The sequence below is a fragment of the Amblyomma americanum genome, chromosome 1 (assembly GCF_052857255.1).
Source record: "Amblyomma americanum isolate KBUSLIRL-KWMA chromosome 1, ASM5285725v1, whole genome shotgun sequence".
Taxonomy (NCBI): Eukaryota; Metazoa; Arthropoda; class Arachnida; order Ixodida; family Ixodidae; genus Amblyomma; species Amblyomma americanum.
In genome coordinates, this window is record NC_135497.1 from 541,535,130 (window position 1) to 541,669,922 (window position 134,793).

General features: G+C 47.5%; 1 pseudogene; it reads right to left on the minus strand.

Annotated features, from left to right (window-relative positions):
• Positions 1–23,878: 23,878 nt before the first annotated feature.
• LOC144129360 (DNA topoisomerase 2-alpha-like) lies at positions 23,879–99,516 on the minus strand (annotated as a pseudogene).
• Positions 99,517–134,793: the final 35,277 nt, after the last annotated feature.

Sequence of the window (134,793 nt, forward strand, 5' to 3'; positions counted from 1 at the left end):
TCGCGACAGCTCCATATGGTTAGAACGATAGAGCAGCGCAGAAATCAAGACGAAAGTATGCATTTTTTAACTGCCTACACGGCGACAATTATTCTGCACCCATAATTACAGAAGGGTATTCCTCTCATTCAAAGAAAAAGTAAAAGCAGGTAGATAAAAAGGAAAGATAAGGACAAACGAAAGCCACGAATGATGCCACAAGTTGAAATAACAAGTATCCGAGTGTGTAGGTTGGGAAACACCGCGTGGGCAGGGATTTCAATGAGCAAGGTCAATCAAAATCGGTTATTGATATTCATACGAGATGGTAAGTGTCTAATATGTGGTCATACGAGTTGATATGTTTCCAATATGTGTTTCGTATGGGCTGATATGTGTCCCTAGTATCCCTCGTATGGGCTTACATGTGTCCTTTGTATCCCTCGTATGGGCTGATATGTGTCCTTCGTATGCCTCGTATGAGCATATGTGTTGAAATCTAAGGTTCGACGAAATCTCGTCTGTCGGGTGAATACATTGGTGAAAATAATGAAGCGCCGACCAAAAGGTGTTGTCAAGATGGAAGGACGTTTCGAACAAGACTTCCGTGTGGAAACGAAACGTCCTTCCATCTTGACAACACCTTTTGGTCGGCGCTTCATTATTTTCGCCAGAGCATATGTGTTCTTCGTATCCCTCGTAGGGGCATATGTGTCCCTCGTATGCCTCTATGTGCGGATACGTGTCTATCGTATCAGTTGTTTGAGCCGAAATATGAATTTCTTATCACCCGAATGGGCCGATGTGTCTTTCGTATCACTCATTTGAGCCAATATGCAGCTCTCGTATCATTCATATGGGTGAACTGCGTCTCTCAGTCAGCTGATATTGTCACGGACTCAAAGACGACAAAGTTGGCAGTGGCGCGGCACGGAGCGCTCGCGCTAGGCCCACCGCCATTAAATCATTCCATCGCCATCTGTTATGTAGTACTACTGTCTTCACCTGCTTGCCGTCACGTAACATTTGGCGTGAGGTGCGGAGTTCATCCCCATCCTGGTCCTGGAGCTTCGGCGTCCTGCGTGTGCCGTGGTCGTCGGTCGTGTGTTCTTGCCCGCACCGCCCCGTTGTGCCCCAGCCCGCCAGACCAGAACCGACAATGTCGTTCACCCCAGCCCCGCCCCCTGCCCCGGCCAGAAGACACGACAACTTGACGACGCCGCCGCTACTCGAACCTATGACCCCACCGACCCCAGAAGTCGCCAACATATTCGAACACAGCCCCTGCCCATGCCGTTCGGTATGTTCATGGGCCTCGGCCGTCGGCTCAAGGTGACCTAGCTAGCTACGGCCCGGAAGCTTCGTGGACCAGCGCTCATCAGACCATCATCTGTTCATCTCTTTCATCGTGACTGCAAACCCTGCATCTTCTTTTCTTCTGTGTTCATCCGTCCTGTCACGCTCATCGTCACGCCCTGCGTTTCGTCTTCACTGCCGGTCTTTCAGTTCGCGCGATCGGGACGATCGGTCGGCAGCCCCGGGTAGTGTCACGGACTCGAAGACGACAAAGTGGGTAGTGGCGCGGCACGGAGCTCTCGCGCTAGGCCCACCGCCATCAAATCATTCCATCGCCATCTGTTATGTAGTACTCGTCACCATGCTTGCCGTCACGTAACAATATGTGTGTCGTTTATAAGGCTCGTATGAAATTAAATTGATAACATTTCATCTTGTCTTTCACGCGGTGCACTTGAGCTCGTAATAAAGAACACAGGCGATCGAATTAGATCCCTCTAAAGTTGTGGGATGTTAAATCCCAAGTTTGGCACCATTTTACGCTGTATCAGCTTAGCACATGAATGGGCAAGCATATGGCATTCCAATACTGTCCTGTTTCAAAGCTACATCTCAGCTGAAGCGCACACATTCGAAAAAAAGTTTAGAACACCCTCAGGAAAAGTATAATTAAGCCATGGACACTATCTAAAACATAAAATATAATAAGGCCACAAAACATTGGTCCATGGGATAAATGACTCAAGTAGCTTCCAATAATAAGGAAGTGACTATAGAGATGCAAAAATTTCCCATACATATATCCCAAGCTTGAGAGGTGTGTTGAATAATTTGCCTCCTTGTCTATAACATGTTAACTACTGAAAGTGAAAGATATTATTATAAACAAAGCTTCAGATGTCTTTTTTCAGAGGTGTAATTAATTTTTTTGATATCGTCCCCCACTTACACTGATGCCCTTGCGTCATCGATGCACTATTGTTGCTTACATGCCCTCAGAGAAGAATGGGGCTGATGGCTCCAACTGGACACTAAAGGTCTTCAAATTTTTATTCCGCTACGGAATAGCCAGTAGCTACAAGGCACTAGGTCAGAACTATTGGTGGGTGATGCAGAACATCCAGAAACTGCAGCTTATTCAACACGGCGGTATTGCTGCCTAACTTGTTGTCATGCCAAGCATTGTCACGTTAAATGATGGATTTTTTTAGGACAAACTTTAAGAAAAAGTGCACGGTCCTTCTGCATCCTCAAGTTCAAAAATGACCGCAATAACCGTCTGCTTAATGTGGAAATCATCACAAATAAATTCATCCACATGTGCCACGAGCTCAGATGCGAGATGCAGACAGTGGGTATCCACTGCACTCCTCGTCTTTCACACTCAACACAGCTGGATCTTGCATTTACGTACAGTTTGTATCCACCTTCTGACTGGAAACATAACATACCCATTACCATAAACTGGACTCATTCGATTGTGCATAATCATAGAGAGAACACCTTCAGCCATCCAAAATTTGGTTTCGAAAAACTGTTATAACCGTACACAGATGTATACTAACATTTTCCTTGTGACTACTTCAATATCAGTGGTGCCATGAGCAAAATAAATATATCATGAAAAGTGGGAACATCAAACTTTCTTTTCATTGTAACGTCTTTCCTTTTCATGAGGTAATAAATGTGTTACAGACCAGGAGGTAAAAAATATACTGATCACCCCTCGTATAAACAGAATCCACCAATACCATCTGTTTAATGAAAGAACCCAACATAATACACAAAAACACTGCATATATACTATATCATGGAACAAGAGTAAGAGTTTTGTACACAGACCACACGAACAACACAGCAGCAAGTGACATACAATATTAGTTACATTTCTCCATATTTACTATACTCAAATACAATTTAAGAATGAAGTGGCAGATGCCTCTCAAAGGACCAGGCATTGTAATGAGCATGGAGGAGGAGGACACAACCAGCAGTGCATGCGAGTTTTGATGATGACGATGAGATGTGAGCCCGTTAACAGGCCAATATGATCCATTAAACGTCTGCGTATACAAGCCGAGCACATCGAGCACTGCCACAATGAGATTAGCAAAAATGAGAATGACAATGTCTCTAATGAGCTATTGTAGACGGCATGGTGGAGGGCTCCAGATTAACTTCAACTGCATATGCGCTGACAAAGCAGAGCAAAGAGGCGTGTTTTCCACTTCACCTATATCAGCATGTGGCTGCTCTCGCCTGGATTTGAATCAGCTTCCTTTGGCATAGACCACAATGGAGTGAATAAATGTCCATCCAAACAACTGTGACGTGACAACTAAAGAACTGAACATGGACAGGTGATGACAAAAAGAAATGTGGGCCATATATGCCCTCTTCACTGTGTGAACATGTCACCCATCTGAAAACGAACATAAAAATAAAAAGACATCAAGTGCCACCCGCTGAAGAAATAAACAGCCTAAACACTAGTACACCTTCAATCACAGAAATGGAGCTACCTGTCACAAGGCAATGGGTGTGGTAGGCATGCAGCAACCCAGTTATATAGTGTACGCCATCCTGATTGGCTCAGGTTGTCGTACCTTCCATGCTAACAACTTGCGAAGTGAATTATAAAGAAGCAATTGCCACTTCATTCTTGAGTTGTATTCAACTATAGTTTACACAACACACAAAAGAAAATACTGCTTCTCAAAGGGACACTAAGGACATGTCCACATAATTTCTGTTCTTAGTAAAAATATGTTGCATTGGCCCTTTCTAACGATTCTGTTATTCTCTTAACCATTCTATTACTAGGGCTGCCTACCCGTGTGTGTTTTTTTTTTTCTTGCAGAAATGAAGGGTTTATTTGAGATATGTCAATAAAAGAATTCCAAAAAGTTCCTATAGTTAGACGAAAGCTATATATCCGGAAAAAAACAATCCGGTATGCACTGCGAATTGCCTTCAAAGATCTTGCCTGACCGAATGGTTTCGTCGGATTGAACATCTCTCAGGACTCCTCGGATGTTTTAAACTTGTTTACCAACAAACATCGGCTTTGCGACCAATATCAGATATACAATATGCAAGATATACCCACTCCAGCGGGCCGATCACGTATCTATAGGGCCGTCTACCCGTGTGTGTTTTTTTTCTTGCAGAAATGAAGGGATTATTTGAGATATGTCAATAAAACAATTCCAAAAAGTTCCAATAGTTCGACGAAAGCTACATATTCAGAAAAAAAACAATCCGATATACACTCCAAACGGCCTTCAAAGATCTTTCCTGACAGAATGCTTCGTCGGATTGAACATCTCTCAGAACACTTCGGATGTTTCAAACTTGTTTACCAATAGACATCGGCTTTGCGACCAATATCAGATATGCAATATGTGAGATATACCAACTCCAGCGGGCCGATCACCTATCTATAGGGCCGCTTACACGCGTGTGTGTTTTTTTTTTCAGAAATGAAGGGTTTATTTGAGATATGTCAATAAAAGAATTCCAAAAAGTTCCTATAGTTCGACGAAAGCTATATATTCGGAAAAAAACAATCCGGTATACACTGCGAACTGCCTTCAAAGGTCTTTCCTGACCGAATGCTTCATTGGATCGAACATCTCTCAGAACACCTCGGATTTTTAAAACTTGATTACCAATAGACATCGGCTTTGCGACCAATATCAGATATACAATATGCGAGATATACCCACTCCAGTGGGCCGATCACGTAACTATAGGGCCGCCTACCCGAGTTCAGGTGGGCTATACTCAAGAACCACGGAACAGGGGGGTGGCAATGGGGAAGGTCGCCTCCCCCCCACATTTTTCAGGGGGGAAGTGCCCCCCCCAATCTCCATTTGCTTCCACTTGGATCAGATTTCTGAAAATTGAAACACATATTAGTTCTAGGACTCTTAATTCAAAGCACAGTGGGGCTGCATGAGCTGCTTGGCTTAGTAGCCAGTTGTAAAGCACTTGGTATATGACTAACCTAAACCGGTCATGTCCCTACAGAATTCGATCGACTATATATCGACCTGACCGTGTACATGATCATGATTAGCAGAATTTAAACAAACTATGCACAGGTGTTTTTAATAGAATTGATCACTCCTCGTGCATACAGCTTCCCACCTATAAGCTCCTCATTTCAATTTTTTATATTGCCATAAATCTTTGCACCGTTTGTTCGTTCGCACTCACAACCTCCGGCACCCGGCTTTATCATTTTGTTCCGGAATGCGAGGTGTGACCAGACTTATGCCGTTGATCATGGCCACGTGCAAATTATTGCATATTTTTCCAGATTCTTGCTGCTTTTGGTTCTTTATCTCGAAGGTTCCTTGCAAGCTTTAAATTCAGCACGACCAAGAAATGCATGGAATTCAGGTCGATGACCGCCGAGCACGCATAATTAAGCCTATTGCAGCCGCCGAGTAATTCAGTTCTTAGTGGGCGTGAGTCAGCCCCTTAAACAGTTAATTTTGGAAGCCTTTTCGTTTTCTTCCTGACAGCCGGAGTGTCGTCACCGCAACGTGATACTTTGCATCAAGCTTTGAACATTAAAAAAAATATATAAAATTTATTATAGAAATGAGCATTAAATAAATAAATAACAAAATAAGCTCGAAGTCTTGCCCTCCAACTAAAAAAAAGAGTTCCGAAGTCCCTGGCTATACTAATTGTCTCGAGCATAGCCCAAACCTTCACCCGCTGCCATTACGACCCTGACGCGACAGCGGTGTGCCAGAGAACACTGCGAAACTATAATTATAGAGCTCCTCGGTCCCCTCGATCGAAGCACCTCGATCTAGGGCGCGGTTGTGCTACCCAGTTCCGTGTTCCAGAGCACACACTAGCAGTTTATTTTTGAGAGCCTCTTCCTCCTCGTACCTTGGACACTTCTGATTTCTTAACATAAATTCTTTCAGTGCATCAATTCACCTATTCAGCAATCTATATTTCCCCCTCTGCTGGTCCTAAGTCGCTGATTTCAGGTCAGTGGCAATATAGTACTTATGATATCTACTACGCACCGTGCCAGAAAATACTTGTTTGCAGCAATTACAGACTATTCAAGCACTTGCTGCATTTAGGGGAGTTCTAAAAGAAGTGTTTAGTTGGTCATAGATAACACAGAAGTTGCTGTTTACAGCGCAGAGAACAGGTAAGGGCCCAGCGTTATTTATGATCAAGAGCCGCGCAACAGGAGCTTTTATATGTCGAAACCGAAACTGAAAATGTTCTAGCGTCGTCTGACGGCTAGGCCCAGACTTTATAGGTGCTTCCTGTTTGTCGTAAGCCACACAAAACTTCCTGCTTAAAGCACTAAGTAAACAGCGTAAAGCACAATCAGGCACCGCGCGCCACTATAGCTTCGAGCTTTGAAACCGAAACCGAAGGCGATTTGTCACATAGCGACTACTTTGTGTAATGCAGTGGCGATCAGAAATCGCAGAACACTTCAGACATTTAGGTTACAGCGGTACCATAAAGCTCATACATAATAGAGCCTATAGAGTTACACTAAGCCGCCCTATTCACACTCCAAGGGCAGTCACAGGTGCAAGACCGATTTGACGGGCTAGTTGGTTCTGCTTATGTTGGACCAACGCTCTGTGGCACGGCTTGATACGGACCTCATAACTATTTCCTCTTCAAAGTAGTATTTTAACTTTTCAACTTTTCGTGGTGTGTAGAGCCCCGCGTCGTCTGCTACTACATGCGGTCAATCAGCAGTCAACTTGATGACCTGATGCGCTGCACATGGAGCGTAATAGAGACCACGGTCGGAGACGCAAGTTCTGCCGCACGAAATAAAGAGACTAAATTGAACGAATGAAACGTATTTATTATTCTGGTTTGTAACGAAGAGGTGATCATCATCATCGTACGCAGCGCCCTGTGTGGTGCGCGTCGCCAAGCCAATCCAAGTCTGCAGTCGTTCGCGTCCAACGTTTGCGTCATCACTGGTGTCGGTGTGTGTGGTTGTTACAGTTATTAGATTGTGTGTTTTGCAGCCACATGTGATACTTCCACTATGGGTTCGTCAGCTGCGGCGAGCTATGCGTACGTGAAATACTTCGACCGACGGCGCAAAAGCTATCGTACACGGCTCTATGTCGTCCTTGTTTCCTTTGCGCTACACCTATTCATGATACCTCACCGACTGGCGTTAGCGACTTGGCGAAAAAAAGGACGTGTACTGGCGCGGCGGAAAAGATGAGAAGGCATTCTATTCCGCCCAAGTAATGGAGCTTGGAGGTGAGTTTTGCAGTTATTTCGCTACGTGGTAAGATTTCAGAAGTGCCAAACGTGTGATGCGTGTACAGTCAAGCCCAACGCTTTTAGCAAAGCTTGGTGGCGTTTTACATAAAGTCGATGCACATGCTTTTTCACTCTTGCGAGCACTTGCAGAACGCTTACAATACCACTTCCTTTGTGCTTGCGATCCGAGCACACAGCAGCCCAGCGCATGCTTCCCAAAGAAGGGAAAAACTGCGTGGTCGCGTTGTAGCAGGTCTCGACGTAAGCGTCACTCTGAGCGAAATAATATTTCGTGATTTTTTTATGAATTCACGTAATTGCATGAGGCAGGGAGAAATCGTCTGTGTTCTGATCAGCTAATTTTTCGCATCATATGATTTTTTAAAAGCAATGAACGCGACACACTAACTGATCCGTTTCCGTAGCTTGCCCTGTGTTTGCTGTCGCTTTCATTATTTTATCTCTCATTTCTTGTGTTCCAGTAACAAAAGCGGAGCTTATCCAGTGGATGTCGAAAAGAAAAATCACTGCAATGGACCTTAAAAAGTCTGAGCCAGCAACAACAGTTGCACAGATACATGTATGTACTGAGCGAAGTTTTACTGCGGATGCCTCTACTACTGCCATTCGCACGCTTACCAGTCGCAATATGTACATTACATAGCAGCATACTTCAGAGCCAGACAGGCGTCGCTGTATGTGTGTGTCTAAAATATTTATGGTTGCGGGAAGCAGCCAGGCTCCCTTCAGCAACAGAGAGCTTTGTAGCGGATCTTTGAATTGTAGTATAGAGATATTGCTTAAATGCTACCATTGTGAAAGATGGCGTAGGACACTAGAGAACCGCATGTGGAATGGAAGCATCGGTCTGTTTTTTGTTCTCTCATATATTGTGTGCTTCATGTCAGGTCAAAGTTTCATTTTTCGTAATGCCTCCTCGCATTGTTGTTTAAAATATTTATTGTTTGGGGGAGCAGCCAGGCTGCCTTCAGCAACAGAGAGCTTTGTAGCGAGCCCACCGATACGGCGTTGAGGTACAGCGCACTTCTCTCATTGCAGCACGTTGTCTTAGCTTCGGCTTGCAACTAAGTGGCCTGTTTTCTCAGTGCCATGATGCTGGTTAAATATATGTATTGCTGGAAATTTATAAGCCCGGCTATTCTTCGGTTATGCGGCTTACCAAAGCGAATCGGGCCACGTGAGACATGGATAGGGCCTCTGATAATTATTACTCACGAGGGGTGATAATTATTATTCACGTGTCTATCGAAAACACCGTTGCCGCGCTGTGGGCTACAAATGCGGTGGGCTCTCTCCGGTCGGGGCGGCTCTTGTCAAGACGCGATTAATTACTGGAAGGCACCGTTCCCCTCTTCCCGTCATCTGTCCATCGTTGGTTGCTTCTCGCAGGGAACCAGTCAAAGGGGGAAGGTCATTTGCATCGAGCCGAGCGTGGGACGAACAGGCTCCTTCCCAGCTAGTCATCCTTTCTTTTTGTGCAGTCGTCGTCTACCTCATGACGCTGTCGAAATTGCCACTGCTGTCGCTGTGCCACCGTGGTCATCACTGTCGATGGGATCTGCACCTTAATCCTCTTCGGCTGGTGTGCATTCCGTTCATAAGAGGCCCAACGCGGACGCCACCGAAAGCTCCCCATTTGACCTTCAAACAAAAGGGGTGCTGTCTGCTCTTGTAAACGAAGGGCAGCCACACAGAACAAGCAGGGATGGAGGACTAAAGCTAGTAGATTAAGCGGAAGGGAGAAAAACCTCTGAGAGGGAATGGAAGGAGAGGAGCATGGAAAAGTAGCTAGTGTAACTCCAATATAATGTCTTTTATTAAAGAATAGTTTGCAGTTGTGTGTTCCGGGGACGGTGCCTCACAACAACCTTGGTAGAGGACATTTTCAGCCAGAGGGTGGTCGGGGCCCTTTAAGTAGTGGCTGCCGGTTGGCATGCATGTGTGCTCTGCCAACTTTGCTGTTCAATATTTTTATTCTCTACGGAGGTCATTTTCATTCGACAGCTGAAGATGAAGCATAACCTTGCGTGTGCCGATTCGGTCGTCGCCATAAAGCTTGGTGCTCGGGTTTTCTGCCACAAGTGCTTAAAATACCTGAGAAATACCGTATGCATACTTCACCTTGCATTTGACTCATCAAAAAGAAAAATTTCCCAATGTGGATCATCATGCCTGCACACACAGTGCGGGGCCGACATGCAAGGCCAGGTTGTAATGCTTTTCATTCGAATGCTAGCTTTGCAGTAAAAGCGATAGCACACCTACAAGACATGCAGCTAAATTTGTACAGTACACGCACTTCAGAAAAATGTTCAACCAGCTGATATGCACGCTTGTCAAAATTATGCGTGCATTACTTGCTGGCAGCAATATTAACAGCTGGAGGGCGGCAGACAACAGTTGAGCGGAACATATCCTGAGTGTTTTCTGCTTACAGCCCACAGGAATTAGTTCACAAACAAAAATAGCAACTACCACAGGAGAGTCAGTATAGGCAGGGTCGATCATTGGCGCCCAAGTATGTAGTGTGTAGTTAACAAATATGCTATAATCTGAGACTACAACATGTTTGAGCAGTGCATGCGCAGTTTTTCCCTCCTCTTCCTCATCATAATCAGCCTCACTACACCCACAGGGAAAAGCCTCTCCCATGTCTTTCCAATTAACGCTTTCCAACTAACCCTCCTATGTGGTGTCAAATGCAAGTCTTTAGAGTGCGACTGCCCGTCACATATGCTTTTGAGGATATCTCGAAGCATACATGCAGACTTCACAACAGCACACATTGCACTGAAGGACATATAGTTGCGTTGTTGCCGCCGATGTATGCATCTGAGTGCAAGAGTCCGCAGCTGCCCTGAATAACTAACGTCCTTTCTTTAGCTCCCAAGGATCAGATTTCTACCGTACGCATGCGAGCAATGAGACGCAACAGCACGTAAAGCAGCAGAGGGCATTCGCCTTCCGTGATCCATGGACGGCCTTGGCGCAATGATTGCCAGCAGGCTGGTTCTGGCGGCGACCAGTTCATGTGAGCATGATACACCTTCCTGTCAGGAGTGAATTTTCTGGCAGCGAACAGGCTCTCCGAGCGCGGCAATTTGAAAAAGCCCAATGATAATTTTAAGATGTATAGACACCTAATTTTGGTGGCATGTTTTTTTCTCTACAATGATTCAGAAGACACTACTATGAATGAATCATCATGTGGTGTTTGCCTGGGACCTATAAATAATTTATAATCGAATTTTTCTGTCGTGCTGTCTCTGTTTCAACAGCCGAGTGATGACTGTGACATCAGAGGTTATCTGTAACGTGAATCATGGAAAAATGCGATATAATTGCTGCTTGATTGTTTTATTTCACTAGAATGTTGAAGCCAGCCTTCTTGAATATTCGGAAGAACAAATGTAGCAGCACCGATTATAATGCAGTTTTTCATGCCTCGCATGACCTATAAGCTCACTTTGACGTCATAGTCCCCATTCAGCTCTTGAAACTGAAACAGCGCGAGAAAGAAATTCGATTATAAATTATTTAGTAGTCATGAGATAATCTTCATCATCATCAGCCTGATTACACCCACTGCAGGGTGAAGGCCTCTCCCATGTCTCTCCAATTAGCCATGTCTTGCCAGCTGCGCCCACCTTATGCCTGCAAACTTCTTAATTTCATACGCCTACCTAACCCTCTGCCGCCCCCTGCTATGCTTTCTTTCTCTTGGAATCCCTTAAGGACAAACAGCTATCTTACCTTCGCATTACATTCCCCGCTCAAGCCAATTTCTTCCTCTTGATTTTGGCTAGGATGTCATTAACCCGCGTGTGTTCCCTCAACCACTCTTCCTGCTTCCGGTCTCTTAAAGGAGTATAGACACCTAATTTTGGTGGCATGTTTTCTTTTCTTCAATGATGCAGAAGACGCTACTATGCATGAATCACCATGTGATGTTTGCCTACGACCGCTAAATAATTTACAGTTGTTTTTTCCTGTCATGCTGTTTCAGTTTTGGAACAGCCGAACGATGGCTCTGACGTCACAAAGGGATTTTCCTTCCCGTGAGCCATGGAAAAGTGTCCATAGAATCGCTGTTTCATTGTTCTAATTTACTGCAGTGTTGAAATCAGCCTTCCTCAATTGCTGGAATGGCAACAAATGTGCAAGCAGCGATTATATTGCTGTTTTTTCATGTCTCGTGACGTGTAAGCACACATTGACGTCAGTGTCCTTGTTCAAGTGTTGAAGCCGAAAATGGACGAAAAAGAAATGCTATTATAAATTATTAAGCAGTCGTAAGAGATTACTAGCTGCTACTCCATGTATAATAATGTCTTATGCGTCATTACAAACAAGAAAACATGCACCCAAACGGTAGGTGTTATACTGCTTTAACGTTACGCCTATCATTTTTCTTTCCGTGGCTCACATCGTTCTCCTCAGCTTAAGCTGAACCCTTTTTGTTAGCCTCCACGTTTCTGCCCCATGGGTGGGTACTGGTATGATACAGCTATTTTACACATTTCTCTTGAGGGATATTGGTAAACTGCCATTCATGACCTGAGAGTTCTTGCCATATGCGCTCCATCGCAATCTTATCCTTCTAGTTATTCCCTCATGATCCGGATCTGTTGTCACTATTGATAACTGCCTTAAATAGACGTATTCCTTTACCACTTCCTTTACCTCGCTACCAATTGTGAACTGCTGTTTTCTTGCTATACTTGAGAATAGGAGAATACCACAAGGTAATCCATGTATAATAATGCCTGATGCCTCATTAGAAAGCAAAAACACACACCCAAAAAATGGCTGTTTATACTTTAAAGCTAGTTGGTGCATTACAGAATGTGAGTCACCAGTGTTACCAGTCAAACCCTTAAACATCATATTTTGATCTGTTGATTGAAATCAAGTTCTTTTGCGTTCTAGTTAATGGTATTTCATTATTTCTTTGCTCCTTATTTGGAAAAATTATCTCTCGGGACTCTGACCAGGCTCAAGAAGTGTAATGTGATAGTAAACTAAATATGTTTGAAAATTTTCTGAAGTTGCCCTTTAATTTACCTTGTACATTAGTCTTTTGTAGCAAATGTGAACAGTTTTCATACTTTGCAGTCTTCCACTAGCATGGATCCTGCTGCACCACAGGTGCCATCAATACTGAAGCACCTGAGCTGGGGCAGCGGAAATAAAGGATAGAAGGCAGAATGGAGAAATGAAAGAGGTGAGGGTACAGGAAGAGAGGATAGGGGGAGAATAATATGTACAAACTATTTACACAATAGCACCACAGAACCCGGTTACCTTGCTGAGGTCAGCAGCCAGGTATGAAAGTGTCGCATATTTAGAATGCAAAACAAGTGGGCTTTGATGCCCCATCGGCCAGTGCTGATAAAGGAGCAAAACACAGACGGAAGACGAGGCTGACAAAGTTCAGTTTGGTGCTCAGGAACGCTTGGCTACCGGGGTGCGTCGTGCTAACAAAGTTTGTGGCCGTCCACACTTCTTGTTTGATTTGCGTCTTTACACTTGTGGACGGGCTGGGTGCGCTTGCTAACAAGAAGTGTCGACGGCCGCAATCTTTGATAGTACAGCGCACCTCGGTAGCCAAGCGTTCCTGTGCGCCAAACTGAAATTTGTCAGCCTCGTCTTCCGCCAGTGTTTCGTTCCTACTTCAGCACGGGGCGCTGGGGCATCAAAGCCCAATTGTCGATCTTACAAGAATGATTTTGTAAGCTTGAAATGCTTTTACCTCTCAACCCTGATAAATGCAGGCAAACAGTCTATAAAGTGGAAACATGGGGATGAGCATCACAGCACACATCTCGGAAATGGGAAATTTTCTGTCCGAATGATATGAAGCAGAAAAAAAATTCCCTGCAGAGCAGCCCTAGGCACAATTTTAACCTGTGGCAGCTCAGTGCAGCTTTGCTTAGCGATGGCTTTATGGTCGAAATGCAGTTTTTGTTTGTGTTCTAGTTGTTGACGTTTCATTGTTTTGCAGAATTATTTCTTGCAACTGAGACAAGGTTCAAGAAGTGTAATGTGTTAGTAAACTCAAAGTGCTTTAAAATCCCCTGGAGATGCCAATTAAAGGAACACAGGAGAAATTGAAGTTGGCTTGTATGGATAGAATATGAGCTCTTGATCACAAAAATGCCACTCTTACTGAAAAACAAAGCTCTTGTAAAGTAGAAAATAGCAAGAACCAAAATACAGGTATCCCCGCCGCAGGGCAATCTCGCAAGTGCAAGCGTGATGACTTCATTGGACAAGAGACGCCACCTTGGAGGAATTTTCCTTCCTACATGAAGCTGCGAATCTCTGAGGCTGACAAAGGAAGGTTGCGTGGTTCAATATTGAAGTATGTTTTGTTTTAAAACCGATAGTGCACTTTTATCACACAAGGAAGACAGACAAAAGACAACCTGAATGTTGGAAGTAAAGAAAGCCGATGCTTGGCGGCGCCACAGGCGGCCAGGAGAGTTGCGACTTGTTATGGCGCTTCGCAGCTATGAGCGTTTTGTGCCTCATGGTTTTGTTTTTGACGCGTCTCGATTTACAAGCGCCGAACAGCAGAGGAACTCCTAGTCCCGCTTCAAGTGCTAGTTAACCTTTGAAGGAGCCTGTTAAGGCTGGTCAGATGATTGCTGCGGTCGATGAAAAACCATGATGGCATGATGATCGGTGATCGTACAAGGCGGTGCGCAGTACAAAGAGCACTTGTGTATTCGCACGCTCGCCCAGCGAAACATTCCTGGCTGTGCCAGTCAACTTTAAACTACTCAACGAAAATTTTTTTGTTAGAGACGGGAGACAGGGTACAAGGCAGTTAAGAAAAATATGCTGATGGCCTAGCTCTGTTAGGCCAGCATATACGTAGCGAAAGCGCGGAGACTTCTGCATCGGAAGAGTGCACTCACTAGATGTGCCTTTATTCATGGTTAAATCTTCAGCCGTCGTGGCGCAGTGGTAGAGTCCGCCTCAAACTACAATGGCCCTGGTTCGATTCCGAGCCTCGGCACAGGTTTTTTATTTTATTCACTGAGTGGGCGGGGGGTTTCAGTGGCGCGCATAGATGCCGCCACCGAATGCGTTGGTTAGCGGATAAGCGCAGGTTCTGTTAAAGGGGCAGTTAGGAGATCTCTATCAAATTATTTTTGTTAGCAAAACCTGATAGATCGGCATTTCAAGGCTTTGTTGCCGCCTGTCCGGGAGTGAAAGATGCATTTATTTCAAAGAAATTTGGATTCAAAGTTGAAAAAGTTTTTCTCGCCACTCCGATTCAAATTTGGCAACTTTATGGTATCACGGCGCACTCTTATGACGTCACAGGACGCAGTGACGTGAAACGTTACGTAAGCGCAGACGTGATTTCTCGCGGCTAGCGGTGCGGTCTAGCAGCCGAAATGAAAACTACTACCACCGCACGTTGAAGGCATCTATCGGTGGTCGCTACCGTCGCTTCGTTGACGTTTGCGCAGGCGTCTTGCCTGCGTTATGATCGATCCCGTTCCCGAACCTGACGACGAAGTTCTCGCAAAAACTCCGGCCTGCATTTCAGCGACCTCAGCCCCACAGAGCGTGCGATGCTTTTGAGGTAGCACGGTTAGGTTAGGCGCTGGCGGGTGGGTTCCCCCTTCCGCCATGAGCAGTCGTTGCAAATTAAATATAACCCCAGTGCGGGGAGTCACAAGGGGCCAGAACAAGGTCGGTGAGTCGCGCCCATTGGAGGTTTGCCGGGGCTTAGGGACGAACGGATTGCGATTCCTTGAACGGCGCGGTTGCACGGTGCAGCAGGCGACATCGAGGTCTCCCACGGTTGCAAGGGCCAGGTTATTTATTTTGTTTTTCGCCAAAAAAAACGGATGGGTGCGCAAGGGCGCTTGCGTTTAAAGTTGGCGGCTTGAAAGTAAAGCCCACGCTTCAACGGCTTCCGCGCGTTTCCGGCGGTACGGGGTCCACTGGATCGGGCTCTCTCGCCCACTTGCATGTACCTTCAGATGTGTACTGTGAATGGATTAAATTAGCCGAGAGCTCGAAAAGAACAGCTGCGTCCAACTGCCGAAGCTATTGAATGACATCACAACACGTACCTCGCCGCAGAGCTGAATCGGTCTGGCCGGGCCGGCGGCGGGTGGCGCACCCTTCGCAAAATAGAGACATGGTCAGAGTCCACCGAAACCGCCGAACGCGTCGGCGGTCAAGCACAGTTGGAGCATAGAGGGTCTCGGTTTGGCCGATGTGACGTCGCCATGCAGCGCGCGCGCGCATTACTCCAGAGTGTAAGCGCACCTTAACAAAGCCTGCGCTTAACCGCTAACCAACGTATTTAGTGGCGGCACCTATGGTAGCCACTGAAACCCCCGCCCACTCACTGAATAAAAAAAGAACCCTGTGCCGAGGTTCGGAATCGAACCAGGGCCTTTGTAGTTTGAGGCGGAGACTCTACCACTCCGCCACGACGGCTCAAGATTTAACCATGAATAAAGGCGCATCTAGTGAGTGCACTCTTCTGATGCAGAAGTCTGCGCGCTTTCGCTACGTATATCCTGGCCTAACACAGCTAGGCCATCAACAATTTTTTTAACTGCCTGGTACCTTGTCTCCCGTCCCTAATAAACGATTTCCTTTAAGTAGTTTGAAGTTGACTGGCACAGCCAAGAATGTTTAGCCGGGCGAGCGTGTGAAGACGCAAGTGCTCTTTATACTGCGAACTGCCTTGTACGATCACCCACCATCGTGCCATCATAGTTTTTCATCGACCGTGGCGATCATTTGACCAGCCTTAACAGGCTCCTTCAAAGGTTAACTTGCACTTGAAGCGGCACTTGGAGTTCCTCTGCTGTTCGGCACTTGTAAATCGAGGTGCGTCAAAAACAAAACCACGGGGCACGCAAAGCTCATAGACGCGAAGCGCCTTAACAAATAGAAACTCTCCTGGCTGCCTGTGGCGCCGCCAAGCATTGGTTTTCTTTGCTTCCAACATTCAGGTTGTCTTTTGTCTATCTACCAGGTGTGATAAAAGTGCGCTATAGGTTTTAAACAAAACTTACTTCAATATTGAACCGCGCAACCTTCTTTTGTCAGCCTCAGAGATTCGCAGCTTCCATGTACAAAGGAACATTCCTCCAAGGTGGCGTCTCTTGTCCTATGACGTCATCACGCTTTTACTTTCGAGATTGCGCTGTGGCGGCGATACCTGTATTTTGGTCCTTGCTATTTTCTACCTTACAAGAGCTTTGTTTTCAGTAATAGCGGCGTTTTTGTGATCAGGAGCTTGTATTCTATCAATACAAGGAAACCTCAATTTCTCCTCAGTGTTCCTTTAATGCGCGTTTATAGCCTGCGTAACGCATGCGCGCGCACTGCGCACCAACGTCACGTCGGCCAAAGCGAGACCCTCTATACTCCAACTTCGCTTGACCGGAGACGCGTTCGGCGGCTTAGGCGCACTCTGACCACACTAGCGGAGACTTGGAGCAAGTCTCTATTTCGCGCCGAGTGCGCCAGCTGTGCCAGCCAGACCAGACTGATACGGTTCCTCGGCGAGGTGCGTGTTGTGACATCATTCAATAGTTTCGGTCGTTGGGCGGTGCTGTTCTTTTCAAGCTCTCGGCTAATTTAATCCATTCACAGTACACATCTGAAGGTACATGTAAGTTGGCGAGAGAACCCGATCCAGTGGACCCTGTACCTCCGGAAACGCGCAGAAGCCGTTGAAGCGTCGGCTTTACTTTCAAGCAGCCTACTTTAAATGCGAGCGCCCTTGAATACCCATCCGTTTTTGTGGCAAAAAAATAAATAAATAACCTTGCCCTTGCAGCCGTGGGAGACCTCGACGCGGTCTTCTGCACCGTGCAACCGCGCCGTTCAAGGAATCACAATCTGTTGACCTCAAAGCCCCGGCCAGCCTCCGATGGGCGCGACGCATTGACCTTGTCCTGGCCCCTCGCGACTCCCCGCACTGGGGGTTTGATATTTAATTTGCAACGGCTGCTCATGGCGGAAGGTGGAAACGACCCGCCGGCGCCCTACTGAACCGTGCTCCCTCAAAAGCATCGCACGCTCTGTAGGGCTGAGGTCGCTGAAATGCAGGCCGGAGTTTTTGCGAGAACTTTGTCATCTGGCTCGTGAACGGGATCCATCGTAACGCCGGAAAGACGCTGGTGCAAACGTAAACGAAGCAATGGTAGCGACCAACGATAGATGCCTTCAACGTGTGGCGGCGGTAGCTTTCATTTTGGCTGCTGCTACACCGCACCCCTAGCCGCGAGAAATCACGGAGTCTGCATTTACGTCAAGGTCCACGTCACTGCGTCCTGTAACGTCATAAGAGTGCGCCGTGATATCATAAGAGTCCCCGAGTTTGAATCGGAGTGGCGGGAAAACTTTTTCAACTTCGAATCCAAATTTCTTTGAAATAAAAGTATATTTCGCTCTCGGACAAGCGGCAACAAAGCCATGAAATGCTGAACTATCAGATTTTGCTTACAGAAGAAATTTGATTGAGTTCTCCTCACTGTCCCTTTAATGTAACATGTACAGTCTTGGTCAAAAGTGTTAAGGCTACAGCATTCAGCTGCAGTGAAATCAATGTTCCTAGAATAATTCATTAAGCGGATCATTCAAAACTGTAGTAAACCAGGAAGCTTCTGTATCGCAAGAAGAAACCTGCTAGCATTTCAAGGTCACTCGGTCTTTAATATTGCCGTAATGGCTCTGTTATGCGGCTGAAGCGAAAAGCCTTTGGCCTTAAGACTTCACCGACACTGTACATTACTATTGTTGCAAATACGAACACTTTGCGCACTTTCCAGGCTTCCACTAGCATGGGTCCTGCTGCACCACGGAATCCAGATGTTCTTGCTGAGGTCAATGGCCAGGTACGATGGCTTTTCATATTTAGAACTAGTTTGTAAGCTTGAAATGCTTTTAGCTCTCGTTCTTGGTAACTGCAGGCAAACAATCTAGAAACTGTGGAAACGTATAGGGCTGAGGATCAGTGCAAACCTCTCGGACACGTGAAGTTTTCCATCCAAATGGCAGGGAGCGGAAAAAAATTGCCTGCACAGGAGCCCCAGGCACAATTTGAACCTGTGACAGCTCAGGGCAGCTTTGCTTAATGAACTCTTAGATCACTAGTCCATGACCACAACCTTTCATGTTCTAATTAGCACAGCCTCTTGTGCTAAGATTTAATTGCTGTGTTTTAAATATTCATAATCTTGCATCTGTTAGTTCTGTGCTTCCGAATATTTGGCAGCATTACTGTTGCCAGGGTGCAGTGGAGCCTGAAGTAGATATAAAAAGGCTCATCTATGTTGTCAAAGGCAGCTTATATGATTGCACATAAACGTGACCTGGTGGCCAATCGCGCTGCTCACTCCGAAGAAGAGAGCGATGTGTCATGCTTTATCATTAGTAGCGTCTGCAAGGAAAACTGCCATTTTCGTAATGTTACATATAGGAGTCCTGAGGAAAAGGATTTTAGCAGTTTTAATGTGGCAAATACTTCTCTCCCCAATCTGTTATAGGGCTTTATACAAAGCATATGTGCAGCTGTTTTATTGCAGATCCACCTCGGGAGCGGAAATTGTCAGTGCAGAGCGGTGGCGCTGGCTTCTTTCCCAAGGTCGAGACTTCCTGTTTTGCAAGGACGCCACAAAACTTTTGTGGGGTTCCCCACAAAAGTGACGCTCCTTCCTGGTGATGCTCCTTCCCCGAAGAGCCTTAGGGGAAAGAGCATTCAGGGAAGGAGCATCACCGGCTCAGTATGCCGGCAATTCCTTAAGGGTGGTGCCATGCAGAAGCCTCGGATGAGCTCAGAAAAACTAGCAGCTGTGGGCAGTAAGCCTCTTTTATTTAGGTACATTTCCTGACTGACAAAGGCATTTGTTTATATTAGTGTGCATGACTTAAATACCTTTATTTTGAAGCACCTGCATGTCTTCAATTTTGTCATGATTAATACTTTTTCAGATGCATTTGATGCATACATCAAAGCTGCACAAGCTGCCGAGGATGAGAAAATGCGCAGAGCAGTTGAATTGCTACCTGGCGTACATGTTGAGGGACATCAAGTAATCAACGCCTGCACCTGCCCCTGTAGTCAATGACTGCAGTCAGATAAAAACAAAATAAAGGCAGCAAGAAAAATTATTTCATTGACTGCAGCCTAGTATTTAGTGCTGGGATGCAGCATTTGCTGCACTGAAGGGTTGCAAGTTCATTCAGGTAGCCTACATATTCAGAGCTATTAACTGTACACCAGAGTACGTGTTGCAAGGCCATTGTATCCCCATGTCGAGGCCCTCGTATCTGTACGAAGGTTACGTGGCCCTCGTATATACGAGGGACGGGAGTAACACATATCCAATAGCGTATATATGAGGCACGTATCACCCGTATATATGTGTTTCGCCATACGTGGAGCGGAACACGTATGCCATCCGAGCACGTATACATACGAGCATATATGTGCCCACATATCCAATAATTGCGTATATATGAGACACATTTAACACATATATACGAGATTTTTCAATAGGGTAGACCAGTATTCTAGTTCACTATACTCGGAAGGAACTCACCTCCTCCCGGGCTGTGGCGAGGAAGTCTCTCCGTTCTAAGAGGGAAAAGGAAAGTCTCCACGGCGCCGTCTCCGCGGGCGGCGAAAGGAAGCGGAGACGGCGTGGTGCCCTCCCTCGCAAACCTCCCGAACGGTGCGCGCATAACATCGCGTTATAATTACGCGTGGCCGTTACTATGTATCAGGTGATTCATGTGTATCCCCAACAAGTCTGAGCGCCTTTGACGATGAGCAGTGTTTCCTTCTCATTACACGCCCTGCCCAAACCCATTTCTTTTTCTTGGTTCTGACCCGTTAAAATTAACCCATTAACCCGTTTTTTATCCCTGGCCCACTCTGCCCCCTTCCTTCCGCTTAACATTACATCTCTAATTTTCCTTTCCATAGCTCCCTGCTTTGTACTCAATTTATGTGGAGCCCTTTTAGTTAGCCTCCATGTTGCTGCCCCATAGAAGACTAGCGGTCATATACAGCTGTTGTACACGTTTCTCTTGACGGACAGTGGTAAACTATCAGTCATGACCTGAGAAAGTCTGCAAAATGCGCTCCCCCCCATTCTTGTAAATTTTTTTTTCGGTCTCGTGATCCGGATCTGCGTTCGCCATCGTCACTATGTAGATGCCATTTCCAGCGCGTCACTACCAATCTTAAACTGCTGTTCTCTTCCGATACTGTTGAATATTATATTGGTTTTCTGCCGGTTAATTTTTAGAGCCACCGTTCGGCACTGCCTAAGTGATTGACTATGCATTGCAATTCATTCCCTAAGTGGCTTGGTTTGGTTTGGTTTATGGGGGTTTAACGTCAAAATGCGACTCAGGGTATGAAAGACACCGTAGTGAAAGGCTCCTGAAATTTTGATCACCTGGGGTTCTTTGAATTGCACTGACCTCGCACAGTACACGGGCCTTTAGAATTTCGCCTCCATCGAAGTTCGACCTCCGCGGCCGGGATCAAACCCGCGTTTTTTGGGCCAGCAGGCGAGCGCCATTACCACTCAGCCACCGCGGCGGCTATCCCCTAAGTGGCTTAGCAGCGCAATGTCATCAGCGAATTGCACATTACTCAGGTATCCTTCTTAACTCAAATCCACAACTGTTCCCAATCTAGGCAACCATACGCCAGACACGGCCACCCTATATCCAGCGACTGTCTGTCTGATAGGCAGCCGGTTCTCGTGATTGGGCTATAAACATCCTGTCTGTGTGAAAGTGATCAGAGTGCTGTTCAGTGTCAAGCCGCTATGCACCTATGAGAAGCAGCCGAAATGCGCCTTGGTATTAAAATTGGTAAGGATAACAGTGCGCCTCACTCTAATCTACTAACATATTCGCGCAAAGGGTGGCGACATATGCGGTTCCTGTGGCTAACGTATTTTTGTTTCCTGGAAGAACGCAAGGAAACGTTTCAAATCGCTGGGGAAAAGTGATGGCGCCCGAAGCCAACCAACGACAAAAAGGTTACCGGTTTTCCTTCAAGCAAACAGAAGAGCATGAATGGGAACTGTTGCTTCGGCAGACCTCATGGTAAACGAGAACAAGTGCCTCTTTCTCGTCGACCAGCTCACGTTCCTGAGTCACAAACTCCACCAGCAAGGAATCAAACCGGACGACAAAAAAGTTGAGGCTATCTTAAAGATGAACAGCGCTACCAACAGAAGCGAGCGGTATATTGTGCCTGGGATGGAAACCTATTTGTCCGTTTAGCCCCCAACCTCGCTGACATGATCCAACCGCTCACTTGCTTGCTGTCAAAGAAGCAGGAATTGGTTTGAGACCTTCCTCAGCAGCAAGCGTTTGACAAGTGGAAGTGGCTACTTTCCTTTCCCCTAGTGCTAGGGGTTTACGACCCTGCGAAGGATACAGTCGTCAGTGTAGACGCCTCTTCCTTTAGACTGGGAGCGGTGATCCGACAGAAACAGCCAGGTGAGAAGTTTTCTCTCATTGCCGATGCCTCTTGCTGCTCTCCGACACGGAAAAGCGTTATGCACAAATAGGAAAATAGGCTCTTGCCTTAGTGTGGCCATGCAGAAAGTTCAGCGACTATCTTGGTACCACAAGCCGCTGGTACCAATCTTTATGTCAAAAAGTCTTGATTACCTAACACCTCGGCTACAGAGGCTCAAGATGGGAAAGATGTGTTACCAGTACGAAGTGGCGTGCGTCCCTGAGAAAGACCTCCTCGCCGCTGACACGCTTTCGAGAGCGCCGCTTTAACATACCGGTGACACCGAGCTAGAGGGCAAAGTCGAAGCTTTCGTCCGCCGTGTGAGGTCAACTTTTCCCATCAAGCAGCCTTGTCTGGAGCGGTTAAAAGAGGCCCATAAATCAGATCTGATGTGCTCACGTCTCTAAAGGCTCTGCAAGAAAAACCGGCCTTCCTGACGGGATTTGCCCCATGAGGTCAGGCCTTTCTACGAGCATCGTGGCCAACTCACTACAGAAGACGATCTGCTTCTCTATGCAGCCCGTGTGGTTGTTCCACTATCCTGCAGGGACGAAATTTTGCGCCTTCTGCACGAAGGCCATTTCGGCATTACGAAGACTCAAGCTCGCGCCAAGGACACAGTTTGGTGGCCAACGGTGGCCAAAGACATCATGACTACCATGAAAAACTGGCGATACTGTAAAAAACAACCAGCAACCACAAAATGCCTATGCATAGCACTTAGTTCCCGCCTCGACCATAGCAGCGCTTTGCAATGGACTTCTTTTTCAATAGCGATTGGTGGCTAATCGTGACTGATTACTACTCCCGATATCCTGAACTTGTCTTCTGGAAAAGTTTAGTTCAGATATAGTAATCACACACTGCAAATCAATTTTCGCCCGCCACGGTATCCCAGAGGTTGTGGTCTCCGACAATGATCCTCAGTTTTCGTCGGCCGACTTTACCAGGTTTGCTCGTGAATACGGCTTCACGCCCTCAAGACCACACTACCACCAGAGCAACGGACTCGCTGAAGTTGCGGTAAAAACCATCAAGTCTTCAATGAAAAAGACTCAGGACCAGTACCTAACCCTCCTATCCTACAGGTCAACACCACAAAAAAAAACGGCTAACGCCCCTCTGAACTACTGATAGGGAGGCGGTTGAGGACAAAGCTTCCGTCACTTCCGGAATGCTGGTTCCCCACTTGCCAGACGCCACGAAACTCCTGAATTTTGCAGAATACCGTGCGCATCAGCGTCGAGACTACGACAGGCGAGATGGCGTGCGGCAGCTTCCAATTCTTCTCGAGGCTAGGCCGAGAATGCGCCTGGCTGCGCGATCGCGTGAGGCACGCTATGCGTGTCGCGCGAGCTCGTTCTGGGCCCGGGCCAGTGTTCGCCTGCCCGGGCAATAAACCGGTCGCTGGTCCTGCTTTCCTCAACAGCAACAGCTACAGCAAAGAACCGTGCAAGAAAGTCTACTTGAACTTCTCGTGTCGCACACTGCTGATAGCAGTTACGCCGCGTGCACGTGGGCGGGTTTTCTGTTTTCACTTCTGCGAAGGAACGCATTTACGACTTGGGTCGCATAGTATAAGCGTAGTCAATTTTTCAGATTGACTAACGTGCACAAATTTAAAGATCCTGCTTAGAAGTCCAAATGGTGCGACCTCGATAGGAAAAAAGGTAGTACCGCTTCAATGAATCTAATACAGCGTGACACTCATATAGATAACTCACTAATGTGTACGTGCCTTGAGAGCTTCACTTAATATTACACACGTTTCGAAAGTACCTTCCCACGTCCGCCTTTCGAGCCTTTCCAGGCCTCAGCTGCACACTCATAGTTCTGCTCGACCTGCTCCACTTCATTTAGCTTGGCAGAGAAGGCATCCATGCACTCCTCCGTGAGGATCTCCGGTTGCGCCCTGTTCACATCCCTCTTCTTGAGCACGTCGTCCTTGCGTTCATGCGTCAGCCTATACAGCGGCATCCCCAGCAAGTAGTTGAAGTGAAAGCTGCCGCCCTCTTTGTCCTCTTCGCCTTCGTCATCGCCCACTGCGACGTCCTCCTCTTCATCGCTGGACTCTGTCTTGTTGTCATGTCGGCCGGTCTTTTGCTGATGCCACTGTTTCTTCTCATAGCACGGGCAGGTCGGGGTCGTGGCTCCTCTTCCGAAGGGTCTTAATCATCTTCTTGCGACGCGGGTTCTCGACCTTGATGATGTTGTAAATCTTCTCCAGAATGAATCAAGCCTGGTTCTGGAGCCGCTTCGCCTCGGCCGATAGCAGACCGATAACGTAAGCATACCGCTTCGAGTGCCTTCGGTGTTGATTGGCATGCATACCAGTTCTTGTCAGCTTTGCTTTGCGAAATAACTTCGTATTTTTACTTGTTCCTTAACCTGCCGTGGCTAGCAGAAAGAAGGAGAAGAAGGTATTTCAATGCTCTCTATTGTCATCTCATTAAAGTAACATGTGTTCGCAAACTGACACAGCTGTACGGTTGTTTCGTCCCCAAGAATTGTTCTATGAAATACAGCTTTCAGATAATGTCGGAGGCTACGAACTTCGTGAAGAATAAAATAATAGGATTAAACGTTCGGAAGACAGATATGGACTAGGTATTTAGTTCGACCACTATGGATTCCTTGACGTGCGGTGACATCGCACTGCGCACAGGCGTTTTTTTTTATTTCGCCTCTGACGAACTGCAGCCGGGAGCGAACTCGAGATCGTGCGACCAGCAGCCGAACGACAAAGCCAAAGCCACCGTCGCGGATACTTTGCGAGAAATAAATATAAATTGCTTCCTGGCCTTGAAGACATAATGGGGCACCTCACCAACCTTCGAGTTATAGTAAAATTAACTTCAGGTGCTCTCTTTGTCTACGTTAGCTTCATCGGCACCAAAAGGCGCATTTATTGGTCAGAAAATTTTATTTCAAACTTCCGCGGCAGACGATTGAAGCTTCTGATGTCTTCACCAAGAAAAGAAAACGCCGTGAACACAGTTTTGAAATGAATGGCGGCGTACCCAAGCATTTTGGATCAGGCCTAAAAAACTTTAGCCTGCACCCTGCAGTTTACTTGTGAAATGTGCTGGTAAATGCGGACAAGTATTTAATTTTCTGGTCTTTTCCACCTTTCATAAAGGCGCCATTTTCAGTTAAGTAGCATCGTTGCCGTTGCTAAGTGCATGGTAAACTTTCTAGAGGTCAACTTGAATTTGTCTACAGTCTCCTTTTAACCCACAGAACAGCTTACGAGAGCAACACTCATAATGCCAATATGACATGCAGTTTCTCCAGAGAACGCAGCCATGGAAGTGCTAACTAAAATGAAGTGCTACGTTTTCATATAAGCGTAGGACCAGGTTGCCCGTGAAAACAGAGCTTCACGCAGAAGATATAGAAATGCTCAAGAGCAGAACGAAAGCACGCCTTGCGTCTTGGGTTAACGTTAGCATCGAACGCTATTATGACGAAATAAAGTGTGCCCCAATCCTGGATAGAATTGCTGAAGTGGAGGAGGTACCCGTGGCATGAAGCCGTACACCAACATCTTAGCAGAAACTAGGCTGGGCTGGCTTGGCGCGGTTGATTGCGTTGGCATCCATGGAAGCATGACCGGAATATACACAGAAATGAGTTAGAGTGGTGCACAATAAACACGAATGACACGAGATGGGAGGTTTATCGGTGTTCGTCCGCTTTATAACTACGCATCGCCAGAAGAGAACACCGGTTAAACGGAGCACATGATATCATAAACACCAAACAACACCAGCTAGAAAAGACGGCGTGCTAACGAGGTCTGCAATCGTTCTTCAGCCGTCTCTAACGGAGTGGTTGTCGCCATTCCGAACCTTCAGAACGGTGTAGAAAAAAAACACCGTACAGCGACTGAGACGGAGGGATGTCGAATTGCTGCTGCTGTTCAAAAGAACGCGCCAGTGGAACTGTACTTTTATCTGTTTCGCTTAGTTCCGGAAGGAAGCCGCAAGTTTTGGTTTCGGTTGAGATGCAATCGACAGCAGGCGGCGCCAAGAACCAGAAGACAGCGAGAGAGTCGTGACTCGTGAGCAGTGATGCCAACCTTAGGGATTTATCCCTAGATCTAGAGATTTTCTCTTTGCTTTAGAGATTTCGCGTCTTTTTGTGAAATCTAGGGATTTTGAGGCCTTATAATTTGTATCTGATTATACTGCCTTTTGAACAGAGAGAGAGAGAGAAAAACATTATTGTTGGAGAGGAAGTCGGGGCACGCCCCTGGGTCTCCGCACGACCCCACTGCATAAAACTGGCAGCCCGGCCGGTGGCGATTGTCTGCACGGCCGGGTCCTCCGAGCGCAGCAGGGTCTCCCAGTCCTCCCAGGTCTTGAGGTCCTCTAGGCCGCGCGGGGGAGGGTCCGCCGGGCAGAGGGAGAGGATGTGGAGGGAAGAGGCGATTGGTTCTGGGCACAAGGTGCAGGCAGGAGTGGGGAAGGAGGGGTGATAGTGGGCTAGGGTCAAGGGTGAGAGGAGTGTGTGTGTGTGTAGTTTGCGCCAGTGTGTTGCGTGTTTGTTATCTATGGAGGCGTGGGGCGGGGGTAGAGCTGGCGCGAGGCTCTGTAGGCCTGCGTCATCTCGCTGAACGAGTGCATTCGCTCCCTCGCGAATCCCCGATTCGAGGCCACCTGAACCCGGTTTAAAGAACCTCGGGCTAAAAGGTTGGCGGCCTCGTTTCCGGGGTTCCCGGAGTGCGCAGGCACCCATATAAGCTCTACATGGCGGGGTGGGGGTGCATCGGGCGAGCCCAGTATGCCAAAAGCAGGGACGTGGACTCAGCCTCGCGCAAAATTTAGAATTGCAGTTTTAGAGTCTGTTAAAATGTACTGGGCTTCCGTGCGGGTGATGGCAATTGCGATGGCGGCTTCCTCTGCAGCCTCTGGGGTGGTGCCTGGGGGGAGAGGTAGTGGGAGGAGGGCGGATGAAGAGCAGTTCACCACGGCTGCGGTTGCTTCGTCACCCGTGCAGGCGGCGTCCACCCATACGGCATCCGGATCGGAGCCGTACACTCAGTGGAGTGCCTTCGCACGGGCTCTGCGGCGCTGCTCATGGTGGGAGGCGTGCATATCGAACAGAAAAAACTATGAAAAATCCTAGTTACTGCTCCTCTATTTTTGGTGTTGTGCCCAGCCGATAGATGGCGAAAGCAGTTCTTCAACGCGAAATAATCGGCTGCTGCACAGAGAGGAGAAACGAAACCATGTGACTTTCAAACTGTTTAATCGTGCGTGTCATCACTGACGCTACGAGTGACTGCTGCTCTACGACAGAAAAAAGTTGAGTTTTGACTTGTATTGTTTGGATCAAGGCGCTACGTTTACACTCACCGCGTACCTTATCCGTTCAAACGTGCTGCATGTCAGATGGCAACTTCTGGACCGGGAGACTTTGAGGAAGGGGAGCCAAGCAAAAAGAAAGCGAAGGCATACGACCAAAAATATTTGACAAAAGGGGAAGCGGATCCAAAGTACAGAGGCTGGTTGTCAGCCAGTAAAAAAGGGCCCTTGTTCTTTTCCTGCAAAGCATGCAGATCCGATTACAAAGGGGGAAAATCCGAAATCGACCGCCAGGTACCTTGCGAGCTCCAAACACACACACAAAAAGCGCTGCATGCTTGCAATCGACCCGCGCGCTGACATCCATGCCTTCAATAAGTGGGCAAACTCAAGTAGACAAATCTGTCAAAGAGGCTGAAATAAGACTTGCGGCGTTTATCACGGAACACAATCTAGCCTTTAATGCCATGGGGCATTTAGTTGATGTTGTCAAAGCATCGTGTGACGACTCGCAGATTGCAAAGAACTTAAGTTGCCGCCGGACAAAGTGCGCTGCCATCATAAAGAATGTGCTTGAAGAGGAGAGTCGCGAAGAGCTCTGTGAGCTTTTGCGCGCGCAAACAGAAGTTCTCCCTTCTAGTCGACGAATCCACTGACAACCCTTACAAAAAAAATTGCAGTCTTTCTGCAGAAATCTTGTAGACCTTGATTCACCAAGGACGCAGAATATGTGAAGACTGGTGACAGACTTTCTGTCACCCCCTGTCACCTCCCAGCGGTCAATTGGGACACTCTTTCTGCAGAAAGTCTGCTGAATTAGTAGGTGTGCATACTATTGTACTTCTCTAACAATTGTTAGTTTTTATTGTTTGAAACGTCTGTAGTTACAATGTATTTTGTTGACTTGCCTATGCACATAAATTTCATTACATTGTTTCTGCTATGTCTTGTGTATTTCTTGGAAAATTAGTGTGCTCAGTGTGAAATCTTCACCTGAAGAGAATAACTACAGGTGCATATTGCATATATCTGCTTCTTCAGGTATGTGTCGCAGTTAAAACATTGCCTGCAGTGGACGCCAACTAAATGTGATGTTGGCTTCTATTTCTGCCTTCATTGCTTTCAAGAACAAAAGTCTCGTTAAGCTGCAAACTAGCACCTTTCAGTTCTTGTCAAAGCTTTTGTTTTGTAAATGAATGAATGCCAAATAAAGGTCGATTGATTTATGTATATATAACTACCTTTTGTTATCGCAGCCCTGTGTGGCCTGTAATTGTGTTCTGGTAAGCGGTTCTGTAAGCTTGTTTGAGTATAAACCTGCATACCTTCTGCAGGTCATACTTTTTTGTTTTATGGGAATCCTATGGGTTAGCTAATGGGCATGCAAGAGATGTGCCATGAGATATTGAAATCTGCCTTAAATTGGACATTCCTCTGGACATACCAGGAATGGGCACTCCAGTTTTAGCAAAAATCATGTTCAACCCTAGTTTAACCTTAATTAGTGTTCTACTGATCAAACAAGTTTTGGTAGATGCAAGCAGGCATGGTTTGTAACTAGCATCTGGCGTGAGACTGAGTGCAGAATAACCGTTATATATGACTTGCTTCCACACTGAACTGACCGATAGTGCAACTGCTGCATTTAATGCAGATTACATAGCCACTACCTTATTTCAATTAATATTAATTGCTGTCGGTTGCAGGCACTCTCAGACTGTGTATCCGGAGGGAAAGTTTAAAAAGGCAAAACTAAGGATAAAATGTGTCTTGGTTCAGTATACATGCATGCATACATACTTAAACACATTAGTCTGCAGAACATCTAGACCTAGTCTGCAGAAAATCTGCAGACTAGGTCTACATGAAGGTGTCTGGTGGGTGACTCATAGGTGACTGAAAGGTCAAACCGATTTAATCGTAATTATAAAATGTGTCATGGTTCAAAATATATATATGTATAATATATACCTATGCATACACACTAGGCGTGTATATTAAAGACTAGTCTACTTGAAATCCGCTCGGCGTCTACAGACATTCTGCAGACTAAGTCTACAGGAAGGTCGAATCTACAGGTAGGTGACAGGGGTGACTCGTGGGTGACTCATGTATGACTGAAAGGTCAAACCCATTTTTGTAAGGGAAGGCAACGGTGAAGCATCTGTCCCTCGTCGCCCGAGTAATGAACGTCGACGGCGGCATAATGAATGCGTTTTTGGACTTAGTGCCACTCAGTGATGCGACTGCCAGCTCTCTCTACACTAGCCTGCAGGCAGTGTTCAGTGCTGCGGAAATTCCGTACGACAAATATTTGATTGGTTTTGCGGCTGACGGAGTGAACGTGATGATGGGTGCACATCATTCCGTCGCGTCGCTGCTACAGGCAGACATTCCAGGCCTCTTCATTATGAAGTGCGTTTGTCATTCGTTCCATCTGTGCGCCTCGTATGCATGTAAAATACTTCCGAGAGGAGTTGAGGATCTGGCACGCGATGTTTTCAACTACTTTTTGTCGCCGAAGCAGACATCTGCCTTCCAAGAATTCCAGAAGCTTGAAGAGGTGAAACCACACAAGCTGTTGCACCCAAGCCAAACAAGGGGGCTGTCTCTACAAGTTGTTCTGACACGCTTACTTGAGCAGATGTCTGCCCTGATTTTGTTTTTCAAAAAAGCCGCCACTGATGACCGCCTGCCTGCTGCAGAAGCCATTCTGGAAAAACTGATTGACCCGTCAACGAAACTCTACCACGAGTTCCTTGAGTATGTCCTAGTGAAAAAAGGCAGCTGCCTTTTTTCACTAACCTAAATAAGGAAATGCAGTCGGAAGAAACCAGAATTCACTTGCTCCATGAAAAAGTTTCGGCCATGCTGAAATGCATACTTGAATGCTACCTACATCAAGCGTTTGCTAGACCGCTTCGTTTCAACGTGCTGCTCAATTCCAAAACAACATATATATTCTCAGTTTTGACGATCTTTGATTGAAACTTTGATAAATAAAGTACTGGGCGGTGAGGTACGCCATTTCACCGCTTCTGAGTGTTCTGTTTGAGGCGAGAAGGGGACTTTCACGAAGTCAAACGTGTTCGTCTTTCTGTCTGCATCTTAAAAACACTGTTAATGTTGTCTGAACAAAATACATTGATGCGTTAAGGGGCTTAGCAAACAATGCAAGCTCTTTCAACTTGGAATCAACTCCATTCTATTTACAAAGGGCTGCAAGGGTTCTTTGCGCGTAAAGATGAGCCTGCTGAAGGAGCAGCTCAAAAGGCGGTGCGGTGAAACAGGAGTCGTTTGCTCGAATTTTACTTCAGATAGAGGGGGAGTCAGGAGATTGTCATTGCTGACTCCTCCTTTATCTGGTGGTGCCTTCTGTGGACCTTCTTAATGGTAACTCTACAAAAAATTAAGAAAAGAGCTACAGTAGCGGCTAACACACATTTATTTATCTCTGATAAAATGTACAAGACATGGAATAAAGCGTGAACTGCGTTGAGACTTTGTTAAAGATGTAATCGCCACATTAACAAGTAAAGAACTAAAAGCTAGGGATTTTTCTTCAATCTAGGGATTTTGGGGGGTTCATTTTAGGGATAAAACGTTGACCTGAGTTGGCATCACTGCTCGTGAGTGCGGACGCTGTGACCGAAGCGGCGTAGGAGCTAGGCCTAGCAGCGGCAGCGGGGCCGTCTCGTGTTGCGTCGCAGAATGGAGCACGGCGGATTGTCTGGAGCCTCTCTTGGAACGGATATCGTGAGCGGCGACTGTGCGCTTGCCGCTGCTGCTTTTCGATGTGCGACAGAGAAGGAAAAGACGCCTACTTAACCCAGTTCACTGGAGTGGATATTGCAAACGACGGCTGAGCTTGTGCCGCTTGGGCTTCGCTTGGTCTGCTAATGGCAGATTGGCGCCGTTGTGAGCGGATCCAGACAAGCGCTGGCTTTGCCGCTCCCTTGGCCAGCGGAAGAGAAATTTCTACCTCAACACTGCTGCCCGGAAGGATATTCTTGAATCCCTACCTTCTCACATCCGTTTCACCGTCATGGTAAGTGATTTTGCGTCTTAAATATCGTTGTACATAAAGACTTGAGCAACCTTGTGTGGAGCGCTGGAGCACAGTGCTGCAGAATGGAGCAAACATTAGCGCAGTATTCTTAACGACGCGCTGCTAGTGTATGGGTTGTTTTATATGACTATGCGCCGGCGCTTGAGCGCCTGCATTATCAGTCGATCCCACTGCCTGCGTTTTAAGTTCGCCTTCATTCCGCAAAGCACCGCACGAGCGCTCTGTATAAGTCTGCTTGCGTCTGCACTGAAGTACACCTTGCAAGCGGCTGTAGGTTTTCGGAATTTTTATTTTAGTGCTCTCCGAAGCATTTGTGTCATTTTAGTTTGGAGATGTGCAGCATTTTTGGCCATTCTTAATTTCATGCATCCTCGCAGAACGAGGTATGCGGTACCGCAATTAACATAAAAAAATCAGGTTGCTTTTTCTAAAATGCCATGGTTGCCCACAAGAAACATAATTTTGCTTATCGTGCGCATCGCAGCAAATGAATGTGCTCGAATCTTCTGAAGTGCATACTTGTATTCTGCCGTCATAGACTCGGCCGCCACATTTAGAATTGCAATCTGATTATTTGTTGTTTTCAGCACAATGGCGCAATCTCTTTGTCACTGGAACACGAGTGAAAGCGAGAAAGCAACGGCTGTCAGTTCTTGCGTTATGCTCTCCGGTTCGTTGCGGTATAACTTCGATGGGTGCAGTTTAAACGTTCTGTCACTATTTGTAAAAATATAACAGCTACAAAAATTTCAAAGCATCACATACTTCATTGCCTTGTTCACCTATCAGTATTAGAGTTAGTAATTCGAACGACATACATTTTATAAATAATGATTTGTTTGGTATCAAACCTGACTGGACATTGTTCTATCCAGGTTCTAATCTATGAAGAACTCCAAGGCAAGATTACATCAGTTTAATCCACAAACAGTACCAAACAGTTCAGAGTTAAGCCACAAAGAAAGATGCCCCCTGCAAGTCTTGTAGGTATTTTTGTGCAAATGATTGGTGGACATAGGCAGGAACTGAAGTTTTTGTACGAAAATAGCAGCTCAGCATTTATCTGAGCATCTGATAACTACCTTTTAGGCACAAAATTTACTCAAATTTAGGCATTGATGTCACGAGCTTTAGCAAAGCTTGGGTTCTGTGAAAAATATTTTAGATTTGGGCTGGCACAAAGCCCTGGTGTTTCGTTATCTTGCAAAGAGGCGGAATGCAAACAGCGACAGTAAAGAGCTGCTGACCCCCAAGAAATTTCCTTTAAAATTCAGGCGAAGTTACTTGTGGAACTAAAAAAGGGCAGTAGTAGGAATAAGGAGCCAGTGTAACTGCTGCAACTATGCTCAGTTCTGAAAATAGAGTACTTTCATGACCAAGCCAGATACAGCGTACTGACACGCTGCTTTTTGGGGATTTCCATCGCTACTGTCTCATTTTCACGTGTGTTCACCACCACTCTTTTCAATTAACCAATACTCCAATGTTGAGACGGTTGTGGTTTTTTTAGACTTGCACGAGACAATGGAGAGGCGACCACCGTTATTTGATTTTGCGACTGCGGTTTTGTCATTTTATTGACAAATGGTAATGAATGAGGTCTGGATACGGTGTAGCTATTTTTTATTTTCAGTTGCAAAAGAGTGCTTTGTGCTGTAGTCTTCGATGGCATCCAATCATTGTGGAGTGCTACTTCACACAAGCTGTGTATAATGGCGATGCGCACTTTGAACAACACTATACCAGTTTTGTATTTTTATGTCTTCATTATACACATGCAAATATGATTCATGGGCAGTTTTGATTGTTGCTTCGCGGGCTGTTATAGGTGCTCAAAATGTGATTCCCTAGCGAACATTTGCTTCTTCGATGCTCAGCAAAAATTCCTGTAGTCACCATATGTATCAAATGTCATGGATAAAGCAAGTGTGGTAACTTTCGTGTGCAGCTGTACCTTTCGAATACGCACTTTGTACCACGCTCCCTTATGAGCAGTGGCTCACCATTGTTTCTTTAGCCTCTAGTTCGATTACAGTTAGGCTGTTGCTGCACTGGTTGCAATTAAATGGAATTGAGCAGCTCAGTTGTCTTATAGCGAGAATATGGTTTTCAAATCTTTGGCAGGAAGGCCATTGCAGCATTTTGTTTCACTTTTGCATAGTTGTAGTGGCCAATTAAATGTGATTATGGCTCTAATGGACAAATCATATGTACAGTCGCGCCTCTGCAATATGGACACTTTGGTTTCCGAGCAAGTCTCGGAAAGTGAATCACCCATACTAACGGATCATGAATGAAAAAGTTTTGACACAAAACTTGTCGCCAAGGTCTCCTGCACATAGTGGTGGGCAATGAAACGGAAGCTAGACAGTATTGATAGCTCCAAGTACAATGGCCTGGTTGCCATTATCTTTAAAAATTGGTCAGTGACATGTTTGTACCTTGCATTTCGTTGACTTTATTGTTAAAAAAATTGGGTTGAGCATGGATTTTCTATGTAAAATTTCTCGCTTTGAGAAGGGGAGACCACCTCCTCATCAATTCATCCCTAGGATAGTGTAGTCATAATGTGCATTATACTGAAATGCGAGAGTATTTCTTTGCACTTCTACAAAATTAGAAAAGTAAGTGATATTTCGTTTTTAATTTTGCAGGACCAAGCACTTACAGCATGCCTCCTCGCCTATCAAGGCGCAGTTTTCCTGTCCATTGGCCATCACCTTGTAGGGAAAACCTCGTCGCTTCTGTAGGGTTCTGTTGTTTGCAGCCTTCTTGGTGTTCCGTTTGGAAAATCTAAAGAAGGCACTCTGTCTGCTGACCTATCATGAGTGCTTTTAGAGACTTGGCTTAATATAAACCACGCTTCGATGGTTTTTATCTCATAAGTCTTTAAAAACCACTTCGTCTTTCCTTCACGGCTGCCTCTTCTATCCGCCTGTACATATTTTACATGTCTAGTTTTTTAATACTGTTTGGAACACTGGTAGTGGAACACAAACTGTGCTGCTATAACTTATCAATGTTAACATGATACAGTCGGACAGAGTGAAGAAAAAAGAAAAAAATATCAATATAAATATCTGTGAGAAAACTGATGTATAGGCTTTGTCAAAAAGTACAGAGCCAAAGGGTTTGGCTTCTAAGCCTTGTAATAAGCCCTCTGAGCATCCATGGATGTCTAACATTCACGGTGGTTACAGCAAGATTTTCTGTACCTTCAAGAGATCTAGAATGCTAGCGATGAATAACAAGGCTCAGAAGCAAATTCCTTGGGCTCTAAACTCTGACAAATGGTGTACTCGCATTATGTGACAGCATGGAAAGACATGACAAACAGGAACAGCAACATTTCGTTGTCCCTAAGAATCATCGCCCGACTGGCTTCTTGTCCCTGCATGGGCTAATCACGGTTTCTATCTTTTTGCATCTAGCTTGGACAGCTTCCTGAGAGCACTGTCAGCATTTTGTAATCTTTTTTAATAGACTTCCCGTTCTGCCACATGACACATTTGCTAGCATTTACACATATCCTGTAATTAGAAAAAATAATGGTGATAATGGATTTCGTAAACAATTAAGTTTTAGAGCAAATATGTGCTTAGACACAGGTCTTCAGAAATTCAATTACTTATTTAATCACAAAGCTACTAGTCCTTAGTCTGATCAGTTGCCATGGGAACTTTTCTGGAATTTTTCTTAACTTCGTCCTAAAATGAAGGTGATGAATGCTTTTCTCCCGATCAAACAGAATACCTGTGTCCTTATCGCTTTGACCTTAGCCCATCTGTTTTCGCTTTGCTTGTAGTGCGATCAGCCAAGTAATAGCAGGTTGACTAAATCGTTGTGTTTCAGCATTAGTCATTACTTGTTAGCTAGATTGAAAAGCATTTGTGCACGTGTTTCTGTATTCTAATTTTTTCCATATAAATTATGAGTGCTGCATTTTATTTGCGACAGGCTCCTTCAAATGGGTGGCTAGCATACCTTTCGGGGCACATAAATTTTCTCTAGAGCATATTGAGTGTAATGTTTTGTTTTGTGTTGTTTTTATGTGATTGTGTGTTAAATTGAATGTGTTGTATACGTTTTCTGAGGTTATGTTTATCCTATGTGTTTCTCAAGAACAAACACAAACGTTAGAGGTTGGATACGTGTGATATTTTACTGTAGATTTAGTGGGCTGCTTTAGGATGTCTGTTTAGTATTTTTTACTGTAGTTTGCAATCTGCATCTTGAAGTTAGCCGCTTGGAATTAGCCACTGGGAATTGTCTGGTGCATAACATTTTTTTAGCTAATCTTATCTGACAGCACCAGTTATCCTGAAGATTAGCGAAGAAGGTTTCAAATCAACTCTGCATTGTTTTTTAAGATTTGCTATTGTATTCTTTTGATTTATTTTAGGTGCTGACTTCAAGTTATTTCCTATCTCTAATACCTGTCCAAGAATTGTCGTTTCAAATGTTGTTTATTGTCGTCCATTTAAAAAAAAATGAAATTTTAGTCTACAGGTCTTCGTGACCTTTTGTTTACTTTACTCAGGCTCTTCTGTTTCTTTTCAATTGAATATGCTTGACATGTTAAGCAGCCTTTTAATGCTGCTGGTGTTAATATTTCAGATATATGTGTAGGTTAGTAACTGACATTTGTGATAATCCAGTGCTATTTGTAACGGTGGTCTGTGTAACTCAGTGTTTTCGAACATCCAATGAAATGAATGTAAGTCGCATGCACAAGTTAAATTGCGAACAGTGTCTTGAGGATGTGCTAGTAACAATGTTTTGTAAAGTGCTTAAAACCGCAGTCTCGGAAAAAATGTCTAACAAACTTAACACCTGCACTTCACTATGAAGGTAAAATCCAAGAACTATATTTTTGCTCGAAAATAAAACCACGGAGCGCAAGCTATATGCCATGTTTTTGTGTAATCTTTATGGCGAATCCTTCTGCTTTTATCGATTTTGAGGTCTTATACACTGGATAAAAATAGTGCCCGGAAAACATTTTCAATGCACGAGTGGAGCACGGAATTTAAAATTTTCTTTAAAAAGGTCTCTTATTGACTGAAACAATAAGGAACAGTAATGAACGGATGTTAAGGGTACAATATACCAATGCATTCTTTTTAAAAACTTCTAAAGGCAGAGAGATGGCAAACATTATTTGCCAAATGTGGAGCTGCCCGCTAGTGGCTTGTGCACCATTCAGGTTCTTTAACTTCAGGGATTCGGTTTTTGGACCACAGTGAAGAGATGGTATACTTTTACGAGAAGGAAAATGTGTTGCAGGAATTTGGCACGTAGATCCGTTACCGCGGTCTTGTTTTCAGTTTCATCGCCCGTCGTCTCCCCAACTCTGCTTTTTTCTTTCCCAACGCGAACCACCCCGTCCAGATACTTTCGGCTAGCGCCGGAGCCATGGTTTCTGTATTTTTTACAGAAGTGCCGTATACACAGCGGAGTCTGATTAAAGACGTTTCCTTGCCGCCGCCGCTGGTCGTATTTTTTCCGCGATGTACGACAGTACGCTGCGACGTGACTGCGACGTCGTGTGTATGCATGGCGCCACGATCGTGCAACGCAGGCATCCAGGAGGAGGGGAAGACAGCGGTCCGATGCACTTTGTATCCAGCGTCCTTGCCTTCTTCCTTACAGTACTACTTCGCAACAGCATGGACGGAGCAGGGCAAGTTGTTATATCTCAACAATGAAGTTTGATTGGGCTTTGCTCATGATTACAAAGCACATTGAAACCTGATTATTGTGATTAACGAACTAGCACCGTTCCGCTTATATAGTTAGCAGTTCTAGTAGCCCTGTAAGAGAGATCAAAAATGCAATATAGAAAAACGGACCGCTGTCATCACCTCCTCCTCCTGGATGCCGGCTTTGCGAAATCTTGGCGCCTGCATACACACGACACCGCAGCCAGCGCTCAGCGTATCGCTGCGGTTGAAACCTCCCATTGCTTACCGGAAGTGCTTCGTATTTTCTGGTGTAAAAATCTACACCAAATATGTTCCCATTGTCAACCGCAAGAGCTTCGTGTTTTTTGGTGTAAAAATCTACACCAAATCTGCTCCTTTCGCCAACCGTAAGTCCTCCGTGTATTTTAGGGTTGAAATCTACCCCAAGTCTAACGGTGTATATCGAACCTCGATTTGGGAGGTCGCTAGAGGACAAGCCAAAAACACTCCTCTGGGTTGATTTGTGTTTAGTGTGTGGCATCTTCCTTTGCCTACACATGCGCACATAGATCGAGGAAAGGTCGAGGGATTACATTCTATCTGTGAGTGTACTAAAACTAATTATACAATGCGTGCTGTTATTGATGAACTTCATTTTTTGCTCGTACTGTGTCCGAGATGTGGTTTCGTTGATAAATGTCCAAAAAATAAGACGTGCAAAGCTTCAGTAAGCGAACCATTCTAAAGGTAGACTGAGAATCAAACGATGGTGACCATTTGTGTTACGAGCATTTCGCCCCGGAGTGCCTTGATCGCATGGGTAGACGACGCGGCTGACACCAAGGAGTCTAACGACTGCGTTTCGCCGTATTTCAGCACCACCTGCAAAATACCTGCAGTACCCCTGGAGAAGGTAATCGTTATTTATGCCGAAAGTTGCTCAATTTAACGGGAAGCACGCAAAATGTAGCGCCTGCGTTTCGGTTTTCTCTTGAGAGGCGCGTACTTCGCTCTAATTGTTCTGCTTTAATGTTACTGTGCCAGGCCCATCTTAGTCGGAAACAACTCAACAGGCATGCACATTTAAAGTGTTTTACGCTAACATTCTGCGGATAGTGAGGCGCATTGCGATTATGTTTCGACGATGAAAAATGCAATCTGGGCCTTTGCTGCACACATCTGCCCATGTAAATCAATGGGGTAAAAAGGAATGTTTATGAACTTGCTTTGCACAATAATTTCATTGCTATTTTCCATCAGCTGTTACCTCACTTTCCAGCACACACTGAACGGCCATATTTCTTTTGGTATAGATTCATGCGATTCTAGACTGCATAAACGAATACATTCAAACACTGGCTGCAATTTTTTATCGCAGGTGGAAAAGAAGCAATCGCCGCCAAAACGCTGAAGCCCTGAGGTCACTGCAAAAACTGGTGATGTCAACGACGTGCATGAAGTAGTCTCAGAGTCATCTAAGAAACAACACTGCATAGAACTGTAGCAATCGTCTGAGTAAAAATCACCTAGCTTCAGTAGGGAGCGAAAACTGCAGCAAAGCAAGCGAAGGGCGAAGGTAGTGGAACTGCACAGTTAGACCAGTATTTACCGAATAGTTAGGCCCGTTTTTCAATGGTCATAACATTCAAGAATCAGTGAAAATAGATGACATGTTCATTAATGTCACACCTGCTGGTGACACTCGCTAACAGAGATAAAATTCATGAAAACCTCAAATAAACTATGTTTTGACATAAGTGTAAACTCGGCTTCCTGGATTAAGTCGGAACCACAGCGAAAATCAGAGCAAGAGACAAGGACAGCGGTGCGTGATCGTTTTCCTTTTTTTGTTTTCTTCTGTGTTACGCTGAGATACCGATTTTAATACGTTCTCTCATATATGATTCATATTTTAGGTCGCCACTTCTTGTTTAGTGCAAAGCTCAACGGTGTAAATCCGTGAGAGTGGCGGATTTATAAGTAGAGCGGTCACGCACTCCGAGCAAGAAATTTTTGCCAAAAAACACCAAAAAGCCCATGCATTTTAAGAAATTTTGAGGTACACTGCAAAAACAAGAAAGTCTAATTCTCTAACAGCCTTTTCCAGGAGTCGCTCATAAATCTGCTCTTGATCCCCGAAAATGAGCACAAATGAGTTGTTTTTTTTTTCACAGGGCAAGATAGCCGCCACGAGCTCAGTAGCCCTTCCTTCCAGCAGTTGAATTATACCCTTCTTGGAAAGAAATGAAAATTAATTTTGAGGAACCGAAATGGTGCAGTAAGTCTAACGCTTCTCGGTGGACACCCGAACCTCCTAGACCCCAATGCCACTGTACTTTTAGGCATTATGGCGGCGCCCATCGAGGCGGGGGCCCTCGCTTCACCACTGATACGTTACCGCCACTACTCTGTGTCCTATTTTCACGGCAAACGAAAGGCGCACGAAGCTTTCGATTTTTCTGAAGATACCCGCATCACAAATTCTTACGACGAATGCACATTTTTTCACATTCCTTCCGTGTTTACGCAGCTTCTAGGTTTAGTCTGTGCGTGTTGGCTGACGTCACAAGCGCGGGCAGTTCAAACAGCTTTGGTCTAACTATTTTGGTCCAAAAAGCGGCCACAAAGAATTCGCATTCCGTTCATCTTTTTCTTATTGCAGTATTTTTATTTCGGTGGCCGCAATTTCTATTCATGCGACATTCTAAAATTTCCTGACATTAACCAGAGTTACGATGGCGCGTTTCGGCCGAGATACTGCTCCCCGTGGCGAACGATCCAAAAAAACGTAAAAACAGCTCCTTGTATGTGGCGTTTTTTCGGTCCTTAATGCAACATTAGTGCTGCCTGAAAGTAACCAGATATATAAAACAAAAGCAGTTTTATGTATTTATTTTTTATTGCGAAAGCAATACTGCTCGCACTTTCGGCCCATCGGTGGTCGTGGCGCCTCCTTACACAGCTGCGCGTCTCGTGACCATGTGACGTCACGCCAGAGCGAGAGACGGGGCCCCAGCTCGCGGCATTGATGGTGGAGGCGAAGCCTTGCGCGCCGCTGCGGCGGCGCTACCGAGAGAGGGCGCTCGCTGGTGTGACGTCAGGCCAGACCGAGAGACGGGGGCCCCAGCTCGCGGCATCGATGGTGGAGGTGAAGCCTTGCGCGCCGCTGCTGCGGCGCTACCGAGAGAGGGCGCTCGCTGGTGTGACGTCATGGTAGGAGGATATATGGGGCTACAGCTCGGCTCCTCGCAGTGGTCGGCGCGTTGCCTTGCGCTATATCGGATGATGTGTACAAGGCGAGGCTGGAACGATCTGCTGCGGCCAAGCGACGGCGCCGTGCTGAAGAAACAGAGGAAGAACGAGGACGGTGAGCTAAACAACGTGCGTATGCAGCAGCGTGGCGAGCACGCCGATCAACATCGCTTGATGCGGGTGCATCTACAAGTTCAGGGCTAAGTTTAATGAGTGGTGTTAACGGTAGCGAAACTATGGAGACAATTAGTAGTTCGGATACAAGTTTCATGGACGCTCTTAATGCCGAAGAGACTATTATGGATGCTTTCCCAATCCGGAGACGACGCCGCTCTTGCCATACTGTCCAACGGGCTGCCGACGCGAAGTGATAAACGGATGATTATCTGCACGGGAGACTACAATAAGGATCCTACAAGAGACCACCGATTCATCCAGGCACTTGACGAGAAGTACCGTCTTCAGTTATGCCCCCTGCAGCCAAAGAGCACCACCCAATGGAGTAGCAGTTTAGATCTAGTCATGTATAGGCTGTCCGACGACTGTGTCATCACCAATGTACAGACCAAAAGCCATTACTTCACGTATCACAAAAGCTTATTCATAGGAATAAATAAAGCAACATCACAGTAATACCATGTTGTGTCCAGTGTGAATCCATGTATAGCCATACATAACATAGATAAGTCATAAGTGTACCAAAAATATCAATAGCAGAAACCAAGCAAAACAATGTATAGCCATAAGTTTAACAAAGGGCAACCATGTACACACCATCAGCCGAACCAAGGCGCAGCCAAAGGTATTGCTTTCGCATTCTTCCAGGCTTAACCAAGCTAAGGCTTCAGCCAATTTTTTCTTATCATTTCTCTCTTCGGTCGTAATGGCGCTGCATGCAGTGAGCCCAAGCCTAGCGCTACTGCGTAGAGATTGTAGAGGAGCCCCCTATTCTAAACGTCACCGGTGTATGCGTCTCTATCCTTAAGACGCTCAAGTCTTGAGGCCCCCTATTCCAAAACTCTCTAAATGACTGCGATGATTCGACGCTGTTGCTGAACAGAAGTTGCATCCCTCTTCTCATTCTGGAGTCAAAAGCCCATTGCGCTGATAGCTAACGCAGGGAGGAACGCTTATTTTCCATGTTGCTGAAGAGTATGAGCTCCTTGCTGACAAAGTCCTGGTACGTCGCGCTTCCAGTGTCCTTGCCGTACAGGTAGAGCTCGGACAAGCTCTTCTCGCAATGCTGCTAGTGCTGTTTCATGCAGTGCTGAAACCACTTCTTTTATTGCTCTATCATCTTTTCGCTGAATACCAGTTCGATGGCGTAGTCGTCCTCGTTTCCCTGGTATTGGAAGGCGATATGAGGCCGCAGATTATCCATGAAGTGTTCCTTGGCCTCCTTGGCAGTGCTTATGTCCGGACCTTTGTAGTAATTCACTTTCAAGTGCTGCCAGTCGTCGGTCGGGGCTTTCCACTCCACGAACTCGGGTAGGTAGTAGGAGAGCAGCGAAGTCCAGTTGTTGTGAATGAAGTTGTTCAGGAGTCTCTTGATATGCGACCTGTCCTGGTCTTTCTCTGTCATGAGCCCAAATCGGACATAGCGCAGCGACTTCGGCTCGTCTACAGACGCGTACTTTTTCTTGTACTGCACAAAGTCAAACAATTGGCAATTTAGCCTTCATATCAAATACTCTGCCTACTGTTTCAGAACAGGCTGCGGGCATACTTGTTTTCCATTACACTATTTCGATCTAAAAGCAATAAATGAGCGCGAAATAGAGCGCTTCATTCGAGCGCTACTGAAGCAAAGCAAAGCAGCACGGAACAGCGGAACTTTCAAGCAAGAATATATTTACCGCTTGTTATTGGACAGATCTTGCTAGTATCTCGGGATCGGCGTCACATGCAGACGTACTGAAAAAAATCGTGTGGCGCCTGCCGTTATGTTAGCGGCTGAACTACTAGCAGTCTTGAGGTAATGCGATTGTTTCACGCTTTCTATGATGCTAAAAACGCAACGCCTAACGGATGGAGAATAATATGCACATCAGATGCAATTTAAAGCCAAGCTAACTGCAAGCACTATATTACGTAAGGGTAGTCAAACACCTTCCCACTCACCAGATAAGTGGTAAAGTCTTGAAGAGTCGTCAGCACGCCTGTCAATAACGCTCGAATGCAACTGTCACACAAAGAAACAAAAAATTTTGAGCACGTACTAGATTGCAGCGGTGATGCTGGCGCTATACCGAAGGCACGTAGATATACTATTTGCCCTGTTCGAGTTATAGAGCAGCTGAGCCAAGATTTAACTTACTTTATTCCGCAGCGCACACTACTGCGACTTTCCCTGGCCTACTAACGACTGTATGTCCGTAAGCGAAGTTAAACCTTACTGAAAGAATTTTTTGAAGAGACTGGTGAAACGTGCTACTTTACTAAAGCCAAAATCTTAGCCTGAAGGTTCATGATCTTAATGGCAATGTTCATCTGTTTCCCCGTTCTCGAGGATCTCTTTGTTGGTGGCCTCGCGTACGTTGAAGATCTCGCCCTTGAGCGGGAAGACACCGCACTTCTCCCGGCACGCCTCCAAGAACCCTGAGACGGCCAGGCTCTTGGCCGAGACCCTTTCGATGGGGATAAGGGTGCAGTCGAGCGAGTTCCTGGTGCCGGCGTCATCGACGTCCGCATTCTTGGCAATGCCCTTCAGCTTGGAGTGTTTCTTAGCCGAACACTGTTGGCCCAGCTGCTTCTCGGCCGACATGGCGGACTCCAGCACGCCGCACTTCAGCATCTACAGGCGCAGGCGGGACGAGAAGTCTAGTATAAACTACCGTCTCTGTACACGCTCCTTGCAGACATTGCCGCGTTTTAGTGCGCTAGCACTATAGCCCCAAATCTGAGGTTTTACCGACATTTGTTTATCCGAATCCCCCTAAGTTGCAAGTATGGCCATCTTTACCACGTGACCTTGCGACGCCATCACAACCTGTACACCAGATTGTGAGCAAAGTGCCCATTGGCGCAAGTGCCAGCTAACGCAGGCTACTAAGGAAGAGCAACCTGCGTCTGCCATTGCAAGGCAATGTCGCTTCGCTTAACCGCCGCGCCACTTTTCTGGGAGTAGCATTGGGACTGCAGGCGATATATGAATGTAGAGAATGACGACCTCCGTATGTATGGGCATTAACTTAATAACTCTGTCACATCATACCCTTAAGATGGAACTGCAGTCCGTCTTGCCGACATTTGTCTCAAGCCTGCTTGACCTTGAAAGCCGAGCCTCTAACTGGAACTAAAAGTAGAAGTTCTAGTGCACATAATTCCCATTTGGCCGAACCACGCTAAATCGGCTGCCATTTTAATATTTATGAACATATTTACTTCACGTGCCTTTTCATTTGCTTGATTAATTTTTCTTTCTCTTAGTTGCTGCACATTAGGCGTATACTGTTGTATTCCTTAGTTCCTCATCCGCTCCACATGTCACGGTGGCTCACTGATTAAGGCGTTCAGCTGGGTTTCCCGCATTTACGCATTCCAGGCCGGCTGCGGCGACCGCAACTCGATGGTGGCTTCTTTTTTTAATTTATAAATATGCCTTTCGGCATAAAAGAATTATATGTACATGTGCAAGCCGGTGCACTTTAATGAACACTGGCCTTAAAGTAGCCCAAATTACTCCGAACTGCAAAACAATAGTGGGCCTGCGCAACTAAAGAAACATGCCCACATGTCAAAGCCCCGTGAATGTGATTTACGATCAGCAAAACCCTGGTAGTACTCATTTGTTTCGGGCACAAGTCGTATTTAACATGTATATCATTTCATGTTTCCAATGTGTATACAAATGTAACCAGTTAAGTCAACATACCGTTATAAAACCGAGCAGTGTATCCGAAAACGATTTGTACGCACTTTCTTCGTGAACAGTACACCTTTTTTTTTCGTAACTATAGTGCTCCTCACTAATTTCTTAACGTAGTTGATTTCACTACTTCTACTTTTTACTCCCTATATAGTTATTAAAAAGGAAGAGGTCTGTGAGACAAGTATCTGGTTTTAGTTACTTAATGAATTCTCTTACCTTTTTCATAAGAATGTGATCGCAACACTTCTGTGCACGCTGAAGTGATCAATTCCCCCCTTCCGCTTTCCCATCAAAGTGTGCCAATCGGAACTTGGCACCTTTACTCTGTTATACTTCTTTGTAAGATTCGGTGGTATAAGTGAATAATACAAATAAGCTAACAAACAGCGTAGTCTCTTATGCGCTCGGGGGCATCACTGTATAAAATGCTAACCAAAAGAAGCCTGCAAATTGAGTCGCAGCCGTTCGAATCAGCAATGCACTACTGTTTCCTCAAATTGTAGTTAACTTCTGTTCACGGCACTAACTGCTGGCACAATGCACAATTATGTCGTAAACAAAATCGTGAATGTGCCACAGTCGCACATGAATAGCAACGCCACAGCGAACAGTGACGCAGCATGCCGCAGCGGCAATTTAAACTACGCTAGCTTAAAACAAACATTCTTGTTGTCATTTATCTTCTTAGTGCTTACTACACCAGGCTGACGTAGAACGAATTCTGGATTGACAATGTACTTTGTTAACCGGCACTTGTTGCCGCACCTATTTACATAGCTTGAAAGCTTCGCAGTTATAGTTAAGAAGCTTTGCAAACTGTTCAGCAAAGTGACAAGCTACTGTACGATGATGATTTTTAATAACGGAAGGGCATCCTTGGACAAAGAGCGCCATGCCACAATGTGTTTTTCTTCCGTACAAGGTGGGATAGAAGACTGATTTTCGAAGCATTTATGTCCAGAGAAGCCGGGTGCCTGGCCACGGAAAAAATGGTACCCATTGGAAAGCCGTGCGTACTCGGCGGCACAGGGGATGAAATCCCGCACTCCCACATACGAGGCGGGTACTGAAACCACTAGGCCACCGCTGCAGTAATCAACCATATCTATGCAGGGTTTAATCCCCCGAAGCTGCGTGATGAGCGCTGTAGTGAAAATCTCTGTATTATTTTCAAGCGCCTGGGATTCTTTAACGAACACTCACATCCCACAGCACATGGGTGTCCTTGCACTCCGCCTGCATCCATATATTGTCCCGTGACATTGGTGATCAGCAGCCTAACGCCAGTGAACCACCGCGACGGGTGCAAAGTAATAAACTTGATGCACCTTTGTGGTCTAAAGGGTATCACGAGTTGTTAGCGGAAGCTGTCGCTCGCCGAAGACTGCGTACCGATATTGTTACAATGCTCTTGAAGGAAACCTTTTATTCAAGCCCATAAATACGCCTAAACTTCTTTACATTGCTTGGCGACTGAAGGACAGTATATGGACGGGCCCAAGATGGTATGTGTTGGGCGTGGCAGTTAGAGTGATGCGTCGCTCATATCGAATTCACCAGAGAAGCAGCCGAGAGCAAAGCTTGCTATCACCCGGACAATGGGCTTATAGACGCCGCCGAAAAAGTTTTGCGTGATATTCATGCACTTTAATCACAAACTTGAACTTTACAGGCGCAAATTAGAATGAAAGCAGTACAAACTAACTGCATGCACAATATTTTGAAATAATGACCAAGAGACGCGGCTGCAGATCCTTACATAGATGTTTAAACTAAACTGGTAAAGAAAGTCTCGTCCATCGAGAAAGTGAAACTGAAAATTATCCGCCTTGTGCTACAAAGTTCGTTGTACCCCTCTTTTCCTTCTGGGTAGGGTGAGCTAACCAAGGCCCTTTTCCAAGCATATCCCTTCAGAACAGCCGAGCACTGGGGGAAGAGAACTCTTTAGGAAGGTATTGCAGCTTTTGCGTATGATTAATAATTGTTGTTTTTCAACGCGCGAATGACATCACAAAGGAAGTATTGTTTTAGAGTACATGACTGTAGCACTTTCGCCGATTTCGCACTTGGAACCGAACTTCATGGTATGAAGCGTCATTTTGTGTTTTTGTTTGTGTTGGGTTTAATGGCACATAGGCAGCTAAGGCCATCATGCGCCACGCACAAGGTACATAAGTTTTCTGCAGAATTGTATAAAAAAGTGAAAAGGGATCAGTGGTATAGATGGCCTGAAATGTAAGTTGCACAGAAAGTCGGATAACCTCTGAAGCCATCCTTGCTTGCGCAAGGATGTCGATGCTCCCAACCAATCGAACAAAGACCTCAGCCGTCTTTTGAGGAATGAGAAATTGGTTCAGGTGTGGCTAAAAAAGTCTCTTGTTATAAAATGACTGTATATTATGAGATTCACAATTTTTTAAGAGGCCTGCTCTTTTTAAAAACTCTAAAACCTGCGAAATCTGAAGAAGTGCCTCTTCACCTGAGAGTTATGTTGGGTGGATTAATATGGGTTAATTGTAAAAAAAAAAACTGCAAAACGCTTTTCCTCAGTGTTTCGAGTTTTCTACATGTAAACAAAACATAGTATATTGTTAGCTCATCTTCGCATAATTCGCGTTGCGGCATCACTTGTTTTGTCAATAGGAAATTATATGTGCTGTGTGCATATCCTACACTAAGTCTGCTGAAAATCACTTTCTTGAAACGTTCTTGGTGGGTGCAGGACTTCCATTCTTCTAAAACTGATCGCAGGCACGTACGCGATTGCATTAGCTGACAGCTAAGGTACGCAAATATGAACGCGACCTTTCTCGGTGGCAGTGGCATGCGTGGTGCGAACGATTTTCAGCAACATCATCGAATGCCTCTCTCTGGCGAACATTCCGTACAGTGGAACGCGGTCGCCTTTCGACTCACGCAGCGGCCACCGCATGCTTCGCGGCTAACTTATCGCCAGATGATTTCGCCGAAGAAGCAGCGCGAAAGTTTTTCCCAAAATACGATGCTGTACCTTCTTCATCCGCTAGTTTAAATATGGCAGGCATCCTAGCGCATGTGTATCAAATGCCGTCTGGTGTCGACGTAGGTAGAATTGCGTGTCCATTCTCTACGCCTGAGTTGCTGGCTGGAATAGATGATGCGAAACGAAAAATAGCGCCCAGCCCGGACAATATTCAGTACGAGGTGTACAAGAACCTGAGTAGCGCTGCACTCCATCAACTACTTGACACCATACACAAAGTATGGTTGGATGGCGTAGTGCCCGAGAGCTGGAAATCCGCTGCCGTGATCCTATCCCGAAACCAGGAAAGCCTCCGACGGACTTTGCCAACATGCGACCTAGCTCGTTAACTCCTACTCTGTGCAAGCTGGTGGAGAAAATGCTAGCCACACGATTGACATGGTGGCTAGAGCAGCATGGTTTTTATCACCCAGCACAAATCGGCTTTCGTCCATATATTGGTACAGAGGACGGGTTGGCAGATTTAGCATCTGCAGTTTTGTCATCTACCCGCAACCGCAATGTGCGTACTGTTTTAGCAATGAACGTTGAAAAGATATATTACAAGATCAGTAATGCAGCCATTCTGAACTCCATTGACATGCTTCATCTCCCTCTGAGAGTGCGTAGTTTTGTACAATCGTTTTTGGAAGGCAGAAAATTTGCAATACGCCTCATCGGCGAAGCGGTCAAATCATTTGTTCATCTCTGCGGCGTGCCCCATGGATCAGTATTGTCGCCGACGTTATTTAATATTGCTTTCATCCCGCTGGCTTGGCACTTACATGACATCCGTGGCATAAAAATTCTTCAGTACGCTGACGACATCACGGAGTCGAGTACTCACCAAGATCTCCGTACTCAGGAGGCTGCCCTTCAATCTGCCTTGAATGTTACCTGTAATTACGCATCATCCATCGGATTCCAGTTTTCTGTGCATTAAACAACATACACGTCAGTCGCCAACCGCTGGAGACGCCGTAAACTTGCTGCAAGTCCAATACGTCTGTGTCTATCAGGCACCCCACTACTGGAATGTCCGAGTGTAAAAATCCTTGGCTTTATGATTCACCAATCAGGATCAGCGACTGCATGGCCTTCTCAGGCATAAAGGCAAGCTTTTCAGACTTTGGGTTTGATTAGAAGAATTGCCCATAAAACTGGTGGCGAAGGCTCGTTCGTTGCACGGCGATTGGTGAGGACAGTTCCGCAGCCCCGTATTGTTTATCAAGCCCAGTTTCAACATCTTTCAAGAACACATATGGGATCGCCTTGAAGCCGTGAACCGAGAGGCTATGAAGACCATTACGTGCTTTCCACGCATCACACCGGTCATAGCTTTACAAGAAAATGCGCAGCTCAATACCATTGATGAGCTGGTGCAGCAGCGCCGTGAAGCGCGCATCCTCAAGGCCAGTCTATCGCACTCCATGCATGCACTGAGGACTTATGCAACGTCACATTCCATTCTTCAGCCGCCAACGCCAGTTCTTCTCCCATGGAAGTTTGTACAGCTCAGCGACAGCAAGCCAACAGATAATCGCCGGCCAACATCTGCTCATTCGGCATCGTTGCTTCGCCAGAAATTTGAAGAACAAGATGATTGCCTGCCTGAAGAATCCATTGTTGTCAACGTAGACGCAAGCATACAAGACTGCAAAGCAGCAACAGCTATCTACCGCCCGTGCATACCTGCCCTGAATCAAACCTCTTGGTTTCAGCTTACGGAGCCTCTTCGTCCTTTTGTGCTGAGCTCGTTACAGTTCAAGAAGCACTCTGCTCCGTGGCCGACATCACTATGCTCCCTGCGGCCCACGTTGTCTTCCGCACTGACGCCCTTCAAGTTGTCCGGTTGCTACGACGTATTAGCCGCTGTTCAACGATATATCAGGACATCCACCGGCTCGCGGCACTCATTCCGCAGCCAATACGCATTGATTGGGTCCCACGGGATCTGCTGACCTATCAAAGCCAGGCAGATTTAGCGACCCGCCTTGCGACTACAAACTAAACATCGCCTCGGCTCCTTCATTTGGACAATTTTACCCTCCTTTCGGGAACCGGCTCGGACGTGGCGTGGATCGGACGCTCGCGCGAACGCTCCTCGCTTCTCCCATGCCCACCGCTGAATTCAGCGACGGTCAACACCGCTCTTGCCTGGATTTCGTCTTCGAAGCTCGGATAACGCCGTCGGACGCATCGGCAAGTCCCTTTTTGCCTGTTTCTGCGGACTTTTCTCCGTTTCGGCTCTAGCCGGTACGCACGGCCCGCTAGGCCAACGCCAGGCCTAGCGACTCCGCTCTGACGGGGCTGTGCCGCATTATCTGAGTGGGATCTTCCTCCAACACTGGACATGGAAGTCACCGTGGAGGCGGCTGACATTACCCCCGAAGAAGTTTCGCACCAATATGGTTGGTTCACTGTCGGTGAATCGAAACGCTCCGGTCACGAACGCCAAAGGAATAACCCCGCGGCACACAATGGAACCGATCGCGCCCAGGGACAGGGCAGCATGCGGCACTCTGCCGACTCCTCTGCGAAAAAGCTTGGCCGGCGGCTTGCTCGACAATCGGTGGCGTCGAACCTACCTCGCCTACCCAGGGGCCTAACCAAGGTGACATTCCGGCCATCGGGCGGCCTCCGTATACTCGAGAGCTGTGGCCAACTCGGCATCTTTCAACTCATCCGGGACGCCGCGGGCCTCACCTTGGCAGAATCATCTGAAGACTGTATGCTACTCAACTTCAAGCAACACACCATACTGGTGGCCACCCATTCCGCGGTACGAGTGGAACGCTACTTAAACATCAAGGAGCTCATCTACGGCTCGAACAAGATCGCCATCACCTCGTATGTCGCCACGCCGGATGGCAGTGGTAAAGGAGTGATCCAAGGCGTTCCGAAACATCTATCGGACGCTGACATCCTTGCGAACCTTCAGCATCCAAGGAATCCTCCAATATGTGGAGTCCGGCGCATGGGTGCGCAGTCGCAGACGGTCCTCATTCTCTTCAACGGTGAGCGAGTTCCCCGTTGGATCAGCTTCGGTGGTGGCATGATTCGCTGCTGCCTCTACAAAAAAAAAATACGAAGTGTGTTCTTTGTTCGGACAACTCGGACATCGCAGAGACGTTTGCCCGGACCCGAAAAACGCTCGCTGCAGCGGATGCGGCGTGGCCAATCCTCCTGAGACACATAGCTGCGAGCCTGAGTGTGCCTTGTGCGGTAAGGGCCATGAACTGGGCAGCAACAAATGCCGCGAAATCTACCGCACTCCATACATTGTCAGCAAACGCCGCTGGGAACAGGAACGCCAACATCTGACCCAGCATAGCCAAGAGTCGCCGCAGTCTAAAGAGCGACGCAGCCGCTCCAAAAGCAGGGGACGGACAAATTATAGACATCGATCCAGCTCCTTTCCACGACTGGAACCGAGAGGCCGGTTCGCCTCCAAATCCAGGACTCCTTCACACCAGCCACGGAACCCCGGTTCGAACCAGGACGCCGTCGGCACGCAAAAGGTAGGCTGGGCAGATAAAGCCTCCCAGAAATCTAACTCCAACCCCTCTGAGCTAGCAGACCTGAAAGTGCTGGTAGGGAAATTACTTCGTGAGGTCGAGGACCTAAAGAAAGAAAATGCCGCTCTAAAACAGCAACAAATGCAGGCTGGGTCACCGCCTACGACCGATGGCGCCAATAAACCTACCCCCTCTACCCCCGCCGGAGCGGACATGCATGCTGAATCAACGCGGGCACCCCCGCCTAAGCGAAAAGCAGGCGATTCCCTGTCGAAAGGCCAAACACTAGCCGACACCATTCACAAAATTGAAGAAGCGCAAACGCAGACTAACAGCACCCTCATTCAAGTGCAGCTTACAATGACTTCCATCATGGAAGAATTATGCAGACACCGGCAGGAATTAATTAACTTAGGCAGCTGGCAGCAGGAAGCAGAGAGCAGGCTCCTTCCTCACAAAATTCGCAAACCCGCTTCTTCTGAAGCGGTATCCGACTAGCAACAGCATGGCGCCACAACCCAATTACACCATCTGGCAGTGGAACTGCCGAGGATTTAGCCGCAAACGAGCTGTACTCTAACAATTCCTCAACAATAGGGACGGACCGGACTTAATCGCACTACAAGAGACACAACCTAATAGCAAGCTAGCTGGGTATCAATCCTTTTCATCGGGGGGTGGAACGCTTGGAGTCACGACTCTTGTCAAACGAGATATTGCGGTAGTACAGCACGATACCCCAGTCACAAATGTCGCACACGTGCTAATCGAATTAATTCCGCCTAGGAAAGCCGACCACAGTCTGTTTGTGCTGAATGTCTATAGCAGCCCAAAGTTACGGAAAGCAAGCTTCGGCCCGCTTTTTCAGGCGACCCTGAAGCTCGCAGGCAATCACCCCGTCATTTTCACGGGAGACTTTAATGCCCAACACCCGGCTTGGGGTTACGCACAGGAGGACATTAAAGGTAGAAAACTGTGGCTCACTGCACAACAGTGTGGGTTGACTCTTCTTACAGATCCACTAGTCCCCACCCGCTGCGGTAACAGTGTTTCCAGGGATACGTCTCCCGATCTGACTTTTGCTAAAAATTCGGGCACTCCAACATGGATAAACACTCAACAAAATTTCGGCAGCGATCACTACATATTGGAAATAGTGACCTCAACTGGCCCCAAACGTCGTAGCGCTCGAGCCCCCACCCTTATCGATTGGGACGCGTTCCGCGCTAAAAGAGCCGCCCGAGAAGCTGATACCCCCGAAATACTAGACAGATATCTGGGCACAGGATCTTTGTCAAGATGCCAAAGCAGTCACCCATACGTTAGACCAGGCTGACCACCTGGAGATTGCGGACAGCCGGCTTCTTCACCTAAGGGAGGCAAAGAGAGGACTCGAGAACCGACTCAAACGACAGCGGTGGAACCGCAATCTGCGCAGAAGAATAGCTAGGCTAAACAAGGAGATCGAGGATCATGCAGCTAAACTTACTCAACAAAACTGGGATGACATATGCAACCAAATGGATCGCAATATGGGAGTCTCTAAGACTTGGCACTTGCTCCGTCATCTACTTGACCCTACAGGTAGCAGAACCACCCAGAGGCAGAGCCTGCAGAAGCTTGTGCATGAGTATGCAGGCCCACCAGAGGACCTTTTCCTTGAACTTAAAAATAGATATATTGGCAATGCTCCTATCCAAGCCTTCCCAGATTATGCTGGTCCGGAAAACACGCAGCTCGACTCCCCCATTACTGTGGATGAGGTTAGGGCAGAGATTGCCAGGCTAAACTGCAAATCCGCCACTGGCCCCGATGCAGTATCCAACAAGATCCTCCGCAACCTGGATGAAGTGTCGCTACAATCACTAACTGAGTATATGCAGAAATGTTGGTCGGAGGGCTCCATCCAACAAATATGGAAAACGGCAGAGATCATTCTCATCCCAAAGCCAGGGAAGGCACTCAGCCTTGAGAACCTCAGGCCGATTTCGCTCACGTCTTGTGTAGGTAAGCTCATGGAGCACGTAGTTCATACCCGCCTCAACCGGTTTATGGAGGAGAACGAGCTGTACCCTCCAACCATGATTGGATTTCGACCAAAACTTTCTACGCAGGATGTAATGCTTCAGCTCAAGCATCAGATTATTGAGGCAAAAACGCGGGACACCAGAATAATTCTTGGACTTGACCTGGAAAAGGCCTTTGACAATGTCAGACATGATGCGATCTTGGAGAACCTTCATGAACTCGGGGTGGGAGCCCGCACCTTCAACTATATCCGCGACTTTCTTTCAGGTAGAAAGGCGCATTTTCAAGTAGGAGGTCTCCACTCGCATGACTTTCCCCTCGGCAACAAGGGCACCCCGCAGGGATCGGTCCTATCACCATTTCTCTTCAACGTTGCAATGTTGAAACTTCCACACCTATTAGCGCAGGTTCCGCAACTCCACCACAGCCTCTATGCTGACGATATCACCTTGTGGACCGCCGAGGGCAATGATGCCGAAATCGAGGAGAGACTACAGCATGCAATAGATATCGTGGGGAACTATGTAGACCCTAGGGGGCTGCGGTGCTCTCCAGCCAAATCTGAATTTCTCATATTCCGCAACATCAGATCCCTTGCGCAAACCCCACCGGCCATCGAAGTCAGTATTCGCGGAGTCCCCATTCCTCGAGTGCCCAAAATTAAAATCTTGGGCCTAATTCTACAAGAACACGGCTTCAATGGTGACGTAATTCGGAAGCTTCAGGGAACCTCGCAGCAAATTATGCGACTCATTCGCCGCATTAGTAACCGCCACTCGGGCTTGAAGGAAAGCAATACTCTCCGTTTAGTACAAGTCTTTTTGATAAGCCGCATAGCTTACGTATGCCATTACCTACATCTCAATTCAGCTGAAAAAGAAAAAGTGGAGGCCATAATCAGAAAATGCGTCAAACAGGCAGTTGGGCTACCCATGCACACAGCGACTGAGAAAGTGTTAGGTCTCGGTCTTCATAACACCCTAAGCGAGATTATTGAAGCGGTAACCGTCTCGCAGTACGAACGACTATCGGCCACACCAACTGGCAGACACATTCTGTCCACACTAGGCATAACATACGAACGACAAGTCGGACCCACAACTAACCTTCCCAAACATATACGCCAGCTTCTGGTCATTCCTCCACTACCTCGGAACATGCACCCAGATTTCCACGCTGAACGTCGTACAGAGTGTTACGTCTCGCCTACGACGCGCGGTATAGCCGGCGCGGATTCAACGGACGCCGCGGCTTCGTTCAAAGCGGCGGTCATTTGGACCCGTTCAGTGCTGCCGTAACGCCTCCCGCCAAGCGCGTCCAGGCAGGTTTCAATGTCACGTGTCGTCGTGTGTGCGTGTGTGTGTGTGTGCATGTTGGTGCTCACGCTTGTCAAAGCGCGGCAGCCGGGGAGAGGAGCTCCCCAACTGGGAGGCGAGGAGGTCTGACCGGCGCCGGCCCGGCGGACGCGTCTCTCCACGTCTCGACATGTCCGCGCGTCGCCGTCTAGTGCGACTCATCCCGAGGCGTTCCTTCTTGCCCTCAACTCCGTGGGTATAAAAGCAGCTGCTCCGGAGGCCAAGGAGAGACTTCGATTCCTTCCTTCGAGTAACGTGGTCGCCCTGACCGGCTGCTCTTTTGGCGATGCCAGAATAAACAAATTGTTCTGTTGCCAGTCGACTCATCCTTTGCCGGGACCTTCGGATGTTTCCAGCTTTGCCCCAGGCCGCCAGGCCAACGCTACCCTTGGGGCTTGCAACCCTTTTGCAACAACTGGTTGCCAGCGGTGAGATCCCGACAACGGAGGCCAGCAGCGAAGATATGCGGTCAACTGTATGCTGAGCAGCACAACGACCATCCGGGAGCAGTGCAACGAGCCCTGTGTGATGACTGGTTGCCTGCAGCGGAACGACTGAGCTGAATTCTTGGCTGCGAGGTTTGGTGAGTGCGGCACTTTCTTCTTCTGAGTTTTGCCAGGCTTTTGTTAGTGTCAGAAACAGAGCTGGTAATTGTGTTCTCGTTGCTGCCGGGTTAGTTTGCGGCAAGACAATAGTAGGCAGTAGAGAAAGCAGCATTCGGAGCAGCCATGGATTTGAAGTCGTTGCGCAAACCGAAATTGCTGGAGCTTGCAAGAGAGTTGGGTCTGGATGTCTCAGACAAACTCAGAAAACCAGAACTGCTAAGGGCTATTCTTGAGTTGGAGGCTGAGGATGACGAGCTGTCGGAATGCCTTGAGACCATTGAGGAGAGGGAGCAAAAAGAGAAAGACGAGCGCGAACGTAAAGAGCAAAAAGAGAAAGACGAGCGCGAACAGAAAGAAGAGCGCGACCGTCAACACGCTTTGGAAATGAAGCGTCTCGAGGTAGAGATGGAACGCGCTCGTAATGGAAGTCAGGCACACGGTGCAGGAGAACGGGTATCGTTCAAAATGACTGACCTGATGCGGCCGTTTAAGCTTGGAGAGGACATTGGTTTGTTCCTGGTTAACTTTGAGCGAACGTGCGAGAAGCAGGGGTTCTCTCGGGAAACGTGGCCACAGCGCTTGCTCACTTTGTTACCCGGCGAGGCGGCCGACGTAGTCGCTCGCTTGAAGAGAGAGGAGGCAGAGGATTTCGACCAAGTGAAATCGAGTCTGCTAAAAAAGTACAGGCTGTCAGCGGAGGCGTTCCGTCGGAAGTTTCGGGAAAATGAAAAAGGCAGAAATGAGTCATATACAGAGTTTGCCTACAGGCTTATGTCAAACATGCCGGAGTGGCTCAAAGAAGAGAAAGCGTTTGGTGACCACGAGAAAATTCTGCAGTGTTTCGGGCTGGAACAGTTTTATAGTCGGTTACCTGAGAACGTGCGGTACTGGGTCTTGGATAGGCCAGACGTTAGTACAGTGGCTAAAGCCGCCGAGCTAGCTGAGGAGTTTGTGACGCGTCGGGCTCGCGGAGCTAAGGACGGTCAAAAGGGTGAATTTTTCTCCAAGTCTGAGAGGCCGAAGTTCACACCTATGAGAGCAAGGAGGGACACACGTAGTGCGGATGCGAGTGAAAGTAGTCCGACCGAACGTAAGGAGACGGCGGCAGCCGAAGCCGAACGCAGAAAGCGGTTCGAGGCGAGGCAAGCGCGCGTGTGTTATACGTGCCAGAAGCCGGGTCACTTTTCGGCGCAGTGTCCAGAAACAAAAAGAGAAGTCGTGTGTTTGTCATTATGTAGCACTGACGAGAACATGAAGCTTCTCGAGCCTTACATGCGAGACTTCCTCGTGAACGGGAAAGAGTGCCGAGTGCTTCGTGATTCCGCAGCTACAATGGATGTAGTTCACCCCTCTTACGTAGAACCCGATATGTTCACGGGCGAGTGCGCATGGATCAAGCAAGCCGTGGAAGCTCACAGCGTGTGTCTGCCCGTAGCAAAAGTGCTTATTGAAGGACCTTTCGGAGCACTTGAGACGGAGGCCGTAGTGTCATCTATGCTGCCCCCCCAGTACCCGTACCTATTTTTGAACAGGTCCGATCACCTCCTGCGCGAGAAGGGTCTTTTGTTTGGTGAGGCTAGCGTTCAGGCCTTAACCAGATCGAGAGTTCGGGAGCTCGCTGCAAAGGCGCTAGTTGCGGGGCCGACGTTGTCGAGCAATGAGAAAGGGTCGGAGGCGCAGCAAGCTGATATTCAGAGCACGTCCGAACTGAATAAAATTGAGCCTGTAGCGCTGAAGGCACCAAGTACTGAAGAGGAAACGCCCGACACGGGAAAGTTAGAAGAGCTATCTGCAGATTTGCTCATCGCGCCTACGTCCGATGGACTTAATAGGTTGCTAAAAGTCAGCCGGTCGGCTTTGATAGCCGAGCAAAAAAAGGATGGCAGCCTAGAAAGCATGCGCTGCAATGTCAAGGAAGGTATCGCCAAGAAAAATGTTCGTTTTGTGGAAAGAGGTGGGGTCTTGTACCGGAAGTATCTAGACCGCAGGGGAGTCGAATTCGATCAGCTGATCGTGCCTCAGTGCTACCGTCAGGATCTGTTGCGCTTGTCGCATGGCGGTTCGTGGTCCGGACACCTAGGAGTTAAGAAGACAGGACCGTCTCTTGCAAGAGTACTATTGGCCAGGGTGTTTTCGTGACATAGAACACTTTGTGAGGACATGTGACACCTGTCAGCGGGTTGGCAAACCAGGGGACAAATCGAGGGCGCCGTTGAAGTTGGTACCTATCATTACGGAGCCTTTTAGACGGCTCGTTATTGATACAGTGCGACCTCTGCCGGTAACAGCCACGGGGTACAGACACATTTTGACTGTGATCTGCCCAGCGACAAAGTTCCCTGAAGCAGTGCCGCTTAAAGAACTCAGCTCAGTTGAGATAGTCAATGCACTACTGTCCATATTTGCGCGAGTTGGTTTTCCTGCGGAAATTCAGTCAGATCAGGGCACAGTGTTTACCAGCGCTTTGACGACAGCCTTTCTCGAGAGGTGTGGGGTAAAGCTGTTACACAGCTCAGTGTACCACCCACAGTCGAATTCCGTTGAGAAGCTCCACTCCGTCATGAAGCGCGTGTTGAGAGCATTGTGTTTTGAGCAACAAAGTGATTGGGAGCTGTGTCTGCCTGGGGTGATGTTTGCATTAAGGACCGCGCCGCATGCGGCTACGGGGTTTTCGCCAGCTGAGCTGGTGTACGGTCGCTCGCTGCGGTCTCCGCTTCGCATGCTTCGAGACTCGTGGGAAGGCAGGGGCGACGACCCAGTCGTGGTCGAGTACGTGCTTAGTCTCCTCGAACGCTTAAGAAGGGCACAGGAGTTGTCAGGTGAAGCAATGGCAAAGGCCCAGCAGAGGGCCAAGGTTTATTATGATCGGACAGCCAGGGCCCGTCGTTTTGAGGTGGGCGATGAGGTAATGGTATTGCGCACATCGCTAAAAAACAAACTCGACGTGCAGTGGGAGGGCCCAGCACGGATTGTTCAAAAACTGTCGGATGTTAACTACGTGGTGAGTGCCAGGAAAGCGGAAAGCACAGCAAGTTTACCACTGTAATCTGCTCAAACCCTATAGACAACGGGAAGCAGTGGTGTGTATGATGGTAAACGTTCCCGAAGAGCTTCCGGTCGAGCTTCCGGGACTAGGCTCAGTGACGAACAGGGAAGACACTGATCAGGTCATTAGTGACTTAATCATTAATGCACCGCTGTCCGCTGAGCAGAAAACCGAACTACACCAACTCTTACAAGAGTTTCAAGGTCAGTTCTCTGAGAGGCCTGGTAGGACTTCTGTCCTTACTCATGATATAGAACTTACCTCCCCAGAGCCAGTACGATCCAAGGCGTACCGGGTGTCACCCCGCCAGCGCGATATTATGGAGGCTGAGGTAAAGAAAATGCTACAGCTCGGTGTTATTGAGGCGGGTGAGAGTGATTATACCTCCCCTTTGATTTTAGTTGAGGTACCGGGCAAGGAACCTCGTCTTTGCGTCGACTACCGCAGGCTTAATTCCATCACTAAGGATCAAATTTATCCGATCCCTAACATCGAGGAGCGCCTTGAGAAAGTTAGTAGCGCTCAGTTTATTTCCACCCTAGATCTTGTCAGGGGTTATTGGCAGGTTCCACTTACAGAAGAGGCTATTAGGTATGCGGCGTTCATTTCACCAATGGGAACATTCCGTCCTAAAGTTTTGAGTTTTGGTTTGAAGAACGCGCCATACTGCTTTTCAAGCCTCATGGACAAAGTGTTGCGGGGACAGGAAGAATTCGCTTTACCGTATTTAGACGACGTAGCGATATTCTCCGCCTCCTGGTCTGAGCATATGGCACACTTGCGGGCAGTGCTAACCCGCCTGCGCGAAGCGGGCTTGACAGTCAAGGCTCCCAAGTGCCAATTAGCACAGGCCGAGGTTGTCTACCTCGGTCACGTGATTGGACAGGGTCGTCGCCGCCCCTCTGAAATAAAGGTGGCTGCTGTGCGAGACTTCCCGCAACCGCGCACGAAGACCGATATTCGGTCGTTCTTAGGTGTCGCCGGCTACTATCAGAGGTACATCCCCAGGTACTCCGATATCGCGGCTCCCCTGACGGATGCTCTAAGAAAAACAGAGCCCCAAACAGTCGTCTGGAGCGAGACAAAGGAAAGAGCTTTTAGCGCCTTAAAGAGCGCCCTAACAGGCCAGCCTGTGCTACGATCGCCAGACTACACAAAAGGGTTCGTTGTTCAGTGCGATGCTAGTGAGCGAGGCATGGGCGTTGTACTGTGCCAAAGGGACAATGGAGAAGTGGAACACCCCGTCCTGTATGCTAGTCGTAAGCTGACCTGTCGTGAGCAGGCGTACAGCGCCACTGAGAAAGAGTGTGCGTGTCTCGTGTGGGCCGTTCAGAAATTGTCATGCTACCTGGCCGGCTCGAGGTTTATTATTGAGACGGATCACTGCCCTCTCCAATGGCTGCAGACCATCTCTCCCAAAAATGGCCGCCTCCTGCGCTGGAGCCTCGCTTTGCAACAATATTCCTTTGAGGTGCGTTACAAAAAGGGGAGTCTCAACGGTAACGCCGACGGCTTAAGTCGAAGCCCCTAACGTAGGAATCCGCCTCAAAGTTGTTTGTTACTGATGTTTTCTTCCTGAGGCAGGATTTTTAACATATTGCTTTTGTTTAGTGTTTCAAAGTGATTATGTGCTTTCTAGTGCAATTTTCCAATTTGTGGACGCGTTCTGAGTGCTGCTTGACTACTGTAAGGAACTAGGCAGTAGTATAAAAGGGGAAAGAGCCTGGCAGAGCTTAGTGAGGGTTGTCTCGTGCTTGCTGACTGAGCGGTTGCGTTTCGGCGTAGTTCTAACGCTTGCTGGGAACGAGCACAAAAATGGCAACTCTCCCGAAGTGACTTTGCAGTGTCCTATGTGATCCTGAACCCGAGAACGAGGCCTTCTCAGTGCGCTGCGCTCAAGCAACGTCGAGGGACGACCGGTTTCGATTACGAGCATCATCGAGCGACATCCCTCTGGACAGCGGATGCAGTCCCCTGACCATCGGGATCTCCTTCTCCCGGCGGGGCGGTCTGTTACGTCTCGCCTACGACGCGCGGTATAGCCGGCGCGGATTCAACGGACGCCGCGGCTTCGTTCAAAGCGGCGGTCATTTGGACCCGTTCAGTGCTGCCGTAACGCCTCCCGCCAAGCGCGTCCAGGCAGGTTTCAATGCCACGTGTCGTCGTGTGTGCGTGTGTGTGTGTGTGCATGTTGGTGCTCACGCTTGTCAAAGCGCGGCAGCCGGGGAGAGGAGCTCCCCAACTGGGAGGCGAGGAGGTCTGACCGGCGCCGGCCCGGCGGACGCGTCTCTCCACGTCTCGACATGTCCGCGCGTCGCCGTCTAGTGCGACTCATCCCGAGGCGTTCCTTCTTGCCCTCGACTCCGTGGGTATAAAAGCAGCTGCTCCGGACGCCAAGGAGAGACTTCGATTCCTTCCTTCGAGTAACGTGGTCGCCCTGACCGGCTGCTCTTTTGGCGATGCCAGAATAAACAAGTTGTTCTGTTGCCAGTCGACTCATCCTTTGCCGGGACCTTCGGATGTTTCCAGCTTTGCCCCAGGCCGCCAGGCCAACGCTACCCTTGGGGCTTGCAACCCTTTTGCAACAAGAGAGAGCCAAATCATTAGGCAAACGCTTTCTTAATGATACCTCTGTGGTATATGTAGATGCGGCAGATTCTTCGGCTGACAAGATGGTAGCTGTGGTCACCACGGAACGTGGTACACTCATAACTGTGGGCACTATACGCACTCAGCGCACACATGTTGGAGAAGAAACAGCCATTGCTCTAGCCATTGTGGGATCCTCGGCAGAAACCATTGTCAGCGACTCAAAATTGGCTATACGTAACTACACGTTTGGAAGAATCTCCCCACAAACAGCACGGATTCTGTTAAATTATCAGCCCACGCGGCGCATTCGCCTAATCTGGACGCCTGCTCATGCTTCCCTTGCTGGTAATGAGGCGGCTCATAACCTAGCTCGAGAACTGTCCCGCCGAGCTGGGTCGTGCAGCCCACCCGCCCTATACTCTGGCAAGGACAGGTTGTTTTCTTACAGAGAAATCCTGCAGCACTACAGGCTTGCAAGACTCAGATTCCCCTCAGCAGATAAAACGCTCTCCAAGCAACAGGCCAAAGCCTGGCGTAAACTTCAAACTAACACCTATCCAAATCCCCAATTGTGCAGCTTCTATTCGGAAGGACTCTACTCGAACAAATGCAAAAACTGTGATGCGAAAGCCGATCTAAATCATATGATCTGGAACTGCCCGCAGCCCCTACCCGCGAGTCACTTCATTACCGACTCTGCTCATTGGGAGGCTCTATTGCTCAGCCCCGACCCGGGGATACAGATCAAGCTCCTCCAGCTGGCTGAAGACGCCGCCGCTGCCCAAGGGATAGCGGCCGCCGTTTAAGCGGGGGGCGAAATAAAGTTTCACAACCAACCAACCCTCCTTTCGTCAAGAAAAGAACTCCTCCGGCGCCGCACACGTGCTCTCAACCATCAGTTTGCGTTAACCCTCCGCCGCGGTCTTACCCGTGCAGAGGAGGTTGCGCTGAGGAGGATCCGGGTCCGGGTTGCCCTCACAGCAGCCATCACTCGGTAGTGGCCTCAGTACTGAGAATTGTTTCCTCGGCCAGGGTGTACGATATGTAAACACGAGGACATTGAGGCCGACATTCATCACTTACTGTGGGACTGCCCAGCTCGCAAGCCTACTAGGATCCCGCACCTGATGGTAGCAGGTTTTTCACCAAGCAACCCTGCTTCAAACATTGCCTGGATGCAGGGACCGTACCATCGTTTTCTACTGGACTTCATCAAATCAGCTAACGCTTTTTCATTCATTTAATCTCAACTACATCATTCGTCACACCTTCACCCATCATTTATGCCCTGGGGCAATAAATTTCGCTTAAAAAACACAAAAAGAAAAAAGTGTAGTTTGTTGTTTGCTTCATTGTCCCAAGCGGACTACCAATTTTTTTTTTCGCAATATACGAATTGCGTGCAATCTTTAAATGGAATATTTTCTTTTTATTTGCTTGCTACTAGCCTGGGCAGCGCAGTGGTCTGCTCTCTCGTTTTCCCTAATTCCGACATGACACGGCACCCAGCAATGTTTTATATTTTTTCCTTGAGCTATGACTTTTGTTATGCTGTGTTTGATGTCATCGACCATCGGAGTGATTGGATTTTTAGCGTGGAGCACTGTAAGCATAATGAGGGAATCTGATTAAATAATACTGTTTATTAGGTTTTCATTTTATATATTTCTTATGGTTAAGCATCCAGCGTAACATTCAGCTGTGAAAATTGATGCACACAGTGAAAGTCTGATTATTTCCGTTTCATATCGTCGTACTACCGCGCTTCATAAGTAGGAATCACTTTTTGAACCGTAAGTATAAAAGTCTGTGAAACCAATGTATTTTGCCTCGAGTACTAGAAATTCTTGCTGTAAATGTTGCGAAGTAAGCCTTTTGTGAAACTGTGTAAGGGTGAAATCGCACATCACAGAAAAATTGCTCCCGTTCCGTGTTTGTACAGACAAAAAAGGGGCAAATTCGGATAATAAAAGAACTTCAAGGCAAAGTTGGAGTATTTTCAAGGAGTCAACACAATGCTACATGCAGCAGTTTTCCATATCAGGTGCCAATTTTAGTGAACAAAGCCGAAAAAATTATTTTCAAGGAACAGCTTGTATTGCACTAAAAACATCATGGCCAGGATTCTGGTTCATCCGCTCCTAGTTCACAACGCCGCCACCACGGGCCGCATGAAGTTGAGCTCCTCCTCCTTCTCTTACATTCTTCCTCCCGGTTTGAGAGATGGACGCTAGTAAGCTTCGCCCATTGTCCGCTTTGTGTGTCCTCCCCTAAAGCCAAGCCCCTTGGGAGGGGGGCACCCTTCGCGTTTCTGTTTTTTTTTTTTCCACCCAGCGTGTTCGAAACCGGCTGAGTGTGCGGCTCCCCTAGTCTGTTCCTTTACTGCGGTGCAAGAAAAGAAAGAAGTCGGGTTGGGGTTGAAGCGGTGTACACGCCCCGTCTTTGTCCGACTTTGAGGGGCCATTTGTCAAAAACTACGGGCGGTATATATGCACATCACACAAGATATGGCTAAACGTTCCAGAATTGTGCCAAGGCCCAGCTATCACTCAGTGAGTCGAGAGCATAATGCGTGGAATAGAATTTTTTAGCGCTGCACCCAACTTCTCCCCGTGGGACGGTCTGTGTCTTCATGGTAAATGGTGTTTTGCTGTACAGAAAATCTGATGACTGGTGACAGAACAGAACAAGCGGCCGTATAAGCATCAGTAAGAACCTTGTGTTGCGCATGTGTTTACACGTCAGTGTTTTTATTTTTTCGAAAGAGGTTGCAGTTATAACCTGACTCACCATAATTGTCAAGTTTTTTCGCAGCGGGGAAAAAAATAACGGACAACAATTAAGTCTACTGACGAGCTGTGAAGGAGAAAGCTTGCAGCGTGGTGTTCGGCTGCGGCGATGGCGTGCTGCTCTAATGCAATCGCCAGCCAAGCTGATCAGTTCACGCCGCCCGAATGGAAGTTGATGAAGGCGACGATACCCAAACCCAGCTCGAGCCCCTGTGCTTCCTTTTTTCGAGTTGAGTTGAGTTGTCGACAGAAGGACGAAAGTAAAAGCACGGGCTTGCTTACTGGGTCAATGCGGAGCCACGCCCAGCTGCCTGCGTGCTGATAGTAGGAGGTGAAAGATGGGAGTAAAGAGACAGAAGAAAAGCGCGCGCGATAGCCCGTAGGCCACGGGCCAATCCCGGAGGCAGTGCAATACCGGGCTGACCTGTGCCAGAGTGCGTTACGCCAAGCACTCCGCCATAGTTTCAAAAATATGCGTAATACCCAAGCCTCAAGGGCCCATATGAGACATTAAGCCAGGTATGTGAATGGCATCCCCCTTCGAAAGCGGGCCGGGGATTGAGCCACACCCGAATACTCGATCCTGTGCTTCCTTGCTATCGCTCCCCTTTATATTTCTCCTCGATATCATTTCCCTTTCTCCTCCGCCGGCTGCAGCAGGGTGGTTAAGATATTAGATAGCAATTGCCACGGCCGGCAACATTATTTTCCTTCACTTTTGATGCGAAAGCTTCACTATGCTACCTCGTAACGATTTCGCGGTGCTTACGGTTTTGACCTTCAAGTGGGCCAGAGGTCAGTCCTCTCACGGCGTGGTTCGAGCGTCCATTGATATATGTGAGACAGTTACTGCGCCATTTCCTTTCCTCAAAACCACTTTTAGAAACTAACCTTGAAAGTAAAAATTGAAAATTGGTTTTTTGAGAAAGGAAATGGCGCAGTATCTGTCTTTCATATCGGCTGACACCTGAACCGCGCCGTGAAGGGAAAATGGAGGGAGTGAAAAAAAAAAGAAGAAAAAGGTGCCGTAGTGGAGGGTTCTGGAATAATTTAGACCACCTGGGGATGTTTAGCGTGCACTGACATCGCGCCCTATCCACTGAGCCAATGCGGCGGGTTCCCTTCGTGGGTGCGGAACCCACTTCGGAAAGTATTTTATTTACGAAACCTAATTTTTCTTTTTCTGATTAGGTCACGTGGTTTTTCCAAACCTCTGGGGAGGACAACGCCTGATTTTCCTCCTTATGAGCTGCTATGCTTTCGCAAAAATGAAAACATGCTGCCTTCTACTTACGAACGGCGCTGATCATTTTACCTAGGCTGATTGCACACATGTGTTTCCTGCATTTATACACAAGTATGGTGACAGGTTGCTCAGCGTACAAAATATTGAATAATACCATTTAAACGTGTAACCATTTTCGGGATGCGCTTGTATAGGAATTGTACCTGCATGCACGTGACTTTCTGGCGCCCTAGTTCACTGCCTTTTTCTGCATGTGTGTGTGTGTGTGTTGGGCTGAGTGTGTGGGTGTGCGCGCGCGCGCCACGGTAGAGTCCATTGCATGCAGTGGCGCAAAAACGCGGAGCTCCCACTTGGCTTGTCGCAAGTTTGGCTTGGTTAGGAGGGCGAGGGCCGGCTCAGGATGTGAAGCTTTTAAGTTCCATGGCTGATCACCGGCCTGTCTTATGACGTAGAAATAATATAAACAGGAAATTCGAGAATGTAACATGCAACCAGAGCCCTTGGATTTTTTTTTTCATCACATTACTCCTCATTAACATGTCCAGATATCGAGAACCACACGCTCGAGACAACACAGGCTTTTTGCGCGCGTGGTTTTCTTCCACCGGCCTTGAGGAAACGCGCGCGCCCACTTTCATACGACAGTAATTCATGTCCCCATAAAAAAAAGACATGCTATGCTTGATGAATCGTTTATCTTCAAGACAGTCACGTTTCCATGCCCGCCGCCCAAGTCGCCACGTGCTCGTCGGCCATGGCGGCCTCGTCGACGGCGACGTGCGCAAGCAGTCATATCGGAAAAGAGCGGGCTTTCTGCGCACCTATTCGCTCGCGTCAGCCGCCGCCTCATCAACCGTCGTCGGACGACGTGCGAAAATTATCTGGTAGGTCCACATTGGTGGCGGCGCTCACCATCGGGTGAAAATCGCCGGCCTCACGCCGTAAAAACGCCTCATGCATCCCGGCATTAAACGCTGTAGCTGAGCGGGGTTAAGATACTAGATTACGATACCTGGTGACATGACCAAGCGCCGTCACATGTCCGAGATGGGAGCTGCACTAGCGGGTGGCTGTTGGCTGGTTATACGGTCGAGTGCTCATTGCTCGCCGGGCTAAATGTTACGTCATGAGACCATGCGAAATAGCCTGAAATTTCGAATACAAAATATGCAGAGGACACCAAGCCGCAGAAAAGACCTGTTAATGCTATAGCATCATACCAACAAGGCGGAGCTAAGTGTTCCCCACATTTCTTAATTTCAGCGCGATTTCTTTTCTTTGTTCAAAAGTACTGCTCATAGTGCTGCCGCAATGAGGAGCTGTGTAGTCAAGTCATCAATGTGGTACTTTGCGATCGTTATGGAGCGCTTGGATTTTGATGTAGGCGAAATGCTAGTGGTCCGTGTACTGTTCGATTTCAGTGCATGTTAAAGAACCTCAGCTGGTCGAAATTTCCGGAGTCTTTCACTACGGCGTTCCTCATAACCTGAGTCGCTTTGGGACGATAAACCATAAACCAAAACGCATGGAAATATTGTACGGCTTATGGAAAAGCGTGATGAAGGAGATTCCACAATTATTTTGGGTGTGACATAACTATGAGGGATCAGAAAGCAAGCATTGCTTTTTCACGTTGTAAGAACTCGCTCAGCGGCAGCTGGAGCTGTGATGCGCCAAACATACCTTTTCACGTATTAGAAAGCACTGCCTGAGAAATGTTTCAAAGACGATTAGAGATCATATAACGGCAGCAATGCGTCCCACCCGGTCCTCTTCGTTCCTTCTGTTGTTTTTCGTAACTGATCTAAATTGGGATCCAAGTGGAGAGACATCACTTATGTTAAAGCTGAAATTTACTAACGTACCCTGACGCCCGGATCTACATGACGTTACTCACCAGCATGGTGACGTGACTCGATTACGACCGACGCTGAATACCCCCGGGAATTCGGTCCCCTCGCCGTCAACTGTGAATGCTGAGGCGGCCGCAGATAGAACATGCCATCGCAAATGAGAATCTCCAAAAGGAGGCCATATTAGGTTCAGGAGTGAAGTTGAAAATAGCGAAAATTAAATGTAGCAATGCGTACATTCAGTTTAACTTCTTCAGCCTACCGAATTTCCCAACCTGTTGAGTGTTTTGCTCAATTCTTTGTTCCTGTCCTTTTGTGCAAGTTGCAAAAAAAAATAACGGAGGTTTAGCTTTGGTTAAACCTGGAGTGACGCGATAGCTACAGCTGCCCGAGTGGAACTTGGTCACGTGACCAAACACGTGACCAAAACGTGATCAGCCGCACCACGTGACCAACCACGTGACAGGGTGGCGGCGCATCTACAGGGTGTCAACGCAGCCACAGGGTGGCGGTGCCGCGACCACCACGGCGCCGCCACGTTGAAGGCTCGAAATGCTGCCGTAATAATCGCTACAAAAACTCGTACAAAAAATCAAAGGGGCAGTTTACTTGACATGACAGAATACATTTATTACCGCATCACATCATGGCGCAGAAAAAGTCTAAACGATACATTTCGACAGTTTGCTAGAAATACACAATGCACTTATGCACAGAACCAGCTTGAGAAAGTGTCGGTAGTAAATATTAAGTATGGCAAAACTTTACACTTTCTACATAGACGTGTACCACTTGCAACCGCCACATATCACTAGGCTGGTTGTGATGAAAGGAGAAGTGCAACATTCGCGCTACAATGAGGTCAGCCACATGAACCGCGCCGTTTCGCAGGGAACATAGGCAGCCAGAGGTGCACTGCGAAGGCATTTCAAGCGTGCACTGCAGTAATTATAAAACACAATTGGCCTAATCTTGATGAAACCCAAAAAACACAAAACAACACTGCGTGGCGCGATACAAAAAATATAAACATATCATACATGAATACAGATACAGCGTGTAAATATTGCACATCAAGGAAGATTATCACAAATATGGCGAAGAACGAAGAACATTTACTGCACATATAAGTCGCCACAAGCACAAACAAAGCATTTCACTCTCGTTTAGTCGTACCAGCGAGAATGCGACTTTTAGCATTGAGTGAAGAGACATAGTAAACCGTTCAAGCTGCAAGTGTGCACATACTGCACTACAAAAATTTTTGATGAATATTTCATTAAAAAAGTAAGAAATGATAAAAACTGAGGCATACAGACTTGTGGAACATCGAGAGCAGGCAATTGCTAATTGCAGGCAATTTTTGCTAATAGAAGTCAAGTCGACTGCTGAAAACATCGTTTTCCTCTTTCTTTGCGAAGCATCTCACGCAGTTTGGGAACTGATTTTACTTTCGTTGAAATGCCAGCAGCTTTCAATTCGGTCCGCAGTTCAACCGCGTCCATATCCTCGATGCAAGCGGGAGGTGTATCTTCGCGCTCCATTGCAGGAGCGCTTCGAGCCCTATTTGTGCGACTCTCTTCAATCATACCCTCAACCCAGTATGAACGATCGTGTTTTTTGTACGCTCGACTTGTTGTTACGTGCGCGCTATTCTCAAGGCGTTTTGCCAACTTCAGCGCATCGGCGGCCGCATTCCATTTATTGGATCTTGCATGATGCAAATGCTTCAGAATATCATTCTTTTTCTCAATGCCTTCGCTCGAAAACCACCCCAAACACTTGAATTATTTATGCTTATTTGAGGCATGACAGACAAGAATATGCATATATGGCGTCATTCTTTCAGCCCCGTAACCCTTATGCCCTCGTTCTCCAAGTTCTAAGTACGTTTTATGGAATTTGGCTATTTCTTGCTCGATGCTTTCGCCGGTCGTGTTATGTTCAAAATGATCAAAAATGCGACTAAGCATTTTCCAAAGTGAGATGATTTTTTTTTCTGTTTCCGGGCTGAGTTTTCCAGTGAGCCTCTCTGGCAGCATTTCGAGCAGGCGCTCGCAGGAGTCTCCTTGAATACAGGTGAATTTTTTTCCTTTTCTTTCGTCCTGCCACAGTTCAAATTTTACACCACAGCTATTAATTGCCTGCACAAATGATTCCACGTGAGTGCTCTTGGTGTTTAAGTTCGTAACTTTATCGCGGTTGTCTTTGTCCATTGCTTCGACAATCAATCCATCAACCAGGCGATTAACGACTCTAATGCGCATGTGTAAAATGTCTGGAACCACAAATGCAGGTTCAATGTTGATTAGGGGAACGACTTTCATTCCGAATTCTTCAACAATGCCGTCCTCCCTCATGTTTTTTAGAGTGCGCAGAAGAGGCGGCTTATTACACTCCTCTGTGTTTGCCCCAGCTCTGATTCGTTCCTTTAAATTAATACGACAGAAAGGACATGGGTGCCTAGAAGACGCTGACTGCAATCCTTGAACGATGAGCAAGAATTTTAGATCGGAGCCCAGACAGACTATGACGGGAACTTCCTGTCCTTCCAAGCTGACAATGCCCCTTTTCACAACACTGTTAACTTCGTCTATCAAATCCTTCAAACTTTCTCTAATCTGAAAATAGTTTTCAGAGACTTCGACGACTGCGAGCAGGCGATGTAAGGTATGGCTCTGCAGCCTCCGGCTTCTGTCAATCAGGAGAAAAGATAGAGTTGTCCAGCTTGTTCGTGTGCTGACTACACAGCCATCTCCTTCTGTTTTGACCAAAATTGGCTGCGACCTGAGCTGTTCTCCTGTCATACCTCTATTCACTGCGTACTCCGCAACGGCAGTTTCAAGTTCGTGCACAAAAGACACCTGAGCACCAGCTGCTTCTCCTAGGGTTTTAAACACAGCAGTGCTTTCGTCTAGTTTTTGCCTGTATGAATTGATGACACGGAGCGAGGGTAAATTAGGAACAGCTGAAGACATTTTTTCCCAAAAAACATTGCTTACAAAGTGGTTGTCTAAGAGCGCGGTGATTGCACGGACGCTTCTCTCCTCGGGGGAAGAAAGATCCTGATAGTCAGTTTTACCATTACTGCGGTATTCTTTTTTGATTCCTCGCTCCACGGAGATTCCGTCAATGTCAGAAAAAGTAATTTTGTGCAGTAGCCCTCGAAGGTCTTCTACAACCAACTGGCATAAGTCCAAGCCATAGCTTTCCAAAATTTCTTCTAGCCCTTGAACTATCACGCTGCCTACAGAATTCAGCTTTCTTCTATCGGTGCTTTTCGAACCTTCCCCGACCCTTTTTCCGCAGTTGTTGAGCAAGCGGCAGTTTTTTGCCTGTGATGACAGGCTTTTGTTTTCTTTTTGCAGCTGAAGGCATTTTGCCTCAAAATCCTGAATGGAATTACGCAGTTCAGAAAGAGACCGTTCTGATACACCCTCCATTCGCTTCACTCCTTCTTGTAAAGCTTGAATAATGATGTCCTTGATACTGTTATTTGAATTTTGAACAGAACTTTCCTTATCGAAGGGAATTTTTACACGGCACTCTTTTTTAAGGAACCCCTCTTTTGCTCGGCCATTAATTTTTCTGTACTGAGTATCTACCGAGGAGCAGTGGCTTCTAGATCTTGTCTCTACTGCAACCTTTAAACTCTCTGGGATGGACATGCCAAGTGGAATAAAAGATGTTATTGTCTCAAAATAAGATTTCTCCAAAACCGTTTTGTTGCTAAAGATTTCCAGAACTGTCTTATTTGTCAATGTAAATGAAATTGCACATTCAGAAATCTCTAAGCGCAAAGCTCCCGAACTCATTTTTAAGAAATTCTAAACAACACAAATTGAAATGCAAGAATCAATACTATATCGAAAAAAAAAACAAAGTTCCAAAACGTTTGCTGGCAACATATATGTGAAAGGCGGAAGGCTCACTATTTCTGTGGGTTAGGTTCTGCATGCAACAACCTTCGACACAAGGAACATTTGCAGACTTTCCACAGGATAGCCGTTTGGAAAGAGCTTGCAAGCTTTCTGTCGTGTCACAGCAGCCTTCACACGCACTGGGAACTCAATTGCCACTACACTGCCAAGTTTCGTTTCTCGAGTATGCCACCCAAAGGGAAGATTCAGCTTTGAAAAGTCTGACTCATTGCAAACAATCCAACCCCTTTCGAGCGGCCTTCCTTTCCTACTGAAAACCCATCTAAAGATGTCCAGGTCTATGTTCACCTTGACAAGCCCGCTGGATCGACGGCTGTTGGAAAGTTTCTTTTGCACAGCGTAAATTAATTCCTCAGCAGCAGCTTCCAGTCGTGGTGGCGATGGCTTGCTTGGGTGCTTAAATTCCCGGAGACAGGCGCCGTTCAGATTTTTTCTTGGTTCAACGGAGCAATGCCACTTGGAATATCCTTTCCATTTTATAAGGTATCCCTTGCTCTGTAAAAAAAAAGATGGCATGATGAAACATTTAGCGCAAGAAAACTCACACACGCCGAGGAACGACAAAACGAAGCACAAGTGAACCAAAGAAAAGACAAAGCAAAGATATGTCACTACGAAATGAAGAGCCAATGAACTTGAATGGTAATTTATGCAAATGTTAACATATCCATTTGTGACGAAATGAGTGCCTTAGAGGACTTAAGTTACTGGGGATTGAAGGGTTTGCTCAAAATCTTGACCGCGTTATCTACCTTACTGGACTCAGGCTGCCCGCTTAGCATGAAAAAATATATTTATGAAAAATGCTTTGTCTCTGGCATCATCACTAAGTTTGGAAGTCGAGTGTTCAAAACTGGCGGTAGTAGTAGTAGTAGTAGAAAACATTTATTCATAGAAAGGTAGGATAAAGAGGCGGGAAAAAACAGATTTTGGGTGGAGTCCTTATTTCAGGACCCCAATGTCCACCGCAGTTCCCACTGTTCCTCGGATTGATGTTTGTCTAGTTCGGGGGGCTTGCTACCGGAGCAGCCCCATGTTACATGGTATGTTGTTGGAATTCCGCCACACCAGGGGCAGATTCCGTCGTATCTATCGGGAAACATGATATGGTATTTGTGTAGGTTTGGGAAGGTGTTCGTCTGTAGTTGTCGCCAGCCCCTCGCCTCTGCCGCCGTTAGCTTCGAGTGTGGTGGGGGATAGACTTGCCTTTGCGTTCGGAGAAGGAGAAGGCGTTCGCCGTACATAGAGGGAAGAGGGGTGACGTCGGGGAGGTTAGTCGCTCGGTTGGTGCATCTCGAGCTAGACTGTACGCGGCCTCGTTTCCCTCGAGCCCCTCCTGCCCAGGAGCCCAAGTGATTTGGTGCTTGCATGTGGAATTTTTAACATGTGGGGTAGTCAGAATGGGAGCGATGGAGTGTGGAAGTCTGCCAGTGAGGAAGAGCCGACACGCCGACTGGGAGTATGTAACAATTTTTAGTCCGTTTCGCGTGGTATCGCCATGCTGGATGGCGAGACCGATTGCGGCCGTTTCTGGTACTGTGGGAGAGCAGTTGCTTAGAGAGGCGCTGGCGATTTCCTTGAAGTTTGTGTCCAAAACTACCGCCACCGCGTTCGTGGAATTGGGGTACATGGCTGCGTCGACGTATACAGCATTTCGTGCCTGTCGGTGTGTGCGGCGCAGGTAGTCCACTCGCGCCTTTCGTCGTCCCTTTTGTGAGTCCGAGTGAAAACTGGCAGTATACCAATTGCGGAGACATTTTGTTATAGGAAGTCTCCCTGACTGCCGCGCTTTGGGGCCTCCTACTGTGCAATTTTACCAATTTCTCTAACACATTTTAGTCAATGAAAACCTAAAAACCTAAAAAAACGTGATCAAGACACCTCTTAAGTTTATATTCCTCGCAGCTTATTTATATGCAAGCTAACAACATTTTTTCAAACATCAATAAACAAATGCAAAAGAAAAAGGTTTGAATTTTTCTGGGCTCTCTTACACAGATAACAGCAGTAACACATACCAGGTGTTACAGAGAAGACTAAGTCATCATCAAAATTAAGCTTTCTCGGATTAGCTCAGCTAACAAAGCGAAAGTCGTCGGCGTTCATTGTGTTCATTGGTGTTGGCGTTGACAACTTTCTTGGTGATTTTGTGGAAAGGAAGGGCGCATATAACTGGCCACCTGTGTAAGTGGGCGCCTCAATAGCTCTTTGAGGTACGTGATGGTGGTGAGAGAAAGATGTGGGCTGCATGCATTAGCGCTGACAACGTTGTGGCAGACACGCGGCACTGCAGCAATAGGCCGCAGCCTGACCAACCTCTCGCGATCAGCCATTAATTCAAATGCCACCTGCCAGTGTGGCAGGTTGGGCGCACTGCTCATCCAGTGTGCGGAACGCACTCAACGCTACAGACGCTAAGCCGCGTCTGCTTGCACGATACATCACAGCTCTCGCTCTCCTACAAGGTTCAGCAGTAGTTGAGCAACAGCTAATATTTTTTTATCCAGCTGATACTCGGCTAGATAACGTGGTCAGGCAGCAGCCGCTGCACGGCTGTGGAGCCCCTGCGCAGAGACGGCGAAGACTAGGCTTGGCGGCGCGGCGAAGTCACTTGCTGGGTTGCTATGGCAGCGGCGCAGCAAGGACGTTCAAGATCAAACGTGAGGTGACGGCGAAATCGCTCCGACGAAAGCAGGAAAAGCTTTCGCTTTTAAAATATGGATTTTGCGGCATAGTATACCAGTGCCCGCAAACTGTAGCTAACCGGTAGTTACCCAGTAGTTAACAGGCAGTAAACCGGGAGGAAGCTGGTTTACTAATTCTGATATTAACTTTTAACTATTAGTTAGGCGCCTAGTTGCAGTTAGAGGTAGGTTACTAATATCCGTATCAGTTTTTAGAATTTCGTAAACGCGATTACCCTCATCGCAGTGGCTCGACAAAATTTGGCTACATCATGCGATGGCTCAGTGGTTAAGGTGCTCATCTGCTGAGCCGGAGTACCCGGGTTGGCACTCAACCGCAGCGGCTGCGCATCTATGGAGGCGAAACGCAAAAGGCACGCATGCGCTGTGCAATATCACTGCACTTTGAAGATCCCTAGTTGGTCGAAATTATTCTGGAGCCCTCCACAACGGCACCTATTTGTTCCTTTCTTCTTTAACTCCCTCCTTCATCTCTTCCCTTACGGTGCAATTCGGGTGCCCGCCGAGATAGGCGGGACAGTTACTGTGTCATTTCCTCTCCTCAAAAGCCAATTTTCAAGAACCAGTTAGCGCCAAAATACATGCGCTTTCGAAAGCATGCAAGCAAAGAAACCTTTCCAGTGCGCGTAACTAGTCGAAACAGCCAAATTTTGTCGATCCATATGGCCAAAGGTAACCATGTTTTGGAAATTCTAAAAACTTATATGGCTATTACTAACTACCGGCTACAAATCTAAAATTACGACTAAGCGCCTAACTGCAATTGTTAAAAGTTAATTATTAAAATCTGGTTAACCAGCTGAATAGTTAAAACGATTCACCGGAAACAATTCACACTGGTAATACTGTGCCGTAAAAGCCATATTTTAAAGCCAAAACGCATATTTTTGAAACGTCTTCCAGGTAACACCTGGTATTCAGAGTCGCTCAGCTAATGCTAAGGAAAGCTTGAAGAAACAAATGCGCGCGCTGCAAATATTCTGCACTTGCAAGGTTTAGGTTGTCATCTGTTCTATCCAAACATATTGTTGTGCGCTTATTTTTATTCCTCGAGATGGGAAAGCGAACCAGCTGCAGGTTTTTTTTTATGTGTCAAATCTTGCCGCTTCACTCCTCTGTCAGTAGGTATGCTATACCGTTTTACATCGCCCACGAGCGATTCCTCTTTAATTCGCTCGCCTTGCATGCTTTGCATCATGTCTACTTGTGAATGACAACGTATCCGGTAACACTGGCATGCGTACATTAGTAAATAAAGTCCTCACTTGGTCTACATTTATGTTGAAAATGTTGAGCTAAAGTTATGAATAACAAGAGAGATAGCGCTACTTGTTAATTACGTACTTCAGAAATATTATGTCCAGCAGAAGGCGCCTGCTGTATTTCTGCATTATTCGGACCTTTGCATGTTATCTCTTTAAGCTTCGCTAAATTATCTGCAGTGCCTTGCATATCCTTTGGAATAATAATACATTTGCTCCGACGTCTCCCTGTACTGCTTTTTTCTGGCCAAATGTTGTAATTTTACCTAATAAAATATGAGAGCACTACGTAAACCGCAATTAGCACCATGTAAGCAAGGGCCTTAAGCTGTTTGCATGCTATAAACATGAACGACCGGTCGTTGTGTACATTTTTTATGGTCGTTGTTTTATGAGGGTTTAACGCCCCAAACCGACTCAGGCTATGAGAGACGCCGTAGTGAAGGGCTTGGGAAATTTCGACCACCTGGGGTTCTTTAACATGCATCGACAACGCATAGTACACGGGGATCTCGAATTTCACCTGCATCGAAATTCGACCGCCGAGGCCGGGATCGAACCCGCATCTTTCGGGCCAGCAGCCGAGCGCCATAACCACTCAGCCACCGCGGCGGCGTGTCACGTGTCGCATGTGCAATGTTGAATGCTAACTGTGATGGGTGGCAATTCTATGTAGTAGTAGTAGCGGTGATTTTATCCAAATAATAAAAAGAAAAGAAGGGAAAGATTTTTCCTGCTGCGAGCACCTGAGGTGGGGCAGCGCAAATAAAGGGATATTAGGCAGATTAGAGAAATGAAATAACTATAGCCATAAACTATAGAAGGGAGAGTGGTCAGGAACTATGTACAAGTATTATCTTTATAAATTCGCAGTTATATGTCAGAAAAAAAACGAAGAAATTTTGAGGACACTGAAGACTGCTTGTGAAATCATGGAATGCGAAAGAATTAATGTTTAATCGTGGCCCTCGTGGATAGCTCCAAACGAAGACGCGTCCTTTGTTTGTTCTTGTTCCCAGATCATTACCCGCCGCGGTGGCTCAGTGGTTAGGGCGCTCGACTACTGAGCCGGAGTTCCCGGGTTCGAACCCGACCGCGGCGGCTGCGTTTTTATGGAGGAAAAACGCTAAGGCGCCCGTGTGCTGTGCGATGTCAGCGCACGTTAATGATCCCCAGGTGGTCGAAATTATTCCGGAGCCCTCCACTACGGCACCTCTTTCTTCCTTTCTTCTTTCACTCCCCCTTTATCCCTTCCCTTACGGCGCGGTTCAGGTGTCCGCCGATATGCGAGACAGATACTGCGTCATTTCCTTTCCCCAAAACACCAAAGCGTGCTTGTGGCCTCGAGCGCGTTTGGTTCGCAACCTAGTGGTTGTGTCGAATTCTGCCTAAGCCTCTTCTTTAATCGAAACGATGACCCCACACTGAATTTCCGTGACAATCCTTCCACACAAACCAAATCCACAGTGATTGCACACGCATGTAAGCTCTACGCTTGTCATGCTGTAGGAATTAAAAAAAAAGTTACCAACAAGCTCTACCGACCGCCCTGAATTGTGTAATCAGGACATGCAAACAAACTCAAAACGTAACATGGACCGAGGTGCTTAAAGAAATGGCTTGGGAAGGTTGTTACTTACCGTTTTGGCAATGACTCTCTCGACCAGGTGGTACATCAAAACTTCAGCAGAAGAAAGTCAATGGACGCAGGGAACTGGCTAACCAGATGCAGCTGATGACAGACAGTAGCGAGACAGCCAGGTCCTGAGGAGCTTAAAGGATGCGGGAGACGAGGGCAAGGTGTATGGGGGGCGATGGCGGTTACATGGAACTGGCTAAGGGAAAATCTTTCTTCATTGGCACCGCCGAAGATGCAAGGGATCTAAATCTAGCTCAGAACGATCTCCGGTGGCTCCGGACCCTGGTTTTAAAGACCTAGAAACCCGGCCCACCTCTTGCATCGCCCAATCAACAGCAAACTAACCCATCATTGGTTTACAAACTTCATGGCACGCCCTCCAATTTCGGCAAGGTTCAAACCCTCTCCCTGAAATACACAGCACATCTAAATTGCTATAAGAAAATGTAATTCCGGGAATGAACCATCGAAATGCTTGGGCCAACAGGTTTACGTGCCACGCCCCATTCTTCCACAGTATTACTCAAACTCTCTCCCTTAAAAAGTAATAAGAGAAACATATGAAAATACATCAAAACATTCCCATGCGGCTCCCAGCTTTACGCCAATTACCGATATTCAACCGATCGCTACCGCTGCGAGTAGTAGACTACTCGTCTTCGGGACGACTGTTGACAGGCGTCCCCGCAAAATCTGGAAAGAGGCGCCAGCTTGTCGTTGCTGCCTCTGAACACGCTTCAGCGTTTCGTTAAGCAGGCCCGCTTCTCGGGACCCGTTGGTATGCCCCATCCTCTGACTTCGACGCCGTCGCGGCTTAGACGCGGCGTCTGCTTGCCGCGTCCGCGCTGACCATGCGCTATGCTACGCTATCACTGCGATGGTTTCATTAGACGGGCGAAGGGGGGCGGGCGGTTTCGGGAAAACGTCTTGGCTCCTTTCCTCTGGCTCGGTCTTTGCCTTCGCCGGTCTACGCCCGCTTGCCTCGCCATGCACGCTTCCTGCTGACGGGGATTAACAGGGAAATCGCCGCATCTCGGCGCCGGGCTGTCGACAAACCCTCGGATGGTTCGAACCTCGGCTTTTTAAGCGCTCGTGTTGAAGACATCCGGGTCAGTGGCTGCAAACCATGGATGTAAGAAGCGGGAAGTGTCCCCAGGGAGCGATGTGCCACGACTCAAGTAGAAGCCTCCTGTGCGGGTTAGCTTCGGTTTCCAGTACATTAGTGCCGTCAACGTCCATTCGGTGGTCGCATGCCTCGCAGTGTTCGGCCGCAGCGCTGCGGTCACGGTTCATTTGTCGGACGTCCGCTTTGTGTTGCCTCATTATTTCGGCGAAGTTCTTCGTTTCCCCTATGTACGATTCCGGGAAGACCGAGCAGGACATTTGGTATACAACCTCTTGGGCCCTTTCTTTTGGGTGACGGCCGTTTGGGGGGGGGGGGGGAGGGGGGGCGACTATGTCGTGCAGCTCGTGCTTCGCACCATAGGGAACAGAAACATAGCGCATCCAAAAAGCAACCATGGACTGCGCTCCACGATTCGAGGAAATGTAAAAGGAGAAAAAACAAGAAAGGCAGGCAAAGGCACAGCAGGAGACCCCTCCCCACTGTCCTTTTCTTCCTCCCTCTTACCACCCTGCTACCGGCTGCCCGTGTAGCTCTTGAAAAAGAATTTCTCCGCACCTATGCACCTGCTCAAATCATCCTTGGCCCTTTCCGTTACCGCCTCTCCACGTCCTTCATCCGTTTGATGCTGCGTGTTGTGCGTCTTGTTCCCGTAGCCTTTTTGGGAGGAACAGTGCTGAAAATTGTGCCCTAAGGGTAGGGTGGAATTCAAGCAAGTTTTGGTTAAGACGATTCCCAATTCTTGCATATTTGTTTTAAAATCAGCGACAACAGCAATGACACATCGCTTTGAGCATGCGGCTCGAGGACGGTGTGTGATTCGTTCCGCATTGTCGCCGTGTACCCACTGATTTCCAATGGGTAGAAGTTTTCTCGAAGCCTGGCGCTTGGTTTCTTTGAGTTGAAGTGCTCGGAAAATGGTCTTCCACCTAACATTGTGTTGAAGAAAACACTTCAACCCATTGCGCTTGGTGCGAGGTTGCCAGTGCGCCATTAAAACTCATCATCAGCAAAAGAAAACATTTCTAGGCAATGGATACCCAAGATTCTTCACTCGATGTATCATCTAAAACTGAAAAGGATGCAACGAAAACAACTCGATATGGTTATGCTAAGGACACGCTGGTGGCAAAAACGCGTATGCAGTTAGTACGTAAAGGGTGTCTGCGAAACCTTGGCCAGTGTTCTCAGAAAGGAAGGGATGCAAACTACACACAAGCCGGACATCATTATCGGAGGCCTCCTGTGCCACTTCAAAGACAGTCATCCCACCCCAAAAAAGGCCTAGAGGCGCCAACTCGAATGGCCCTTCCTGGGCGTACGCGCTCAGCGTCCGCGCTCTTAGCGTAAGCCGAAACCGGTCTGCGCATGCGCACTGCAGGAGACGCCAGCAAGCCTAGGTGAGGCGTCCGTGCTAGATGTCGGCATCAGCGCGCGGGCGCTCGTGTACGCGTTGGAAGGGGGGTCCGGTTTATAACAATGGAAGGATCGCCGGGCTCTCGGTGGCTCTTTTCTTCATGGCTTGAAGCTATTTCAGGTTCCCCGAACTTTTCTTCGCGGTTTAAGTTGTTCTTTCATCGCCCCCCAACCCCTTCTCTCCACGGCTTGAAATTCTCTCCGTCCGCTCGACAGGGGAAGGGAGCCTGCACCAGGAACATGGAGATGCATGGCACATTTAAAAGTCGCTGGATCGTTTCGTGGAAACGGCTCCCTCTTCTGACTCCCGCGGTTTGTGCGCTTAAAAAGCCGCGCTAACTCCCCGGGAGTCACACATACAAGAAGTATTAGTTTACCAACAGCTTCAGAGGCAACAACAACTGACGAGAATACAAAAAGGAAGCTAAAAATGTTGCCGGCCCAGCGATTGCTATCTAATCCCTCAAGCACTGGAACTGCAACCGGTGGAATTAAAAGCAAAGAGAGAGGATAGCGAAAAGTAGATAGGAGAGCGGCAGAAAAAAAAAAAAAACGAGGGTAGGTTGGAACTTATGCAAAAAAAAAAATATATGTTCGCGCCACTCGTGCGAAAGTGCTTATGAGTATTGTTGCACATATTCGCAACACGGTAAATTCACTGCATATTCAGGGCCGCGAGCATGTAGCGTCCTGTCGCTAATGAATCGCGCTAGCGGCGCATTGCACAAACGGGTTGGGTGGAGCGCCGAGTCACCGTACTGGAGAAAACCAGCAATCTTTTAAACATCGTGTTATCCGACAATAACTTCTGTTCATTTCTTAGCAGATTTAAAATATAATCAAGAACATTTAACTAGAATTTGACTCTCGATTGCTGCTCTGGGTAACGGCGTAGTTACTGGCTTGCCGAACTGATGGCACACTCTTCAGAATAGTTCCCAGCATGCCACTCTATGAAGTCTTCGTTAGCGGTTCATCGTTCACGTACATATTTGACAGAATTGCCGAAACTAGAATCGATTACAGCAATGGTAAACCCCTTCTCGACGGCGAACGATCGAATCGTGAGAAGCACTTTACGAACTTAGACAAAAATGTGAACTACCACACTACTAATTGTTACATTGGACAAATAACCTACTGGCATAAAACGCAGCATCAGGTTTGCCGCCTCTTATGTGCAACACATGCAACATTCACTTCAACGCATCCTTGCTGCACTTGCACCACATCGACAAAAGATTGGAAGAGCTTTCTGCTATTGAGGCTAATAACATGAGTGTTGAAATGTAGACATTAAGACACGATTTTACAATTTTTAATGCACAGTGCAAGAACCATATAGAAGTATCGGTGAGTGAGCTCTAAGTATGAGCGTCCGGGAATTACAAATTTCACTGCTTGAACGAAAGTACCTAGAAGCTTCATTGCTTTGCACTGTTATTGCGTACGCAATTCCACTATCACCTATGCCGGTGTGGTCACTGTACGCGCTTAATGAAAAATGTACCTGTCAAGCAAAAGAGTCTTCTTATAATTTCCTCTATGTACCTCATAAAAGGCACACGCTTTCTTGTAGCATTTTATGTAGCAGCCCATGGCCATAGCCTCCCTCCGATGGGGGCACTTTTATAAAACTGCGCATTCGTACGGCAGGCTCAACCTCCCAAAGCAACCTACCAAAGCAGGGACACTGTAGCAGGGCACGGCCGGAATCGAGCCGCCTCCGCTACTCGAGCCCGGCCGCGAGCAGGGACGTGTGCCTTTCCAACGCACCGAGAGAGGGCGCCACACGTTTCATGAAAAAGCTGATGATGCATGATCAATAGTGAAATAGCGCAGGAAGACTTTTACGCTATTGAAATGTAAAATACCTTATACTTCCTTAAAGGTAGGACATTACCCTACGTGAACCTGTTAGAGCTTGACGATATATTTTAAAATAGGGCTGTAGTGAGCGATAAATTGAAGTCAAGTGGGGTATTTTTCAGGACCTCGCCATAGGCTCCATGCTGTCATAGATCATTGCTCATGGCAAACGCAATATGTAAGCTACATCGATGAAACTCGACTAAATGAAACTTTAAGATGCATTTAACATCTAGGCGAGAGAGCTAATTTGTAACTGTTATGCGCGACGAAATATCAATTTTTATTTTTCGTCGCCATTGAGTTACGCGGCGCCGCGCCGCCGGCTGTCGCGAGATGGCGCGACCGGTTTTTCGAGGCGCATGGTCCAGAATCCTGGGGATGAGCATATGTTCCGTCTTGAAAAACACCTTGCAGTGCATTGCACCAATGTCGCACAGCAATCTATTCTGCAAAACTGCTAACAGCAACTTCAGGTGAGCTCCTGCCGCTTTTCCTGAATCTTCTGGTTGATGCTACACAGTTCCTTAGTCCTGCTTGATGCAGCCTTCATTGGAATATTTGATCTGACCACGTACTTCAGATCATTAGCTGCTTCGCCTTATCAACATACCTATCCGCTGAAGCCTGCAGGTCCGCTATTGTTGCCTCCAGTTTTCTTTTTTCATTGCGTCGATCTTTTCTTCGATGCAGTGCCTCTTTGATTCCCTGACATCATCACATTGCTTCTTTTTTACTGCTGTCAGATATGCAGAATACTGCTGCCGCGCATCTGATACAGCAGTGTTACGCTCTTTTGTAATAGGGACGTTAAGAACACCCCCCTGTCTTGTCTACTGCATCGCATAAAATACGCTGCGAAATGTACGACAGGTCCTTTAGGTTTTCTACAGCTACCTGGCGGTTCACGCTAAACCCTCACTCCACAGTGGCCTGTTCGTGGCTGAGCACGATAAAAAACTTGACAACCTTCCACAGTTTGCCATGTGATGAAGTAAACTTCAGCTCAGAAAAGAACTCGCCCAACCTGTTTATGTTCTCAAACATTCGCATGTTATGCAACTCTTCCTTCAGGAACTCGGTGTACTCCACAGTAGAGTGTCTCTTTGGTGCTCAGACATTCTGCCCGCTGTAATGAGGGCATCCAATACTCTTCTGAAGCCGGCCAGGCACTCATCTGGTTTAGTACACATTTTTCGTGGGTCCAGAGAGGACAAAATCCTAACGATGGGGAATCTAAGTGGGCTTATCTCAAACACGTTCTTTGTCACACTGATCAAGATGTGTTTGCATTCTGTATGAAACTGGAACACATCCTTCTGGCTTGCTTTAGTTTTCCAGACAGTCTGTTCAGCGGAATGGCCTACATCCACCTTTTCAAATGGAGAGTGATTCTAGGTGCTTCCAATGTCTACCATTATCAGACCAGTAAATCCTTTTGCTGAAGACAGGACTGAGCACTTCATAAACTTCGTCAGTAGCTTCCTGACCACAGTTTCCAAGTCCCTTGGAAGAAAGAACATCATAGGCTGAACCATTTGGTACACAGTGAGGAATGGCTTGAGGGTCACGCGCACATCCACTGCAAATTGAAGTTTTGCTAGCAGTAAGACATTACTGGCAAACTCACACAAGTTGTGAAATGATCCTCATTTTGGGGCTACTTCCTTCTTCCTTGCAGATGCAATAAACTTCTTAATATCACACCACAATATCAAGGCTCTCTCTATCACATGGATATTCTCCAACCACCGGTGGAAAATAAAGTTCAGTGGAAAAGTCTCCTGGCAGGTCACTGCTGACAAGTCCTCACACCTTGCAGTAGAACCATGGAAAAGCTTGCTCAGACTGGAGAGCAGACAGTCAAGTCCCCACACACTTGCTGCAACACCTGCTCTGTAGGCATTGACCATGATGTGGAGGCCACAAGTCCCAGTGTCCAGACATTAAACTTGGTATGGTTGATACAGGTGCTCTGCTCTTACAAATTCTTGAGTAACTTGAGGTTAACATGGGGACCAACATTTGAAATCTGAAGAATTTTCTCAAGAGGGAAAGGCTCGAGCGCACGCAGCAGCTTTCCTTGGATATCCTCGGATGTCGAGTGCCCCATAAAAACCGAGGTATAGTGTTTCGTTGCACCTTGTGAGACAAATTCCAAAACCTGATGTGAACATACAATTGTTTCTGCTGGAGATAGTCTTTCGTGTACTCGTCGAAGAGTACCACGTAGTAATTACAATCTGTTATCTCACGCTGCAGAGAAGATTAAAAGAAAGGCCTCAGACCATTGCACGTCACATACGCATATTTTTTCTCGCCTCAAGAAACTTTTTTGGCCACGTCACTGTCCGTGAACATACGCTGGAATAGCTGGCCTGCTTTCGACGATGTCCGATAGGAGAAATGCGATGTGGCAACCTTCAAAATCCACAGAATCTATGCGTTCGTCACCAGCTCCTCTACCTTGCAAGCATCGTCGAGGTTTCCCGATTGCGAAGGAGGCGAGACGGCTGACTGTTGCCCCGTACTTGGAACTAAATACCTCCGCACTGAGCTGTTGGCTGCAATGTTCATGACGCCAGCACGCTTAGCACTCTTCATATGGCTCTTTAACCTTGACTCGCCCATGGTAGCGATATCGAATGTCTTGCTGCAAATCCTGCATCTTGCGCGGTGCTCACTAGCTCTTATCCGGCGCAATCCAGTCTTTTTGAGCGTCGCTGTTAAGCCACTCGCCTTTAAATTTGCTTTTACCAGGCATTTGCTTTGTAGTCAGATGCTTCAGCCGGAACAAGTCGGGTGCAGAACCGACGGTACAATGCAATGCCGTCAAGCACCATAACAAACCACAAAGATTGGATTGCATTGAATCGGCTCAAGTTGGCATCAGATCCGAGTCGCTCCAATGTGCCTAACCACCTGTAAACATTGGTGATATAAGCACAAACTGTTTCTTACGCCTTAAACGCATATATTGAAAGACCATTTTTAAAATAGAAATATTTTAACAGGGTTTTTTCTGATTAATAGCCATTTGCATGTACTACGCTAGGAATTCAAGAATGCTCAAGCAGAAGCAAAAAGTCCATGATTTTCAACGGCCTTGAGAGCGAGAGAGAGAGAGAGAAATAACTTTAATTTGCACCCATCAAATTTTATGGGGGGAAGGGTTTAGCCTAAACCCACATTCATTCCCCTATCCATCGGCCGGAATCCTTTGAGACTCGGTGGCGGTCAGGCAAGACCGATGACTGCGTTGTTCTTCTGCTTCGTGGTTGAGCAATAAGGTCTCCCAGGATTGTACATTTCTATTCGGGTCGTTGAGAAAGGGCAGCTCCAGACCATGTGGAACAAGATCTGTAATGCTATTGCAGTGCGTACATCTAGGAGTAAAGACTTCTGGATGTCATTTACTGTACAATTGAGGGTTTGGAAACACCCCGGTTTCCAATTTCCTCCACATTATTTCCTGTTTCCTACTGAGCTGCTTAGCTGCTGCTGGATAGGTCTTACGACCGAGCTCATAATGAGAAATTATTTCATGAAATGTGAGTTCGTCACTCGATAGGAGGTGTTTCTCGCGTGGAGGCGGCCCGTCCCCCACAGGCCCTGATGAGCCGGGGACCGAATCAGTGAGATTAGCTCTGATGGTACTTGCCCACCTCTCAGAATTGTGGCGGCTGCTACAGAGATTCTTCCCATATCGTAATTCTTAATGGCTGCATTAGAGTCACTCACTATCACCCTTGTACCGTTTTCCTATTATTGCTAGAGCAATGGCAACTGCTTCTGACTCAGTTGCACTTGTGTGTAGCACGAGAAGACCTGGACTCAACTTTCACGAACGACTACCGCTGCCTGTGCTGCCTTGCGGTCGTATTCGGCAGCGTCTTTGTAGGGCACATCCGATATACCTCGAAATTTTCCCTGTAGGGTCACAGCCCTATTTTCGCGTCTACCTTCGTGAAATACCGGATGCATGTTCTTTGGCAGCGGTGGAATTTTGAGTCTATCATTGGTTGCTCTAGGTACGTTAGCTGACGGCTTTGAACACTCCGAGGGTTCGAACCCTAAGTGCTTCATGATTTTCCGTCCAGTTTTGGTTTTTAAAAGCATTTCATGCTGCGACACCATGGCCGCTTTGATGAGCTCATTCAGAGTGTTGGAGGCACTTTGCCTTAGACGTTTTACCGTGGAAGTTTTCGAGGAAGACCTAGTGCGGTTTTGATTCCTTTTCTGATTTTGATTTCAAGTTTATCCTTTTCTGCATTGGACTGTTTGAGATAGGGGCAACGTATAGCACTCGGCTTCTGACGAAAGCCTGAACAAATCTCAAAAGATTGGCCTCGTCCATCCCTGCACATTTGAAATGCGCTTGAGTAGCCAGCGCGTCTCGCTGGTACTCGCTTCAAATCTCATGATGGTTTCTGTGTTTTTGCCATTTGCTTGTATACGCAGCACAAGGACTCGAATACTGTATACCGTCGTTTCTTTTCCTGTGTTGAGATGACAGAAAAAGAGCCTCTGATTTTTCTGCCGACCATTTTAACCCAATCGGCTCGAGATATTTCTCGATTACATCTATGGCTCTATGAAGTTTGCTTTCAATCTGTCTATTGCTCCCCCTGCTCAGCCACCGCATCAAATCGTCCGCATATATGGTGTGATGCAGATTTGTGATTCTATCCAGCTGCTCTGGAAGCCCAATCATCGGTACATTAAACAGGGTCGGAGAGAGAACGGACCCTTGCGGCGTCCCTCTATTCCTTAATCTAATGTTTTCAAGTGATTGTTAGCCCAGGCTGATGGTGGCAGTCCGTTTTGTGAGAAAGTCCCTTATATAGTTATATGTCTTCACTCCAACGTTTGGCGCGCTAAGGTTCTCAAGTATGACTGCGTGTTTGACGCTATCAAAAGCTTTGGACATGTACAGTCCCACAATTTCCTTAATATCAACAGTCTTTTTATCGATTACATGCTCCTTCAGCTGTAACATGACATCGCATGCCAATAAGTTTGATCTGAAGCCTATCATGGTGTCAGGATAAAGATTTTCATCTTTATGGATCTATTTAGTCCAGTTTGAATTACGTGCTCTATCAATTTTCCAACGCAAGACTTGATAAAAACGTGTCTAAGATGCTCAAGACCGAGCTTCTTCCCTGGCTTCGGAATGAAGACCAGGATCGCAGCTTTCCGCGCTTGCGGTATCTTATTTTCACAGCACTTCTTGCATATAGTTAGTAAAATTCCGAATGGAACCGTCGTCAAGATTCCCGAGCATCCTGTTGATTTTATCCGGCCGGGCAGCCGTTTTGGTTCTTAGGCGGTTGAGTTCAGCCCTCACTTCCCCGACAGTGATGGGACTGTCCAATTTCGGGTTTTCTGAGCCTGCGTATTCAGGGACACTCTCAACTCCAAAACAACTTCGGGTTCGATCCCTAACCTCAGCTACAGGTTCCTTTGTGGGAACTTCATATTTATACACCAGATTTTGAAGCTGTTGTCGAGCTTCCGATTCTGTTTTCTCTGGATCTACTAGATGTCGAAGTTTCCACGTTCCAGCACTGCAAATATTACTATCCATTTGTTCGCAGATATTACCACAATTGCTCTTTTTGAGTTCCAATGCACGCTCTTCAATCTCTGTTCGGCTGTTCAATGTAGCAATTTGTTTTCTGAGATTCTTGTCACCTCTTCTTTGGTGAAACAAATAACAGAGATAATGACAGAAATGTGCCCCAATCTCGGCGTAATAGATACTATACCTAGCGGTGCACATAGACGAGATTCACTGCCTCCATGGTACAGGGTGTGCACAGGTCCCTGAAAACCTTGAAAATGCTTGAATTTGAATATTTTGCTTTCAAGTTGTAAGAAACTTTGAAAACAACTTGAAAACGAAATACTAAAATTCAAGGGTTTTCAAGGCTTCCAGGAACCTGTGCGCACCCTGAACCATTGATGCAGTGTATCCCGTCTATGTGAAATGCTAGGTAAAGTATCTAGTACGCCGAGATTGCGGCACATCTCTTAAAAAAGCAAGAGTAGAGACCTGGTAGTTTGCTGCTTGTTGTTAAGAGTGTTCTAGATGGGCACTTTGTAACTATAATTGTTATGAACGGGTTGCACGAAAAAAAAGCATAACTGCACAGAGGGGTCACTGACAGCAAGTGACATGCGAGCTCCTCCGAAGCATCGTTTTGGTGGCCCCAAAAGTGGCCTTGTAAAAAATACGATAAGGTTGCCGCGGGCGCCACTCAGCTTGAGAAATATCGAAGAAACGCTGGGTTGAGAACGCCACAAGCATCTCGCCACGTACTTCTCACTGGCTTGCACGTGGAAACCGCATGTCCGTCAACCTTGCTTTCCTCAAGCGAGCCTTGCCGACATCCTTCTCTATGGCATCCACGTACTCCACGTAGTGCAGCGGAAGGTCCCTCGAGAAAACAAAGCCCCGGAGGGACTGAATTAACTGCAGGGCCTCCTGCGAGGACAACGTTGAGGCAGCCTGCCCTACCGCGTCAGCGCTGTCGTCATAACTGTCCAATTCAAGCACGATCACGACAACCGCCTCATCGTTGAGAAGTTCTGATGTTACTAATGCGTCGTATGCATGCAGAAAGTCTTTGAGTCATGAAGCATCCTCATCAACTGCGGACCAAAGTTCTGGCATCACTTTGCCGGTTCGAACTTCGCAGGCTTCGTCTAAGTCAATCCTGCATCAAACAAAGCACACTTTCGGAAAGCAGTTCCGCACCGTAGAAACTCCAAGGTCGTACCACGCACCAAATGTAAACTGCACTTCCATCAGCAGATTGATTTTCAAGTATGGTTTCTCCCTGCTTGTCTGCGCAGCCATGTCCATCACATGACTAACTTGGTCAGGACGCGGCGACAATACATCACCTTAAAATTGGCGATCACATCGGCATCCATGGGCTGCAAGCCTGCCATCGTGTTCGAAGGCAGGAAAAAATTCTTCCACGTTTGAGACCTTGGGCGTGAAGTAGTCGGCAGTACAATTATCCAGGACGATCGCCACTTTCCTCTTCAATCGCTCGATGCGCTGATAAAACTCCAACATCCATTCACGAAAAAGTTCTCACGTCATCTATGCCTTGCGATTGTTACGGTAGCGTACTGACATCCTGGCAGCACCGCGGAAGCAGCGGGCATTTTTTGACTTCCAAATGACACATTCGGGGCACTTGTCGCTCCGCCTATGTTGGCGCACAAAAACAGTCAGGCGCAGCTTGCTGTTTTTGCATCTTGGAGGGCGACATCTGAAAAACAGCCCCGTTTCGTCGCCATTTCGCCATTGTATACGTCGGCGTTAACGTAGTTGTTGAGGATTCGGGGCAGCGTTTCCTGCAGCCACTTCTCCATCGCCTCCACATCAAGCGAAGCTCCCTCCCCGGTGACGGCTTTGTAGGCAATGCCGTGCCTCTCTGTGAAGCGTTGTATCCAGCCGCCACTTGGCTGGAAGTCCACATTGTTAATCAGCAGGCCAAACTGTTTCGGATTTGTGGCCAGAATCGGCCCGGTGGTAGGCAAGTTCTGGGCATGGGCACCAAGAAACCACTCGTAGAGGGCTTCCTCCACCTCCTTATAGGCACCTTGTCGAACGCGTTTGCGCCCATTGTAAAGCGAGCACTTTTTTGTAGAACTTCTCAGTAGAGTGGATGATCGTCGAAACCGTCGGTTGCGAAAGTGCGTACTTAACAAAGTCACACACTTATTTACCGTCTTTGCAGTCCTTCACGATAATGCACTTCGTCTCCAAAGCGATAGACGTGCGCTTTCTTTTCACCGGCAACGTCGTCCGATAATCAGCGAGCTGATCAGCCATCTTCGGTGGCGTTTCAAACGAGACGGAGAAGCCACGTGGCCAGAAAGGGCTTCGACGCAATTAACAAAAACAAGGAACCAAATCCATTGGCAGAACTGCGCAGAATGGAGGCGAGCGAGCAGATCAGCACTCTTGAAGCGTTGGCGAGGCCCATTCGTGTTTGGGATGGTGGCGCTGCAAAGAGCTATGGGCGCAGCCTATTTGTGTTCGGAGGGTGGAAGGGTGGCGGGAGAGAGGTGCGCTAGGCCGGCGGTGCTGAGAAGGCCGGAAAACAGTTTCTAGCATGACCTGCTTTGGAGGTGGTGGAGTAGTGTTAGCTACTTCCATCTGGGGTGAGGATGGCCCTGCTGCAGCCTCACTACGTTAAGTCTGGGCAGGTGCCAGAGGCCGGTGTGATGGATCGCCCCTTCGCAGTGCATCGGCTAAGCTTTCGTCTAGATTCAAAGTAAACTTTTTTGCAATTCTGATACATGTTCTCGCCTCTTTGATGAAAATGTTTGCTTTAGTTATCAATGCAATGATTTTTTTGCGTCTTCCACTATGTGAAAGACCTGGTGTAGGCTAGGTCCTCGCCTTCACATTTAGAGCAGTCGAATGCTCCTTCGCAGTTTTCAAAAAAGTGTTCTTTCGAAGTGCATTTGAGCAGGTTTGCAGCCTCGGCAACTCAGGGAACCATGACCAAATCTTTGGCAATTAAAACAGCGTCTGTGGTTTGGAACGTATGGTCTCACAGTAATCTTTGTGTAGCCCACTTCAACGGAGTCGCGGAGTGTGCAACAAGTGAAAGTAAGTAGGTAGTAAGTAAGTAGGGATCTCTTTGTCATCTTTTCTTATCTTGATTCTGTGGACTTTTGTGACAGGTTTATCAGTGAGGCCTTCGAGCGTTTGCTCCTCGGTGAGATGCATAAAATCAAATTCTGAGATTACCCCACGGACTTTGTTTAGTGAGCTGTGAAGTGTGGCAGAGACATGATTGTCCCCAAATGGCAGAATGTTAGAATGCTTCCGAACTTGAAATTTATCGCGTATTTCAAGAAGCAAGTCTCCACTAGCTAGTTTGGTCACCTTGTACCCGGGGCCCACGGCTTGTTTGAGATGTTTCGCAACAGTGAAAAGGCATATTTTCCTTTTTGGTTTTTCAGGACCTTGACTATAGACAACGTGATATTTCGGAAAGACTTCATTTGTTTTTTTGGGAAAATTGTTTGCTTCGTTCCGCCCTTTTTTGAGAGGGTGATCATTTTGTAAAGGGGAAAGAGCCATAGAACAGGTTTGTTGTTTGGCCGTGGTGCCAGCAGCCCACCATGGAACCCTACAAGAGGACAGGACAGGAACTTGCAGCGAGGTCCTGCCCATGCCAGCTGTACACCTCAACTACAGACAAATAAGACGAAATCCATGGTAGCTCGCCACACAAGGTTAATCCTAGATGCCAGGAAAAAGAAAAATACGAAGTGAGTAGGAGATACAAGAGTTGTAAGAAGATAGGGAAGATAAAGATGGAGGGGAGGATAGGAAAAGACGACTGCCTATTTCCCCCGGTTGGGTCAGGCCGGAGGTGCCGTCTGGGGCGATAGTGGGGTGTTGCCTTCGCCTAAGCGGCCATAAAGGTCATAACACCCGGCATCGGCTGAACTACCAGGATCCCTTTTTTCCCGCACATGGTGTTGCCACACAAGGCTAGACGCGGGGGATCGGGTCCGTGGTGATGCACTGTTTACCATCATCCCCTTGCGGGGATGTCCCTGCGGACGACGCTCGGGAACCCGTTGTGTTGCCACTCACCAACGTCTGCAAGCTGCAGACGCCCCCCTAAAAGGGCATGAAGCATCATGTTGTCGTGTGTCTGATAGTCGAAGGTCGGGTTCACGATGAGGAAGTTGGCGAACATCCACAGGTAGCCCTTGTTTTTCTTTGTATAAATCTTCACTCCAGCCTAGTATTTTCTCTTGACGCTTTCCTGCACCTGTGGAGGAAGGAACGCAGGCACCAATAACCCACCAGCACTGTACTCATCCTCGGCGTGCGCGCATTTTCTTGCTGAAACTAATTTCAAGACCCAGTGCACAAGACAAATGCATTGAAGTTGTTCCACTAACACAACCAGCGTAGGAATCACGTCCTGGACAACTACTAAAAGACGGCAAGTCGAAAAAAAGTAAGACGCCGATACACATTCACCTTGTGAAGAGCGAAGGTTCCTATATACTGAATTTCAAACCCGTGGCTTTAACTCTAATCTCTTGCTCTTATATATGCCATCAAACATTCAAAACGCTCCTGGTGGTGATCCTGTACATCTGTGAACTGTAGCGGTGGCCAAGTGGTTAAGCATCCGGTTCACATGCGGGAGAATCGGGATTCGGTTTCCAGTGCCGCTGGTTACCCACCGGTAATACAATGGGTACAAGCTTCCCATGGTGTGGTGCTCGGCTTATCTGGGGTGAAATACTTGGAAAATGAATCTTTGACCCAACCTTGAGTAGAATAAACAAATTTGTGCCATGACGCTCTTTGGCCAGATTCCCCTACGCCATAAAAATCCATAATCATCATATTAATTACCTGCGTACGTAACTTGAACGACGCATCTCCGCGTCCAGCACGCCATAGAGTCAATATGCTGTCAATCAGTCAGCGTACGATCATGGCGCCAACATCATGTTCAATATTCAGTTTAAGCCATCACGATACAAAGACACAAGACATTAAGGAAAGGCATTTACTAATAAACCAACAGCGAAAATATTCTTTCTTGACGAGACGGTCAGTGACGTTGTCGACGTGGCTGCTATCGTGGGTGTTTACGATGGCACTGACGAAGCTGATCTGAACTCGCCAGAAGCGCTCAGCACGGCTACCTCCCAGTTGTCGCTGATCACCTCGTGGGATACTGTGAGCGGGTTTCCGGTCTCGCCCTCGTGGTCCTTCAAAAAGAGCTGCAGGTACTGCTTGAAGCCCTTGACCGGCAGCCGCTTGCCTTTCCAATACACCTGGGCGCCACAAACCACACAGATCCCCCGTTACGTGGCACGTACGCGAAGCATGCCAGCACCCCTATGCTTGATTTCATTTGCTTGTGAGCTTCGCCTCTCTGAGGTTTATGGTTTATGGGGTTTAACGCCCCAAAGCGACTTAGGCTACGAGGGGCACTGTTGTGGAGGGCTCCGGATAACTTTGTCCATCTGGGGTTCTTTAACGTGCACTGACATCGCACATTACACTGGCTCTAGCATTTCGCCACCATCGAAATGCGACTACCGCGTTCAGGATCGAACCCATGTCTTTCGGGGCAGCAGCCGAGGACCATGACCACGGAAACACCGCGGCGGCTGCCTTCTCTGAGGTGAAAAAGGGGTGCAAGTGAGGGGGCATGAACGGATGGCACCAAATATGCTAACTGATTAGAACCCCTCCTTGATATCGGATAGAAGTCTTGACCACATTTTTAAATATACTAATCTTCCGCGATTCTGGTAGGTCTACAGCAAAATATCTTTTTAGGTTATACACTTCATATAAGGCGCTGAAAACTATTACACACATTGCTTCTTTGCCGCGCAATAAGCTTTCTCCGATTCAAAAATTCTGAGCTCCAATGAAAAGCCGGCATTCATTGTCCCAATACCACTTTCACAGCGCTGCATCTGCATAGAGGCATGTCTTTCCATCACTACAAACAAGCAATTTTTATAATGAAGCAACACATCACTGCTCTAAATTTAAGAAACTCGACACCCGAGTTACAGACGAAATGTTTGATATACATCTGCTGGTTGACTTAGCTCTAACGGCATGGGCCTAGAGTGAAAGTATAACGTGTTCAAGGCCAAACGACTCAGGGTTTGTTATTACGCCTCGCAACCAGTTTAAACCGGACTATGCCATCAACCTGCGTATTTGACTGTTCGTGCCCTTGTTTTGAAATGGGGGTTTGAATGATGATGGTGATGATTCATTTTTTTCGGCGCAAGGGTATCTGTGGCCAAAGATTGTAATGGCACAAAATAGTTTCGTATACTCAAGGAGGGTTCAAATGCCCATTTCCCAAGCATTCGTCCCGGAAGGTGCCAACACCAGCAGGCCAGGTGCAGGAAAGCTCGTGCCCATTGTATCACCGATGAGTACTCGGCGGCTCTGAGGATAGAACGCCTAGCGTCCCGCATGCGAAGCGGATGCTCAAACCCCTATTTGATTGTGCTGACATGCTCTTGGCTCTCTTGTACGTTGCTTTAAGGTATTTGTATCTTGCGCGACTGTTATTTCTTGCCGAGGACTTACAATCCAACCCAGTACCCGGCATGTCGCTGCTTTCTAGGCAGCTGCAGAAAATTGCAGATGGCCTAAAGGTTATCAAACAGGATTCGTCCCATATATTGACGCCAAACTAAAAAGGCTTACATTATTACTTGATAAGGTTTTCACATCCGTTTAACAAGTCGTTGCCTTACAGGAAACAGTTGCGTTGCTTGAAACGAAAATAGACGACATTGAAACCTACTCAAGAAGAAATCACTTAATAGTGTATTGTGTTCCTGAGGCCCCTGACCAAAATAACTGCTTTCTTGCTAGGCTACTGATCCGGAGTTCCAGGGTTCGAACCCGTCCACGGAGGCTGCGTTTTTATGGAGGCAAAATGCTAAGGCGCCCTTGTGCTGTGGGATGTCAGTGCACGTTAAAGATCCCCAGGTGGTCGAAATTATTCCGGAGCCCTCCAATACGGCACATCTTTCTTCCTTTCTTCTTTCACTCTCTCCTTTATCCCTTGCCTTACGGCCGCTCTACGCCGGCGGAGCAAGGAAATGGCGGGATCGCCCGTAAGGTGGCTAGCGTGAAAGAAAGAAGGTATTGCGTGGCGAGAGCGTAAGGATTCGCAACCGCCGGTTCAGGTGTCCAGGTGTCCAACGATATATAAGACAGTTACTGCTTCATTTCCTTTCCCCAAAAACTAATTGATATTATTATCAAAAATTTGTGGACGGCGATATATTCAGGCACACAGTAAAAATTGAACAGGTTGCAATAGATATATAGCAGGATACAGCTTAAAAAACAGCAGTTGTTAACACTGGGCCACGGTCCGCGCTGCACTGTATTACTCCGCTAGCCTGTCACAAAAAAACGAAATCATCATTTTAATGTCTGACTTTATTAAACAAGCCAGGTAAGAAAATTGTAGAGCATAGAACAGTTTTCCCGTGATTAGCTTACAGTCTATGTGACAAGAGAAGTTTTTACAACGGCCTACGTTTTTTCGTGGAGGAATTCTGTCCATCGGTCCTAAAGATGGGCGGAGCTTCACGGCGGACTTAAGTTGTGTCCGACTATAGAGTCTTAATTTGGGCTTGTTGATCAGAATCCATAATAACAAGAAGCAGCGCGGATTGATAGGGACAAACACAAGACGACAGGACTAGCGCTTGGGTTCATCCTTGTCTATTTGCGCTGCTTGTTATTATTATTGCAACAGAAATAATATAGCTGCTTGGCAAACCAGAAGGTAGCAAATGCTGACCTTTTATGTTTCCAAGAAAAGATAGAATTTTAAGAAACCGTACCGAACTAAAGAAGATAGATTACTCGATTGCTCAGAATTTTTACACCATTGAGTAAGGAGCTCGCTCTCCTGAAAACACTGCGCCGTCTCACATCGTCCTGTATAGGTCGTAAAAAATTCCTAAAAGTACTTAATGAAACCAAGGTCTAAATTAAATTAAAGAGCCTACAATTGAAGATGAATTTGCTAGGAGCTTCCTTTAAAAATGTTATTTTAAAACAAGGAAATCATTCAGTATACAAATTACCCCCCATGGGGATTCGAGCGTGCTAGGTGGGCACGCAACGCACAGGCCACAACGGGTAGTTTTTCTATGTTGCCTGTTGCGTTAAGTAAGAAAACATTCAAACTCTGCCAGTTTGTACCAACAAGATTTATGTACTTTCATTTTAAAGAGAACATCCACCGCTTCAGTGACTTCATCACAGGAACCTTGGTTCCTGAGGATGTCACGCTGCTCACATACATTCCAAACAAAATAACTACAAAGAGGGCGGACAATGGAATCAAAATTTCGGGCTGCCATTCGGAACCGCCAGATCGCATGCAATCAAGGAATAACAGCACAATATAAGCAATCAGCTTCTTGTTAACAACGAGAAGCTGAATACGTCTCGATCTGAGTGGGAGGTCTTTTTTAAGGATACGTTTCAGCACGTCCCGAATTAATACAGCGTCCCAGAAATCGAGAAATGCAAGGTCAACACTCTGGATTTCTACATGTAAGGAAATTAGTCCCCCAAGGCAGAAACACTCATCTCTCTTTTCGTCAAATTTTCATAAGAAACGTATTGGAATAAAATTTGAAGAAAAGAAGAAGGAATTTGAAGAAGGAAGATCATTTTCTTAACCTGTGTAGAACATCTTTATATTTACTTTGGCCACCGTTGTACAGAGACCTTTACATTGGTTCTGGAAACGCGATGTCTTCTATATCTGAATTCAACTGTTTCCGTTTCACAATGATTAGGTACTTCCCTGAAAAAACTACGTACCGGCGGGACGACGAGAAAAATGGCACTCCTTTGATTCTTTCGTGTGCTCAGGCTTCTAACCAAAAAACTGAGACAGGCAGCACTCCTTCGTTTCAGAGAGGCGCAGATAATGGGGTCGTATTCTGTACCGCTCTCAATAAGAAAACGCGACTAAAACGCTCACAATGCCGCCATATTGCCCCGCTCCTATCAGTTGGGCTTGGCTGGCGGACAAATTAAATTTTGGCGTCACCGGTGGCTGCTATTTACATAGTGGAAACGGCTGAATTGATGACGTTGCGTAGCTAATTATTCGGGCTGCAACTTGAGAGCGAAAAGAGTAGCACCTAAACCGCTCATAATCTCTGTGAGCGAACATGGCGGCTCTTTAGGGCGTCATATACGCGGGTGGCCGCGCGAGAGACGGTGGAGGAGGGTGCATGAAGATGATTTTGTCCCTCGGGACGAGTTATTTTGACGCTTCGAGTTAGGAAAGGGACTGAGCAGTGGCTGTGCGTCGACAAACTCTGTGTTGAACTTCGAGGTGTGTGGGTGAGTGCGCTGTCAGTGGAGCGTCAGGTGCTGTGCGCTCTCCGCTTCTTCCCCACCGGTGGGTGTCAAGGCATCGTAGGAAATGAAGCAAACGTCGGCGTAGCCCTAGTGACTGTGCGCAAGCGTTTGCGGTGGGTGGCGGGGACATTGTCAACGTTGGTAACGTTGGGTTCGGGAAGGAGTGTGTTCGCTTTCCGGGGAGACCCGAAGAGAAGGTGGCGGTGAAGAAGGGCTATCTTCGCTTAACTTTTCGCTTCGGCAGCATCTCCGGCGTCGTCGGTTGGGCCGATTGCACACTCATCGCCACCAGGGAGCCTCGAGGCAGTGCTACGAACTAGCCGCAAGGGGTTCTATGCTGCGAACATGATAGTGAGTAGACCTCGGCCACGGTTTTTGACTGCATGAGTTCGGCTGCAAGTGCAGGCCTCGACAACAGGGGTAAGATCATGATGTGCGTGTTTTTCTCAGATCACTGGCGTGAACATGTGCATTCTGGCCGCGGACACGCGCTGACCCGGATCCTTCCATGACGCGTTCGTCATGCGGCACTCCAAGGCGGAGGAAGGCTTGCTGGACGACGATGAGTTTTTTCTGCGCAACAGAAAAAAAGCCACGTCAACCTTTGGCCCACTTCCGTCGCATATATTGAGCTCCAGCACTATGCATTTACCTGGATATGCTAAAGCTACAAGAATTAGTCTGGCTAGTTACACCTATGCAATGGCGTTACAGTATGAGACAGTGTATTACCATCCTTTTGTTTTTAATTGCAGCAAAAGCACAGGAGACGTAACTTTGTTGAAGTACAAGGTATTTCCTGCCTAGGAAACGAAGAAAAAATGCACCTGACGGCCCTGTGTCGTGCAGGAAATCATATCGCATCATTTGTATCAGTATGATGGTAAATGTCTCACCTTACAGTAGTGCTGGCTTATACACCTCAGTCATGAGTTGTCCGGCTGCGGGCTACTTAGCACAAATTCCTATTTTATAGCAGAGCTTCCTGTAATGCTGTTGAGATCACCGAGAAAGGATATGCTTAACTGCGTTATTTTTTGTTATGCAGAAGACAATTTCTACCCACTGGAGCCATAGCTGCTTGCGCCAGTGGTGTGGCATCACAGACCCAACTCAGCAGAAAACCTGTACAACACGCCACATGCTCTCAAGCAGTTTATAGTTGACCGCTGCGTCAGTGCGCCGAAGAGCCGCTTCTGGTGCTTACAAAGGCACAAGACGCAACACTGCTATTGGGAGTGGACAGTGCGCATCATCACCACACGTGCTGCTCTTTAGAGCCTTTGTTTGGGTGCGCTCATGTCAGCAGAGGGGGCAGGCGACACTGCCACTGACCCAGATAACAACGGGCCACCTCTAAATAGTGGCTACCTCGTAGAGACAGGATCCCTCCTCACCTAACTCCTGGGAGGAGCAATGTGCTACTGTATTTTCAGCCTCTGTAGGACGGCCCATATCCAGAGGCAGGTGTACTTAGGGATGGTGCAGCGACATTTACGATGGAAAATCTAGCAATCAGCGATGGCTCACTATGCTGGCGTGGAGAGTGATATCAGTCACTGTTCCTGTAGTCTGAGTCATTTTCAATTCAAAGTGCCTGTTTTCATACAGAGGCTACCTGTACAATAAATACTGCATGGCACAGTGTACATAATGCATTTTCAGAACTAGAAAACATTTTGGCATATGTAAGGTGTTTAAATACCAAAGCTAAGCTTTTAGCTTGATGGTATGTGGCTAGGTGTTTCACTCGGTGCTGAAAGCTGTACTTACTGCAAGGAGACCGCTGTACAACAATGCATAATAAATATTGTAAAGTGCAGTGGCTACACTGAGCACTGAATGACTAGAACATCTTCATTGGTAGACACAGATGTGTAAACATAACAGTCACGTCATCAAGGTAATGGTGTGAGTAGAAATTATTTTACAATAACAAAACATTCAACAGCGTGACTGGGAATGCTCTACACCTCTAAGAGCATAAGGGCAACTCCACTATGGGACTTTTGAGCACTCGATTATTGCCCCATAAAAGACACCTAGCATGGTTTGCGATAACAAAAGACATTGAAGTCTTGTCCACGATGACAAAAGACGGTGACAAAACCAAATGGCCCGGCAAGCTCCTTTTGCTATCACATAATATGTGTGACAAGTGTAACCGTTTGGAACCTACTTTTTCTCTAGGTATTTAATATCCTAGTCATTTTCAACAGGCTGTTCTTTGTACTGCTGGAGTGGACTGTATACACGGTGCCTCAGATAAGATGGACCATGCTTAAAAAAAAACTAATTGTTCTTACGAGCTGTAAGGAAGTGCATGTTGTTAGAAGCTACGTAAAGTATTTATTAAAGCTTTTCAAGCAGTGCCCTCCCCAAACCCAGCGTTAACAACATCACTTAATGTTACACATCAGTGCCCTTTCCTACCTACCTCACTGCCCTGGGTGATGCACAAACTTGAACACTGCCTCTACAAATTGATTGTGGAGGATTCAAGCGCTGTGTACCAGCGAACGTGAACAAACTTGCTCAAATTTCCATCCTGTTGCAATTAGAATCTACACAAGCCATAGAATCCAACTACTACTTGCCTGGTTGACCCCGGATCTAACAGAAGATCAGCGAATGATGTTAATGAAACAACCTCGTTCCCTCGTCGGTGACAATAGCAAAGTTATCAAATCAAGTGTTTCCTTTCTGTGTAAACAAACTAAATGTAGCATAAACATCGCAATTTGGGCAAGTTGTGCAGCAAAAAAAAAAAAAACTACCGCCACAACTGAACATCAACCGCACGCAGCAACAACATCACCAACGAAACATCAAGTGCTAGCCCAATATGAGCGGCATCACTTAGATACGAGGCAGAAGAGTGATCGTTGCCACAGAGGCAGGTCATGTTGGCTCTCATCTGCTGCACCGAGATCGCAAGCTATCATCAGCTGTCCGCTCCTGTCAGTCGGCAGTTTCTTCTGTGTGATGATTCATGGTCATCTGGTATTTTGTAAGGAAAATAAAGAGAACTAGTCGTCTCTCGGTCGTCGAAAGTAGGCGAGAGTTGAGAACACGGACTAAAGTTGTCTTCGTCGATTTTCGAGGTGAGCGTTCCTTGTAAGTTGACCTACCTCCGCAGGCCCATTAGCATTCATTGCCTTGAAACAAATTTTTTCGCGCACTTAATACATCAGCAAACTACCTAGATTTTAGACGACACGCAAAAGAACAGGAACTTGCCATGGATTCGGCTGTTTTCTTGCTGGGCGCTACGCAGTCCGCCATGTTCACGCTATACCACTGCCAGCACGCCCTCATGGCAAGAGAAGTTACCCTAGAGCAAATTTAATTCCAAAACTGAGAATGATCCCAATTTTCCTTCGTGCTGTTGAGTTTTCAACACAGTTTATTACCAAAACAAAACAATATTTGTTTTCTTCATTGCGTTTATGTTTATTTTTAGACTGACAAGTTCACGTTTTACAGCTGACAGCACACCTTCGCGGCAACAAAAGTGAGTGAACAGCACACTTAATTGCAAAACTGAGAACACTTCTTGTTTTGCTTGGTATTGTTGAGTTTGAAATAGTTTCCTAGCAAAATAAATTAAAACTTATTTTATTCACTGCATCTTTACAACAAAACTTTAGCCTACGGTCCTTTGTGCAAATAAATGCATACTGGGCAGAGCCTGCTACTAGCCACCGCAACCTTGCTGCTAATTGGTTGATACCGTGGTCGGCGTATTGCGGTATCATTATTTTGACGTCACGCTCTTAAACTTGAGAGCGATTTAGAGAGCAGTACAGAATACGGCCCCTGCTAACCGAAAAACCGGCGCAGCCGAAACACGGTCCTTATATCCTAGCCACCCGCATCAACGTGTCCAAAAAAAAAATTCCAACATAAGCCTTCGCAGCCTGGTGAAGAAAATAACCGAGCTTGAATCATTTTTTATTTCCGTCAGCCCTGATTTAATTCTGATCATGGAAACATGGCTAACGACCATATAAAAGAGTGCGAGGTAACATTGGTCAACTATGTGATAGTATAGAAAGACAGGTGGACACATGGTGGGGACGTTGCTATCCTGATAAAAAAGAAAATTCTATTTGTGGTTCTTCCTGATATCGAAGATGTTGAAGCAGTCTTTTGTGAACCCATGTATTCATCGCGAGCCGCCTTCACCGGCTGTGTTTGTCGCAGTACGTCTTCATACCTCGACTTACTGCAATCCTTGCATGCTTACAGGCTTGGGCACTTCCATGCAGCTAGGTTTGTATTAATGGCGAATTTCACTCTATCCGACGATGACTGGAACATTATACAGCACCATGAAAACTCGCAGATTTACAGTTTGATACCATATGCAAATGTTTATTCTCAGTAAAATAATAAATGAACCAACTTGTGTGCAAGACAGCAGTCCAGAGATACTCAACTTGCTCTTCTTAGCGTTTACTTCCACCAGACAAAAAAAAGTTTTCAGCTTCTAGATGGTATGTCAGATCACAACACTTTTCAATGTAAACACATTCATGACATTTTAGTGTCCTCTAAAACATTAGTAACATTTCCATATTTCCACAGAGCAGACATCACTTGAATACTCTGACCACCTATCATATAAATTCTCTTCCTTTGAACATCTAGCGCTAGACAGTAACAATGACACTGAAACATTGTGGTAAAGATTAAAACTTGTAGCTTGTTCACAAGTACCTACTAGTTAAAACTAAGGATACAAACGAACATAACCTACAGGGAAATCACAGCATCACACATGCTGAGTGAAAAGTCAAGCAACTGACCACACAAGTACCTACTAGTTAAAACTAAGGAAACAAACATAACCTACGGGGAAATCACAGCATCACACATGCCGAGTGAAAAGTCAAGCGACTGAGAACATCTTTAAAAACAAAACCGTCTAGCCAAGGAAGTTCTATTTTCTCCTTAGCAATCAGGAATATGAAATCAAAATTAAAAGTCGCTGAAATGAACTATCTTTTTTGCAAACTTACTAGTTGCATTCGATTCGGCTGTGGTTCACTGCACCGCCTTCACCGCTTCATTGGTTCGCTACACCAAAGCCCTCGATTCCCAGCGCCCTCTGCACCGCCGTCCGCGATCGATTTCGGTGCAGCCTTGGTGCGGCTTTGGTGCAAGGGACCGCGGCACCAGCCTCCAATGAGGTGCAAAAAGGAAGTGCACATGCAGACGGCTTTCAGCAGACGACGCGCAGATGACGCATGTTAGCCCGTAATTATTGAGCCTGAATTGAGGGACGTTTTCACTGTCGTCGAGGGGTTCCATGTCATTCCGCGAGAAAATGGCGCTGAAACCTACGCGATAGTAGGCAAATTTCTGTGTTTTGTGCTGTAGCTGCCACGTTAATTGTGACATGCCGTCCGTGTGCGTGGGAGTTCACAGGAAACTTACGGCGCCACGACGGTGTGTGGGCTGTTAGCAAACTGCTGGCAGGGCGAATCCGAGCGTGTTTTGCTACAACCGGCACCGGTATTTATGCCTCCTGCGTTAAGCTACCTGGCCATTTTGCTGCGATTACGGGGACGCCGGGGCCAGCGCTAAGCAGGGGTGAAGCCCTCTGGTGCTGCTGAAGGACTGTTTTTTTATCACTGCTTATAAATAGCTAAATTAGCGAGGCACCTTCTCGGCGGTGATTTCCGGGCGCCCTAACGTAGGCGTCGGAAAATATGCAGGGGCCTTGAATTCAAGCGCACCGAAAGCTCTTCGAGCGTCTCTCTGAGTGTCTCAAGAGCCTTGTGAATTTGTGATTGAAATAGCTTGCGACCACGCTTTTATAGCACTTCAGAATTTGACTGCCGTCGGTCCAAGCAAGTGTGTTGAAGCATGACAACATGGAGTCGGCTTCCTCGTATTAACTGTGGGAAGAGTAGAACTACTCCGTAACAAGAAATATGCGATGTCGTCGTCGTCGACCATGGCCAACTCCATGGCCGACTCAAGTCTCGTTAGGCACGGAAGCTACCGCACACAAAAAACACACGCAAGAACTAAACACCTCCACGGCGAGCAGACGTCAAAACCTGCCTTCACGAGCTCGATTGAAAACTGTCGCACATATGAGGTGCGGCGCTGCTGACGCGCTGCACCTGCGCCACAAAACTGGCTCTGCACCGCACTGGCACCACTGGCACTTTCTTAGAATTGGTGCCATGAACCAGCATTGAATTGAATGCAGCTACTAGCTTCCTCAAAAGTTCTCGGCAGAAATTTCTGCGATACTTAAACTCTAAAAAGCCATGCTATGCACGTACTGAGTCAAAAGGAGCGCCAATCTAGAGCCAACTAAATGAATAGTTGCTTTCATTCAATCGTCACTACTGGTGACAAATCTACTTTGCCCAAATGTGCCCAGCTTATGCTTTGCTCACTTAACAGTTGATGAGGCTGGCGTACATAAACTCTTGTTAAAATTAGATACACAGAAGGGACCCGGACACGGTAGTATACCGAGCACATTTGTTACAAGATATAAAATTTCGGTCGCGAAATACTTATGCCTTATTTTTAGCAAATCATTTATCTTCAACCTTTCCAGCCCATATACGTATATTAACAAATTAGGAAATGAAAATCAGGTTTGCAACTTTAGGCCCATTTCACTAACAAGGGTCATGTGTGAATACTGGAACATAATGCTGAAACATAAAAAGCTTCCTGAACAACCAACAAAATATGTCGCTGCTTCAGCATGGTTTCGGCAAAAATCTTCCACAGTCCCTAACCTAGACGAAATGGTACATGATGTTTCCGCGCCGCCACAGTGGCTCAGTGGTTATGGTGCTCGGATGCTAACCCGAAAGACGCTGATTCGATCCCGACCATGCCACTCGAATTTAGATGGAGGAGAAACTCTAGGGGCCCATGTACTGAGCGATGACAATTCAAGTAAAGGACCCAAGGTGGTGAAAATTTCCGCAGCCATTTACTACGGTGTCCCTTATAGCCTGAGCCGCTTTGAGACGTTAAACACACATAAACCATAAACCATGACGTTTCACTATTCCATCGGCAACCAAAAACAAATAAAGCTCAATTTACTGGACATCTCTAAAGCATTCTACCGTGTATCACATAAACTAATTCAGAATATAAAATCTACATAAGGCGATAAACCAGTCGTTAGGTAGATCAAACGCTATTTAGCTAATCGCTTACAGTTTGTTGAACTTAACCGTGAAGAGTCTAGAATAAATGAAGTCACGTCCGCAGTACCTAGGGGAGTGTTCTGGCTCCCATTCTATGCATAGTCTTCACCAGTGATTTACCTGCTAGCATTCCTGTTAAAATGAGGTTTTTGTCGACGACAGTGCACTATGACATTACGTCACCAAATGATCATGTAATATTTAACAAGGCATTGAGATCGGCATCTTAGTCTTAAAGAGTCTTGAAGAGTGAAGAGGGTCTAAGAGAATTTTGTTTTTGATATTGAACTTGAAAACTTCAGCAAATATGTATTTTTGTGTCCTAATTTCAAATATGGTGTCCAATTTTTTGTAAAATTTGCCGTTTTTTATTAATTCTAGATTTTCGGTAAAATTATGCTGACAACTTTTTAAAAACGTTGGCTACACAGATTAAAATAACTTTTTCTCCAATAGATTTTACAATTATTAATGCTTGCAATAAGGGTACTTTCAATTTTCTAGCCCTTCTGTAACCAAAGTTAGTGTTTGGAAGTTCACATAAAAGTGTCGAGGAAAAAGGTGATTTCTCTTTATGCTGCTTAATATTTTCACATTTAATTAAGGGTGCTGTTAAACAGATTCCACTCCGGGGCCTGTGAGCTTGGCCACCGTGTTGTGTTGCAGTGGTTACCCGCTCACTGTTCTCTTGCCGGCAACGATCACGCTGACGGTGCAGCGAGGTCGGCGCATGGCGACACCACCTTGCTCTACCTATTCCATTTTATCGCAGTGATGACGCGAGGCTTCGTAATATCTGGCAGACGCAACGCTGTTTGTGGTGTGATCCGCAGCATCAATATAGACTCCTTTTTCGTATCGACCCCACGTGTGACTCCCGCATGCCACGCAATATAGCTAGACGCGATCAAAATTGCCTCCACCGATTTCGCCAGGATGTAGCCTACACTAAATCCTATTTACATAAAATTGATGCATCAAGTAGCCCACTGTGCACAACATGTGGTGTGCCCGAGGATCTGCAACATTTTATCTCCTGCTGCCAACTGTTCAACAATCATCGAAAGGCAGTTTTAAGTGCTTGAGGACTCCGATGGCCCCGTGAACCTAGAGCATCTCCTTGGACCCCGGAGGGGCGCGGCTTCGGGTGTGCGCGGGACAAAAGCATTTTTACTGTTTATAAGAGACACGGGTTTCGTGGACATTCTTTGGCAATTATGTGTGTGTTTGCGTATGTATTTGTGAGTGCAAGAGTGTGCTTAATTTCATCATATGCCATTAATATTTTTTTCCTTTTCTGTTCATCGTCCTCTTCTCTACTCTTCTTTTCTTCCACCCTCACCTGGAGTAGCATGCCAGGCCGCCAACTAGGCAGACCCCTCCTGTTTCATTAAAGTTATCCTCCTCCTCCTCCTCTAAGAAATGTTCCCTAACTTTTCTGAAGTGTCCATCCCTAGGCATGGACAAACACATGTCACGTGAAATTTATGAGGCCTTCCACATAGCGAAACCTCATCAGATGAGTAAAATCATATCTCAGCAAATTGTTTTTGACGTGGCCTACTTACTGGCCTTGGCTTGGTGCATGCGTGGGTATGCAACTGACTGGTCTCTTTTCAATAAAAGTTCTCAGTTGTTAGTCCAGCTCTTGTCCTGCGTGGTTCTCTCTTGTGTATGCGTCTTCTCTGGCTGGTAGAAATTCTTCGGCATGTCATACCAACAGGCCCACCATTCATCCCTGCTTCAATGAGAAAGGTAGGTCGAAATTGGTTTTTTATACCCTCCCAATTTTTTGCATTTGCATGTTAACTTTGATCAAGATGTTACAATGAACTGCAAAATTTCTGTCGTTTTTAAACCTAAAGAACAGTCATACGTTTTACTAATTGCGCGCGTTTATAGACCTGAAGTAACAGGGCTTTTACTTACAAGATTTTTGCTGCTTCGCTATCCCAGGACAAAGTTTATGAGAAATTCATATCGAAATATTTCGGAATTGAAATAAATGCGCTGCGCAGATTCCACGGCCGCCACGAGATGCCGCGACGAGCCTGCTCTACATCGAAACACCCTTGTCAACTTGTGCTCGGATGGGTGTACTTGTGTTATATGTGACTCCAGGTGCAAGGGCATTGCCATGAAATCCAGCCCGGGTTCGCAATGATCGCACCGAATTCCTTTCGCGCGTGCGATAGACAATATAGAAAAATCCCGCATGACTACCGGTGCCGATGGTTTTTTTGGTCGCCGTTCAATTGCAGTATGAAAATATTTCGGGGCGGCTGAAGCCCCATAAGCCAACCACCTGGCTATACACCCCTGAAAGGCACTGCTGAACCCCGGGAGAGCGCCTAGATATGCGTTCTCCCTAAAAGCATCCCGCTGTACCTGCTTTACTCGTTGCCATAAGAATCAGTACGAGGCATCTTCATTTTCTTTAGGCCTTAGCCCGTCGTAACCAGGTGGACTGTCCAAATTATCCAGATTTTCTAATTAACGGAAGTCGTATTAAAGAACCTATTTTATAATTAATATTTTATTGCGTTAACGCTTAAGTTGTAGCCATGCAGTTTCCGGTTTCGATGTAACGAAATTCCTGATCAGTCGAGAGAGGTCGCGTGGCATAGTGACGTCATTACAACCAGTCCATGTGAAAGGTGGACACCTGGCCGCCCGACTTTGAACCTGCCAACCATGGCAGGCGAAAGTTATACACCCAAAATTTGGAATTGGGTCCATTCCCTAAGATTACAAAGGACTCCCGACATTTTTTATGTGTCACCACCCCAGAAAATAGAATAAGTCGCATTAGTTGGCATAATGTTGTGGAATAATATTGATTAGTGGGTCCAATTTGTGTAATTCTGTATGGTAATTCGATAGAAGGTGCTGGACATTTTATAAGGTGATGACTTATGCACGCCATATGGCCGCCGCGGTGGCTCAGTGGCTACGGCGCTCGGCTGCTGACCCGAAAGACGCGGCTTCGATTCTGGCTGCGGCGGTCGAGTCTCGGCTGCTGACCCAAAAGACACGGGAGCGAATCCGGCCGCTGCGGGAGAATTTTGGTGAAGGCGAAATTCTTGAGTCCCGTGTACTGTGCGATGTCAGAGCACGTCAAAGAACCCCTGGTGGTCAAAATTTATGGAGCCCTTCACTACGGCAACAGTCAAGCCTGAGTCGCTGTGGGACGTTAAACACCATAAATCAAATCAAATCGAAATACTAGAGTACCCACCGCCATGGCTAAGTGGTTAGGGCGCTAGGCTACTAATCCAGAGTACCAGGGTTGAATCCGACCGCGGCGGCTGCGTTTCAGTTTCGATGGAGGCGAAACGCTAAGGTATCGTGTGCTGTGCGATGTTAGTGCACTTAGTCCGCGTTAAAAATCCCCAGGCGGTCTAAATTATTCCACCGTCCTCCACTACGCACCTCTTTCTTTCTTCGCTCAGTCCCTCCTTTATCTTTTCGCATCCGGCGCGGTTCATCTGTCCACCGAATGTGAGACAGATACTGCGCCATTTGCTTGCCCCAAGAACCAATTTTAAATGTTCAAATTCTAGAGGCCATTATACTGTGCGGTCAGTGCACGTTAAAGAACCTCAGGTGGTCAATATTTCCAGAGCCCTTCACTACGGCGTCCCTCAAAGCCTTAGTAGCTTTTAGAAATTAAGCCCCCTAAACCATAATCCAAAGTCATGCATACCATAGAGGGTCAAGGCAACCGGAAAAAAATTGAAAATTCGTTTTTAGGAAAGGAAATAACGCCGTAATTGTCTCACATTTCTCGGTGGACACTCCAACCGCGCCGCAAGGAAGAGATAAAAAATGAAGTGAAAAAAAAAAACGGCCGTGGCTTAGCTTGGTTAAGCCTGGTGATTGCGAAGCAGGGCCAGCCTTGGTGAGAGATTTCTCCTGTCTTTTCTTCGAACGCTCTTGTCTCTGGTGGGGTGTTTCTTCTGCACGCTGTTTTCTTCGCTTTTCGTTTTCCTTCTCTCGAAACGCACGTTCCTCCTCGAGCCGCTGCTGCCGCTGTTCCTGGGTTTCTTGGACACGCCTTTGCCGTTTAGTCGCGTTCCAGCGTTCTGAACTAGTCGAAGGAGACTCACTGTCGGGCAAACTCATAATTTCTTCCTTTGCTTCTGCTGTTTCCACAGAGGAGGTTGCACGTTGTCGTCGAGCTGCATACTGGGCACGCCGCTTAGAAAGTCGTTCTTCTCGTTCTTCTTCCGTCTCCGTAGCTCGCTGATGCTTCCTCTTTGCATTCTGCCGAGCTGCCTTGTTCGTAGGCACCATCGTAACATCTGGCTGTATGACTGCCTTGGCGAGAGGAGCGGAGCTGTTTTATACAGCTGGTGTGACGTCACTCTGACCGTAGCGCCCCTGGTGAGAGGAGCGGGAGTTAGGCCGCCGTTGGTGGCTACCGCCTCGCCTCGCGACGGCGTGAGATGGGGCCCCGTTTTTACACAGCTGGTGTGACGTCACTCTAGGTCACGTGGTGTGACGTCACGCAGCGAGGTCACGCTAAAGGCCAATGGTGCCTACCACCGCCTCGCCACGGAACGGGCTGAAGTGCGACCTAAAGTAGTATTGCTTCGCAATAAAAATAGTTGCCGTAGTGGAGCCTTCCGGTATAATTTCGACCACCTGGGGATGTTTAACGTGCACTGACATAGCTCACCACAGAGGTGCCTTTCTCGCTTTTCCTCTTTCTAATCTTACTTCGCCCCGGTTGCTCAGTGGTTAGAGCGCTCGGCTACTGATCCGGAGTTCCCGGGTTCGAACCCGACCGCAGCGGCTCCGTTTCGATGGCGACAAAATGCTAAGGCGCCCGTGTGTTGTGCGATGCCAGTGCACGTCAAAGATTCCCGGGTGGTTGAAATTATTCCGGAGTCCTCCACTACGGCACCTCTTCTTCCTTTATTCTTTCACTCCCTCCTTTATCTCCTGTGGCGCACTTCTGGTGTCGGCAGATATGTGAGACAAATACTGCGCCATTTCTTTTGCCTAAAAACCAACTTTCATTTTTTGCTTCAAAACGTGCCCCTCGCTGTCAGGCTCTGACCCGGGTGCTCCGGCTCAGTATCTGTGCGCTCTAACCGCTGAGCCATCACGGCCGTTCACCGCCACCGCCGCAGTGGCTCAATAGTTAGCGCTCTCGTCTACTGATCCCGAGTACCTGAGTTCGAAATCGGCCGCGGCGAAAGCGTTTTGATCGAGGCGAAACGCTGAGGCGCCCCTGTGCTGTGCAATGTCAGTGCACGTTGAAGATCCCCAGGTGGTCGAAATTATTCCGGAGTCCTTCACTACGGCACCTCTTTCTTCCATTCTTCTTTCAGTCCCTCGTTTATCCCTTCCCTTACGGTGTGGCTTTGGTGTACATCGAGGTGTTAGGCAGGTACTTCGCCATTTCATTTCCCGAGAAACTAAATTGCAATTACAAATTTTTTCTCCTCCTGCATCCGTTCCCTAACACCTCGGTTCAGGTGTCCACCGCCAATGAGCCTGTTATTGCGCCTTCAATTTATGCCACTTTTTGACTTCGACTTTTCTTTGTCCCTCTAAATCCCGGTCTAGAGTGAACGGATATCTTGATTATTTTGGAGCAGTTGATTCTCTGGTAAAAGTCCTCGTTGGTATTTGGGGCTTTTTATAAATTAAAAAAAATTCTCAGGGCACTTAAATATGCTTTCGTGTAGGAATCCGAAAGCATGGAACTTTCTATAAGGCGGGTATTTCCACGACGCGAGCGAAGATTGTATTTTTATTGTGATTTATTTATCTCCCTGCTTTTAGTTTTTATTTCTTTGCTTAATATTATTCTTCATTTTTATTTATTTCATTCTTTTAATTTCATTTGTTCTCCTGCGAATGGACACTTCCAGAGGATTCATGAGGCAAGTGAGGCTTTCGGTTAATAATTATTTACGAAGGAAACAAGTATCGAAATAGAAAAAGAAAAGTATTTGCAGAGGGAAAATTGCAAGACAATTTGAATTGCTTAGTAGGAGTAACAAGAGTAACTTTGGTGTTTCACCCGGAATCATCTGTAGTGCTGGAATACCGACCAGGAGCTTTCGTCAACAGTGTACAGTCCTTTTTAGAACGTTCGAAATGTGGAATGTACGAAGCTCGCAGTATTTTAATATGAGCAGTATATCAAGCAGAGAATGAATGTGCGGTCTTTTAGCCCGCAGATATCTTTTTTTCAGAAAAGAAGGGGCTTCAGCGGATTCGCTATACTACGCTGATATACGTCTGAAAAAGAGGTAAATATTGTTAGCACAATTGACAGCCAAGCTATTCGCAGTACTAGAGAAGATGTTCTAATTTACTCTGTGCCAACTTATCCGGGGACTGCAAAAAAAGCTAGCTGTAGTTTAACTACTGCTGAACCTGATTAGAGAGCCAAAGTTGTGTATCGAGCAAGCAGGGGCGGCTTGGTGTCTTTAACGTTCAGTGCGTTCCGCACACGTGATAGGCAGCGCGTGCACCCTGGCACCCTGGCAGGTGGCAGAAAAGTTAGCTCCTAATCGCGAGAGGTTGGTCATGCAATGAACTCTGCGACCTACTGCTCTAATGCCGCGTGTCTGCCACAACGTTCACAGTGCTAAAGCATGCAGCACTACCCGGCTGGCGATGTTTCAACTTTTGGCCTACCATATTCTAAAGCTGGCAGTAACGGAATCGCACCCTTCACCCAAATTCATTGTTTGAACTCCGAGCCATCATGGCCTTAGAGGAAACGAGGACGCGGACACGGTCGCTCGAGTGCATGCCCACCAGGCACTTCATCCAGGCTCCTCCAGCTCAGAGATTAGGCAACTGCTTCTGAGGTTCAGAGAAATTGTAGAATACTATTGCGAACGGCATCGGCTTTTCCCGGTCCCTGCTAAGGGCCTGAGTAAAGCCGATGAGTGAACTCTCAGGTGCCTGCAGACAACCGCTTTGTTGTGTCCAACAATATAGCAAAAACATTTTGACCCCAAAATTGATGGGCGCTGGCTTCACTTTGGGGAAGTGTCCGTTAACTTCCACATGATTTGGGCCTGTCAGAATAATCGTTATTCTCGCCCAAATCCTTCCCTTCCAGGGAGACACGGGAGGCAGCCCTGCTGAACTGCTCGGGGCTGGATTGTAAAAGAGCTCTAGTCCAACGGGCGCGAGTAGCAGCCTCGTACAGCGGGGTCCCGGACTGAGGATTCCACCTTTGTTAAGGGCCATTTTTGGCTTGCAAAGTCTCTTTTCTCTCAACAGAAACTTTTCACTACCACCACCACCATCTCTCACCGCCACCACGTACCTCAAAACGCGACTGAGGCATCCACTGGCCCAGTGATCCAGGTTTGCGCCCTTCCTTTTATCAAAAATATCGGAGCCTAGAACCTTGTCAACGCCAACGCCGGTGAAGACAACGAACGCCAAAAGCAAAAAAAAAATACTAGATTGCACCTAAGTGCTCTTAAGAGCGGGAATGGGAAAGGCTTTCCTTTTCCTTTCTTTTCTCCTCACTATTTCATTTCTATTGTTTTTTTTATTTTCTTGTTTTTTTTCTTCATTTTGGCTTGTTTTCCTTGATTTCTTCTTTTTTCACTTTCTTGTATTTTTCCGTTCTTATTGTTGTTTTCTATTACTTTTTGCCACCCTTTATTTTTATTTCTTTATTTTTATTCTTTAATTTTTGGCTTTTTATTTCATTACATAATGCTGATTATCAACCGTTTATTGAGAGTTCATGCCGACAACTTCCGTCCGCAAGCTTCCGTCTATGCCAGTCATTAACCAAGAAAGGCTTACGCCTTGAAATGAAAACCTCGGCGTACAGCAGTAAAGTTAAAAATTGGAGGATGCTTAAATTGAAAATTCTTGAAAATTGTTTTTTGGTGAATGGAAATGGCGCAGTACCTGCCTCAACCGTCGGCGGTACCTGAACCGCGCTGCGAGGGCAGGGATAAAGGAGGGATTGATAGAAGAAAGGAAGAAAGAGATGCCGTAGTGGAGCCCTTCCGGAATAACTACTACCACTTGGGAATTTTTAACGTGCACTGACATCGCACAGCACACGGGCGCCTTTGCGTTTCGCCTCCATCGAAACGCGGCTACATGATCGTATCCAAACCGACCAATAACAACAGAACAACCCCGGCACTCTGGGCACACATAATATTTTGTCAATTGGTTCACAGTTATGCCGTCATTATGTCACAAGACTTGCCACTTCTCCCACACTTCCTCTTTCCACCTGCATCGCAGAAAACGGAATCCTGATCACGGAAATGATGGTCTTTTCACCCTCCAAGACTCACTCTCCCTATCCTCATACCTTCCCGCTTCATGCCCTCGTCCCCTTCACCAAGCCTTCCTTCTCGGAGTGAAGGCCCTATTTAAACAGCCGCAATGACGAACACTTTGCCAGGGGGGGGGGGGGGGGGGGGGTGGGGGGGGGGTTGGCCCTATGGGGCTGGGATAGGAGCTCTTACCCATGTGGCGAGAGCTCCTTGTCACCGGCGGTATCTGTTGCTAAACCGCAGTCATCGCTTTACACGACGTGGTTGTTGCGACGCGTGTCGTTTCAATCTTTCCTCTCACATCTTTTTTAACTATCCTACTGTCTGCAAGTGGCAGCGATTGTGGCTCAGCTTAAGCCAGTAGGCAGGGCCGTGAACTTTTAATTCTTCATTCAGTCGTAACAACACAAACAATGCTTTGCCCACACGAAGACGTCTTGTGGGAACGTTAGCATGCATGCTGGGGCTTTCCCCTCCCTTCTTTCTTTTGAGTATAAAATTCGCGGATTTCTGAAGTTGGTATTAGGGTCTGACATAAAATTCGCAGATATTTCCAGACAGTTATGAAGTCATCAGGCCATGAGTCGTGCCACCTTCGCCCCCCGCCACCCGTCTCCATCCGGAGGTCCCCAAATTAATGTAATTGCCACCACAGTCACCACGTGCGCGTCCAGGTTCGAGCATATGGCCGGTTTAGTGGCAACGAAAGAAGTTCGGCATAGAAACTTAAGACTGCTAACGTTTGGGAATGCAAAAGCATTACTGTCCCTGGGTGCACTGACAAACCCGCTCCCCCCCCCCCCCACACACACACACGTGCGCGCGCGCGTATGACACCACACGGAACGCTGTACGACGGTTGCATCACAATTTTGGTACGAAAAATGGTTTTTCTGGAAAGGAAATTGTGCAGTAAATGTCTCACATGTCGGTGAACACCTCAACCGAGGCTTAAGGGGGAGGAGGAATAAACTGTATTAGGCTTTTCGTCGTCGTTAGGTCACTTTCGCCCCAGGTGGCCTCCAAGAAGGGGCGACCTCAAGAATCCAATCTGCGATGTTGGCTTGTACTTATCTTCAAAGCATATGATCTTTTTCCAGTTGGCAGCTGACGGGTATGGCAGGAGCTTTCTGGGCGGAGGATTTTCCTCGCATCCCCAGAGAATTTGATCATCACCTGCGTTAAGGTTTTTGTCATAAGTTCGTCAAATAGTAGATGGGGTAAATGGTCTGGGAATGCATACAATTGACGGTGCATATGTAGTCAGCTCGAATTATTGTCGCAAGCTAGTCTCCAACTTTATGAGCACATGTAAGCTATATGCAACGAGGAATTGTACAACATAACCCGGAATGCTGTGCCATAGTTGCGTTACAGTTCTGTATACGTCATACTCCCGCTCGATGACGTCACCCTGATTTTCGAAGCGCAATGTAGTGCGCAACTAGATAGACTCACTCAAACTAGAACGGGAAGACACCTAATGAAGAAATTAGGGCTACCGCTGGGCACACAAAAAGACAAGGAACAGATTTATAATGAAGACAAAAACAACATACGGGTAAGGCCCATACCCAGACACATGGACACCAATATACACCATGAAAGACGACAAGCCAGAGTCCGAGCACTCAGCAGGGAATTCAGCGACAATCATAGCGTAGTCTAGACGGACGCAGCCAAGTGCCGAAACCAAAGCTAAACGATCGTTGTTGTAACAGACGAAGGAGGGAAAGAAATAACCAGCGCAAAAATAAACAACCCTAACATAGAGGGAGCTGAAGAGGCCGCCATTGATCTGGCAAACCAAGGAAATGACGCCTGTCTCACATGTCTCGGTCGACACCCGAACCGCATCTGTAAGGAAAGAAAATTTCTGATGGCCTAGCTCTGTTAGGACAGGATATAGGTAGCAAAACCACGGAGACTTCTGCATCGTAAGAGTGCATTCACTTGATTCACAGTTCGAAGCTTAAGCCGTCGTGGCGTAGTGGTACCATCTCTGCCTCAAACGCCAAAGTCCCTGGTTCGGTTCCGAACCTAAACAGTTTTTTTTTATTCAGTGAGAGCACGGGGGGTTTCAGTGGCTGCCTTACATGCCGCCACTGAATACGTTGGCATAAGCGCAGGCTCTGTTAAGGCGCGTTTATACTCCGGCGCCACGTGCGCGCGCGAGCTGCACGGCGTCGTCACGTCGGCCAAAGCGAGACCCTCTATAATCCAACTGCTCTTGACCGCCGACGCTTTCGTCGGCTTCGGCGCACACTGACAACACTGGCGGAGATTTGGAGCACGTCTCTATTTCGCGCAGAGTGCGCCAGCCGCTGCCGGCCCGGCCAGACCGGTTCAGCTCCGCGGCGAGGCGCCCGTTGTGATGTCATGTGCCTCCTCGGAGCACCGCCACGGCGAAATTGAATGTTCGCGGCCAGTAAAGCTTTCGCGTTAACACCGCATGACAACGCAACAGGACTAAACCTCGCTATAGTGACGGATTCGGCACAGGCATGCAGAAACTACACAAGAGGCAGGATCGAAAGCATCGACAATCATATGCTACACACGACTAAAAGACACATAAACACTAAACATAATATAGTATGGGTTCCTAAACACTAAACATAATATAGTATGGGTTCCGGGACATGAGGGGATGAGGGGGAACGCGGCAGCAGACCAGTTAGCTCGAGGGTACGTCAACCGAGCAGACTCAACAATTTGCACCATGGGCAGCTTTGACCCTGTTACCCCCACGTACTCAGACGTACTCGATCATTACAGAGATCAGCGGAAACGCTACCCAGCCCCACGCAAAAGGCTATCCAAAGAGCATTCGGTAGACTGGCGCCGACTACAAACAGGTACCTACCCGCAACTGCACAAACTACACAAGATTTTCCTTACACAATATGTAGACCAATGTCCGTGGTGCCAGGGCAAACCTACACTAGAGCATGTGACATGCACCTGCTCTATGGCAGACTTAGAGCCTAAAATAGATCACCCGAGTGTGACGCAGTAGGAGCACTTGCTGGCCAGCCAAGACGAGGAAGAGCAACTATTTCTCGTACGCCGAGGCCACGATGGCAGCAGTAAAGTGTGGCATCCTGGACCGAGGATAAACCACGGCACCCAGTGACCCGTAAGCGTCAAGAACACCTTAAATTCGTCGCAATAAAGTTTTTTCCATCCATCCTTTCCATCGTTGGGATTTCCACCACCATCTGCGAACACACACACACGCACGCACGCACACACACGCACACACGCACACACACACACTTTTTGTTTGTACAACTACTGGCAGTGCCATGAGGTCGCGTATTTCTAAATACATTGCCTTAGCAGTATTTATATTCTTTTTGAAGTGTTTGATTAGCGCCTGATGTTTGCTTATTGCAAAACAACTAGCAATTTCATGTTAATATCAGGTCGTCACATTTCTTATTTCACGTGCTTTTTTACTTTTGTGATCTTGCTTACCAGAAATTTTATGCTACCAACATTTTGTGTTTGCGATCTGTATTTATGCTTTGCGGTGCTGTTGTTAAATTTTCTTCTTCCAAGACGTTCCTTTACACGTTCGCCAAATGCCACCCGGAGCGAAAGGCTCCGACAGGTAATGCAGCCTTTGCCTTTCCCTCCGGCTTTCTGTAATGGAACCAATAGGGACAAGGGCAAAGACACTCACACTTACACGCAGCCAGCTTTTCCTGTAATGGGACTACCAATGCTTTCATATCATAAATGGCTGGTGGTTAAGCATGGTTAATCACGAAAATTTGTGCGAAGGCTCCGTTTTTTGCAGGTGGACACTACCGCTAACTACCTAAAATGGCGATTAAGGTGTTTACTGAACCGGGAAGCCAGTTAAGCCTCCCCTTCCCAAAATTCAACGGAGCCTAAACCTTCCGCTGATTCTGAGGAAGGGAAAGGCGCATAACTGCCTGAATTTGAGGTGGTCATCACCGCCTACTCAGAGCCCGATGGAGGTGCCCAGGGACCCAATTATACTTGCCACTCTACTCCGAGGCTTCTCACAGACAGACAGCAGAGGAACCCTAGGAGGGAGGGCTAGAAGTGCTTTTGCAACAAAAAGTGCATGGAACCGCCATATGACCAACATCCATGAAATCACACGCAATGGCAGGAGGTTTAACAAAGAACATGAATGGTTACTGGTGTGAACGATCAAGTAATAAAAATAAATTATCGCATTGTCAACGAGTTATGGTAATAAGCGACGTTGAAAAGTTTTTCTTAAATAGGACGCGTGACTAGATGAAATGCTCTCATTAATTTCGCGCTGCAGGTTAAGCGCTGTTCTTCCTATCAGGAGTAGAAAGTTGATGGAAGCTGAACGTGAAGTCGCGACGGAGGCGAAAGAAGCGTGTTAGAGAAATATTTCCAGATTCTTAGCTGCCGGTACCGTGCTCACAGTCAAGTTGTGCGCGTGACTGATCCTTTTATTTTCTGTCCATCTCGGGACTCTCCCAAAGTCACGGCTTGTGTTACACGCTGTAGGGTCTTGATGCCGACATCCGCATTCTGCAGCATGAAGGGCGCCGTCATTACGGGGTCCCCGCTTTTTACCCGGTCTCGAGCGCGCCACATCGCTTGTGCAGCAGCAATCTCTGCTGTTGCTGGCTTTTAAAGAAAAAGCACCAGCGGCCGCGGAGCCCTTTGCCGTGGCCATTACCATTAGGCATTACGAGTCCGAAGGCCAAACCGCTCATATAATAACAGACTCGCAACACGCGTGTCCAAACTTCCTGAGAGGACGAGTTCCCAAGCACGTCAGCCGGCTCATGGGCACTACACCTCTCTCCAAACATCAGCAAATCACCTGGACTCCAGGCCAAGAGGTACTGGAGGGAAATGAGGGGGCACATGCTCTAGCTCGAGGCATCATGAAACGAGCGGGGCCACAAACCCTGCCCGCTTTTATCCCTCTACCTTCTAGGTATAACGAACGCCCCAAGTTTCAGTGTCTTCAAAGGAGACACTTCTCTCCACCGCATAGCAAATTAGACACCCCAGATGCCGTCTCTCGGCGGCAGATACAGACGAACACATTTCCAAACCTCCATAGACTACATCTGATGCACCCAACATTATACTCCGACACCTGTCCCTGGAGCCGGGCCCGCCCTACACTCTTCCATATTTCGTGAGGATGAGGGCCAAACCAAACACTCTACAGACAGAAAACACGTCTTTCTTCCTCCTTCTTCTTAATCCTATCTCGGAGGTAGATGGAAGAGGCGCATGCTGGAGCGAGCGACGCGCCTGTAGGGGAGAGACGGACAGTTGAAAATTTAGCACGACAGGCTGCCGGGCGCCGAGCAAGGGGCAGTATTTGTTTGCACACTTCCTAGCGTTAACCGCAACTTGGCCTCTCTCATCCACTCGCCGCGGTGGCTCTCTGTTTAGGGCTCTGGGCTGCTGATCCGGAGTTCCAAGGATCGAACCCGACCACGGCGGCCGCGTTTTGATAGAGGCGAAACGCTAAGGCGCCCGTGTGCTGTGCCATGTCAGTGCACATGAAAGACCCCCAGGTGGTCGAAATTATTCCGGAGTCCTCCACTGGCCACCTCTTTCTTCCTTTCTTCTTTCACTACCACTCTATCCCTTCCCTTACGGCGCGGTTCAGGTTTACGCCGATATGTGAGACAGATACTGAGCTGTTTACTTTCCTCAAAAACCGATTTTTCAATTCTTTTTTCATTCATCTTGCAGCATCCTTTCCCTCCTCTTGTCCGTCCACCCCTTCCATTCCCGCCACTTGCGGAGAACCGGCTCGGACGTGGCGTGGATCGGACGCTCGCGCGAACGCTCCTCGCTTCACCCATGCCCACCGCTGAATTCAGCGACGGTCAACACCGCTCTTGCCTGGATTTCGTCTTCGAAGCTCGGATAACGCCGTCGGACGCATCGGCAAGTCCCTTTTTGCCTGTTTCTGCGGACTTTTCTGCGTTTCGGCTCTCGCCGGTACGCACGGCCCGCTAGGCCCACGCCAGGCCTAGCGACCCCGCTCTGACGGGGCTGTGCCGCATTATCTGAGTGGGATCTTCCTCCAACACTGGACATGGAAGTCACCGTGGAGGGGGCTGACATTAGCCCCGAAGAAGTTTCGCACCAATATGGTTGGTTCACCGTCGGTGAATCGAAACGCTCCGGTCACGAACGCCAAAGGAATAACCCCGCGGCACACAATGGAACCGATCGCGCCCAGGGACAGGGCAGCATGCGGCACTCTGCCGACTCCTCTGCGAAAAAGCTTGGCCGACGACTTGCTCGACAATCGGTGGCGTCGAACCTACCTCGCCTACCCAAGGGCCTAACCAAATTGATATTCCGGCCATCGGGCGGCCTCCGTATACTCGAGAGCTGTGGCCAACTCGGCATCTTTCAACTCATCCGGGACGCCGCGGGCCTCACCTTGGCAGAATCATCTGAAGGCTGCATGCTATTCAACTTCAAGCAACACACCATACTGGTGGCCACCCATTCCGCGGTACGAGTCGAACGCTACTTAAACATCAAGGAGCTCATCTACGGCGCGAACAAGATCGCCATCACCTCGTATGTCGCCACGCCGGATGGCAGTGGTAAAGGAGTGATCCAAGGCGTTCCGAAACATCTATCGGACGCTGACATCCTTGCGAACCTTCAGCATCCAAGGAATCCTCCAATATGTGGAGTCCGGCGCATGGGTGCGCAGTCGCAGACGGTCCTCATTCTCTTCAACGGTGAGCGAGTTCCCCGTTGGATCAGCTTCGGTGGCGGCATGATTCGCTGCTGCCTCTACAAAAAAAAATACGAAGTGTGTTCTTTGTGCGGACAACTCGGACATCGCAAAGACGTTTGCCCGGACCCGAAAAACGCTCGCTGCCGCGGATGCGGCGTGGCCAATCCTCCTGAGACACATAGCTGCGAGCCTGAGTGTGCCTTGTGCGGTAAGGGCCATGAACTGGGCAGCAACAAATGCCGTGAAATCTACCGCACTCCATACATTGTCAGCAAACGCCGCTGGGAACAGGAACGCCAACATCTGACCCAGCATAGCCAAGAGTCGCCGCAGTCTAAAGAGCGACGCAGCCGCTCCAAAAGCAGGGGACGAACAAATTATAGACATCGATCCAGCTCCTTTCCACGACTGGAACCGAGAGGCCGGTCCGCCTCCAAATCCAGGACTCCTTCACACCAGCCACGGAACCCCGGTTTGAACCAGGACGCCATCGGCACGCAAAAGGTAGGCTGGGCAGATAAAGCCTCCCAGAAATCTAACTCCAAGCCCTCTGAGCTAGCAGACCTGAAAGTGCTGGTAGGGAAATTACTTCGTGAGGTCGAGGACCTAAAGAAAGAAAATGCCGCTCTAAAACAGCAACAAATGCAGGCTGGGTCACCGCCTACGACCGATGGCGCCAATAAACCTACCCCTCTACCTCCGCCGGAGCGGACATGCATGCTGAATCAACGCGGGCACCCCCGCCTAAGCGAAAAGCAGGCGATTCCCTGTCCAAAGGCCAAACACTAGCCGACACCATTCACAAAATTGAAGAAGCGCAAACGCAGACTAACAGCACCCTCATTCAAGTGCAGCTTACAATGACTTCCATCATGGAAGAATTATGCAGACACCGGCAGGAATTAACTTAGGCAGCTGGCAGCATGAAGCAGAGAGCAGGCTCCTTCCTCAAAAAATTCGCAAACCCGCTTCTTCTGAAGCGGTATCCGACTAGCAACAACATGGCGCCACAACCCAATTACACCATCTGGCAGTGGAACTGCCGAGGATTTAGCCGCAAACGAGCTGTACTCCAACAATTCCTCAACAATAGGGACGGACCGGACTTAATCGCACTACAAGAGACACAAACTAATAGCAAGCTAGCTGGGTATCAATCCTTTTCATCGGGGGGTGGAACGCTTGGAGTCACGACTCTTGTCAAACGAAATATTGCGGTAGTACAGCACGATACCCCAGTCACAAATGTCACACACGTGCTAGTCGAATTAATTCCGCCTAGGAAACCCGACCACAGTCTGTGCTGAATGTCTATTGCAGCCCAAAGTTACGGAAAGCAAGCTTCGGCCCGCTTTTTCAGGCGACCCTGAAGCTCGCAGGCAATCACCCCGTCATTTTCACGGGAGACTTTAATGCCCAACACCCGGCTTGGGGTTACGCACAGGAGGACATTAAAGGTAGAAAACTGTGGCTCACCGCACAACAGTGTGGGTTGACTCTTCTTACAGATCCACTAGTCCCCACCCGCTGCGGTAACAGTGTTTCCAGGGATACGTCTCCCGATCTGACTTTTGCTAAAAATTCGGGCACTCCAACATGGATAAACACTCAACAAAATTTCGGCAGCGATCACTACATATTGGAAATAGTGACCTCAACTGGCCCCAAACGTCGTAGCGCTCGAGCCCCCACCCTTATCGATTGGGACGCGTTCCGCGCTAAAAGAGCCGCCCGAGAAGCTGATACCCCCGAAATACTAGACAGATATCTGGGCACAGGATCTTTGTCAAGATGCCAAAGCAGTCACCCATACGTTAGACCAGGCTGACCACCTGGAGATTGCGGACAGCCGGCTTCTTCACCTAAGGGAGGCAAAGAGAGGACTCGAGAACCGACTCAAACGACAGCGGTGGAACCGCAATCTGCGCAGAAGAATAGCTAGGCTAAACAAGGAGATCGAGGATCATGCAGCTAAACTTACTCAACAAAACTGGGATGACATATGCAACCAAATGGATCGCAATATGGGAGTCTCTAAGACTTGGCACTTGCTCCGTCATCTACTTGACCCTACAGGTAGCAGAACCACCCAGAGGCAGAACCTGCAGAAGCTTGTGCATGAGTATGCAGGCCCACCAGAGGACCTTTTCCTTGAGCTTAAAGATAGATATATTGGCAATGCTCCTATCCAAGCCTTCCCAGATTATGCTGGTCCGGAAAACACGCAGCTCGACTCCCCCATTACTGTGGATGAGGTTAGGGCAGAGATTGCCAGGCTAAACTGCAAATCCGCCACTGGCCCCGATGCAGTATCCAACAAGATCCTCCGCAACCTGGATGAAGTGTCGCTACAATCACTAACTGAGTATATGCAGAAATGTTGGTCGGAGGGCTCCATCCAACAAATATGGAAAACGGCAGAGATCATTCTCATCCCAAAGCCAGGGAAGGCACTCAGCCTTGAGAACCTCAGGCCGATTTCGCTCACGTCTTGTGTAGGTAAGCTCATGGAGCACGTAGTTCATACCCGCCTCAACCGGTTTATGGAGGAGAACGAGCTGTACCCTCCAACCATGATTGGATTTCGACCAAAACTTTCTACGTAGGATGTAATGCATCAGCATCAGATTATTGAGGCAAAAACGCGGGACACCAGAATAATTCTTGGACTTGACCTGGAAAAGGCCTTTGACATTGTCAGACATGATGCGATCTTGGAGAACCTTCATGAACTCGGGGTGGGAGCCCGCACCTTCAACTATATCCGCGACTTTCTTTCAGGTAGAAAGGCGCATTTTCAAGTAGGAGGTCTCCACTCGCATGACCTTCCCCTCGGCAACAAGGGCACCCCGCAGGGACCGGTCCTATCACCATTTCTCTTCAACGTTGCAATGTTGAAACTTCCACACCTATTAGCGCAGGTTCCGCAACTCCACCACAGCCTCTATGCTGACGATATCACCTTGTGGACCGCCGAGGGCAATGATGCCGACATCGAGGAGAGACTACAGCATGCAATAGATATCGTGGGGAACTATGTAGACCCTAGGGGGCTGCGGTGCTCTCCAGCCAAATCTGAATTTCTCATATTCCGCAACATCAGATCCCTCGCGCAAACCCCACCTGCCATCGAACTCAGTATTCGCGGAGTCCCCATTCCTCGAGTGCCCAAAATTAAAATCTTAGGCCTAATTCTACAAGAACACGGCTTAAATGGTGACGTAATTCGGAAGCTTCAGGGAACCTCGCAGCAAATTATGCGACTCATTCGCCGCATTAGTAACCGCCACTCGGGTTTGAAGGAAAGCAATACTCTCCGTTTAGTACAAGCCTTTGTGATAAGCCGCATAGCTTACGTATGCCCTTACCTACATCTCAAGTCAGCTGAAAAAGAAAAAGTGGACGCCATAATCAGAAAATGCGTCAAACAGGCAGTTGGGCTACCCATGCACACAGCGACTGAGAAAGTGTTAGGTCTCGGTCTTCATAACACCCTAAGCGAGATTATTGAAGCGGTAACCGTCTCGCAGTACGAACGACTATCGGCCACACCAACTGGCAGACACATTCTGTCCACACTAGGCATAACATACGAACGACAAGGCGGACCCACAACTGACCTTCCCAAACATATACGCCAGCTTCTGGTCATTCCTCCACTACCTCGGAACATGCACCCAGATTTCCACGCTGAACGTCGTACAGAGAGAGCCAAATCATTAGGCAAACGCTTTCTTAATGATACCTCTGTGGTATATGTAGATGCGGCAGATTCTTCGGCTGACAAGATGGTAGCTGTGGTCACCACGGAACGTGGTACACTCATAACTGGGGGCACTATACGCACTCAGCACACGCATGTTGGAGAAGAAACAGCCATTGCTCTAGCCATTGTGGGATCCTCGGCAGAAACCATTGTCAGCGACTAAAAATTGGCTATACGTAACTACACGTTTGGAATAATCTCCCCACAAGCAGCACGGATTCTCCTAAATTATCAGCCCACGCGGCGCATTCGCCTAATCTGGACGCCTGCTCATGCTTCCCTTGCTGGTAATGAGGCGCCTCATAACCTAGCTCGAGAACTGTCCCGCCGAGCTGGGTCGTGCAGCCCACCCGCCCTATACTCTGGCAAGGACAGGTTGTTTTCTTACACAGAAATCCTGCAGCACTACAAGCTTGCAAGGCTCAGATTCCCCCCAGCAGATAAAACGCTCTCCAAGCAACAGGCCAAAGCCTGGCGTAAACTTCAAACTAACACCTATCCAAATCCCCAATTGTGCAGCTTCTATTCGGAAGGACTCTACTCGAACAAATGCAAAAACTGTGATGCGAAAGCCGATCTAAATCATATGATCTGGAACTGCCCGCAGTCCCTACCCGCGAGTCACTTCATTACCGACTCTGCTCATTGGGAGGCTCTATTGCTCAGCCCCGACCCGGGGATACAGATCAAGCTCCTCCAGCTGGCTGAAGACGCCGCCGCTGCCCAAGGGATAGCGGCCGCCGTTTAAGCGGGGGGCGACTTCGTGTCGCTCCTCTATATCCGCTGGAAATAAAGTTTCACAACCAACCAACAACCCGCCACTTGCACCTGCCCCATTCCTTTCCTTCTTCCTCCTCTCATTCACCAACTCCTTCCGACGGACGCCATCGACGCCGACCTCGGCAATCCGGAAACAGCAACCGCCGCGGGAAAACATCAGCTTAAAAGACGCCCCGGCCGCGGTGGATCAGTGGTTAGGGCGCTCGACTACTGATCCGGAGTTCCCGGGTTCGAACCCGACCGCGGCGGCTGCGTTTTTATGGTGGAAAAACGCTTAGGCGCCCGTGTGCTGTGCGATGTCAGTGCACGTTAAAGATCCCCAGGTGGTCGAAATTATTCCGGAGCCCTCCACTACGGCACCTCTCTCTTCCTTTCTCCTTTCACTCCCTCCTTTAGCCTTCCCTTACGGCGCGGTTCAGGTGTCCAACGATATATGAGACAGATACTGCGCCATTTCTTTTCCCCCAAAAACCAATTATAATTATAATTATTATTTTATTATAAGACGCTCGACAGTACTTTGGTGTGCAAGTAACTTGGTATAATCCAGTTCATGCTTTCAGCTTTCCATTGCGATTGTGAAATTTTGACCACAACTAGACGTAGACGTGCAGCTTAGACAACCAATTCTGTGATGAGATTATGTATGCTAGTACTCCTGAGTATTTTAGTAACGAGAGAGCCATAGTAGATATAATGCACATTGAAGTTTACCGTTTGTATCAAGGCCCACGTGTGAGTAAATTTAATGTCGAAGTAAAAGAGGAACAAGAAGGCTGAGCACAGCTTCAGCGTGGATTATCAGCTCCTAGAATTTCCTTGGAGTGTGCGGGTCTCCAGTTCAAAGAAATATGAGGTTTTCATGAACCGCTTGCGCTGCAGAATACCGCGACTAAATCTCTATGTCGATCAGGGTTATCGCTGACCAACCTCTGTGAGTCTTGTGGAGAAATTGAGCCGAAAGATCACTTCTTCCTGTTTTGCGGGCGCTTCTCTCCGTAGAACATGCTTGAAGATCCCCCTCGCTCGACTGGGGCTATAACTTTCTAATTTGATTCTTCTTTGGTTTGGGGGCAAGCTCCAAGGGATATGCCTTAAAAACCTGTGTGCAAATTTATTCACGGGTATACAATTCCATCAGGTAGATTCTTATTCACAGAAATATAATTCACATCAGGTAGATTCTTATGCTAAAATGTGAATGCACAGCTTTTTCATTTGTTTCTTTATTACCTCTTTAATCCAAATTCGAGTCTTCGTCACAAAATGATCCACTTGCACTACTGCTTACCAATGTGTGCGATTGTATCAGCAATGCATCCTGGCCAATCACCTGCCGTGGGTACGTGTCATTCAGCGTGAGGACGTCATCAACATCATCATCATCATCATCTTCAACGCCGACTGGGTCTGCGATGATGAGGGAGACGAAGAGAGCACACCGGAGGACGTCATGAGCAGCCGTTTGTCAACATGGTTTGATGTGGGCCGCTGGTCAAACCAACGCCGCAGCCCCAAAAAAGGCCAAGAAGGCTGTCTGGGCGGTGACCCGTTCCGGTTCGAGGGTGAGGGAATCTTTTTCCGGGCCAAGATTATTGGCAGTCAGGCGGTACCTGATGCCTGCGGCCACCGGTTGTGCCAGGATGCCATGGCCAGACTCAAGGAAGCTGTGCGCGCATCCCGGCAGCACAAGCAGAGGGTCCAGCTAACCGTCTCCCTCCAGGGTATCAAAATACGCGACGAAAAAACCGGCAAGCTGCTATTCCACCATCCGGTTCGTCGCATTTCTTTCATCTCTCAAGACAACAGCGACTCCCGGGCTGTCGGATATATCTACGTGGCCCAGGACGAATCCCATCACTACATCGCCATTAAGACCGAAAAGGCAGCTACCGATCTGGAGGTGGCGCTGGTCGACCTTTTACAAGTGGTGTTGGAGATGAAGGAACACGGAACGCGGGCAGCTCAGAAAGAGTGGCGACAGCAGCTGCAGGCCTGGGCAGAGCCAACTTCCACTCATGGGGTCGTGCAGCAAGCGATCTACAGCCCACAGAATGCCTGCAGCGGTGAACCCCCTGTCACAGAAACGACCCCTACTGTGGACGACCTCCTGGACTTGCACTCAGAACAGGACCCTTTGGAAAAGGAGACCCAGCAGATGGAGGTGACGATAGGTGTCATGGCCACACTCAACTCACCTGACGTATTCGACCAGAGGCCTCATCTCCAGTCCCAAGCCTTAGTGCCCTTGCCGGTGACGATCGCGGACCCTCCGCCAGCTCTCCTTCTACCTTCTGCTGCTCTCTCCCCGCAGTCTGCTGCCTTGGGGCGGAAAACACCGCAGCGCCACTGCGCCGAACCAGGGGCCCTGCCGCTTGGCGTCCCGCCGGAAGCTACCGCGCACGTACGCCGTGAACTGGGGCCTTGAAGTGGCACGAGCGGTCAAAGAGAATGCTGCAGCAGAGTTTTTTACACAAAGCCTATTCCGCTTCATGCTTGCTGTTGAGTTTGAGAAAGCTGTAAATTTATACACGAAAGCAAATCTGCAGCGTTGTTGGTGTTTGGAGGTGTCTCACAGCTATCACGTTACGTCTGCCAAATGGCTGACGCGACGTTTTCCCTGTTAAGTGGTCGCAAGACATACTCGAACGGCGTGCTGTGGGCTGCAAGCAGGTAAGCAGCGGGGTGTATGACATGTTAATTGGAAAAGCGAAGTGCGAACTGTATTTCTTTCGTTCGCATGCGCGCTGTTTCACCTGTAAGGCCGCTGTGCTCCGTCATGAGCAGCTCAGCAACTGCTCGGTCGGCACCGGCATGTCCTTACGAAATATCCAGTCATGCACCTACATGGCAGGATTGCTCCTTATGGAAATCCATGCCTGCCTTTCTTGGGGTATAGAGTTTGCATTCGCTTAAAACGAGTTTTAGAGAATACCCACGAAGCACAAAGCGTCTTACGAACCTCTTGATAAAGCTTGAGATTCCTACAGACGTCTTGCGCGAGATCGAAACGTCTCGTACACTTCAGAAGCTCTAAAACGTCTTCGGTTACACGCTTTTTCACAAACTTTTTACGTTTCTAAAATGACGAAATAAAGACCACGCGAAGAAGACGCGTCAATATTTGCAAGAAAGAGGCACAAAGTTGGCGCTGTGGATCAAAGGTGTTTTAGGTCACGGCAAGTGGTTGCAAAAAAAAATAAGTTGCGGTTTAACTACTGCTGAGCCTGGTTAGAAAGCGAAAGCTGCAGTGTATTGGGTAACTAGACTCTGCTTGGCGTCTGTAACATTGAGTGCGTTCCGTACACTGGATACGCAAGGCACCCAACCTGCCGCACTTGGAAGTGGCGGTTAAATGGATGATCGCGAGAGATTCGCCACCCAATGAACGCTGCGAGTGCCACCTGCGGATCTTTAACGTGCACTGGCATCACACAGCACACGGGCGTCTTAACGTTTCGATGGTGGCAAAACGCTAAATCGCCCGTGTGCTGTGCGATGTCAGTGCACGTTAAAGATCCCCAGGTGGTCAAAATATTTTGGAGCCCTCCACTACAGCACCTCTTTCTTCTCTTTTTCTTTCACTCCCCCCCTTTATCCCTTCTCTTAGAGCACGGTTCAGCTGTCCGCCGATATGTGAGACAGATATTGCCCCATTTCCATTCCCCAAAATAATAATAATAATTGGTTTTTGGTGGAATGGAAATGGCGCAGTATCTGTCTCATATATCGTTGGACACCTGAACCGCGCCGTAAGGGAAGGGGTAAAGGAGGGATTGAAAGAAGATAGGAACGAATAGGTCCGTAGTGGAGGGCTCCGGAATAATTTCGACCACCTGGGGATCTTTACCGTGCACTGACATCGCACAGCACACGGGCGCCTTAGCGTTTTTCCTCCATAAAAACGCAGCCGCCGCGGTCGGGTTCGAACCCGGGAACTCCGGATCAGTAGTCGAGCGCCCTAACCACTGAGCCACCGCGGCGGGGCATTCCCCAAAAACCAATTTTCATTTTTATACCAGTGCCACGTGTCTGCCACAACGTTGTCAGCGCTAATCCATGCAGCCCACATCTCTCTCTCTCACCACCGCCATGCCACGTACCTCAAAACGGAATTCAGGAGACTCTGATGATTTTGAGGAAAGGAAGGGCGCATAACTTACTCCCTGGGACAGCGGACGGTGGTGGTAGTGGTTTTATTAAAAATAATAGTAAAAAGGAAGGAAAAGATTTTTGCTGGCCCGGCATCTGCCATCGATACTGAAGCACCTGAGAAGGAAAACATTTTTGCTAGCCCCGGCATCTGCCATCGATACTGAAGCACCTGCGCTGCCCCAGCTCAGGTGCTTCAGTATCGATGGCAGATGCCGGGGCTAGCAAAAATCTTTTCCTTCCTTTTTACTATTATTTTTAATAAAACCACTACCACCACCGTCCGCTGTCCCAGGGAGTAAGTTATGCGCCCTTCCTTTCCTCAAAATCATCAGAGTCTGGAACGTTGCCAACGCCAACGCCAATGAACACAATGAACGCGGACGGCCTATAGAGACTTATGCGAGCGCTCGGTTTCGGCGGCGGCGGCGGCTGAGTGAGGTCATAGCTGCCACATTGTTTCTCCTTGGTTCACGGTCAAAGCAGGTCAAATTTAGTGCCACGCGAAGGGCGGCTTTCGCTAGCGAAGTGAAGCTTTCGCTTCAAAAGCCTTTACATCTTTTATTCCAGCCATTAAAAAAATCATGCACGTGCGGCACAAACTATTAGATTGCTTGGCGTTTTTCTGGTGTTTGCAATTGACTTTTCCAAGACCAGGCGCACCAATGCAACAGACCGCTCTTTCTGCTCCAACTCTGGAAGGGCGTTTTGTTTTACGCAGCCGGATCGCGATAACCACAGTCTGCATCGAGTAGTACAGCTAACACACTAGTAAAGGATGGACTTAGATAGCATGCGGGTCCTGGAAGCCGAAGGTAAGACGCCTCTACGTTCCACCTCGGCTGTCCCGGAGCAGCGAATGCTGCCGTAGCCTTCGCCTAAATGACTGATTGTAAACGTTGTTGAATTAATGCAATTCTCGGCGTATTGGGTGGTCCGCCTACTGCGGCAGCCTAATGGCCTGCGCTGCATCGTGTACCCTACGAACCCGTCCTCGTTTCTGGTTGTGGTCCTCTCTGTGCAGAATGGCCTCAACTGCTCCCATATAGGATTAGGAAGTCTCTCATAACGTGATTGATTGAGCAGACTGTGAAAAGCCGTAGCTATTTCTCCACAGTGCGGGCACTCTGGTTTGTGGAGTGAGGCGTGTCATTGTTGGAGTTTAAGTGGTTTTATAAGAGTGTCTGTAGTCGGCGAAGGGTGTGTTCTTCCGCCTTGTCCAGAGTTTGGCGAGGAGTCGGGTATGTCTGTCTGGCATGTCCGTAGGCCAGTAGGTTTTGGCGAAGTCCGCTCATGAGCACTCTGCCGGGCCACGGCCGAATTGGAGAGCGGCCGGCGCGCTAGCACTAGCTCGCAGTCCGGCCATGTCCATGCGTCCGGCACGACACAGCTAGCTATTTTTTGCCGCCCCGCTCGGTGGCGATACTGTGGACAGCCCATGAGTAATGTTGCTGGTCCGCTTGGCTCTTCATTTTTTCGCACCAGGGGTGGCACCGCCAGAGACGGTTGGTGTATTTGGCTGGCTGAAGGTTTTCTTCGCACCAGCGGTGCCCCGTAAGAGACGGTCTTGCGACGAATCAAGATACAAGAATTAAGAGAGGACTAATTGAAGTTTTGTATACAAAATTTATATTACGTACAATTTGATGCACAAGAAACAATTTAAGCGGCAAAAAGGTTAAACAACAAAAGCAGGAACTATCTAACGCTGGGGAAGGTCCCTTCTCGGCATAGCCAAAGATGAATTACATCCAGCCGCAGCCCAGAACCAATTTCCAGGCTCCATGGCCTGGTTTTAAAGACCTCAGAGCATGGTACACATTTTGTACCACCCAATCAAAACATACCAACACATGGTTGGTTTAAAAACTGCATGGCACACCTTCCAGTTTCTGCAACTTGCAAACCCCTCTCCCCAAAATGCACAACACAAAAAGAACATCACAGCTGATTTAAGAACATGGCATTGCGGGAATGGGCCCTAAAAATGATTGGCCCACTAGGTTTACGTGCCACGCCCCACATTTCCACAGTATTACTCAAACTCTCTGCCGTACAAAGTAAAAAGAGAAACATTCGAAAATACATCAGAAACACTCTCAGTTTCTCATGCTTCCCGAAGACGCGTGACCTTGGCGGTGCCCCGCATTAGGGCAATTGTCGGTCTCAACCGAGACGCTACCGCCGCTAGTAACAAACTGGAGCGTTGAGCCCTGTTCCTAACTCCTCGTCTGCGTGAAGACTGTTGACAGGCGTCCCCCAAAATCTGTAATGGGGCGCCAACCATGTCATTGCTGCCTTTAAACATGCGGCGGCAGCTCTCTTTATTTTCAACTGCGTTTCATTCTGCCAGCCCGCTTCACGAGAGCTTCGGCCGTCGGTGCCGCCTTGGCGCAGCCGCGGTGCCTGCTAGCCGCATCCGCGCTGAGCGTACGTGTACGCTTGTTTCCATTCTAGCACGAGTGTCGTTGGCGTGGTCGTTAGCCCGGTGGCATTGGCCCTTCGAGAAAACAATCTCTACTTATTTTCATCATGAAATAATCACACGTGGAATCTGTACACATTCCTTAGTGTGTAAACAGTTTGTGTATATTACCTCTCCGCTATCCTCGCTTCCTGTCCCCCCCTCTTTCATTTCGTTTGTCCATTCTGCCTGCTATCCTTTATTTCCGCTGCCCCAACTCAGGTGCTTCAGTATCGATGCAGATGCCGGTGCTGGCAGAAATATTATCCTTCCTTTTTTATTACTTGAATAAACTACTGCTACTACTACTTCCAACCTAGACCGTCTTGGCTAGGATGAGGGGGGGGGGGGGGGCGGAGTATGGCGGCTTCGACAGGGTCACTGCTCGTTTCTCCGCGCGCAGCCGGATTGTCGCCGCAAAACGGGCGCCGTGAGTTCTGGGAAAACGCGCCCCTTCCTTCGCCCTACCTCTGTCGCCGGCCCGGCTGGTCAACGTCCGTCTACCTCCTCTTGCCCCCTTCTTTCCGACACACCAATGGGGAAGCGCCGGTCCTGGATCAAAAGCACCGATGGTTCCAACAAAGCCACGGGCATCCACAGATCCCTTACACCATGTGAGCATGGAGTTAGCCGTTTCAAACCAAAATAAATGCTTATGTGGGCTCTAAGTGTTTAGTTTTACATAAAGTACGAGGTGCACTTTATTATAAAAAATTCAGGCGCTAACAAACAACTGCACAGAGGGGACACCGCGCAGTTTTTTCTTTGTTATTGAAGCGGTAGCTTCACTACTAGAGGTGTCGGGCTGAGATCGCCGTGTGTTGCCGATGACCTTAAGGGCGCAGCCAAGGTCAAACCTTCCTATAAGTTTGGAGAACCGGTGGAGGTGCAAGCATAGTGGGCGCAGCTGGCAAAGGACACGGTTAATTGGAGAGACATGGGAGTGTAGTCAATGAGTGTAGTCAGGCTAATTATGATGCTGATAGATGGTCAATGGTCAGACCAACGGTCAAGCAATTGGACAGTTCAAAGACAAGGTCAAGCCGGGGATGTCAAGGCCACATCAAGCTCAACCATAATTTGGTCACGTGATCGACTTTGGGCTCGCCCAGGAGCCTAAACGCGACGTTTATGTGATAGGGTGTGACGACACGCCATCATTAACCGAGTGTATGACGGAAGGATCGCCGATGGGCCTAGGAATAAAATAACTGTGCTTTATCTTTGATTAAACAGAGTGAGAAGCGATTGCTTCACGAGGCTGGAAAACACCAAGGAAACGCTCAACGAACAGTATAACAAGACAGTGCCAGGCTCAACCATCGTTAAGAAACCGCTTCTCACGCGGTTTACTTTAAGCTAAAGCATCATTAATTTTTATGATGTTGCTTTATTTTTAATTTTAAATTGTATTTTCTCATTTGGCCACTTGGCGTTGCAGTCGCTAGCAGTTGCCTGCTACGCGCGCAAACTGAACAGGCAAAACGTTTCTATGCGCTCGATCATTGGCGCTTCACGCTATTGCGTGGAGTTTTCCCAAGGTTATTTTTACTACCAGCTCTGCGCTCAAATGTGAACCTTGTGTGTCTCAAAAGTAAGTCACCTCTCTATTCTTTTGCGCGGTGAAAGCATTAACATTACTGGGGTCAGGCCTGTAATGCACCAGACCGAACCATTTGCTAATGTGTCATTTTGGTTTGAAAATCACAAAGCAGTATCAGCCAGTGTTTTACATATCATTGTGTAACGTTGGATTTAATAAAACAGTGCGTCTGCGTGTGCTTGAGCTTTCGTTAAGTGGGTATAGTTTGCTCTCGGATATTTCGCGTCATATGAGCTGCTTTATTTATTAAGGCTGTCGAGAAATTTTGACCCTAGTAAAATCGGGTGTCATCATTTGCGGTGGAAACGGGACGTAGCTTCAAAGCGACCACCTTTATATAAACACAGGCAGGAAGGGAGCGATTTTTTTTGCACATTATTTTACTTTTGCTTTTTACATTTTGGCAGGATTTTATTTTTCAAACAACTCTTCTGGCCCTGGGAGTGCTCAAATTAGTTTCCTCTGATTGCCATCTGCGACACTCGTGTTAAGAAATCTTCGATTGTTCTTATAATGGCGGAAAGTTATGTGCAGTATTCATTATCCTGAATGGACCACTAATCGTCGAAATTAATCCGGAGCCCTTAACTACGGCGTCCCGCGTAGCCCATGTGTCAATTCGGGATGTTGAATACCACAGTTTATAATTTACAAGTCATAATGAAGCGGAAGATGCATTAGTTTTATGAAATTCAGTGAATGCATAAATAAGCCAAGCAAACGAAGAGATCTAGCAGTGTGTTTTCGATGACTTATCTTGTCGCAGGTCATTATGAAAATATGGAAGAATAGTTTCCCTATTGAAAAATCTTGTATATATGTGTTAAATGTGTCTCATATATACGCAATTATTGGATATGGGTCCACATATATGGTCGTATGAATACGTGCTCGTATGGCATACGCGTTCTCTCCACGTATGGCAAAACACATATATACGGGCGATACGTGCCTCATATATACGCTATTGGATATGTGTCACTCCGGTCCCTCGTATATACGATGGCCACGTAACCTTCGTACAGATACGAGGGCCTCGACATGGGGATACAATGGCCTTGCAACACGTACTCTGGTGTACAGTTAATACCTCTGAATATGTAGGCTACCTGAATGAACTTGCAATCCTTCAGTGCAGCAAATGCTGCATCCCAGCACTAAATACCAGGCTGCAGTCAATGAAATAATTTTTCTTGCTGCCTTTATTTTATCATTTTTATCTGACTACAGTCATTGACTACAGGGGCAGGTGCAGGCGATAATTACTTGATGTTCCTCAGCATGTCCACCAGGTAGCAATTCAACTGCTCTGCGCATTTTCTCATCCTCGGCAGCTTGTGCAGCTTTGATGTATGCATCAAATGCATCTGAAAGAGTATTAATCATGACAAAATTGAAGACATGCAGGTGCTGTAAAATAAAGGTATTTAAGTCATGCACACTTAAATAAACAAATGCCTTTGTCAGTCAGGAAATGTAACTAAATAAAAGAGGCTTACTGCCCATAGCTGCTAGTTTTTCTGAGCTCATCCGAGGCTTCTGCATGCCACCAGCCTTAAGGGATTGCCGGCATACTGAGCCGGTGATGCTCCTTCCCTGAACGCTCTTTCCCCTAAGGCTCTTCGGGGAAGGAGCATCACCAGGAAGGAGCGTCACTTTTGTGGGGAACCCCACAAAAGTTTTTTGGCGTCCTTGCAAAACAGGAAGTCTCGACCTTGGGAAAGAAGCCAGCGCCACCACTCTGCACTGACAATTTCCGCTCCCGAGGTGGATCTGCAATAAAACAGCTGCACATATGCTTTGTATAAAGCCCTATAACAGAATGGGGAGAGAAGTATTTGCCACATTAAAACTGCTAAAATCCTATTCCTCAGGACTCCTATATGTAACATTAAGAAAATGGCAGTTTTCCTTGCAAACGTTACTAATGATAAAACTTGACACATCGGTCTCTTCGGAGTGAGCAGCACGCTGGGCCACCAGGTCACGTTTATGTGCAATCATATAAGCTGCCTTTGACAACATAGATGAGCCTTTTTATCTTTACTTCAGGCTCCACTGCACCCTGGCAACAGTAATGCTGCCAAATATTCGGAAGCACAGAACTAACAGATGAAAGATTATGAATATTTAAAACACAGCTATTAAATCTTAGCACAAGAGGCTGTGCTAATTAGAACATGAAAGGTGAAAGATTGTGGTCATGGCTTAGTGATCTAAGAGTTCATTAAGCAAAGCTGCCCTGAGCTGTCACAGGTTCAAATTGTGCTGGCGCTCCTGTGCAGGCAATTTTTTTCCGCTCCACGCCATTTGGATGGAAAATTCCACGTGCCCGAGAGGTGTGCACTGATCCTCATCCCTATACGTTTCCACAGTTTCTAGATTGTTTGCCTGCAGTTACCAAGAACGAGAGCTAAAAGCATTTCAAGCTTACAAACTAGTTCTAAATATGAGAAGCCATCGTACCTGGCCATTGACCTCAGCAAGAACACCTGGATTCCATGGTGCAGCAGGACCCATGCTAGTGGAAGCCTGGAAAGTGTGCAAAGTGTTCGCATTTGCAACAAGATTAATGTACAGTGTCGGTGAAGTCTTAAGGCCAAAGGCTTTTCGCTTCAGCCGCATAACAGAGCCATTACAGCAATAATAAAGACCAAGTGACCTTGAAATGCTAGCAGGTTTCTTCTTGCGATACAGAAGCTTCCTGCTTGACTACAGTTTTGAATGATCCGCTACATGAATTATTCTAGGAACATTGAGTTCACTGCAGCTGAATGCTGTAGCCTTAACACTTTTGACCTAGACTGTACATGGTACATTAAAGGGACAGTGAGGAGAACTCAATCAAATTACTTTTGTAAGCAAAATCTGATAGTTCAGCATTTCATGGCTTTGTTGCCGCTTGTCCGAGAGCGAAAGATGCATTTATTTCAAAGAAATTTGCGTTCGAAGTTGAAAAAGTTTTTCCCGCCACTCCGATTCAAACTCGGGAACTCTTATGACATCACGGCGCACTCTTATGACGTTACAGGACGCAGTGACAAGAAACATGACGTAAACGCAAACTCCGTGATTTCTCGCGGCTAGCGGTGCGGTCTAGCAGCAGCCAAATTGAAAGCTACCGCCGCCACACGTTGAAGGCATCTCTCGGGGGTCGCTACCATTGCTTCGTTTACGTTTGCACCAGCATCTTGCCAGCGTTACGATGGATCCCGTTCCCGAGCCCGATGACAAATTTCTCGCAAAAACTCCGGCCTGCATTTCAGCGACCTCTGCCCCACAGAGCGTGCCATGCCTTTGAGGGAGCACGGTTAGTTAGGCGCTGGCGGGTCGTTCCCCCTTCCGCCATGAGCAGCCGTTGCAAATTAAATATCATAACCCCAGTGCGGGGAGTCGCGAGGGGCCAGGACAAGGTCAGTGCGTCGCGCCCACCGGAGGCTGGCCGGGGCTTTGGGGTCAACAGATTGTGATTCCTTGAACGGCGCGGTTGCACGGTGCAGAAGACGGCGTCCAGGTCTCCCACGGTTGCAAGGGCGAGGTTATTTATTAATTTTTTGCCACAAAAACGGATGGGTACTCAAGGGCGCTCGCATTTAAAGTAGGCGGCTTGAAAGTAAGGCCGACACTTCAACGGCTTCTCCGCGTTTCCGGAGGTACAGGGTCCACTGGATCGGGTTCTCTCGCCCACTTGCATGTACCTTCAGATGTGTACTGTGAATGGATTAAATTAGCCGAGAGTTCGAAAAGAACAGCAGCGCCCAACGACCGAAGCTATTGAATGATGTCACAACGCGCACCTCGCCGCGGAACCGTATCAGTCTGGTCTGGCTGGTACAGCTGGCGCACTCGGCGCGAAATAGAGGCATGCTCCAAGCCTCCGCCAGTGTGGCCAGAGTGCGCCTAAGCTGCCGAACACGTCACCGGTCAAGCGCAGTTGGATTATAGAGGGTCTCGCTTTGGCCGACGTGACGTTGGTGTGCAGTGCGCGCGCATGCGTTACGCCAGGCTATAAACGCGCATTAAAGGGACACTGAGGAGAAATTGAGGTTGCCTTGTATTGATAGAATACAAGCTCCTGATCACAAAAACGCAACTCTTACTGAAAACAAAGCTCTTGTAAGGTAGAAAATAGCAAGGACCAAAACACAGGTATCGCCGCCACAGGGCAATCTCGCAAGTACAAGCGTGATGACGTCATAGGACAAGAGACGCCACCTTGGAGGAATGTTCTTTTTTACATGGAAGCTGCTAAATCTCTGAGGCTGACAAAAGAAGGTTGCGCGGTTCAATATTGAAGTAAGTTTTGTTTTAAAACCGATAGCGCACTTTTATCACACCAGGAACACAGACAAAAGACAACCTGAATGTTGGAAGCAAAGAAAACCAATGCTTGGGGGCGCCACAGGCAGCCACAAGAGTTTCGATTTGTTATGGCGCTTCGCGTCTATGAGCTTTGCGTGCCCCAAGCTTTTGTTTTTGACGCACCTCGATTTACAAGTGCCGAACAGCAGAGGAACTCCAAATGCCGCTTCAAGTGCTAGTTAACC